At 28.5% G+C, this 125,397-nt stretch overlaps 10 protein-coding genes across 11 annotated transcripts; 4 read left to right on the top strand and 6 right to left on the bottom strand.

Moving 5' to 3' along the window:
* Nucleotides 1–630: 630 nt before the first annotated feature.
* Nucleotides 631–2,775, bottom strand: LOC113377247 (NADH dehydrogenase [ubiquinone] iron-sulfur protein 8, mitochondrial). The gene is made up of 4 exons (XM_026617497.1): nucleotides 2,701–2,775; nucleotides 2,442–2,609; nucleotides 1,169–1,440; nucleotides 631–815 (listed from the first exon to the last, which is right to left on the bottom strand). Exons 1-4 carry the CDS (start codon nucleotides 2,735–2,737, stop codon nucleotides 654–656), a joined length of 639 nt encoding a protein of 212 aa, XP_026473282.1. The 5' UTR covers nucleotides 2,738–2,775; the 3' UTR covers nucleotides 631–653.
* Nucleotides 2,776–3,407: 632 nt separating this feature from the next.
* Nucleotides 3,408–5,249, top strand: LOC113378665 (diphosphomevalonate decarboxylase). Its single transcript, XM_026619221.1, has 8 exons — nucleotides 3,408–3,556; nucleotides 3,623–3,693; nucleotides 3,765–3,879; nucleotides 3,953–4,081; nucleotides 4,152–4,303; nucleotides 4,376–4,546; nucleotides 4,604–4,933; nucleotides 4,999–5,249. Exons 1-8 carry the CDS (start codon nucleotides 3,499–3,501, stop codon nucleotides 5,140–5,142), a joined length of 1,170 nt encoding a protein of 389 aa, XP_026475006.1. The 5' UTR covers nucleotides 3,408–3,498; the 3' UTR covers nucleotides 5,143–5,249.
* Nucleotides 5,201–6,313, bottom strand: LOC113378666 (protein stunted-like). Of its 2 annotated transcripts, XM_026619223.1 has the most exons (4): nucleotides 6,153–6,313; nucleotides 5,868–5,998; nucleotides 5,740–5,775; nucleotides 5,223–5,325 (listed from the first exon to the last, which is right to left on the bottom strand). In XM_026619223.1, exons 1-3 carry the CDS (start codon nucleotides 6,179–6,181, stop codon nucleotides 5,759–5,761), a joined length of 177 nt encoding a protein of 58 aa, XP_026475008.1. In that variant the 5' UTR covers nucleotides 6,182–6,313; the 3' UTR covers nucleotides 5,223–5,325; nucleotides 5,740–5,758. The 2 variants fall into 2 exon arrangements, with proteins under 2 accessions (XP_026475007.1, XP_026475008.1); XM_026619222.1 differs by lacking the exon at nucleotides 5,740–5,775 and having other exon boundaries at nucleotides 5,201–5,325.
* Nucleotides 6,314–40,467: 34,154 nt separating this feature from the next.
* Nucleotides 40,468–99,420, top strand: LOC113378664 (UNC93-like protein). Its single transcript, XM_026619220.1, has 9 exons — nucleotides 40,468–40,685; nucleotides 88,874–89,485; nucleotides 89,556–89,764; nucleotides 90,034–90,256; nucleotides 90,489–90,654; nucleotides 90,979–91,246; nucleotides 95,574–95,770; nucleotides 97,697–97,879; nucleotides 99,338–99,420. The coding sequence occupies exons 2-8, from the start codon at nucleotides 88,995–88,997 to the stop codon at nucleotides 97,829–97,831; spliced, it is 1,689 nt and encodes a 562-aa protein (XP_026475005.1). The 5' UTR covers nucleotides 40,468–40,685; nucleotides 88,874–88,994; the 3' UTR covers nucleotides 97,832–97,879; nucleotides 99,338–99,420.
* On the bottom strand, nucleotides 97,706–113,941 carry LOC113378663 (centromere protein J). Its single transcript, XM_026619219.1, has 5 exons — nucleotides 113,818–113,941; nucleotides 111,057–113,661; nucleotides 109,283–109,487; nucleotides 108,998–109,135; nucleotides 97,706–97,825 (listed from the first exon to the last, which is right to left on the bottom strand). The coding sequence occupies exons 2-4, from the start codon at nucleotides 113,537–113,539 to the stop codon at nucleotides 109,004–109,006; spliced, it is 2,820 nt and encodes a 939-aa protein (XP_026475004.1). The 5' UTR covers nucleotides 113,540–113,661; nucleotides 113,818–113,941; the 3' UTR covers nucleotides 97,706–97,825; nucleotides 108,998–109,003.
* Nucleotides 103,291–106,188, top strand: LOC113374690 (peptidoglycan recognition protein-like). The gene is made up of 5 exons (XM_026614665.1): nucleotides 103,291–103,429; nucleotides 103,486–103,626; nucleotides 104,660–104,761; nucleotides 104,919–105,135; nucleotides 105,996–106,188. The coding sequence occupies exons 1-5, from the start codon at nucleotides 103,291–103,293 to the stop codon at nucleotides 106,186–106,188; spliced, it is 792 nt and encodes a 263-aa protein (XP_026470450.1).
* On the top strand, nucleotides 107,170–108,855 carry LOC113374689 (39S ribosomal protein L44, mitochondrial). Its single transcript, XM_026614664.1, has 5 exons — nucleotides 107,170–107,295; nucleotides 107,469–107,664; nucleotides 107,729–107,984; nucleotides 108,243–108,540; nucleotides 108,704–108,855. The coding sequence occupies exons 1-5, from the start codon at nucleotides 107,229–107,231 to the stop codon at nucleotides 108,853–108,855; spliced, it is 969 nt and encodes a 322-aa protein (XP_026470449.1). The 5' UTR covers nucleotides 107,170–107,228.
* Nucleotides 113,942–115,046: 1,105 nt separating the features above from the next.
* On the bottom strand, nucleotides 115,047–116,538 carry LOC113377219 (U3 small nucleolar RNA-interacting protein 2). Its single transcript, XM_026617454.1, has one exon. It carries the CDS (start codon nucleotides 116,427–116,429, stop codon nucleotides 115,074–115,076), a length of 1,356 nt encoding a protein of 451 aa, XP_026473239.1. The 5' UTR covers nucleotides 116,430–116,538; the 3' UTR covers nucleotides 115,047–115,073.
* Nucleotides 116,539–117,226: 688 nt separating this feature from the next.
* Nucleotides 117,227–120,438, bottom strand: LOC113377319 (cell cycle control protein 50A). The gene is made up of 11 exons (XM_026617592.1): nucleotides 120,261–120,438; nucleotides 119,296–119,429; nucleotides 119,090–119,227; nucleotides 118,922–118,989; nucleotides 118,572–118,693; nucleotides 118,382–118,504; nucleotides 118,135–118,220; nucleotides 117,911–118,046; nucleotides 117,703–117,786; nucleotides 117,560–117,641; nucleotides 117,227–117,454 (listed from the first exon to the last, which is right to left on the bottom strand). Exons 1-11 carry the CDS (start codon nucleotides 120,310–120,312, stop codon nucleotides 117,409–117,411), a joined length of 1,071 nt encoding a protein of 356 aa, XP_026473377.1. The 5' UTR covers nucleotides 120,313–120,438; the 3' UTR covers nucleotides 117,227–117,408.
* Nucleotides 120,439–121,752: 1,314 nt separating this feature from the next.
* On the bottom strand, nucleotides 121,753–122,614 carry LOC113378138 (mitochondrial import inner membrane translocase subunit Tim22). Its single transcript, XM_026618661.1, has 4 exons — nucleotides 122,385–122,614; nucleotides 122,119–122,315; nucleotides 121,974–122,046; nucleotides 121,753–121,865 (listed from the first exon to the last, which is right to left on the bottom strand). Exons 1-4 carry the CDS (start codon nucleotides 122,611–122,613, stop codon nucleotides 121,783–121,785), a joined length of 582 nt encoding a protein of 193 aa, XP_026474446.1. The 5' UTR covers nucleotide 122,614; the 3' UTR covers nucleotides 121,753–121,782.
* Between the last annotated feature and the right edge of the window lie 2,783 nt (nucleotides 122,615–125,397).

Below are 125,397 nucleotides of genomic sequence, written 5' to 3'. Positions count from 1 at the left end.
AATTAATCTGGTTTTGAAATTTGAAATTTATTCATCCTTTAAGAACACATTATTTTACATCATTTGATTTCCAGTCGAATTGTTTTTAATAACCGGCCGGATAATTTAATACTTAAATTTCCCTCAGTGGTGTCTGTTGATGACAAAATTCATAGACTAAATATTTTTTAGTTTTATTTTGAATGAACAGGTTGTAAAAACTGATTGAACTTTCAAAAACAGATTGTAAAAATTGAATCTATGTTTATTACATTTTTTTTATATATTTCATCCTGAAAAAAAAAAAACCATAATCAATGAAGTGCACTTTGCATAATCATTGAAGCTTGAAAATGGAACTAAAACATTAAACTATAACAAATATTGAAAATGCCAACTAATCAATACTGAAACATATAAAGCATTAATATGAATATATTAATGAATAAAATATGGTTGCAGCACAAATAAAAATTTGTTCCTATATGAAAGTTATATCAAAATATTAATTCTCACTTCAAATTCTAAATGTAATAAAAAAAAGTTATGTTATAATATTTTATTTATTATTTACATGATTTTCAGAACTATATTTGAACTAATATAATCATTAGCTTTTATATCAGATTGTTCTTAATTTTTTAATGTGGAACTATCTTATCTGATACTAAACTTTAACGATACAAATGATCAGCTTGTATATTTGCTGCTATTTCTGATTCCCATTTATCACCATTGTTCAAAAGTTTTTCCTTATTGTATAACAATTCTTCGTGTGTTTCAGTTGAAAATTCAAAATTCGGTCCTTCAACAATAGCATCAACTGGACAGGCTTCCTGAAAATACAAAACATATATGATGTAATATAACATAATGCTTAAATAAAACTCAGAGTTTGATTTGCTTAACACAATGAGATAATTAAAAAAACAAAATTAAATCACTTTTAAGAAAATAATTAAAGTATGAAATCTATTATATTAAATTACATATTTGAATTCAACTGCTACCTATTATGTTACTGTTAAACAATCATTTTGAACCATATGAGACACAGCATGCTAAATAGTACATAAATATTATTTACAAAATAAATAATAAAGAAAACTATTAGAAATAAACTCTTCTCAGCTATTTTAAACTTTACAATAAATTTATCTCACAATTAGTAAATTGATAACTAGATCACCTGACAGAATCCACAGTAAATGCATTTTGTCATATCTATATCATATCGAGTAGTTCGTCTTGAGCCATCATAGCGTCTTTCAGCCTCAATAGTAATTGCTTGAGCTGGGCAAATAGCTTCACATAATTTGCAAGCAATGCATCTTTCTTCACCATTGGGATAACGTCTCAAAGCATGTTCTCCGCGAAAACGTGGACTTAAAGGTCCTTTTTCAAAAGGATAGTTTATAGTTGCTGGCTCTTTGAAGATGTGACCGAGAGTGACAGCAAATCCTTTATGAATAAATGAGAAAATTTATTATAATAATTATAAAGTATAAATTAATAGAATAGAAAATAGATCTAAAACATCTATTAATTAAATGATGATTAATACTTCCAATGCCAAGTGAAATATGCAAATTAACATGTGGAGTACCACAAGGATCAGTCCTGGGGCCCTTGTTAACAAAATACATATATTTTAAACCAAATAGAAGTAAAGAAAAAAATAAATTAAAGCTTAAAGTTCAAACTGCAATTGAAGAGGTAGACAATATAAAATATCTATAACTCATAATTATTCAAAAATTAACTTTGACAGACCACATAAAAAGAATGAAAAAAAAAAGATAGTCGCACATCGAGAATACACTACTTTGAAACAAAACACCAATTTTAATACTGAAAGCGCACATAATGCCTATAATCATGTATGGAATAGCAATATGAAACCAAACCACAAAAAAAATATATATATAAAAAATATATCTCCCCTACTTCACACCTACTAAAGAAGTTCAATATGTAACAGATAACATATTAAATAAAATTATAAAAATAAATTAAACATAACAAAATCAAAACATGCACATCGACAACTATAAATAAGGAAATATACAAGCACAATACTAGACAACAGGAAAATTATCATCTAAAACAAATAAAACCAGACGGAACACTATATGGAGTGCTATAAAATTATTCAATGGGCTTCCGAAAGAGATAAAGATGACCAAAGAAGAGAATTAATTTAAAATTAAGTTAACAGAATATTATAAAAAAATTAGATAAATATATTAGACCAAAGCATGAATCAAAAATGAACATACATATGATTGAATTATAGAATAAAAGATATATTATAAAATATTGTAATAACCATACATATACTTTGTATAGATATTTTGTACTATCTCTCATATCAAGCACTTCTGCCTGTCTGAGATGTATAAAATTCGTATTAAAATTCAAATAAATAATAATGAAAAATAATAATTGAATAGCAATAAAACCTCTGAAAAGTTCAGTCCAAAAAATGGTCTGAGCAGCTCTATCGGTAACAGACTTAAAATCATCCTTTTCTTCCTGAGCATTTACATAAATATAAGTGCCACCAGCACCTCCAGAACTTTCAAATCGGGTCTCTATTAGGCATGGAATAGATGCTCTCAAAGGTTGACCTGAAAAATTTTGTATATTCAAAATGTTATAAGAGACTACTGCACATAACCAACAAAATATTGCATAATCAAAGTAAGAAAAATTTAATACCATAACGAGTCAATGAAAATAATTTTGTCAGCGACATTGTAAATTATTTTTTATATTATAATTAATTGGTTAGATCGAAATTAATAGTATTTTAATTTAACATTTCAAAACACGGCTATGACAGCAAGATAATAGAGTAACAGATGACAGATAGAAAGCAGAGTGACCACTACAGGAATTGGCGGGGTTTTCAAATCAATTTCAATTAGAAATTGATTTAAAACAGCTGTTATTTTATCTATGGGCTCTGGTGTAGTAATATTATAATTATAATAACAGTATTTATTATGAAGTGTCTAGTAAAAGTACTTAAGGACATTTATAAATCAAAATTATTTGAAAATATTAGGTTATTTTAATAATTTTTGCACACGCTGCGTCAACCTGTAAGCACTAAAATCCTCTGCTCGTAAATATTCTGATGTATGAAAAAACATGAAAGACGACTTGTTTAGGTTAAATTTTATATTTTTGTATTTTTTTATGAGCTAGACAAAATATGCCAGAAAATATTAAATGAAAATTCAATATATTATACAAAATAAAAACTTATTACTTATAAAACTTACGAACACTTATTTAAAAGTTCACTGTTTTTAAGTGCTTGTAAAATATTCATGTACAGTTATTTATATTCAGTACATTCTTAAGCTGTTATTTGTTGTGATAATGATGTAGAATTTACATATTGCCACGTCTATTTATAATTATACTTATTTATATGTAGCTCTGTGTGAAAATAAAAGCATTTTCCAGAAAAGTTGATTTTTAATTGGTATAAGTTTATAATTTTGCACAATGAGTACCAAAATAGTGACCTGCATTGCTCCAGTTAACATAGCTGTTATAAAATACTGTAAGAAGACACATTTTATATCAAGATTTTAAATACAGGAGCAGAAATAATTTTTTACATTTACAGGGGGAAAAAGAGATGAGGATTTAATTCTTCCACTAAATGATTCTTTAAGTTTAACGTTATCTATAGAACATGTAATTTTGAAGTTTGTCTTATCCCGGTTATTTTTATTTTTTATAACTGATTTAATATATCTTGTTTCAAGATGTGCAGTACAACTACGATAATGGCTAGTCCAAATTTTAAAGAGAATAAGTTATGGTTGAATGGTAAAGAAGAATCAACGGGAAATAAGAGATTTCAAAAATGTTTAGAAGCTAGTAAGTTTACCTAAATTGCTCCTATAGTGCTTGCAATGCATCCAGATGTACTAATAATCCGGATTAATTTTAGTTCGTAAAGAAGCTGTAAAAAGTATAGGTAAACAAGAATTTCTCACATATAATATCCATGTTTGTTCAGAAAATAATTTTCCAACTGCTGCTGGTCTTGCATCCTCAGCAGCAGGTTATGCTTGTTTAGGTAATATGATTCGTATTTGGTATTTCCTAGTATTTAGTGTTATATATGTACTAATGTTTCATGTATTTAGTTTATACCCTTGCAAAATTATATGGCGTCACTGGCAATATATCTAAAATAGCTCGCCTTGGTAGTGGGAGTGCTTGCAGAAGCATTTTTGGAGGTTTTGTTCAGTGGTGTGCTGGTTCAAATCCTTCAGGTGAAGATTCTTTAGCTGTACAGGTAACCATTTACAAAATGGATATGAACACTTTCATATAAGCCTGATATATACAGTTGTTATGAATATGTTAGATAGAACCAGAAACATATTGGCCAGAAATGAAAGTTTTGATTCTTGTTGTGAACGATAGCAAGAAGAAAGTCAGTTCTACTAGCGGAATGTCTACCAGTGTTCTAACTTCTGAGCTATTGAAGTATAGAGTGGCTGAATGTGTGCCAAAAAGAATTGACGAAATAAAAGAGGTGCAGAATTTGATAATGTTGCATACAATTTTATACTTACATTATCTTTTTTCCTAGGCTATAAGAAATAAAGACTTCGAGCAGTTTGCTGAAATAACAATGAAAGACAGTAACCAATTTCATGCAGTTTGTTTGGATACTTATCCTCCTTGTGTCTATATGAATGATATATCTCACTCTGTTGTTGAATTTGTCCATAAGTATAATATTATGTGTGGGCAAACGAAAGTAGCATATACTTTTGATGCTGGTCCTAATGCATGTTTGTACTTATTAGAAGATGAAGTACCAGATGTGATATCTTTAATAAATGTAATTTTTCCAACAAGTTACACAAATGAAGAATATTTAAAAGGAATTCCTTTAACTCCAAAACCTGCATCCAGGGTAAGTGACTTCAAAATGTTGTATTAAATAAGTTTAATGCACACTTAATGTACTTTTAATTTCAGGAATTGGTAGATGAACTGAATATGAATCCATTACTAGAGAATGATGCATTGAAATACATAATTTATACTGAAGGAGGGCCTGGTCCTTGTCAAATCGAAAAACATCTTTTGGATAATGATGGTATACCTAGAAGGCTAGTTTAAAATAATGTTGATCAAGTTAATTTTATACATAAGTTATTTGTGGGAAAGGTTCTATTATTCAAAATAAAGTATTTAATATTGGTTTTATCTAACTAACATTTATTCTTGTTATCGGTTACGTACACATTATTAATTTGAGTGAATTGTCTATTATTCCATCTTGTGATTACTTGGTTTCACTTTCTGAAAAAGAAAAAAAAAATCATTAGTTTTGAGACCACTGTGATGCGACTACGTGCATAAGCACAACACAAGCAAATTAGTAAATTTAAATAAAATATAAAAACAAGAACGTGTTATGCTTTATATATGGTTAAATAAATGTTTAAAAAATAAATATATTTTAAACAGCACAAAAACTTATCATTCACTCTCGTCTACTAGCAATTGAGCATTGAAAAACAAAGGAATCGTAGGCTATTTATCAATTCTGCTAAGAGAAATATATGCAAATGATAAATATATTTCAGTTCAGCGCAATGATTAAAAATAAATAAATACATATATGTTAAATAATTAAAATTTTCTGCTTAGCATAGCATTATAAAAATAGAAAATGCAAAATTATCAATCACAAAACCACACCAAATTACTCACTATAGATGAGTATTTGATTTTATTCCGGTTTTCCAGCTGTAAATATAATTAAGTCATTGTAATGATTTTACTTCAATTCTTTCAAATTAACAATAAAGGAAGAAAATAGATATAAAACGTGTACTTACTGATCGCTTTTCCGTCCTTCCAGGGTGTGAATTTAATGCTAGATACGTCCCGTTTCAAAGCCTCATTTTTTAGATCAGATTTCAAAGCTTGGCGGACCATTCGGGCAGCAATTGTTGAAAAGTTAATGTAGCTATAAAGTTTCATTCATATTAGCAAATTTGCATAATGCTTTCATTAATTATATCAGAAAAGTTTTCTTTGAAGTTATGTAATAATATTTTAAGGTTAATATTCAATATATAAAAAAAACTATATATATTCTGTGAATCATTAATAACTCTTACTTTAAACCAGCTTGTCTCCAGGCAGTCATTTTAATTTAATTTTATTTTGCACCTCTAACAAACAAGTTTAATTAATTATTGCATGAGACGAAACGTCAACTGGAAGCGATTTTGGGAGATAGCGATACAGGAGCGCCATCAGTGGCAAAAGAGACAGATGAGTGCCATCTATAATGAAATAGAAACAATATAAATTTGAATCAGGCGCGAATTTTAAAACGTCGAAGTAATATATTAGACTTTTTAAAATTTCATTTATTGAAATATATGTTGATAAATAATGCATTTAAGTCAGACTAACTGGCTGGTGGAAGAGTTTTCACAAACTAGTTCACATATGGTTACTATATATAAACACACACAAACAAACACAAATATGCAGACATAAAAAATTACTAGTGGTGTATGACATCGTGCCTTAAGGCAAATTGCTAGAATTTCCCATACCGTAACAAAATGTTCGAGGAATATTAAATGTTTTCAAATGGATTATTATAAATTTTGTAACATTGTCTACTATTTATAAGAATTATATAAACTGAATTACAAAGTTGAATTTATTACTTTTAAGTATATTAGAACTTTAGTCAGAATTAAAATTATAATCTGAATTATTTTCGATATATACAAAAATAAAAATCATGAAAAAAATTGTTTTTCTGAAAAAAGCCATTATTTTGTTAAAACAAGCAGAAAGTTCTTTGAATCATTTAAATCTGACACTTAGTTCTCTCAAAAACTGCTATTTTTGTACATTTAGCCCTGTATTTTCGAAATGGCTACACCTGCCTTTGCCAAAAACTAATCACCACTTCTCCCAATCATTACTAATTGAATGTTTTTTTAGATCATTCAAATCGGATGCTCCATTTTCTCAAAATCTCGACTTTTATTTTCTGCACTCTTTGCTCTGTATCTCCATAACGACCGGACCTGCCTTTGCTAAAAACTAATCAGCACATCTCCCTATCATTAGGAATCGAATGTTTTTTGAACCATTCAAATCGATTGAACCGTGCGCCCGAAAACGTTGACGAAAAATTCAGTTGAAATTGAATTCAAAATTGGAAATAGAATAAGAAAAATAAGACTAGAATTAATCCTTTCCACTCTTTAATGCTGAGATTTATATGAGTTTTCCCGCCGGAGCGGCGGCATCCGAGTGGAAAAGGTAGTGTGTTATTCGTTAACACACTATCCATTTGTGATTTTTTCAAATCAGTATTTTGTGAAAATATTGTGTGATTTCAAGTTAATGTTTATAATACATAGTGTAGTGCATTACCATATCCTAATACCATGGATTATTAAAATTTTCCAATTTAATACTAAGATCAACTAATTGTAAGTACTATTTACTATTTTATTTTTTCTTTTCACTCCAATTGTTTTAGTTTAATTTTATTTTTAGTTTCCACTGAATGAAGGCTAGGATTATAGCCGAAACGTATGGTTTTAAAATAAATTTTTGAAAGAAATTCATGTTTTTTATTGATGTTTATATTGATTATTAGACTTTGTTAATACATATGTCAACATCAAATTCAGAATCATACAATATATATATATATATATATATATATATATATATACATACATTTTTTATACTTTCTTAGTATCTCGTTTAATAAATTCTTAATGGAATAGATTTGTTTGAATTTTACTATTGAACTTCCTTATTCTAATAAGAATTACTACTTTCGTGATTTCTAATAAAATTGTTTTATAATAAAAATATATGAAATTATTATTATAGAATTAATTTATTAATTTTTTTGTGATCTATTTTGTGTGTGATATATGGGACTAAAACTTATAAATAAGATCGACTTCAGCTGGACAAATATTGTTCAGTGTAATGCAACAACTACTGCGTTCGTGCAAATATCGTTATATTTGCAAATCTATCAGGTGTTTTGTTTAGCAAAAATAACTGTCTAATTAAATTAATTACATACCTTGACTATTTCTTGAACAACCATGACATCGCAAAAGCATTATGTGTTTCCGAATTATAATTTTGAAAATTATTAGATTATTGCTAATTTGCTATATAACATTTGTATATCACAAAAGCAATTAAAAATATGTCATAAAAAACGAAAAAATATAATATAGAACTGTATAGTAAATATAGAATCATATTTATAATCACAAACGTCACTATTCACTTTTATAAAACAAAAAAAAGATGTACGCGGCGTCTCCACCGTAGAAATTTTGAATTAAGAAAAATAATTAGAAGCAATTATGATATATTGATGAATTATTTGAAATATGAAATATATAAAAATAATCATGATGCAGTAAAATATTATAATAAAATTATAGTTATACAAAAAATAAAAAAAACATAATATAATCAAAAGAATACATACTCTTTACAAAATTATCATTTTTAATCATCTTCTTTCACATATTTCTATAAATTCTCAGAAATTGACTCATATACCATAAATAAGACAAAACAATTACCAAGTTCAGAAATAAACATTATGAATTTTTGGCCAAATGCAGTCAGAAATTGACTTATTTTTAGAACTGCATATACGTAATTACTCCGGCAATAAGAATTTGTTTTCTCTAATTCTATTAAAAATATTCAACACAATTACTGAAACAATAAATAAAATAAGAGACAAGAGCAATTTCAAGTTCATTGTTGTTTTAATTATTGAGTGCCAAAACTTGGTTTCTTAGAATTTATTTTCCACGGGACGAAAAAAATTATCAGAGATATTTAAATATATATTTGTAATAAAGTATTCTGACCGTCTTCGCTAATTTTAATCGTCTTTAGTTTATATTATTTATTTCATTTTTTTTCCATAACTTAATTGATATTATGATAATGACCTTCCACAGTGATATTTATGCTTATACTTAAAATTTACATCACTGAAATGATTGAAATGTATGATATCAAATTTCCACTCGAGATTATAGATCTCAAATAATCTCAAGTTAAAATCGCTTTTCGTGGGCATTGCTGCAACACATACACGCCACATATTAGTTACTACACTATTGGATATACATATCTGTTATATATAACGACTACAAATCTACATAATATATATCTCAAGATATATACAATGCTAAGATGTACGAAAAAATTTTCTATTTCAATTTTTCCGTCACATATTTTATATCACAAAGAAGTATATTTAGTTTGTATAAAAGTGTCATTGCTATATCATTACACATCTCTCATTTTATCAGATAAACACTACTTTATTTTACTAGAAAATAAGTATTCATCTAGAACGTAAATTACAAGATTGTGTCATTTGTATAATTTACAATTAATTTGTTTAAACGAAATTTTCAGTAGCTAAGTAATATGACATCATTTCACATTGCATAAATTCATCAAAACGTTTGGTTTTTGTAGCATTTCTCTACACTATGTTTGTGAAAGAGTTGATACACATATACTAATATGATATTAATTAATTATAAAAAATAATTTCCAAGACCTTTTATTTTGTGTTTTGTGTTGAAATAGAGTTTTGGCTAAAAATAATAGTAATAATAATAATAATAAAGGTGAAGTAAGTGTAAAGAAAATATATCATAGTTTCAAATAGAAAACGCTGATTATGAGAAAATTAAGCAATTAGTATTAACTTTTCATTATTTTTGATATTTGGTGACTGAGGGGTTTTAATAGGCAAGATTCTTAGTTAAAATAGTTGAAAACCAAATTTCAAAGCGAAAGTGAATTCTTACATTTTTTCAATCTTTATGATATAATTTTTAAATTATTTTTTTTATATTTTTATAACAATAACTTCGCATAGGGTAAGTTATAGTAATCGCAAAAAAATGGTAAATTAAAATTTGTATATATATTATTAATTTGTATTTTATAATTTTTATATATCAAAGCCTTCTGAACATTTCGGCATACCCTAGAAAAATTGGATCTATGTGTGTATGTTTGAATACACTTTCACGTCCACGATTTCCAACCATTCTGAATGATATAAAAAATATTCGATTGCTATGAATAATAATTCACTGAATAAAAAGTGCCAAAAAGGACAATTTTTAGAGAACGGAGCGTCCGATTTGAATGATTCGATGAATATATCACTTGTATTGGCATAGTGAAGATTAAATTTTGTTTATATTTCTATGGGTTCCGTGCCAATGTTCATCCGTTAGACTGCAATGCGACGCTTACGCGCTTCGATATTTCTTCTCTAAAATTGCCACGCAGCGCGATTGGATTGAAAAAAAGTTCAAAAAAATCAAAATATAAAATAAATCATATTAACATAAAGTAATTGTTTTCAGAAATTTCAAAATTCTCAAAAATAACAAATTTTTAATTTTTCAAACATAATTTTTTAAACTTTTTTTAACTTCCCGTAGGGCAAGTTATAGTAATCGCAAAAAAATCGAAAATGAAAATTTTTGCATTTCTCGACGTTTCAAAGGTTTCTGAATATTTTGGCATACCTTAGAAAAAATGGATGTATGTGTGTGTGTGTGTGTGTGTGTGTGTGCGTGTGTGTATGTATGTGCGGATACAAATTTTCGTCGACGATTTCGGGAACACCGATCAACCGATTTGAATAATTCAAAAAACATTCGATTCGTATTGATAAGGAGACGTGCTGATTAGTTTTTGGCAAAGTCAGGTCTAGCCGTTCCGAAGATACGGGGCAAAAAGTGCCGAAAACGGTAATTCAGTTTTTAAGAGAACGGAGCGTCCGATTTTAATAATTCAAAAAACATTTTACTTGTATTGACAAGGTGAAGAACGGATCAAATTTTCATAAAGGCAAGTCTAACGGTTTCGGAGATTTAATAAAAAAAGTAAAAAAATGCCATTTGGCGGTCAAAAATGATCATTAGACATATGCACATCAAATTATCAGATATTTTATAGAGATTTTAACAATAAGTATGATTTTGGTTTACATTCCTATAGGTTCCGTACCAATGTTTACGCGTTAGACGTCGACGCGGCGCTATGCAGTTAAAGCAGTACGATTGCTTTGAAAAAAAGTTTAGGTCTTTCACAATATGTGAAAATAAAGAAAACATTTTTTTTCAAAAAAAAAAAAAATTAAAAAAAAAAATTAAAAAAAAATTTTTTTTTAAAAAAGTAATTTTTTGTCTAATTGTTTGTCAAAAATCTTATCTTTTCAAAATTTTTTTCAAAAATGTTAATCGTTTTTAAAATAATAATAATTTTTGGTACGGAAAGTTCCAGCAATTTGCCTTAAGGCACGATGCCTTAATTGCCTTAAGACAGAATTCCACTTACAGCTAGTTAAAAATTTGATTATTTTGTACGGGATGTTCCAGCAATTTGCCTTAAGACACAATGCGATGCACCACTTGATATTACTACTAATCAGAAATGTCCATCGGCGCCCCGTCCAACAATTTGAACTTGACGATAAACAATACAATTTCAATTTCAAATAAATTCGCTCCAGATTCGAGTTTTAATAAACTGTTTGCTCTCGGCTTACCGTACTGTGACACTTCAATGGAGACTCCGTCACCCTATGTTGACGAACTGTTGACGGTTGACGGTTGACGGTTGACGGCTTGTGTTTTATGTTAACAAATATGTACGGTCGGTTAATACGTCACCAGCCGCGGAGACGACAATATTTTGTTTGATTTCACATTATTTACATCACATCGGTACAAAAACGTTACAAAATTTGTCACTCGATTTAAAGACGAACTATCAATATATACAATTGCGCCTCAGGGTAAGTTGCTAGGACTCCTAACATGCACATATTAGATGAATAAGAAATAAGTTATATTTTGTAAAGAACATGGTACGAAATTTTAAATGTTAGAGAGCAAACGAAATTTAAAAAAAATCGAATATATTTAATTTCCCGTGAGATAAGCATAGTTAGTAAATCGAAAAAAAAATCGAAAATGATTATTTTTCAAGCATTTCTTTATGCCTCAATAACTCCTGAACATTTTAGCATACTTTAGAAAAAATGAATATATGTGTATGTGTGTGTTTTGTGAGGATACAATTTTTCGTCTACGATTCCGAAAGTATGGACGAACCGATTTGAATGATTCAAATGACATTCAGTTCCTATACATGGGGAGACTTGCTAATTAGTTTTTGGCAAAGACAAGTCTAGCCATTTCGGGGAGACAAACTATATAGTCTTCTTGAGACACCAACTTCAAGAAGACTGAAGAAGAAGCTGCCTAAAGATAATATGGAGGACCCTTATATTAGAAGTATCGCAACTTTATGACTTTATATGAACAGAATAGTAGAATCACTTATTGGAGTGATTCTCTAACTATCAATATTATATTTATCAGATTAATTTATATGTGTGTTTGAAAGTGTGTGTGTATGTGTGCGAGTGAATGACATAAGCCAAATAGCTCATAGAATTGTCATGTATTCTGATTGCTATTGAAAATAAAATTGCAAAAAAAAATCGGGGAAACTAGACAAAAAGTGAAAAAAATGGCATTTAAATTTTTGCTAGAAGGGATAATCCGATTAGATTGATTCAAACGTCATTTTACTTGTGTGAGAAAGCGGTTTTCAAGTTGCAAAGAAAAAAATAAAAAAATGACATTTGGTGATCTAAAATGATGATTACAAATCAATATTATTATATACATGTAGAACTATTGATACACAGATGATAGGTAGGCAGGTGGACAGGAAATCAAGTAGAAAGGTAGATAAGCAGACAAGTAGGCAGGTCGACTGGTAGGTAGTTCGATTGGTAGACAGGTCGACAGGTAGGCAGGTAGATAAGTAGACAGGTAAACGAGCGGACAGACAGACAGGTACAAAACTTGACAAGTTGATTAGATTAGACAGAAAGACATTTGAAAGAGGTAAACTCTTAGACAGGTAAACAAGTAAACTATTAGACAACAAATTAGGTAGATCAAATATTTATTGATTAAATCGATTATTTGCACGTATCAGGAAGTTTATACAACTTGCCTTAAGGGAAAATGCCATTTACACAAAGTTCGAATTGATTAAAATTAGTACATTATAGATTAGCTAAATAATTCAAATTTCAATGTCAATTCCTTTGTCGTTTTTTTTATAATTAAGAACACCAGATTGAAATATAATAGTCCTTTTAAACATGATATTAAATAGCATATATTCTTGAAGAGATGAAAAAGTGGCATCTATAGATTTATTTTAAATTACTTAAACATTAGTTAGAATACAAGTAATTGCAATCTTTATAATCATTTTATGCCATCTGTTTATTGGTATAATTTTTTTTTTCATATTTTAATTTAATTAGTTTTTATACTAAAACATATTAATTTATATAATACGAATATAGAGTTTCAAAATCTCCTAACATTTAGTATAATTTATGCGTTTTTTGCGTACATAACATCTTTACTATCTCATTGTTTATCTTGCTCGCGTTTTCTGATACGATAATTTGTTGTTTTAGGTTAATTAATCTGAACTGTTACATGGCTAAAGAAAAAAATATACAACGTCATTATTTCAGTATTGTATTTATAATGCCATAATAAATTTCTACGTGATAGGTTCTGAAATGTTTTCGACTCGAATTGTTTGAACAACAGTTCAAACGCACGATTCGAACGCGTGAAAAAATAAAATCGTATGATTTTCAGTTAAAATTTTAAAATAACTAATAACCGATATCAGTTAACAAAAATACATTAGAACAAGATAAGGTAATACCATGAGAGCATAGACATTACACTACCTGGACTGCTAGTCCTCATATGGTTTTCGTATATAGTGCTCAAACATAGAAGGGACTGTGATGTCACATGTCTGAGCGAACATTGCAGACGACAATCGCGGACTCTCCCGATTGATTAAATGTCATATGTCATATGTTATGTGCCTAACAAAGACCTTATAATATATAAACCGATTTTAACAGGTAGATTCAATTTTATGTACATTTATTTCACAGAGGAAATATTATTAATATATTTCCTTTCAAAATTATCAGCCATCACAATTGCCATTATACTATTAAAATAAAACATATGACATGACATTTAATCCATCGGAAGACTTCGCGATTGTCGTCGGCAATGTTCACTCAGACATGTGATGTCACATACCCTTCTATGTTTGAGCACTTATTTTGAGCTCGACTAGTAATCCATGTAATATAAGGTCTATACTCGTTTATCTATGGGTAATACAAATAGTAATAAATTCAATTTTTTTCTAATTTTTCATTATGCTATAATATTTCATGCCAGATCTGATTATTTAAATTCTTTAACTAATCATCCATCAACTTAACCACAGGTTCCTAAACATTAATGTGGGGTCTTTGGGCTTTGCCATGAACTTATTTTTCATTTCTTAAACACCGCATTTTTCTATGGCTTGGATCCCTGTGGGATCTATATAGACCACTTTGGATATCACTGTATTTAGATTATAAATCTATGGTTTAAATTTTAAATTTTAAAAGCCATTGAAGTATTCATAAACAGAATGCATGTAATTTTGTAAACATGAGTTAATAAATTTATGTTTTGAATTATGATTTATTATTTATTATTATTTCTTACCACTTCCTCATTGCAAACCTATATTTTTCCACGCTTAAGATAGTAAATACTCATATGTTTTTTTTATTATGTTTTATATTGATAAACAATTCAGCCAGAATTATTAGTATAATTAATTAATCGAGTGATCCCCACCAAATCCAAAATACAGATTTATTGAAGATACACTTTGTATGCAGTAATAAAAACGAAAAACTTTCCACTTCTCTGCTATTTACAAAGAAATGCCTCAGCCGATCGTTGCACAAAACTGAGAAAAGATAATTCACATTAAAATACATCGATTGGCTTTTAAATTTTTTAAATCGGTTCAGGCGTTTTTGAGGAAACGTCGATGAAAGTTCTAATTTTGACAAATGCCAATAAAAACGATACTAAATTTTGCAAACTTTGGTGAATTTTTAAAGTTAAACGCGTTGTCGTAAGACCGTTTAGACTATGGTATCTACCGTCAAAAAAAATCATAAAAATCGTCGAAATTTTTTTTTAACACTTTATTACAAGAAAACGACTCGGCCGATCTTTATCAAAAGCTTATCAGAACAATTCCGAACCAATATCTTTCGAACGGTTTTTAAATTTTCCAAATTGATTCAGAATTGCGGGCTAAAATGTGGACGAAAAGTTTAACACTTTTTCCGAATTACAAAGATACGGCTTGGCTGATCGTCGCGCAAAATTGATAAATGCTAGTCCTCATCGAGATACATCGAATGGCTTTTAATTTTTTTAAATCGGTCCAGCCGATTTTGAGAAAACGTCGATTTACGGCAAAAAAGCTATTCATACACACACATACTTTTTCCAAATTTGGTCTCATTCGATTCAGAATGGCTTGAAACATCGAGAAAACGAGAGAATCGGATATTTTGATGAAAACATGAATATCTCCTTCGGGAATTTAATAAAGTTTAAATATCTGTTTTTAATTTTTTATCCAAAATTGTATTGGACCTTGAATTTAGTCGACTTTTAATCCAAAATCCTTCATCAAATTTCAAACTTAATCAAATAAATATTTGATCACATGTTACATGTATGTATATTTGCTATTTAATTTTTTTTCTGCCTATTGGCTTTACGCGAATTAAAGTTGATAATAAAAAGCAAATTTGATCGCTCTAAATTTAGAACGAATTCAAATAAAATAAATAATATATATGTCATTGTACCTTCGAGTAGTCATTAAAAGGCCTTTTATTTATTCTCGGCATTACGCATTAGATTACAAATTCACTATGCGTTGTAGGTTATTCGATAATAATAAGAACTAGATATATCCAGTAACGGAATGAATTATGATGTAATTTTAAACTTTTGGTAAATTTCTAATACGGGATTTATAAAATCCCGCGATGAAAATAATGAGCCAAAATTGATTCACCAATCAGCTTGTGGTAAAAGAATTTTCTGCATTGTGTTACAAAAAATCGAAAATATTATTTTATTTTGTTGGAATGCACAATTTTCTGTGATGAGCATACATTTTGCAAAGATTACACTGCATATAACCTTGATCTGGTAATTCGTCAGAAATATCATCACCAGACTTAGAATAATATTAATTAATAAGACTTTATTTATATTATTAATAATATTAATTCAATTTATCTCTTGTAAAATTGACATTTTTAACTTTCCGTAGGGTAAGTTATAGCAATGGGCCAGAAATCAAAAATAAAAGTTTTTCATTATCTTCACGTTTGAAAGATTTCTGAACATTTTGGCATACCTCAGAAAAAATTGATCTATGTATGTGTATTTTGTGTGTCTGCAATTTTTCGAGCGCACGGATCAACCGATTTGAATAATTCAAAAAACATTCGATTCCTATTGATAGGAAGATTCTAAGGCAGGTCCAACCATTTCAAAGATATTGAGCTAAATGTGCAAAAAATGGCAGATTTTGAGAGAACTAAGCATCCAATTTGAATGATTCAAAAAACTTACTACTCTAAAAATTAAAAAAAAAAATAAAAAAAAAATTTTTTTTGTATATCGAAAATAATTCAGATTTTAATTTTAATTGTGGCTAAAGTTCTGAAGCTCACTTATATACTTTAAATAAATAATTTTAACTTTGCAATTCAGTTTATATAATTCTTATAAATATTATTATAATATTTATAATAATCTATTTGAAATGATATAATATTCCTCGAATATTTCGTTACGGTATGGAATGTTCCAGCAATTTGTCTTAAGGCACGATGCCATACACCACTACTTATCCCTTTTATTAACTAATTTCTCATTGTTTACACCTTTGCCAAAGCAAAATTTGAGTTGGTCCTTTTTACCCTACACATGTTAAGTTTTAATGAGATTATATAAAAAACTGTTGAATCTAATTTAAAAATAACAATACAAATTATAAAACAATTAAATATCGTATACTTAAAAGTTATATTAAGGTCTTGTAAACTTAACAACAGTGCTCACAACCAAAAAAACTACCAACGAAAGAAAATCTTTTGTTATGGATTTGCTAACATTGTTGTTTATCGCATGATAGCAACGTCGTAAAAATCAAGGTGATGGCTGGTTATCTTTTGCCCTCTACTTTCAAATATTGTTGTTAAAAGATTCAGAACTTTACTTGCTTTTGAGATATTGGCCTATATCTTTTACGCTACTCTATTTTAATTAATATTTTTTTCCAGAATTATGACTCTGAATTTAGAATTTCAAAAATTGATTGATTTTGAAAAACCCTTCTTTAAAAAATGTACTAATTTGTGTACTAATTGTAATTATACTAATTAAATGTTAATTAAATTAAAAAATGTACTAATTTGTGTACTAATTGTAATTGCGTACTGTATTTTATCAAGATTGTAAAATGGTAAAATACTTGATAGTTTAAAATAAAAAAAACTCGATTAAGAAAAATGAAACCTAATAATGGTCACCCCATTTTGGCTTGACGTTGAGTTCTGGGACAAGTTGTCCAATGGAAAAAATGAAAAAAATTAATATTCCCAGAAAGAAGTATATATATATATATATACCAGATAACCCGACAGATGTTTTCCTGTACCCACGTCTACAATTTAAGATCCAAATATTTTAATATCCTATCCTATACTTTTTAATATTCCATGTAATGTCCTTCCATTTATGGTCTTAGCATAAGCTATATACGTATTGGAAACTGCAGTCTTATCAGTATAAGAAATTCAGAAAGAATAAATATAGTATATACAGTAAAAGAATAATATCACCTTTGTTATTTCCAACCAATATAATTGCTTCAATAATTTTATATAATTTATAATCGTCTATAATTTTTATAATCCCGTACCCTATATTAGTTGCTTTTTGGCAATTTTGAATTTAAAAATTCTAAATCATTTTTTCAATAAGTAGAAATATTCTTTTGTATTTAAATAATTTAGTAAAGTAAAGCAAAATACAACATGCATAAGTTTAAAAAAATAATGTATATGCAATTTTGGACGTATTGTGTTATTTATTAAACTAAATTATATAATTTCATCTGCCAAACTTTTATGTGCCAGAAGTACATCTCAGCTGGTTTTCGGCAATAATATTGTAGATATTACATTTTTCTTATTCATAATCATGGATATGGCTATTATATACTGATATTGTCTAGGCCCGCTTAAACTAAATTCAAATTTCAAGTGAATCGACATTTTTAGCAGATGACAGTTCTCATGTATCAAAATGTTTTCAATGTCAAACAATAATATGTTGTTTTTTGCAATGTTTTCCATTTTTTTCCACAAAATCACTTATTATAATAATATTTTTATAATCACATACATCCTGAAAAATTCCCTTAACAAATTTCAGAAAGATTTATCAAAATCCGAATAATCGTTTAGGAGAAGTATATTTACATTCATCATTACAGAATAATTCTTATATATGATATTATATATATTACGATCTTGCAATTTAAATGCGTTATTTCGTTACATATTTACTATACTACTACTCTGAACCATTAATTACTTTGTGAATAATTGGCAAAGTAACTTAAGATTTAAATTAGCAAAACAATTAACGGCGAAACAACCACATAGACAATTCGAAGTTCGTTTGTTTGATCATCTCTTAGAACCGCTTCGTCTTAATTAGAGCAAGTCACAATATATAATATACACATAAAACTAAAACTAAAACCACATTTTGAATAAACATATCAATTATATTAAATATATTCGTACATAAAACGTGATCTAAGAAAACAAATAAAACAGGGTTGGAAATGGTATACAACCCTATAGTTGCGCTTAAGAAAATATTTGTTTCGTGACAGATTATTTAATTTAAACTCATTTTCACTTTTGAACCATTTTAGGGGGCGTCCATTAATCACGTGATCGATTTTTTAAAAATTTTTGGACCCCCCCTCCCCCTTGGTGATACTTGGTAATATTCAAAATTGGTCCCCCCTGTAAATTGTATTTTTTTTTTGAAAATGTTTAAATTTAAAAAAAAAATCAGATAAAAAATAAATACACGTGATATCTTACTATACCCATCCCTCCCCCACGTGATATTTCGTGATTTTTTGTCAAACCCCCCCTCCCCCTAAAAATCTCACGTGATTAATAGACGCCCCCTTAACAGATACCTACTGTAAATCAGATATAATGATAATTGGTTATGAAAAAGTTCAATAAATTGAGCATTTTACGAATATGATAGTCCGCGAGTATAAAAGTCCACCACCACCATTAAACAAGCAAAGTATGACATTTTTCAACTATTTTATTTTAAAGTAGAGGGCAAAAGATGTGTAACCAGCCATCGCCTTAAATCGGGCGACATCGATATCTAGATATAAACGGCTTCATTGACAATTTTTCAATGATTTTTTTTCATTTTAAGCACTATTTTTCAGTTTACAATACCTGAATATAATTTTTAAGTCTACGTTATTTCCGTAGGGTAAGTTATAGTAATGGGCCAAAAATCGAAAATGAAAATGTTTGTACATCTTCACGTTTCTGAACAGTTTGGCATACCTCAGAAAAAATGTGTGTTCAAAAAATGGATGTTGAATGGTTAAAAAAACATTCGATTCCTATTGATAAGCAGATGTGCTGATTAGTTTTGGGCAAAAGCAGGCCCAGCCATTTCGGAGATACGGAGCAAAGAGTGCAGAAAATAGAAATCGAGTTTTTGAAAGAACGGAGTATCCAATTTGAATGATCCAAAAAACATTCAATTTGTAATGATTGGGAAAAGTGGCAAGTTTTTGGCAAAGGCAGGTCCAACCATTTCGAAGATACAGTGCTAAATATACAAAAAATAGCAGTTTTTAAGAGAATTGGAATGATTCAAAAACCTTTCTCCTTGTGTTAACAAAGCAGTTGCTTTTTGAGAAAAAAAAAATTTCAATTTTTTTTTTCAAAAAAAAAATTTTCTGTATGTCGAAAATAATTCAGAGTTTAATTTTAATTTTGGCTAAAGCTTTGAAGCTCATATATATATATTTTAAATACATAATTTAAACTTTGTAATTCAGTTTATGTAATTCTTAGAAATATTAGACAATATTACAGTATTTATAATAATCTAATTGAAAACATTTAATATTCCTCGAACATTTCGTTCCAGCAATTTTCCTTACACACCCAATTGCCCTAACATTTCGTACATTAGATATTATTTTTTTTGTAAATTTTTCTTCGAAATAACACGGTTTTTACCACAGTTTTTCATGCAATATTAACTTTATAATCGCCGTGATATCAGATGAATTTTCATGTAGTCTTAGTAGTAACTTAGTAGTAACGTAGGGCAAGTTATAGTAATATCAAAAAAATCGAAAATGAAAATTTTTATATATCTTTACGTTTCAAAACCTTCTGAACATTTTGGCATACCATAGAAAAAATGGATGTATGTGTGTGTGTGTGCGTGTATGTGTGTGTGTGCGAATACAAATTTTCGTCGACGATTTCGAAAACACGGATGAAGCGATTTGAATAATTCAAAAAACATTCGATTCGTATTGATAAGGAGACGTGCTGATTAGTTTTTCCGTTCCGAAGATACGGGGCAAAAAGTGCCAAAAACGGTAACTCAGTTTTTAAGAGAACGAAGCGTCCGATTTGAATAATTCAAAAAAATTTTCAAAATCTTTTTTTTATAAAAAAGTAAATTTTTGTCAAAAATGTATAGTTTCTTAAAAATTTTTTCAAAGTATTTTTTTTTTTCAAAAATGTTAATCTATTTAAAAAAATAATTTTTAGTACGGGAAGTTCCAGCAATTTGCCTTAAGGCACGATGCCATGCACCCCACTAGTTCAGTTAAAAATGTGCCAAGGATACTTAATATATTGAAGAATTTTTTTGACAAAATTTCTGAATAAACACTTTTTATGCCAAACATATATGACTGGCATCGTCTTATATTAAAACTTTTTCGATGTAAAACGTGACCTTCTACCAAATGGGGTGCCTCAGACATATAAGTCTGACATGGCTCATGTAGAAATTATTGGCGTTAAACACATATGACTGGCATGACGATTAACGTCATAAAATACAAATAGAAGATTGTTTGTAATAGAATATTACTTAATTTTTTTTTTATTTCAGAATTATTGTGATACCAAGCGGTTTTGTGAAATTGCATAATGGGCAAAAATCTATCTGGACTAAACCTGGAATTTCTGAAATATGTAAGTGCTTAGATGATATTATTATTATAACTATCTGATTCCAATTGATAAAATTCTAATAAACATTATAAATCGTATTAGCATAGATTTATCAGATTTTTAGTAATAATTTTGTACAAATGTCTGAAAAAAATTAACGGTAACTAAGTTTTTAGGTCATCGCATACAACTTAATAACTTATTATCTAATCTATACTAAAATGAATGAAAAAAATAATAATGTATTTTTCTTTATTGGGATGGGCTGCGTAATAGCATGCATGAAGGTATTCATATTCGATTTAATGTTTTGAACATAACTTCCAGAAGTTATACCAAAAAGATCAGACATGGTTGATAGAAAAATTAAAAAAGTTGGTGGTCTTGTTCCATTTCATTATAGTACTATGACAGCTCTAATTAGAGAAATATCTTCGCGTCAGGATGTTCTAAAGCTTTTTCTAAAGAATTATTAGTGACCCTATCAGGAAGTCTCCACCAGTACTGATAAACAACTTTCTCAGCTTTAACCTTGAATAAGTTGCCTTCTACTTCGATGGTCACTGAGCCACTTTCTAATTCCCTTAAAACTTCAATCCTGGTCGTCCAAATATGTCGTCTCATTACCCCGCCATCCACTTTGAAGTACTTGATTAGCAAAAATCTGCCTTGACACACCGCGGTTGCTCCGACTTCGATGTCAAGTTCATGAAGAACCCAATGCTCTAGAGTTATCGTTCCCAAAGTCTCGTGGAAGATTTTCGCCCTAACTATAAACTTCTTGCGGGTTTCTGTCATGGTTGTATTTAATCGTTGAAGTATTTAAACTTTAGTTCAGTTTATTATATATTTTAGAAAATTATTTTTGGTGAAACTTTGAGTTTGTATCTTTTGTTTATTTGATTATTATACTCAATGCTAGTTTGACTTAATCCATAGAAACAAATTATGATTGATTTCATAGATGAGTTGATTCATATTGAATTGAAGTCATTTTCTATATGTAAAAAATGTTGATAAATATTTGATCGATTGGAAATCGAGTCTGTTTAAGTGATTTAGCAAAAATCAGTAGTAAAATATATAACTAAGAATAAATTTAATTATTCAAAATACAAGTGCACTAAATCTTAATTGAAGGTTATGTTATTCTAAACGTCAAATTGGATTGAACCATTTCGCTACGGCGGCATTTTTCCCTGGAGTGCCAAATTATATAAAGAACCAGTTATATACAAAATATTTTAGGATTTTCCATTCATTATTAATAGAAATGTATGAATTTATTGTCAAAAAAAATCTCAAAGATTATAAAATGCATCGAATTTCTGTATCCTATATAATTTACAATATTTCCACCTTTCAAAAATAAATTTTCTTAACTATTTAACATTCTCAGATATTTCTAATAATTTTTTATATATTTATTTTTATAACTTATTATTATAGATAATACCATTATAATAAGGCACATGCTAAATACATGTCATTATGTTACTTTTTTAATTTCCCGTAGGGTCAGTTATAGTCATCGCAAAAAATCGAAAATGAAAATTTTTGCATATCTTTACGTTTCAAAGGTTTTTAAACATTTTGGCATACCTCACAAAAAACGGATTTATGTATGCGCGTGTGTGTGTAGTATGTATGTATGTTTGGATACAATTTTTCGTCCACGATTTAGCGCCGCACAAATCAACCGATTTGAATGGTTCAAAAAACATTGGATTTCTATTGATATGAAGACTTGCTGATTAGTTTTTGGTGAAGACAGGTTTAGCCGTTTCGGAGGTATGGGGCAAAAATGCCAAAAACGGTAATTCAGTTTTTGAGAGAACGGAGTACTCGATTTGAATGACTTGTAATGTCGAAATGTATAAATTATGAAATTTTTGGTAAGACTGGTCTAGCGGTTCGGAGATACAAAGAAATAAGTAAAAAATATTATTTGGTGGTCAAAAATAAACATTAGTCGTATGCGCATCAAATTATCAGATATTTTGATGAAATTTTTACAAATGAGTACTAATTTTTTGTTACAATTTTGTTGGGTTCCGTACCAAGATTTTTAAGTTTTAAAGTTTACTTAGACGGTTCAAGCAAATTTCGAAATTTTCCGAAAAAAAATTCAAAATTTTTAAAAATATACAAAGTTTTCATACTTCAGATATGAATTTTAAATTTACAATTCAGTTTCAAAATGTAAATATTTCAAATGCGTTATTCTGATCGTAAGAAATATATTCTCAGATGGATTCATTCATGCACCTCCTGCTAATGTAAACTTTCTCAAGTGCTTTGAGCGATAAGATCCTCACTGTATATTTTATGAACGATAAAATATATAGTGATTATAATTATCTATTTGAAAATGTATGTTGTAAATATTTGAACAATTTTTATTGATTACTGATTTTTTCCCTCGAATATATAATTCTGGCACGGGAAGTTCCAGTTGCCTTAAGGGAGTATTCTAGTGTAGAAATTCAAAAAAATCATTTTTTTTATTTCATATTTTCAAAGTTTAACTATCTAAGAATATGGGTACGAGAAGGTTTTTGAAAATTGGAATTATTTTCGGAGATATAGGCATTTTACTGATTCGGTCTCCATGCTGGTTTGGCTTCGCGCAAAACTTTAAATGTGTTTTTCTCAGAACAGACTTTTTCAGTACTGTTGACACGATTTCTCAAGTTTTAATCGACCGATTCACTTGAAAGTCTTGTTTATAGACCTATCTATAGCCCGAACTAGGATTATCCACAAATTCCAATTTTTACTATTTTTAAAAAAATCGAGAAACTCAAAAAACAGTAAAAAAAAACACTTTTTTTTTCAAACAGTCGCCAATTTGTAAAAAAAAATTTTTTTACTCATCGCTAGTTCGGGCGATTGCGACATCATTGTATATTAATAATCTTGTTATTTTTTGCATTTCCGATGGCTAGTAGGGCTGAAATCATGTCAAGACTGAGGTGCCAATTTTTTGAGACCACCCACTTCATTAGCTGCCAGTTTTCCAATTTTCAACTTTTTTATTTTTTAATTTTTGTTTTGTATTTTAATAATATTAATAAACAAGTGATAAAAAGTGGATAGTAAAACATTCATAGCTTTCTTTTACGACACTTTAAAAATGACCTAAAATTCATTGCTCTACACAAGAATACCCCTTAAGGCACGATGACATACACCACTAGTTTATCGAAAAATTGCCCCTAAGTCGTTCGTAGCTGATTTTTACAATGCTCAACCCTCGTCTAAGAACGTGAACATTTTGTATACATACATATCTGTCTGATACAATACGATTTGAATTGAATTGAAAAAGATTATTTCTCCAGATTAATCTATTTTTAATTTGAACAGGAAAATAAATTCAACTTTGACGTACCCGACAGCGTCATTACGACGACTTTCCAATAATAATAGCACGGCATTTACCTATATACATTTATTAAAATGACAGTTTTCACGTTTAAACAGCTTGTTAGGAATTGATCAGGTGCATCGGCAGCACAATGCCGCTTCGTTTGGGAGATTATTTGCTAAAATAGATTTATATTGTAATGTAAGCAAAAGCAACGGAATATTTCCGAACAATTTCTTCTGTTAGCAAAACGTGCCCAGTGGAAAATTTTCACGTGCAGGTAATTCGATGATGATGGATGAATTGGGAATTAGGAATTTTGGTTTTTGCGGAAAAATAATAAAATTAATCATATCTAGAATGCACGTACTGTATAAAAGTGAAAGGACACATTTAATATGGAAGACTTAGGAATGTTTTCGAAATGAGCACTCTGTTCAATGGAAACTGAGAAGAAAATAATACCATTCATTACGGAGTGAAATAGAAGCAAAGTGTTTGTAAGGGGGTGTTCATTAATCACGTGATCGATTTTTTAAGGGTTTTCGCCCCCCCCCCTACCACTTTGTGATAAGTAGTGATATTCAAAATTACCCCGTCCCTACTAAACATCATGTATATTTTTTATTACGAGAGAAAATTGTAATTTTTTTTTTGAAAATGCTTGGATTTTTTAAAAAATTTAGGTAAAAAATAAAGCTGCTGATATTTAGCAACTTTCAAATTTGTAACGATAGGAATTTGAAACATTGTCCTGGGCCAATACCATACTTTGATAAAGTTAAACCACTTTTCGTAGGTTCATGATATTTTAGATTGTCTGCAAGAACACGAATTCCATGATCAAGCCAAGTTTCATCAAAACTGCCAAAAAATATTTCATTCAATGATTAATTACAAAACATGCGAGCTGATCTTTACCAAAAACTAATCGGCACGAACTGACATATTTTGAACAGGTCTTGAAATTTTTAAAATAGGTTCAGTATTTTTAACCAAGTCGTGAAAAAAAATTTCAAACTCATTTATCAATAAAGAAATAATTAAGATATAAAAATATATATCTATAAAGAAATAGCTTGACCAAAGGTCTCGCAAAACTAAGAACGAATCCTCATTGAGTTTCATCAAATGGCTTGTAACTTTTTAGAATTGGTTCAGCCGTTTTTGACAAAAAGTAGATTAAAGGTTAAATATTTGGTCACAAAAACATACAAACACACATTTAATATAAATTAATTCAGAATGACTTGAAACGTCCATAAAACAAAATTGGGTAATCGTTAGGTTCAAATAGGAAAAACACATCATCAGAAAATTCAGGCAAAACAATAAGACAATCTAGGAAAAACAATACATTTTAGCTATAAGCAGTCATAAAATTATATTCAACAATAAGAATAAACATTGAACAAATTTTCACCGGTATTTTAATATTGCGATATTACACAATATTTTCTTTTGCAAATAGTGCATCAATTTCTTTTCTTATACAAATTGAATTGCAAAAGTTAATTATTTAAAGTATATAAGTGATGTTTAGAACTTTATCTAGAATTACAATTAAAATCTGAATTATTTTTCAATACTAAAAAAATTTAAAAAAAATTCTTTCCTCAAAAGCAATTGTTTCGTCAACCGTCTCAAAAACTCAAAACAAAATCATTTTTTGCACATTTAGCTCTATATCTCCGAAACGGGCAAACCTGCATTTGCCAAAATTTAATCACCAGTTCTCCCCATCATTACGAATCGAATGTTTTTAGATCATTCAAATCGGTTGATCCATTCTCTTAAAAGCTGGCATTTTTAGCAATTTTTGCTCCATATCTCCGAAGCCGCTGGACTCCTCACAATAGGATTCGAGTGCTTTTTGATCCATTCAAATCGGATAATCCGTACGCCCTAAATCTTCGATGAAAAATTGTCTCCACACATACACACACATCCATTTTTTCTGAGATATGCCAAAATGTTCAGAAAATCTCTGAAACGTGAAGATATGCAAAAATTTTCATTTTCGATTTTTGGCCCATTACTATAACATACCCTACGGGAAGTTAAAAAAGTACTTTATATTATATATTTTATAATCTTCTGCTGAATAATTGCTGTTGATTCTATTGTAATAATCTTATTTCTGTATTAAATTTGTATCAGTCAATTTTATTTTTGTAATTTTTCCTATTTCAATTAATTGAATATTTGCTATTTCTGCAGTTAATATTTTTTCTGCAGTTATATATATATATATATATATATATATATATATATATAAATAAATGAATATAGTTATATAGATGTGTATAACTCAATCCGATATGTACACAAGTAATATGTTTTGAAACACATATCACAATCCTCTCTAATTACTCTCCGTTGCGGTTGAAAGATTTGTTTTTCTTTTTGCGAAGAAAAGCAAACAATTAACAAAATAAATAAATATTTAAAAAATTTAAATGTACAGATGTACAATTTGTTCTTAAATTTTTTCTTGATTAGAGTTTGGTCGTTTAACACAACCGTGCTAATGCCAAAAGCGGCGGCGCGCGCGAAAAATATGACGGTCCTGTGATCTCTTGTTTATAAAAATCGTTTGCCAATTTTCTTAATTCCGATAATTGAATATAGTAAACTTGGCAAAAAACTGGTAAAAAAGTACTGAATGATTTCGGTACACAACGTTAGCGCATGGTCAATAGACGAGGCGCCGAATGTAAATGAGATTGGGATTATTGAGAGATAAGCTCAATATTTTAGTATGAAGTAAAAAATATATTTTATTGAAAAAAGAAACGATAGGCTTTTATCAACTGAAACTACTTTTTTTAATACACCCAGTAAAAATAAATATTACCATAGGGTAGAGCGGAGCACGAAGGTCCAATTTGACTTTCAGTAATTAATCAGTCTAAACTAAATGAAGTATATTGAAGACAACGAATAACAAGTATCCCAGCTAATTCATCATTGTACAAATTTGTTTTTTCGCTGTTTTTCAAAAATTTGTAACCTTGTCGTTTTTCCCCATAGGCGGAGTAAATTGGAATGGCCAGGTGGCAATCAGGTTAAATGTCTTATTTCAATTTTAAAGGGATTTTACAAAATAATAGCTACATTACACAATCAATGCAAAATTTCATGAATGAATTTTTTACAGAGATAACATAGTTAATAACCTTGACCAGAAATTTCGACAGAAATATTCATCAGCAGAGCTAAAATAATTATTTATTTAATTTATAAATTTGTTTTTTTTAACTTAATTTTCTTCATTTTTATTTTCATCTTTTCTTTTCTACCTTGTTCAGTTTCAGGTCCTTTTTACCTCATCCACATGTAAGATTTCATAGAGGTTATATAAAAAACTGTTGAATCTATCTTAAAAATAACAATACATCTTATAAAATATTAAATAATATATATATTAGAGATGGGCTTATCATATCCGAAGCCGGATCGGTTAGGATTTGACCCCGCTTCAGAGAGTAGTTATATCCACTTAACAACTCCAAAACTCCGACAACTTTGAAACGTAGTACTTGACACAAATGTGTTCTCTAGTGTGTTGTTAACATATCTAAGGATTTATTAAGACTTTGGAAATAGTTTACAAATAGTTCAAACATTTTTGTTCATTTTATTATGCATTTTAATATGCATACAAATCTCAAATTGACAAAATCTTGGGAAACAAAATCTATTTTGAAATTATTTTTGAAGAGAAAACATAGAATTCTTTAAATCTGTTCATTTTTATATGAAAATAATGCAGTAAAATTTATATATGAAATAAGCACAAATCTTTGTGTATAATATTTTTCACAAAATAATAATACCTCGCATTCTTTTTTTATTTCCTTTTCGAGAATTAATTATACATCAGGTAGTTTGATTAGCATACTATTACTTTCACACAATTATAAATCATAATTGTGTAAAAGCTATAATATAATACTAAATATTTTTTAGCTGGTTGTATACTATTGAAAGAGCTCATTTACGGACAAACATTATCGTATACAATATATAGAATACAAAATAGCATTATTTTGAGACATTATAATTCCAAGTGGAAATCGTCCTTCGTGGACATAGTTGCATACAATTACATGCACATTATTAGACATAAGAGCTAATAAAACCCCCACACCATCAGACATAAGAGCGAATAAAACCCCCACACTATTAGACATAAGAGCTAATAAAACCCCCACACTATTAGACATAAGAGCTAATAAAATAAACCCCCACACATAGGAGAAAGATAACCGATGGGTTGTTTCTTATACAAATACCTTAGATCGTAAGTCATACACAAAAACAGCTTATAGAACAATAATAAAAAAGTTCTGATTGCTGTGGAAAAAAAAAACTCGCTGTGAGACGAGAAAAACACCACTTCTTTCGACCCAAATCTTTGTATTAGTAAAAAATCTCAAACAAATATCTGCACATTTTAACAGATTTAGTACCAGTTTAGGAAAGTCGGATATGACAAATCATGTGAGACAACTCCACTCGGATTCACTCCGAGGGAGGAGTTGTATCGGAGTGAGATACCCATCTCTAATACATAACAATTATATTAAGGTCTCGCAAACTAAACAACAGTTCTCACAACCAAAAAAACTAACAGACGTCGTAAGAATCAAGATGATAACTGGTTATACAACATTTTCCCTCTACTTTCAAATATTGTTGATAAAAATATCTTAATTTTAATCGTTTTCGTCATATCGGTGTGGATTTTTTTACACGCGGACCTTTAAGCCACGCTTTGCCATCTATTCTGAAATCCAAATTTTCAAATGTCGTTTTAAAGTTCTGTTCTATTTTTCAATGATCACAATATTGATCTGATATTTCTTTAAATTGCCTTAAGGGATGTCAAACAAAATTAAGAACAAAAATCTGTATTTGTCGCAGATTTTAGTTATCGGCTCCCGAATGGAAAATCTTATTTTAGTAATGATCTCTCAATGAGCGGCATACTCCATTCATGTGAGAGCATCGTGTTCATTTCTAAATTGTTGAACAATCTAATATAATATAATTACTAGACAATTGATGAATATGTGGTCCGATTTGTTGCATTATGCACTTGCTTTTAAGATCAATTAGCAAGACAATAAGATTTTTTACAATAATAAATTGACGAGAATACTGAAATTAAATTTATTAAATGAAATTTTAACAACGATTGTATCTATACGTCATTTACTCAGAAGTTGAAAATTTAATTTTTATTAGTAATTGCATTATTATATATGGAAAATAAATATCAATAAACCAATAAACTGTAATTATATGATACATTTTCAGAAAAGGTCTTTGAGTATTTCGTATACATTCTTTGCTTAAGAAAGAATTTAGTGTCTTTTCAGATTATAAACATATTGAGATCAATATCAGTCAATATAAAATTAATTAATAATGAGTCAATATAAAATTAATTAAAATACTTTCTGTATTTAAGATAACAGCGTTTAGTTTTATAGAAGGAATACTTCTATATTTCTTCTATATATAATATATTATATTTTATGGTAGGTTGCTTGTTTTTTTTAGTTTTATCCATCTATAATTTCAGTTTGGCCCAATTGTAGTTATAAACACTAAATTAATATTTCCGAATAGTATATAATATTGTTTGAAGTTAAACCTATCAAAGTTAGCATTTGAAGTAAAATTTGGTTTGAAGCTTAAAAAGCTTAATATAATAGATATTATATTAATGAAATAGTCAAATGAAATGTATATATAAAATATGAAAACTGTTTTTCATAATCTCTCATACCAGGCACCTCTGTCTGGCTGAGATATGAAAATAATGTATATATATAAATAAATGAATAAAACAAATCAAAAAAAGCTATTCTCATCCTATTTTAAGAGAAAATCCATTTTAAATTTCACATTTTATCTTTATAATAATATGATCACAGAAAAATTAATTTACTATTTTTTTTGTTTTTCGAAGTTTTAAGTCAATCTGATTCCTTTGTAAAAACTGTAATGTTTTTATGTGTGTGCATGTGAGCCAAAATTTGACCTTTCGCCGATGTTGTCTCAGAAACGGCAGTTCTACCAATTTCTATTTTTTTGTCCAATTTTTCGCTACAAATCCGGAATGAAAATTAAAAATACAGAAACATTTCAAAAGATGTTACTTGGGATTCGTGCTCTTTAGTTTTTGATAAAGAATTATGTTGTTTCGTAATTAACTGCTAATATTTTTCTGAAAAGTTTATTATATCGGATATTCCGTTCTCTCAAAAACTCGATTTCTATTTTCTGCACCTGCCTTTGCCAAAAACTAATCAGCACATCTCTCTATCAATAGGAATCGAATGTTTTTTGAACCATTCAAATCGGTTGATCCGTGCGCCCAAAAACGTGGACGATACAATGCGGACACACAAAACACACACGCGCACATATACCAACACACACATCCATATTTTCTGAGGTATGCCAAAATGTTCAGAAACCTTTAAAACGTAACGATATGCAAACATTTTCATGGCCCATTACTATAACTCACCCTATGGGAAGTTGAAAAACAAAAAAAAAAAAACACGAAAAAATTAAAAAAGATCACCATAATTCATTTTGTCCATATGCATAAAATATCTAACAAACATTTCAAAAATATTTTGTGAATCATAAGGGTTTGCAGTTCGAAAATTTCCCAGATCAAAAATCATATTGGGAAGTTCATGCAACTTGCTACACACACCCAGTTACATTTTTTGTACCACCAATATTTATACCAACTTTTTTATGATGTATTATCTTGTCTAGATAGATGATCAAACAGATAAAAAAATTATGGCAGTTATAGCAGGAGCTGAATTCTTTGCAGTAGAAATTGCATCATTGGTCCAAAGGTAATAGACCTTACTCAAAATCATATTCAGATTTACAATTCCAAGTAAAAACAGATATCAGTACTGCTTGATATCAAGTTGTACGAGAAACCTGGAATCCTGTAGTTATAAGGCCAAAGCTCTTACAACTTGAGCCATGTATATATTTTTAGCATGCATTTTATTGCAAGGTTCAAATATCCTAAAAACGATATCTTTACTTAAAGTGCAAGCACATTGGTAATAAATATTTGATTAAGTGAAAAATCTAGACTCAGACGCAGCGAACCTTGGGAAATTTTTCTAAAAAATATTTACATTTATTTTAATAAAGTCGCATAGATATGTATTAATATGTCAAGTTCTTTACACCTTGACTCATATTCCGTTTGTGATAAGAGTTTGTTTCATTGTCTCCACGATATCCATCCTTCGGATTTATTATCATTTTTTTGTTTTTCATTTGTCTTAAATGTGTACTTACATCAGCTACCGACGTGCCAAGTTCAAATATTTAAAAGTTAATCCTTACAGTAACACAAGTGATTTATTGCTTGTAAAAAACGAATGATACTAATTGCTGTAAGCAAATTTGCTTATTTAGCTAAGTTTTTATATTCAATTTGTTTTTAATAATGAACTTTTTGTGGTAGTCGGTATCTTTTTGCAAAGCTTTAAATATATAACTATTCTAACATTAAAATTTTGGTTAAACTTCAAAGTTACAAAATAAGAGTAATTTGTAAAATTGATGAAATTTACGTAGTAATTTTTAGGGGAAAAAAGATTTTGATCGATTTTAATAGATAGTTTGAAATTATTTCATTTCACTTTGAAAGTGAGATTACTAAACTAGTGTTATTTTACATTTGAATTAAAAAAAATCTCATGTAATAACATAAAATTTTGATCAAAAAGGACTATAGATGTGTATAATTTTTTTTAAAGTTTTTGTATGTTATTTCTCTACATTGTGAACTACTTATTAAATCTCCATATTGTGATTTCAAATTCTTACGCAATTTAAAATACAGGAAAAAGGTGGGAGATAAAGCTCTGCAAAAAATCTAAAGTTTGAAAATTTATACAAAATTTATGTAACAATACAAACACACCATTATTTACATACTTATGTTATTATTATAAAATATTATAAATTAGTAAAAGTGAATCAAATTATATAACTGGGTGTTAACAGAATATTACTTTAGGGACATTTACATAGACCTCCCTATATAGGGTAAAGCGAGGTCCAAAAAAAAAACAATTTCACTTTGAGTTATTTAATTGCAAAAAACAAGCCAATTATATCACAAATACCACATGTCAAACAAAAAACTATCTGACTATGTTCATTAAAAGTCTCAGATAATTCATCATTGTAGAAATGTATTTTTTGCTGCTTTAAAAAAAAACAGCAAACAGATCGAATAATTTATTTTTATTTTTAAAGAGATTTTACGAAATAATAGCTACATTATTCAACCAATGCAAAATATAAATTCCATTGGTACGGTTTTTACAGAGATAACAATGTATATAAGCCTGATCTGATAATTCGTCAGAAATATTCATCAGCAGAGTTGGAATAACTACTCATTTAATTTATCTCTTGTAAAATTGCTTCTTTTGACATAGTTTACAATTTTTATTGTGTACATCTTTGTCGGGGTAGAAATTCAGTTGGTTGTTTTTACCCCACCCACGTGTAAGCTTTTGTGGAGTAATCTACTAAAGAATAGTGCTCGAAACCAAGAAAAAAAATTTTTTGTTCTGGATTTTAACATTGGCGTTTATCTCCCAATAGCAATATCATAAAAATCAAAATGATTGCTGGTTATACATCTTTTTCCCTCTACGTTCTAATATTTTTGGTAAAAAATTATTGACTTGTTTTTGGTGGTGGGCCTTTTTACCCACTGATCTTTGAGCCCCGCTCTACTCTACAAAATAATCACACACAATATAATTGTACATACCTACTTATATTTGTTGAATTAGTATTTATTACTTACCTATACAATATATATCAATATTACAAAACTTTTCAAAAAATCATACGTTTACCTTACTCAAAACTTATTTTAGATTCAAAATTTTCAAACCGATCAAAATTAACAATATAATTGCCATCAATATTTGCCTATTTAATTAAATTAATCGAATAACAATCGATGAGACTGAATTAAATTAATTCACAATCTTTATAAAACAATACAAACATTTGCGCAAATACTGGTACATGGAGAATGTACCTATGGGCGTAATCGAACTTGAAATTGTTTGAACAGACGTTTCCGAAGTACAAAAAAATTCTTAAAACACATTATAAAAAAATATTTGTAGATTGTAATTACGCAAATATTACTTCCTCGTTTTTTATAGAAAAAAGATTGTTAAATGATATGGTTAAAATGTATAAATTCAGATTTGTAATAAATATGATCATTTTCGAATATATTTGAAAAATTCAAACCACTTTGCATAAGTAAGTATATCATTATTATAACATAACAAAAATAAAAACTGTCATAACAAAAATAAAAAATGCTATAATTGCGGACTTTTAGTAAGAATTTAATTATTCGATTATATGTAATTCTTTTTATCTATGATATAATTACCTATATATTTGTCGATTTATATGTTTTTTTCTCGATTTTGAGCCTCATATAAAATTCTATTCAATATTTTTCGTAATTAATTTTAAAACTGTTTAAAAGGCAAATTGCTGGAACTTCCCGCACCGTAATTAAAAATCTTGGTACGGAACCCAAAAAAAAATTACACAAAATGTGTACACATTATTAAAATCTCTATAAAATATAGAGATTTTAATAATGTGTTTTAATCGCCAAATAACATTTTTTAACTCATTTTTATTGCAAGTCCATAACCGCTGGACCTGCCTTCCCAAAAATTTAATCAGTTCTTCATCTTATCAATACAAGTGAAGTGTTTTTTGAATTATTAAAATCGGACGCTCCATTCTCTTAAAAACTGAGTTACCGTTTTTGGCACTTTTTGCCCCGTACCCTCGAAACGGCTAGACCTGCCTTCGCCAAAAACTAACCAGCACGTCTCCTTATTAATAAAATATAATCGTAATTAATGAAATATAATTAATATTTAATCTAATGTTTTATGAATTATTCCCGAAATCGTCGACGAAAATTTGTATCCGCACACACGCACACACATACACACTTATGGTGTTATTCCACCTCTGTTGATGAATAGTTAATTCGAAAAACCAGATCGTGGTTATATGCATAAAATCTTTGTAAAAAATATTCCCATAAAATTTTCTTTTACATTGGTTGAATATTTATTTTTACCCCTTTCTATGGAGTAAAAAGGACCAGGTGACTAGTTTTTGGAAAACAGCACATTTCTACAATGATGAATCAGAATGGAAGTTTTACTGAGCATAGTCAGATAGTTGTTTGCTTGATATGTGTTATTTGTTTCGATATAATTGGTTTGGTTTTCACAATATAATTGATCAAAGTTTAATTGGGCCTTTGTGCCTATTTACAAAATATTTTATATCGGTATCTATATTCAATACCAGGTGCTTCTGATTTGAATTCCGTTTAATAACAAATAATTAACATACTCATTGCAGTAATCTTACAAAGTCTAGATCTACTTATATACCAAAAATAATTGTATTTAAGAAATCTATTAGCATTTAATTCCTAAATTAAAAATAGTTCTAAAATTAACTTCAAAACAGTTCAATCAATTCATATTGATTGATAAACAACAATAAAGTCTTTAAATTTTCACATATCTTCCGCTATATATGGATCCGCTATAAATCCACAATGATGTTATTAATTACATGTTGTTGATTTTACTAATTTTACCATTTAAAAAAACTAATAAGGTACTCTCTAATTGCGATAATTAAGTAATAATAAACATATTTACAAAAACAAGATAATTTCAAAAAATGTTTGGTAAAAAAAAGAATCAAAATCAACATGTTTATTTTAGATTTCATGGAAAAGTTGCGTCTGCTCTAAATCGAGCAATGAAATCTGCCAGTGTAAGTATAAATGAAAAATAATAAGTTAGTTAAAAATATTCCAGTGAAATGAAGTCAATAAAATGAAAATAATATGTATGATTAATAAAAGAGAAATGCAATGTATGGATATAAAATAGAATTTGTCATATTTTATTTGTTATATATAAATAAAATATTGAAGTCGGCGTACTGATATTATTATTATAAAAATCTATGCAAATGTAAATATAATAATAATTAATGTATATAAATCTGCAAAACATTTGAGTCATAACTAAGACAAAATATTTTGTCTTTATTAAAAGACAAAGAAAACGCTATGTAATATTTAATTAAAAAAAAAACACGAAGATGACATTTTTCTCTGGAAAACTGCTAACAGTTTTTACATAGAGATCTTAAAATTTTTAATAATATTTTTTCATTAAAATTGAAAAAAAAAATGGAAATGTAAAATACCCTTAGGGTAGAAAACCATATACGTAATTATATATATATTATATAATATGAAGAAGTTTATATGAAAGGCAAAGAAAATGAAAAAAATATCATTCAACAATAATAAGATATTTAAATATTATTCTAATCATTTCTACTTGTCAATATTAATAATTTATAATATTATTATTAATAAAAATCAAAACTTGACTAGTCCTATGAACTGTTGTTGAATTTTTAAACATCGTGGCCTTGTTTGATGGCAACCCAAATGGTTGTCCTCTCTGTGATAAATTTAATATTACAATTTCTGTAATACCGATGAAACTTTATTGATGCCACAATATTACTATAGGGTAGAGAAGAGCTTAAAGGTCCACCACCAATATCTCAAAAACAAGTAACGTTAAATTTTTAACAAGAAACCATGAGAATCTAAGTTTAAAAATAAAATAATCTTGTTTAATAAAAAATTAATTTTTGGTACGGAAAGTTCCAGCAATTTGCCTTGAGGCGCAATGCCATGTACCACTAGTTAAACAATATCGCTATAGGCTAGAGAGGGGCTTAAAGGTCCGCCAACAATATCTCAAAAACAAGTAACGTTCGAAGTATTTTAAACAAGAACCTTGAAAATTTGTTGTGACCGCTGTTGTTTAGTTTACGAGACCTTTATACAACTTTTAAGTATACGTTATTTAATTGTTTTATAAGATGTATTGTTATTTTTAAGTTAGATTCTTGTAGAGATTAGATTTTTATATAACCTTTGCAAAAGCTTACATGTGGGTGGGGTAAAAAAGACCAACTGAACCTTTAACCTGGCAAGTTATCAACAAAAAAAATAGTAAATGAAAAAGTGAATTAAATTAAAGAAAGCAAATTTACAAGTGATAAATTAAATAAGTAGTTAGTCCATATCTGCTGATGAGTATTTCTGACAAAATATCACATCATAGTTTTATACAGTGTTATCTTTATAGATGTACCCATAAAATCTATACTTTGCATTGATTGAATAATGTAGCTATTTCGTAAAATCCTTTTAAATTTAAAATTAGGACATTGGATCTATTTGCCCACTGGTTGTCCCATTTTACCCCTTCTATGAGGTAAAAAGAGACATATGTATGAAAAAATCGTAAAATTTTAGATTCAGGTAATAAAAAATACATGTGATATCTAACTAGACCCCTCTCTCCCCCACGTGATTTTTCGTAATTTATTATCAACCCTCCCTCCCCCTAAAAGCCTCACGTGATAGTTCACATTTAGGAAAAATTAACGACAAAAATTCAAACAACATTTTTGGTTTATTGACTTCGTATAAAATATTCAATTTTGATCGAATCAAAAATTTTATCTTTAATCTAGAATAATTATTATTCAATCGTCATCTTCTTGCAGCCTTGAAATTGTACTTGGCAAATATTTCGTCGTGTCATGAAAAGCAAATTGTAGTGATCAGAATTTGCAAAATAAAATATATTAAAAATATTATGCAATATAATTCACCAAATTTCTGTGATATTGTTTAAAGTATATTTCTGTGATATTATCAATTAAATCGTAATTTGTTTAAGAAAATCATTGTAATTTTTATTTGAGCATTGATCAGAACTTAAGGTCTTTTTCAGAAGGCGACCCAACGGTTGTCCCATCTCTATTTCTACAATTTATTATAAAAATTTCTGTAGAATTAATTTTTTTATTAACGCAGCAATACCAAAGAATGGTAGTTTCACTTGGGAACGATTTAAAAATATTTTCTTATAAAAACATAAATAATCTGTAGAACATGAATTGAAAATACTAACAACGTATTAGTAATTTGTAGTTGCTTTATTATCATGGATTTGAATTCTACATTAAATATCAACATTAAAATTAAATATTAGTGTTTATTATTGTTATAAGAGCCTATAGAGTCGAACAGGAATGTTCAGGGTTTTCCAATCGGAGAATCCATACTAATATTTGAAACTAAAAGATTCAATCTAAAATTAGTGATATAATAATTTGCGATTAAAATCCCCACCCATTTTTTTAAAAATAAAATAGGGAAATTTTCAGATGCAAATAGTTGTACAGGTCGCTAAATTAAACTTCTTTTTTTAAAAAAACTAACCTAACAAGTGGTGTACGGCATCGTGCCTTAAGGCAAATTGCTGGAACTTCCCGATAACAAAATGTTCGAGGAATATTAAATGTAACGAATAGATTATTATAACTACTGTAACATTATCTAATATTTATAAGAATGATATAAACTATAATCACACACACACATCCAATTTTTCTGAGGTGTACCAAAATGTTCAGAAACCTCTGAAACGTGAAGATATGCAAAAAATTTTATTTTCTATATTTTCGGCTCATTACTATACTACTGCGGGAAGTTAAAAATATTAAAGAAAGAGGCTTACTTTATTGAAAAAAAAACTCTAATTAAATAATTACATCAGGTTAAAAGGAATCTTGATAAGTTTCTCTTACATTCACGAGGTTGAGATATATTTCAAAATAAAAATTATAGTCAAAGAGAGATATGAATGACCGAAATGAATTATTTTTTTTAAGATATTTGAATGTTTTATACAATAAAAGTATAGAAGGAAAGTAATTTCAATAATAATAAAAATTATGCTGGTTCGAAATATTCATCACTTTTTTGCAACAATTATTAAAATTAATAAAAAATTGATATTTGGTTAGGAAAACATGCAAAAGAAATTTCTAACACCTAACCTTTGTAATAAAAAAAGCAAAAGATTGAAAAAATGAATATCTACTGCTCGAAACCATTCGCAATTTAAATTCTATCATATAATCTATTTTTTAATATTGAATTTAAGTGAAAATATTTCCTGGAATAATTTAGAAAACTGTTTTTCTCACCTTCAGTGAAGGATTCCTCTATCAATTTTTTCTAATTATTAACTTCCCGTAGGGTAAGTTATTGTAATCGTCCAAAAATCTAAATTGAAAATCTTTATATTTCTTCACGTTTTGAAGGTTTCTGAACATTTTGGCATACCTCAGAAAAAATGGATGCGTGTGTGTGTATGTATGTATAGATACAAATTTTCGTCCACGTTTTCGGGCGCACGGATCAACCGATTTGAATGATATAATGGAGAAAAGACTTTTTAAAATATCTTTACCAAGATTCTTTATGCGAGACCTTTTTATGTAGCGAGAATATTTTATGTAGTGTGGTGATTGCTTTGTTATTGTAGTTATAATATTACTTATGTATTTCGAGAGTTTATATAGAGGGGTATTAATGTCTGAAACAATTTAATAGTTAAAAGTTAATTTGTAGATTTGGGGAAGGGTCAGAAGCTGTCTCTTTACTTAGTTGTTTGTCAAAAAACATTCGATTCCTATTGATAGGGAGATGTGCTGATTAGTTTTTAGCAAAGGCAGATCCAGCCGTTACGGAGATACAGAGCACAGAGTGCAGAAAATATAAATCCAGATTTTGAGAAAACGGAGCATCCGATTTGAATTATTCAAAAAAAATCAAGTTGTAATGATTGAGAGAAGAGGTGATTAGTTTTTGGCAAAGGCAGGTCCAGCCATTTCGAAGAAACAAAGTTAAATGTGCAAACAATGGCAGTTTTTGAGAGAACTAAGCGTCCGATTTGAATGATTCTTTCTTTTTTTCAATTTTTTTTTGTATATCGAAAATAGTTCAGATTTTATTTTTAATTCTGACTAAAGTTCTAATATACTTTGAACAAATAATTTCAACTTTGCAATTCAGTTTATATACTTGTTACAATATTTATAATAATCTATTTGAAAACATTTAATATTTCTCGAACATTTCGTTATGGTACGGGAAGTTCCAACAATTTGCCTTAAGGCACGATGCCATTCACCACTAGTTTTAAAGGTAAATTGAATACAGTTTAGAGATGAATTTTCCGTCAGAGCAAATCAACACTAAGTTATGACGACCAGTACAAAGTATCGATTTCACAAAAAAAACGAAAAATAAATTACGACTTTATTTTTGATCTTCTCTAATTTTCGCCTAATCTAATTTATTCCTAATTAACATATTTTTAAAAAGCTTTTCACGTTTAATTACGAAAATTTCCTTCAGGATCAGGCAAAGCATCCCACAATGCCGTTTTCCTATTGGCCGAGCTTAATCAGTTGTGCCAACAGCGAGAATGTCTCCCTTCTTTTTTGCGCGCGCGCTTTGAAATCACAAGAAGCACGTGCTTCCTCTCACCGGCAACAAAACCGTTGGTGTCGGACAACTGTTGCTCAGTTTGCGTTCGAATTTCGTCCGAGAAAGGACAAAATAATAAAAAGATAATAATAGATAAATTTATTTCATCGATTATTATCCCAAAAGAAGATATATTCTGATTCATTTTGATTTGATTTTTTAATAAATCTTTCAAACTGTGTGATACGAGTGATTTATTATTTTATAAAACGATTGATTTTTTTAGGACTCAGTGCGGGTTGTTTTATGTAATGTAGTTTAATCGTTTAATTTTATAGTTTGGTATTGTTTTTTTTTCGAATTTGTCGAAAAAAATTAAATTAAAGTGATTGCTGAGCTGTGATCTTTGCGAAACGGTAAGTTTGATTAATTCAAATCCTTAATCATAAAATTAGAGATATCGAACGAAATCTATTAAAATTAAATATTTTATAAAAAAGAGTGCTAAAAAATTATTTAACAATGAACGAACTTCTTTTCAAACGTAGCAACGTTTTCAAAGAGCTACGTTGAATACTTTGGATTTTTGACGTATGATAAACCTTTTTTGTCCACATTTTATAATTTATATATAATAATGATCTTAATATCGCGTAAAATTGGAATATAAATCATAAATCCCAAAATGCATTTTAGTAATAATTAAATAAATTTATATTATAACATTATTTCGAACAAGCAGGCATAAAAAAAATTTTGTTGAAAACTTTAAATTTTTGGAGTTGATTGACCTTTATTTATCTAAATTTTATAATTTATATATAATGATCTTAACATTTGGTAATATTGGAATATAAACCATAAATCCCAAAATGCAATTTACTAATGTTCGAATCAATTTATAATATAAAACTATTTCAAATAGGCAGACATAAAAAGTTTTGTTGGAAACTTTAAATTTTTGGCGTAGATAGATCTTTTTTATCCAAATTATTTTAATATTTAGTCATATTATAACACAAACCATAAATGAATAAATAAACCATAAATCCCAAAATGCAATTTAGTAATAATTAAATGAATTTATAATATAAAATTATTTCAAATAAGCAGGCATAAAAAGTTTCGTTGAAACGCTTAGATTTTTCGCGTTCATATACCTTTTTATCCAAATTTTATGATTTACATATGAAGATTTTGATATTGAGTAATATTTGAATATAAATAATAAATTTAAAAATGTTTATATATTTTAGTAATAATTAAATTAATTTTTAATATAAAATTGTGACAAATAAGCAGACCTAAAAGGTTACGTTAAAAAAATTGATTTTTGGCGTTGATAAACCTTTTTTTTATACAAATTTCATGAATTATATAAAATAATCTTGTTATTTAATGATATTGAAATCGTAAATCCTAAAATACATTTTAGTAATAATTAGATCAATTTATAATTTTAATACCATCGATTTATAAACATAAATTCTGCAAATATGCAGACTAAATTAAAAAATAGATTTTTGTCATTGATTTCTAGCCAAATATTTTAATTTTTATATGACAATCCTAATTTTTAGAAAAATTAGAATAAACTATGATATACAAAGAGCATTTTAGTGATAATTAAATCGATTTATGATATAAAATTATTACAAATAAGCAGATATAAAAAGCTACGTTAAAAAATTGATTTCTCACGTTGATGAATAATTTATAAAAACTTTATGAATTATAATACTATATTATATTTAAATCTAAATCTAAATAAATTTAAATAAAATATAACCCATCATATACAATATAATTTCTGTTTTAAATTTTTATTTAAAAAAAATTCTACTAAATGTAAAAAAATATAAAATGAAAAGTTTTTTTTAATAAAAATGTATAAAGCTGCTTTTATTATTTCACTTTCAATATTTCTGCAGAAGTAATTTCGATTGAAACAATTCAAGAAAATTACAAGAAATTAAATAAATAGCAATGAGACTTTCATTCGCATTAAATCAGAGAAAAATGTTGATATATACGTCGAAGCTATTATTACAGTAAATCAAAACATTATATAAATTATTATATACTTAATATAAATGCCGACTAAAATAAAAACATGTACTTCATAAACATTGGTTTATAAATATTTAAACGTATTGATACTTATTGAAATGAATGCGTTTGATATGAATGATTTGAAAATAGATTTAATGTTTTTAAAATATTATGATATTTGTTGATTAATATGCAAACATGGTTAATAATCAATGTTATTATTATTAAAAATTTAATCAGGTAATACAAAAAATATAAGCGACTATAAGAAAACATACTTTGTTGTGCATTGTTTAACATAGAATGCAATAATATAAAATATATTAGTCATTTTATTATGCAAAAGCAATCTGCACTACAATAAATTCAACCCAAGTTCTAAGATTCAAAACGCGCGCCAAAATTTATAAAAATCGCGCGCGTTGTTCAACTATGTAATTAAAATATAACTTAGGGTAAATTATAGTAATCGCAAAAAAATCGGAAATGAAAATTTTTATACATCTTTACGTTTCAAAGGTTTTTGAACATTTTGGCATACCTTAGAAAAAATGGGTGTATGTGTGTGTTTGTATGTGTGTGTGTGTGCGGATACAAATTGTCGTCGTCGATTTCGGGAACACCCGGGATTTGAATAATTCAAGAAACATTTGATTCGTATTGATAAGGAGACGTGCTGATTAGTTTTTGGCGAAGGCAGGTCTAGCCGTTCCGAAGATACGGGGCAAAATGTGCCAAAAACGGTAACCCAGTTAGTTTTTAAGAGAACGGAGCGTCCGATTTTAATAATTCAAAAAACATTTTACTTGTATTGACAAGATGAAGAACTGATTGAATTTTTGGGAGGCAGGTCCAGCGGTTATAAACTCTCAATAAAAATAAGTTATAAAAATGTCATTTACCGGTCAAAAATGTTTATTGGGCATATGTACATGAAATTATCAGATACTTTATAGAGATTTTAATAATGTGGACACATTTTGTGTAATTTTTTTTGGGTTCTGTACCTAGATTTTTAATTACGGTGCGGGAAGTTCCAGCAATTTGCCCTAGGGCACGATGCCATGCACCCCACTAGTTCATTTATTATTTTCAATAAAATTCAAATTATTTCTTCTAAATTTTAGTTCAATTTAGTAATTATCATAGCATAGTTCTCTGCACCACACATAACAGTGAGAACAATGGAAAAGTGCCTTATTAAAATATAATGGTAGTAACCAGAACAAAATTCTACTTTCTAGACTGCAGACACAGAATTATGCAATCTTATAGGAAAATTCTGATATTGCGCAAATTGCAAACGCACGCATTCGTACTTAATTTAAATGTTTTCTCTTAATTGAATTCCATTTGTCTTCAACAGATGTAAAACTACTCAGATAAAAAAACATTTGGATTCCAAAATTGACATTATAGAGATAGTTAGAACACATTCACTCTTAATTTCAATATATCTCTGAATAAAATTTAATTTGCTTGTTTTTTTTTAATGTATTCATAATTAGAGTAGAGCAAGTCTCCAAGGTCTGCGGGTAAAAAGATCTACCACCGATATCTCAGAAACAAGAAACGTTAGGAATTTTTTAACAACAATATTTGAAAGTAGAGGGCAAAACAAACTTAACCTTGATTCTTAAGACTTCCCTTCAAAAGTAAATGACAATGTTTGAAAATCTTTGAAAAATTAATAAACATGTTTAATAAATTATAATTATTCCAAGAAAATTTTGTAGTAATAATTTCAAAATCATTTTTTAATTTTCAAAAAATAAGTATAATCATACTAAGAGTGCTAAGAGTGAAATTATAATTTATAATTTATATTGTAGGAAATTAATAAATATCTTTAATAAATTATAATTATTCCAAGAAATATTTTCATAACGTATGATTTTCGAATTATTTAATCTCGCGTAAGAGAAATGACTCAACATAATAAAATTGATCCCAATACAAATATTTGGTGCATTCCAAAGAAATATTCTCAAAACATGATATTATTTAAATTTTCAAAATTATAATAATGACTATTCATTTTTTTGAATTAATAATCTTCTTTATCTCAAATTATTGTGTACTTGAAATTTAAATATTTATTAAAGCTTAATTATTATTGGTTTTAAGGTTTTTATATTTAGGCAGAATTATGAGAATCAAATTGTTAGAATGATTTATTAGAGTGCTGCAATAGTAAAAATAAATGATAAATAAATACATGTAAAAATGTTTATATGTCTTATTATTTACCAAAGCAAATAATTTTAGAAATAATTAAGACATAATAATATGTTCATAATATGAATTCATTTTAGTTAGTTTTTGTTTCATCTAAATTAGTTTTTGTAAAATATTTTTTGTGGGTCAAAACAAAAAATTAAACACGATTTATTGATTCGTCAAATCGATAGCAAATAATTATTGTTAGGAGTTTTAAAAAATTTCTGAATGGTAACTATTCTAAAAATTCAAATATATATATAATAAATGATATATTTCTATATAAATTTGAAGCCAGTTTAGGCAACAAGAATTATGCATTATTTGGGCAACATGTCTCTTCCATCATACTGCCCAAAAATGTAATACATAAAGATTTTTTTTTGAAGAACAAGACAAACTAAAATTTAAACCAAAATTTATACAAATGAGTTCAAATCAAACTAAAATCCACATTTTTAAATTCTTATATCAGAAGTAACAAGTTTAAATGTAATTGCAGAAAATTAAGAACTAAAAAAATAGATCAGTCTTGATAAAATCCAGTAAATTTTTAGAACTATCATCAGAAAGTAATTTTGTTTGCACTGGTAGAATGTAAAGAGATGAAAACAGATTCTGCAAATCTTCTTCTCATTTTTTTTTCCTTATAAAAAATGTCAGACGATTTGAATTGAAAGTGTGCTTGAAAAAATTTATTATTTAAACAAATAAAATTTAGTAGTAATATAAAATTACTATCACACCTTGCCTTACCAAAAAAATCCAATAATTCCAAAAACCAAATAAAAATATTTGTTTTACTCTAATGGTATAAATTGAGCTTTTCTATTAACGTACCTATTTTGCATAATTGATAAAGATGTTTTGAAATTCAAATTAAATTTGAACCGCTATTTTCTGGTATCTGGAATAATATAATTCTTTGCTGACAAATGATATAAATATTGACTGTATGAAACATCCAAACAGGTGTTTTTCTTTAAAAAAAATAATAAGAAGCAAATGTTTGCGAATCCTTGTGCGACACAATTGTTAAACTAGTACACGAAAACAATGATATAAATTATATGAGGTAAAATAAATATGAAAGTAGGTATTCAGATAAAATGCTAATGTTTTAGAAAGAGTATTATAATAAAATAACATACCCAAAGTACAGCATCCTAATTTGATTCATATTTTCCATCAGCTCTGAGTCCAATCATGTATAATTCTGTAATACAAAAATCAAACTTTAGATTTATAATGTGCTAATATTTAAAAAATATTTATAATTAAAGAAAAATAATAATAAATTAACATACCCAAAAAGAGTATAAGTAGCATATTAACATGATTTATATTTTGCATGAGGTGTAAGTTCAACCAAGTAAAATTCTATAATATTTTTTTTTTATTTACAACTTATTATGTTACATATGTAGATAATATGCTAATATTTGAAAAAAAATATAATAATCCCCCCATGAACTTGAGGGTAAGATGAACCTAATTCTAAAATTTCATGCAAATCGGAGCACAGTAAAAAAAATCAGAGGTTATACTCTTTTTTCTTCTCGAATTACTGCACTACAGCTCTGAGTTCAATAATGTATGATTCTGTAATAAGAAAAACAAAATTTTTGTATTACATTTTTTATGGTATCTAGATAATAGATTATGTTATCTAGTAAATCTAGATAATATGCTAATATTTTAGAAAAAATATAATAATAAAATAACATACCTAAAAGGAGTAGAAGTAGCATCCTAACATGATTTATATTTTGCGTCAGCTCTGAGTTCAATAATAATTCTGTAATAGAAAAAAAATTAGATTTAGAATTTTTTATGTTATGTGCATATTTAAAAACAATGTTGTTGAATATTAAATTTTATGCGTGGGCAATTCAAAAAACATTAGTAGAAAAAATTCGAGAGAATATATTTTCTTTGTTCGGTAATGATTCAACTTTTATATCCGCATTATTGACTATATTTATTTATTCAAACGCCAATCAGAAAAACTCTATAATTTTACCAAAATTAATATATAGGATTTAATAATAAGAACTACTTGGTCTATAAGTCGTGCATCGCAGCATAGTAGTTTTCTTGAGATGGCAACCCAGCGGTCGACCATTCTTCTATTATAGTGTAGGCATATGTAGGCTGCAGCAATGCCCACGAAAAGCGATTTTCACAGATTATTTTTGAGATCTATAACTTCAATGAAATTTGATACCATACTGCCTGATATCTACCGAGGTTGGGATCGAACCTGAGAGTAGTTTGTAATATCTCACGTTCTTAATCATTATATTATAATATTATATTTATTACATATATCTGTGCAAATTATACATAGTACATTTATTCTTATAGAACTAAGCAATTAAATGATATAACAATTGAATGCTTTCTCTTCCATTCGCATGTTTGGTTTCCATGCAAATCTCAACAAAGTTTCCTTGTAATACATCTCTAATAAACATTATACAATAAACTCATAAATTTATCTTGATAAATAAATGTTTTTTTAGGATAAGGACACACGCGCGAATTTCATGGACAAAAATACCATATTAATAGCTTCGGCAAACAACAGTTGCAAATTTATTTATTCATAGCTTTCTAGAAAAAAAAAGTACAAAAACGGGTTCTAGGAAAAAATCATCGGTTTGCTAATGAAATTAACAAAAATATCGTAAATGTATAAAGAATATCAGTTTCGTTCTATATGTACCATAATAATACTATTTTTATACAAATTTTCATGATAATAGTCAGATTCAAACACAAATATAATGGACATAGCTTGAATTTCATTTTTTGTTGCTTTTTTGCTTCAGATATTAAAAATTATGATTTAAACTATGTATTTATTTTACTCAAAATCATTAATATTTATATTATAATAATATAAATAATTTTCAGGTTAAAAAAACTGATATGAAATACTTCTTGATAAATAATCTGTTATGAACACTTCTTGAAACGATTTTTTCACTTTTTTGCTTCAAATTTTGAACATTTTAAGTTATAATTTTTGTTTTACCATGATCTGCAGTAAATATAGTTTTTCGTGCTCAAAATAAGATTGAACAGTAATATAATTAAATTTTCCATACAAAGTATAACATTTATTTGTTCCCGAAAATATGCTGGAAATATAATCTGGTCCAAACAAATGAACACTGCATGAATTTTATTTTCACTTCTTTGCTTCAGATTTTGAAAATTATATTTTATAGGTACTTATTGTTTTATCATGATATTGTATGAACATATTATTTCATGACCAAAGTATCATAAAACGTTTTTTTTCATTTGTTACTAATATACATTTTATTGTCATGACTGCAAAATTAAATTCTTTCTTAACCAATTTTATATCACCATGAAATTGCATCCAATTGTACTTTTTTCAACGACCATTTTCAATAACTTTTCCATCATGAGGTCATCGTGGTGTTAAAATTTAAGAATATTAACTAGCGCACATTGGTCGCAACCTCAACCAGCTCGATATCAAGCAGTATATCAAATTTCCACTTGTGGTCATAGATCTCAAATATAATCTTAAGTGAAAATGGCTTTTCGTGGGTATTGTTGCTACATATATGTCCTAATAATTAGATATACATATCTAGAATATATAGTATACTCATGAAAAGGAAGGTTGACCACTGGGTTGCCCTCGACGACAGCAAACACAGCTCATAAAAAATGGTCTTTATAGCTCTATTATTATATGCTGCAACTACTTTTCATGATATTTATTTCCTCTGTTGTCCTTCATAAAATTACAGTAGAACATTCCTAAAATAAGAATACTACTTAGTCGTTTGTACTTGTTTACAATATATAATTATCTTTCATAATTTCTTTACTATTAATGTTAAAATATCGATTTGTTCCATTCCTTTCGACCTCGAATGCAGCAGACACCAAATTGAAATCGAAATATATAATTCATGATTTTCCCACGACTCAATATTGACGATTAAAAATACTATGCTATGCTTGCAATTAGACAAATTATATTTAATTGCAAGACTAAAATTGTTTTATTTACAAATATTGGACCGAATTACGAAACGAAATAGTAATTATAAAAAACTTATAAAATTCAAAGTAATTCACCATACTTTTGAAATATAGATTCAAAAACTATTTTTTTAATTTGGGAGTGAAAGTAGTTGATTAAATGTGAGATTGTACTGATCAATAAAGAGTAATATGAATAATAATTAGGCAGTAGCAATAATATTGATAATAATAATAATCACAATAAGAAGTATTATTATAGATGCTGCCCTTAGTTTAATTTTACACTTATTCTTATTTTTGAAGTTAGCATCAGAATTACTTTAATCTTCTATTTCTTCGTTGCTTCATTTCAAAACATAAGCTATCCATATTCTTTTTTATTATATTTTTTTATACTTCATTACCAAACTATTTATCCTCCATCAACCATCAAAATTTAGTTTACCTTTTATCTAAGATAGTTCTATTACTCAACTTTCAGGTTATAACTTAATCGTAGAAGATTTGCTTCCAACATTTTAGCTCCACCAAGCATCCAAATTTAGTTTTCCTTCAATTTAAGTATTGCATCCAAAATTATTCCTCAAAATTCCAGTTATAACTTTATTGTAAAAGTTTTGCTTCAAAAATTTTCAATCACCAAATTTAGTTTTCGTTCAGTTTCAGAATTACATCCAAGAAGGTTCTATTCCTCCAAATTATATTTGCAGAAGTGTTTCTTCCAAAATTTTGCCCACTATCAACCATTCAAATTTTGTTGTCCTTCTTCTAGTTATAACTTAATTGTAAAAGTTTTGCCTCCAAAATTTTGTCCACTATCAATCATCCAAATTTAGTTTGCCATCAGTTTAGGAATTACTTCCAATGAGATTATATTCCTCAAAATTCTAATTATACCTTATTTGTAAAAGTTTTGCCTTCAAAATATTGTCAACTATCAACCATCCAAATTTAATTTTCCTCCAGTTTAAGAAAATCATCCAAGAAGGTTGTTTTCCTCAATACTTATTTGTAAAAGTTTTGCTACCAAAATTTTGTCCAGTATCAACCATCCAAATTTAGTTTCTCTTCAGTTTAAGAATTATATCCAAGAAGGTTTCTTTCCTCAATGCTTATTTGTAAAAGTTTTGCTAACAAAATTTTGTCAACTATCAACAATCCAAATTTAGTATTCCTGCAGTTTAAGAATGACGTCCAAAGCGGTTCTTTTCCTCAAAATTCTAGTTAGAACTTATTTGTACAAGTTTTGCATCCACAATTTTGTCCACTTTCAACGATCCAAATTTAGTTTTCCTTCATTTTAAAAATTACACTCAAGGAGATTTTATTCCTCAAAACTCTACTTATAACTTATTTGTAAAAGGTTTGCTTCCAAAATTTTGTCCACTTTCAACCATCCAAAGTTTGTTTTCCCTCAGTTTAAGAATAACATGCAAGGAGGTTCTTTTCCTCAATACTTATTTGTAAAAGTTTGCTACCGAAATTTTGTCCACTATCCACCAGTTTTAGAATGACGTCCAAGGCGATTCTATTCCTCAAATGTTTAGTTAGAACTTATTAGTAAAAGTTTTGCTTTCAAAATTCTTGATTAACAAAAGTGTTTACTTACTATGATTTTCATAGAATACAATCCCTATTTTTCAAAACTAATTTGTCTTCTAAATATTGTCACTTACGTCAATCTCAGAGAGCGATGAATAATTAATTCTCAGTACGCAACTGCATTTCAACAACGGTTTATATTTATCAAATAGTTCCTCAAATTTTAAACAAAAACAAATCCGATAAATAGATCGCTGATTCTCAAAGCGAAATCTGCAAAACAATCGCGATATGTTTTAAATTTTAGAAATAATTAATAATAACGATTGCTATTTTATTTGATCGTGAGTAAATTAAATTGGTCTTATTTTCTCATGCCCAGACTTTGTTTACTCGTTAGTAGAATGCTCTCTTTCTTGATCTGGTTTCTTGCCATGATGAATTCTATTCGAAAATTTACAATTTTACCAATATCCTGGAAACAATCACATTATCAGAAAAATCTTTGCTTTTTTTCTCCAATCCAGAAAAATAATTTCCACAATCCACTGCCTGGTTGTCCAGTCACTTTTTCTCATATCTTGAACAGCATCAGTAAGAAGCAGCATCCTTGTCCTATTATAAATTTTGTACTATCAAACCTTTATCTTGTCAAAATTACTTTGAAATTCCCCATTTACCAATTACCAATATATTTGATCAAGGGTCAACCACATCTTCATAGAGATAGAACAGAGTAAGTGGTTTTCAGCATTCTAAAATTCCATCACCCAATTCTATCATACAGGTACAGGTTAAAAAAGTTATATTGAATTCACATCCAGAATGCACTTATTATTCAAAATCCACAGACTAAAATGCACTTTATGATGTGCAATGTTGTCCATTTTTTATACAACCTGAATCTATGGTAATTTGTAGCAAATCCGTAAAAATGGTCGTATTTTAGATGCAAGTGTACATAATGTAAAAATGAGATGAGAGAAGGATGTTTCTTAAAATTTTAGTACTTTTTATCCTGGACCAACTTTTTTTTGTGTTATTCAGAACTGCTGCCAACAATCATACTAATCCTGCTGTAGTTTCCTAATCTTTAATATAAACGCATTTTAATAAATGATAAAAAAAGACACAAAAAAGTTTTCAAAGGTTGTTATAGACATCATTCTCAGTCAGATTTATTCAAATTTTCAATGAACTATCATGTCCAAAAGCAATTATTTATACTTGCACCATTTAGTAGTTATTAATAGAATGAAGCTTCTTTCTAATTTGCTTCCATGGTAGCTAAAGAAGTTTCGCTTCAAAAATATTTCATGCACCAAACCAATTTCATCAGACTCACTTCTTCCTTTAAAGTCTGCACTTCATTACTAATGCAACTTCTTTCTACCACTTAGTGCCAGTGGCCTCTAAAGATGTTTCAAGTGACTTGTTAACGATGTTTCAAGTGAGTTATTAAAGATTGAGAATCTCGGATATGTTCTCCTCATTAGAATTCTCAGCTTTTGCGAAAAATATCTCACAGAGGCGATTAGCACGCTCCATATATTGTTGATACTATCACTTTGTCTTAACGACGTGTTAAAATGTCTATTCGACGGTCGAACGATGATTATTCATTCTAATGTTTAATTTGTAGCCGAAGGCTAATTTAGTAATTTAGTAATTTCATTTAGCAGATCTAATTATGCAAAGTAGATTCAGAATAAGGAATTGAGTTTCACAGCAAATTTTTTTGATTGAGTAAATATTTTTAAGTTTATGTGTACATTTAATATAATACGCCGCTGTCTAGGAATATTGTTTACGATCGTAATTATAACGGAAAAATTTAGATGGTTGGCCTTTGACCTCATATTTCAAAATATTTGCTAAATATTAATAATAGAAATAAAGACTGGCTATAGATTGATTTTCTGGTATAGTATTAGTCTGTCCATGTCTTAAGCTCATGGCTAATGATACTGAACGGTACGCATTGTTTTTTCTCAATTTCAATAAAGTTTGCCTAATTAGTCATCACTTTATGATTAGTTGCTATAATAATTTTAGTAATTTAAAAATGATGTTTTTTAAATTCCTATTTAAAGCTTTTTCTTTATATCCTTGCATTCTACCTAACTATGAAGCCTTTACTTCTCAAACTCATCGTTCTAATAAAATAATTGATCGAATTTCACATCCTTATAACACTTTTAATATCATTCAAGACCAAATATTGATGCCAAGTATATCCAAGTATAATCCTTAATAGCATTCACGACCAAATATTGATTCTAAGTATATCCAAGTATAAACCAATATTTCCAAATTCCCAACAAAGACAATTAAGTTGATCCCAATAACTAGCTACAGGACAATAATTTCTGGTGATTTCCATAAGGATTTGGTAGTTTTGCAATGTGAGATGTACTTCTTCTGCAAATTATGCCTCAAACGGTTCCAACTTTTGGATCGGAACAAGGATTTGGAAGTTTTGCAAAGTGAGATGTACTTCTTCTGCTAATTATTCCTCAAACTGTTTCAACTTTTAGATCATTGCCCTGGATTTGATTTTACACCAATGATAAGTCTTAAAATTTTAGTCTGATTTGTTGGACCTCCATAAGCACCGATACTTCATTGGTTAGTTTAAAAATCTATTGGTTGCCTTTTTGAATCTTCAAATTTTGGACGGTTTCCTTTGGATGGACTTTATCCGTTTTGTTTCAGATTTACAATCGCAACTTTTCCCAACAATCAGAACAGGTTGTTCTATAAGCTGTTTCAAATAGAGCCTAATTCAATTATATGGGCACAAAGTAAACATGGTAGGAACGCTCCAATGAGGGCCATTACTGTATTGAAGAAAATTTATTGGTTGTTTCACTTTGAGTATTCTGTGTAGTCTAAGAATAATTAAGTAGTAAAAGTAGTATATTCATGTTTTCATAAGTTTAAAGTGAGAAGTACCTACCTACTTCTTCTGCCAATTCCTTCTTGAACTATTTCAACTTTTAAATCGTTGTCCAGAACTTGATTATACACCAAAAAGCGTTAGTGATAAGTCTCAAAATTTTGGACTCCAATGAGCATCGCCAGTTCATTAAAGGAGACCCATAGATTTTTTCTGTTTGAGTCTTCTGTCATAAGAATTAGACAGCAATGATAAGTACATTTATACTTTCATTATAAAAATATTTATGGAGTTAAGCAAAGCCAGGAATACTTCTTCCGCCAACGTCTTAAACTGTTCCGTAAGTTTTGACTCATTCTGCAGAAATGGATTTGCCATCAAGTTGCGTTAGTGATAATAAGCCTTAAAATTTTTGACAGTTTTCTTTGAATGGTTATCGCTTTTAGAATCATATATTTACCCATTAGACGTCTCAATAAACTTGTATATATCCAACAACACAATTGTATAATTGTTTATATTACTACATCCAATGCCTTGATCACCATACGGGATCAGCGTCACGTATCTGCGCGCACAAAATAAGGAAAATAACACATAATATAATGATAAATAATTTTTCCTCGGAACATAAAAATCGCATGTTATGTGCAAAATGTGTTTTATAACACAATACACTAAACCAAGTGCAACAGTAGTGTACAAAGCACATGATACGCTGTTTTGCTGTTTTGCAATTGACCACCTGTGCCACGATTGACTACTTCATTTGATAATTGACGCAGCGGCAAGATCGCATTATTGGCGGAGGAAATAATAATAATAATTAATTGTTAAAAATATATTTTGTTGATAGTGCTGAGTTGTATATCTGAATTTAAGTTTTGTTCATAAATTATACAAGATGGATACTAGTGACAGAATTATGATGGATAAATTTGCGATACACTTTCCGTAAGTGCAACAGATTTTTTAAAATTAATTTTTACTCACATATATTTCATAAGCTTTCGTGGAGTGCTAACAACTTAAATTCTTTAGTGTTAAATTTTATATTTTTGCAATATACTATTCAATGAATAAATTATATTTTTTAGATTCTAAGGTATGTTTGTTTTGATAATGAATTTTCCAGTAACTCTTCTTTGTATAATGAATACTCCCCACATTTCATTAAAGAAATAATTAATTCCACTCCATTCCAATTCATATATTATTTTTATCAAATTCTATCTAACTTTGTAACTTATTATAAAAATTAGCCCTATTAAATTGATATTCCTGCTTTATATGGTGATATTGGTGACCTTATAAAGCAATAGAGAAATTTAATAAAAATGAGAAAAATATATACAAAAGCATAACAGTTACTAAAATCAACATAAAACAATATAATTTACAAATACAGACGTAATCGGAATAAACAAAAATCTATGAAAGATAAACTGTTACTAAATTCATCATCTAATCACGTTTTTGAGTTGATATAATTTCACAATAACCTTATGTAAATATTTAACTCTCAAATTAGAAATTTTGTAATTTAAACCATTTTATAAATATACTCAAATAACACTTTTTCTATTTGTTTTTTTATTTTCAATAAATTTCTGATCTAATCCAGTATGGGGTCAACTATGGTTACCTATGTAAACTAGAATTACCAAAATTCAGCCAAATTAATTTTCTTTCAATTAAACTAAATCTTAAATCTAATTTAGTGTGGGGTCAATTTACCAATAATTTGAGTAAAATTTTCAAAATTTAATCAAATTAGAATTCTTGTAAAAAAATTGAGCTAAAGTAAGGTCAACAGATAAATATACCAAACGAACAACAAATTTTCAAATAGGGATTACTCTCAAATTTAAAATAAATTTCTAATGGAATTCGATGTAAGATCCATTTACTACCTATGTGAATTCAAACTACCAAAATCTAACAAAATTAGATTAACTCAATTTTATTAATAATTATAGTTAACTCAATTTTTCAAATAAGTGTGAAATCAATTGACCACATATATGAATTAAAATGATCAATATCTAACGAAATTTAAAATTTTATATTAAAAATTAATAGATGAGTACGTTAGATTGACATACTTACTTATAAATTTTTAATACAAAATTTCAAAGTTCGTTAGATCTTGATCATTTTAACTCAAACATGTAAAATTCATACTCACAGTTGTAATTAAAACTATAATTTAAACCCCGTGTGGGGTCAATTGACCACCTATGTGCTATATGAATAAACATTATATATAAATTTAATGCATTTTATGCGAATCAAATAGTAATAACTAAAAAATATATACCTACATAATCGTTATTAAATTAACAATGATGGCGTAATCACCGGAAAACTAAATGAAATACCGACGTGCGCAAAATTATACTATTTCATTAGTTGTTACGACTGAATATATATATATATATATATATATATATACAATATAACGCATATATATGCTTATGACAATACAAATATTTTCTCAAAAAAAAAATTCGTATCATATAGCCAAAAAAATTAGTTTTTCCAATCCTGGTATCTGATACATACATATAAGTGGCATATATGTATGTATCAGATGAACTTAAAAATATTGTTATACCATATTTGAGTTCTTTTGTGATTTTTTAGAATTAGAAAACATTGAAGACAATTTATATGTATTCGTTCTATACGAACATTCAATCAATCAATTTTCAAACTTTTAAACTCATAGTTTAACAATAATTCTTAATTTTTTAAACCTTAAAAGGCAAATGTGTCATTATTTTTGACAGTGGTCCTATAAATGTTACTCACGGTTACAGTTTCAAAGTTTAATTAATCAAAAATAATAAAGAATAACCAAATAATAAAAAAAAATTAGAACAAAATAATAAAAGGCCGAAAAATGCTCACAGTTTAGTTAAAGCTCTAGGTTGGACTTAAAAGCTCACGTCTTCAAACTTTCCAGGCGGTTGTTACAATTAATAATGTTATCACCCTGTTTTGGCTTGACGTTGAATTCTGAGACACCCAGTAGATATATATATATATATATATATATATATATATATATATTCAAAAGACAAAAGAGTGTACGCATTGTTTACTATTTCCACAATATTAGCATTATTATTGTAAACTGGGATAATAAATCATTCTTTTGTATTAACTACAATGCCTCGAACATCAATAATAGTTACGATGCTTCAAAATTTTATGTCAAATAGACCTATTATGGTCTTGAACTATACAAATCTTAATAATATAAAAAATATAATAATATAGGGTAGAGTTAAAGGTCCACAAGTAAAAAGTTCGCCGCCGATATATCACAATAAAGTTAAAAAATTTTTGGCAACAATATTTGAATTCAAATTATTTTAGTAAACAGCATAATATAAAATAATTTTATTAGAATTTAATTACCAAAATTGAGATCTTCGTTTGACAAAATTTTGGCAATGAGGTCTCGGAACTATAGGGGTCAAGTAGCTATAAATCATCACATAACCAACCTTCGATATATATTTATTCGATTTGCGAAAAAATATCCGAATTCCGGAACGTTTTGCGAATTACTAAACAAAAATTCAAGAACGTGGCGGCCGCGAAAGTTTTAAGATTACTTAAAGAATATTAATTTGGTTCGATGAATCAGTATTGAAATAATATATTGCTTTTTCTTATTTGATTACATGATGTTAATTAGATTAAAAAAAAATTATGTGATATAAAAATTGGCAATAAAGTAATAGTAACATAATTTTAGAGGAAATAAATAAATACAATTTAGTAATCGATATTTTAGATATTAAAATGTAAAACTATAAAATAATGAGTAGTTCTGCCCTAGAACAGGTCCGTGAGCTGAGTTAAATTCCAACTCGATTCAGGATAGAATTGGGTGAAACAATTCCTATTGCCATTTCACACCGCAGTGCCAGAAATGGGCTATTTTTAATTGGAAACATATTTTTGATCTATATTTTGAAAATTGATATCAGTACTGCATGATACCAGATCATCCAAAGTGAGGGACCGAACTCACGACTCTGTGAACAAGGCAATGCTCTTAATCGTTACGCCATAGAACACCATATTGAAATATATTCAAATTTAATTCAATTTAAATTAGTAATAGTTTTCTGGTATTTTTAATTTGTGGTTCTATCTATTTTATATTTTTAATATCACATAGAGATTAAGCTAACTTTTTCCACGCCGACTTAATTCACATCATTTACTTTTCTATTAAAATTATTCTCAAATATATTTAAATTTTTTTTTTTACATATGTTATTGTATCAATTTCATATATTGCTGTCTTTAATAAAATAAATAAAGTAAAAATCAAAATACGTGAAATCAGAATATGTACAAATTCTAATAAAGCTCATGGGAAGCGTTTGAGTATAAATTTTGCTAAAATTTACATAAATTTTAAGGATGATAGATAAGTGATTAAATGAGACAATTAAATAAAAAAACAACCTATAATGTTAATATAATTCTTAGTTTAAAAAAAAACATGACAGAAAAATAATTTTCTAATGAATTAAAATATACCGAACACCTGTATTTTATAATTTATATATTCAAATAATGATGTGATGATCATATGTTTTGTTTTTGAAAAAATCTACCAAAATCAGTGGCAAGTAATAACAAAGACGATGATCACCAATAAATATATTTAACACTCCAACCGATGACTAATAGAATATTTACGCTTTCGAAATGTAAACATTTACAAAGAAAGAAAATAAATTGTTAAATAAAAGCAAACTCTAACTCGATAAATAATATAATAGAACAAGACATACACTAATGTAGAATGTCAATAAGACATTTAGAGCGTATTAACGGATTGGGCAAAAAATTACTCCATAGAATATAGCAAAAAATATGTTTGTATTATTTGTCATTCATTAACGGTCTGCAGATACAAACTCGATAAATTAAATTGATAATTATATATAAACAGTATTATATACAGAGTATCTCAGACTTAACTGTCTTGAAAAAAATTAGAAAAAAAATATCTCACGTTGTTGGGCGTTGTTTAGCTTTTAAGTGCAACCTAGAGCTTTGGTGGAATTATGATTATTTTTTGGTTATAGTAAATATATAGTATGTTTGTATGTGAGACGATTTTTGACATACTAAACCGATCTCAAAGATATGGAAGCCAACTCGATTTTGTAAATTTACTTGGCAAAATGCAACTTTCACCTAGTTTTGACTTGCTTCAACCACTTTAAAAATCAACATTATTTTTAAAAGAATCCTTATATCTATTATTTATTTTTTCGGCATTCACAAAAAGATTTCGTTATGAATTAACTAATATATTAAACTTGAACGAAAAATATAGATAAAAATTACACAACATATTTAAACCAAAATAGTCTATTAAAGTTGCTTGTCATTGATGCATAATTATTTTTTTTACTTCAAACAGATGATTCTGCCCTGTCTAAAATATATGACAAATCGCTTTTTCTTCATTATTTGTATATATTTATAGATTTCGCTAAAACTCAATTTATTCTTCATATTGTCATGCAAATTTTATGCAAAACTGTTCTGTTATCATCTCTTTATGTCGTAGATATATCATCGCTAATGACTATGAGAAAAACTATTTATGCATAAATTTCAATATTTGATTAAGATTTTTGTAAATATCTGATTTTGATTTTACGATAAATGGAGACTGCTAAATGATTTAATTATTAGAATCAATTTGAAATCAATTGCATAATTATGCCATTTATTTTTTGTAAAAAATTGTATAGGAGGTATCTCATTGGAGATAATAAACTCTTTAACGGCTAAAGACCAGCACATTGTCTTAAAAATAATGTATATTTTAATACTAAAAAAATTGTATATTATGCAAGCAGTTTTGTATATTATGTATTTTAACATTCTATATTGAAAATCTTAATTTCCATTATATAAATATCGAGAAAAGTGCAAAAAAAAAACGCAGAAAAAATTTTCAAACCACTTTTTTTTATGCAACCTTCATACAATACATGAACCCTAAATTTTCACCATCCTACCATCCCTATTTTAGTAATCCAATCATTCTTCATCTTGTTCGATAATTGATCAAATATCATCTTTTTCCTAATTAGTCATTGCAAGTAATTCGAATAAAAAGTTAATTCCTCTAACTCATTTTGGCCGAAATTTGGCTTTTGACCACCTACTCACTGGGATGACAAATATGTATGTTTGAAGAGTTAACTTCAAGTTCTCAAAAATAATATGAGACCAAATCCAATCACACAATCTAGAACATTCGTAATATTTCTTCCGATGTTAACAAAAAACTTTAAAAACAATTTCGACACAATAATTTTTTTGCGTTCAAGATGCAAATGTCAGTCATATTTTCCATATGTAAACACGAAGTCAATTCAAGCAAAAAATTTCGTGCCATTTTGCAAAATGCAGGAATGTTTAAATCTTTAAAAGCGTAGTAGTAAAAAATTGATTAACAAGTTCAAAAACGACTTGGATAACGGCTTGTATTAACGAATATGCGCATAAATTAGTCTAAATTGAATTACAAACACGAGAGTTAATTAGTGAGAGAGTTGGTAAAAGATTTTTAGTTTCAAACTTTTTTTATATGAGCTGATAAATAATTTCTATATCGAGATAAATGAGACTACAGTGGTACCCTATAGTCTGCATAGTTCCTTTTTGCATAATGAATTTTTCTTAAATATTCGTCGATCAAAATTCAGAGACGATATATTCAGAATTGAGAATATTTTTCAACATATAGGTGTCCTAAGTTATTATAAATATGCATTTCACCTTTGCCCTTCTTTTTGTTTTAAGCAAACATTTTGCAGAAAAACTCCCAAAAACGCATAGCATCATATATTTTATAATTTTTCATGTCTAATTAATTTTTGCTAGAATAATTTAATACAGCAACTCCGAGAAAGGTTGAGAAACATATCTTTATCTATATTTTTAGGAGTAAAAATGGATATCGCTACAGCATAATATAAATTCTATAACTTTGCTCCTGGTCCTCATAAAAAGCAACGCTGTCTAATACCGCCATATACTATACATACATACACATACGTATATACATATTATTAAAACGAATTTATGTTTATTTTTTATGCAATGATAAATTATATTGCATCATTCGTCCAATACTTTCCTTTAACAAAATTCTTATACCTAGCCCTCACACTATTTTTTTATTGGCTTAGATCTTTCGCTAAAAATCTCTAAGTCATAACATAATAGCGTGACTGGCAGGAATTTATTGTCAAAATCACCAGAAGTCAAATAAACACTTATATTAATAGACAATTGGGAAAACATATTATTAGCATAATGAGATTGTCAAAAAATGCATGCATATTTAATACTTGTGCTGATGTCATCGGACAGATATCAAGATTTATCTAGAAAAAACTGTATGAGGCATAGCTCATGTAATGATTTTTACTATGCGGGCATAAAAGCGATAGTGACCTATAATAATACTAGTAAAAAATATATATTTATATTCATTGGAACATTGTTACGTTGGAACACTTTAATTTTTGGTCGTGGATTATAAATTCTAACGCTACTGATGTGAAAGAGGTGCTAAAATCGAATCCTCTGGTTGCAAGGCCATAGACTTTACCGATGTGCCACGTGCATTCAAATGAAATAAAAGATAATAAATAAAATTATTATCGTCATCATCGTTTTCACATCTTTAGATAACGAAAAAAACCCAATAACCAATAAATATTTATCACTTTCATTCACTATTAGTAGTTATTAGACATTAGAGCAAATGATTGTCAGTAGTGGTACAATTTTATTCCATAGCTTTCACTGAATTTGTAGAGAACTGAGAAGAATATGTCATTGCCCAGTCCAAACCAAGCCTTGACAAATTTTTGCTATTCAATCTAAATCTAAATTTGTGATTACTCCAAGTTAATTTTAATTTTCAATGTAAAAAAATTCATATTAATTAATTTAATATTCTAGACTTGAAATGATACATCAAGAACTTGATAGTTCATGCTTTACTGTTTTTATGCCAAGATATTAAATTTGCAAATAAGTTTATAAATAAATAAAATCGTAATAACAGAATATCAACTGAATCAAATTGAAGAACTTAGCTTCCAGATAATTTATTACACAAGCCAAATTATCATTATTAAATGATATAATTTTAAACTAGTGGTGCTTGGCATAGTGCCTTAAGGCTAGTTGCTGGAACTTCCCGTACCAAAAAATATTTAAAAAAAAAAAACTATAACTTAGAGTCGACCTGTCAAAGCGCGTAAGCGCCTCGTAGTCGTCTAACGTGTAAACATTGGTACGGAACCCATATAAATGTACACAAAATTAGTGCTTATTGTTATAATCTTTATAAAATATCTGATAGTACGATGTACATATGTCTAACAAACTTTTTTAATCGCCATAAATTCGCCAAAATACGCCAAAAATTCCACTAGTTCATTTCGTCAATACAAGTAAACTGTTATACCATTTTTGGCACTTTTTGCCTCGTATCTTTGAATCGTCTGGACCTGCCTTTGCCAAAAACTAATCAGCACGTCTCCTTATTAACAGAAATCAAATGTTTTTTGAATCATTCAAAATTCATCTGTGTTCTCGAAATCGTCGACAAAATATTACATACATACACGCATACATACATACACTCGTACATACGAACACACAACACACATATTGATCCATTTTTTCTAGTGAATGCAAAAATATTCAGAAGGTTTTGAAATGTAAAGATATATAAAAATTTTCATTTTCGATTCTTTTGCGATCACTAAAACTTACCCTGCGGAAAGTTATTTTTAGAAAACTTATCAAAATTGAATAAACTATAATAGTTTTTTACATTCTAATGCTACAGCAACTCGGTATACTTATAAAGCACTCATAAATTAACATATTGATTTCTTGTTAATTAAGTCGATCATTTTTGATCGACACATTTTTGATATCTTGACAGCTCTACAAGCTTAAGAAATTAACAGCTCTGCAATTCGTTGTTTTAACTCGCGTTTTAAAGTACTGCGCGGACCTAATATAATTCTCTATATTCAAATTTACAGTAGGACAAATCGGATGGACTGACCACACGGATCAAGAGTTAGCAACTCAATTTTTGGAGGGCCTCTCGTGCTTGACACAAGGCCCCAATAATATTTATTAAATACTATATAAGATATCCTTATTAACTTCCCGTAGGGTAGTTTTAGTAATGGAAAATCGAAAATTAAAACTTTTGCATTTCTCGACGTTTTGAAGGTTTCTGAATATTTTGGCATGCCTCAGAAAAAATGAATGTGTGTATGTGTGTGTGTGTGTGTTTTATGTCCGCAATTTTTCGTCCACGTTTTCGGGCGCACGGATTAACCGATTTGAATGGTTCAAAAAACATTTGATTCCAATTGATAGAGGATGTGCTGATTAGCTTTTGGCAAAGGCAGGTCCAGCCGTTACGGAGATACGGAGCAAAGAGTGCAGAAAATACAAATCGAGTTTTTGAAAGAACGGAGTATCCGATTAGAATGATCTAAAAAACATTCAATTTGTAATGATTGGGAGAAGAGGTGATTGGTTATTGGCAAAGGCAAGTCCAACCGTTTTGGAGATACCGAGCTAATTGTACAAAAAAGGCAGTTTTTGAGAGAACGAAGCGTTCGATTTGAATGATTCAAAAAACTTTCTGCTTGTTTTAACAAAATAATTGCTTTTGGAAAAAAAATTGATGAAATTTTTATTTTTCAAACAATTTATTTTTGTATATCGAAAATTGTTCAGATTTAATTTTTAATTCTGACTAAAGTTTTAATATACTTTAAACAAATAATTTCAACTTTGCATTTCAGTTTATATAATTCTTATAAATATTAGACCATGTTAGAGTATTTATAAAAATCTATTTGAAGACATTTAATATTCCTCGAACATTTCATTACGGTACGAGAAGTTCCAGAAAATTGCCTTAAGGCACGATGCCATACACCACTAGTTCTATTATATGCTATATTAAGTCTTTTTTTTTCATAATTAACTTTAGTAAAAATGAGCACTTGTGCAAGGCGTTCAAAAAGTTCGTTTTCATCATTTTTGGTAATTTTTGTGTAATCGAAAATAAAAGTCCCAAATTATTAATGTGAGGGGCTATTTTAATCACCTGTTGGAATTTTGCATTCGGCAATTTTCTCATTCATAACGTTCACATAAGCATACTCGATGTATATAATCATTATCTTATTTTTGATGAATTGTTGTAATTTTGTTATCAAGTAATTCGAAATATTCATTTAATAACTATAGTTTTTAGAAACCCGTGACAATCCGGGACAGAACATCTAAATCCGGGACAAATTTTGCTTTCAGAAAAACCCAGGACACCATATGGTCACTTTACTTATGTATCTAGTTTTAAGTCCTATTATGTCAACTTATTATCTAATATCTGGTAGTCTTTAGGCTCTGGCTTTTCCTATCTCTAATACACCCTTTTCCGGCTGTAGTATCAAATCAAAAACATATTAGTACTGCAAAAAATTCTATTAGGTTGTCACATAGTTAAGAAGTATCACCACAACCGCTCATAGAACATTTAAGTCCTGATTGCTGTACAAAAACAAAAATACGTAGCAATTTTATGAATGCCAAAACAGTAACATTAAACTTATTAAATACCTCTTTATATCACAGCGCTTAGACCAAAACAACCAAGCACAAAATGTACTAAGAATGTCTTCTGAATTAAAAACAAGGCAGATGTTCCCGTCTTAAAAACGCGGTCTACTGACCTCATATTATTTTTCTCGTATATTACGATATTTAGATTTGTTTGTTTACATTTCAATACATAATCGATCGTTCGGAATCATTGGCCGGCCTCCGCGAATTCGATCGCCTTGTGAGCGAAAACATTCGCGATGAATCAAAATTCAAATGACGGCGCCAAACGTGCCAAAATGTGTGTAATAGTATCAAGGACGGCGAAATGCACAACATACGGTGGAGTTGAAATTATGTAAAAAACCATATCATTAAAATTGTTGTTAATTATTTTGGTTAGTGTAATAAATGTTTAACCGCATGTTGTGGGAACAAATAGTATGTTATGGGAACAAATGGTTAGCTTTCTAAATATTAATGTTTTTAATTGAAATAATTAAAAGTTGTTTTCCGAATGACACAAATGTGGATAATATTTGGAATTATTACGTTATAATAATAAAAGTAGAAATGAGGCAAATATTTATTAAGTTTTGATACCTAGCAGAAAGTAAACTATTGGCGCATGGCATAAAGTAAAGTAAAATTTTACAAGAAAGTCAAAATTATCAAATATATAAAATTTAGAAATCTTCAAAAAAGCGATTTTTTTCTAATACGGTACGAGAAGTGGAACTAGAACTTCTCGCACCGCAATTAATTTTTTTTGTTGTAAATTTTGAGTATTAGAAAAAAATCGGTTTTTTGAAGATTTCTAAATTTTAGATATTTAAGATTTTGACTTTCTTGAAAAATTTTGAATTTTTACGAAAATGCTGATTTTTCTTTTAAAAAATCTGGAAAATTTGGGCAATTGAGAGAAAAATAGAAAATATGATTTTTTTGGAAATTTTTAAAAAATTTCTAAATTTCTGGGCCTGCCTTGTTCGAAAACTAATCATGCCTACAAAGCGTCAACACAAGCAAATTTAATTGGTATCATATCTATAAGTGAACTATATAAGTGAACCTAAAAAATAAAAAATCTTGGTACGGAACCCAATAAAAATTGACACATAAATTGTATTCATTATTGAAATCTCTATAAAATATCTGATAATTGGAATGATTAGTTTTGACCATCGATTGGCTCTTTTTTATTTTTTCTAAGGTATGCCAACATATTTAGGAGGTCTTGAAACGTAAAGATAAACAAAAATTTTCATTTTCTACGAAAAGGTAATATTATAGATTGTCATTACAATTATTTGCACAAAAGCTGTTAATGTTATTTCGTATATAACTTTGGGCAAAAAGTTTACTCTTAAGCTAGTTAAAAACATTTAAATTTAAATCAATGAATTCAGATTAATAAGTAAAGTAAATATGCAAGAAATTGCTTTCAATAATCTTCATGTCCTTACATTTTAATTCTTATTATTTGTCCCTCTTTGATTTATGTGTCGTAAGAATTTTATTGATAGAATTGCGGTAAGTAAATAATTCGAAAAACGATTTAGTAAACGCATTTTGCAAACATCAATGTGCCAATTACTATTAGAAAATAAAACTATTGCCTCAGAAGTAGGAACAATTTGTTTATTGCTATCGATCCACTTATATGTAATAATAAAGTATTGAGTCAGATCAATTGGAAATAAAACTTTTTGAAATTTCATTACTGATAATCGCAGAAGAGAAACTAAACAGATATTAAACTATATCTTTCAATTTGACGGTTTTATTATTATATTTTGTAATATGAATAACAAATCTATTACTGCACTAGAAACTCAATTACTAGTCACATAAAAAGCAAAAAATAATCGTGTTAAAATTATAAACAAAACTTAAAGATTATCTATTTTTGCGTGCAAATATTTGTTAATACTATTTTTTCACTTAGCACAATTGTTTATACGTTCGTTGAAATATGTGTATCTCTAACAATGTAAAACAAGAAGCACTTTAGAGTAAAAATAACAGAATACGACAGATTTCAGAATCGTTGCTCTAAATCAGTAGTTTCCAATTTAGGGGTCCCACAGGGGTCCATAACAACTTTCAGGGGGTCAGAAAAAAATTTGACTGGCGATTTGATTTAAATGGTGTATTGATTAACAGGTTGTTAGGTAAATTGGTAGACAGGTAAATTGTTGCAAAGCTGGTGATCAGGTAAATTGGAAAATATGTAAAATAGTAGACAAGATAACTGGTAGATAGACAACTAACAAGACAGATAAACAGGTTGACATGTAAATTGGTAGGCATGTGAAACGGGTTGATAGTTAAATTGGTGAGCCGGTAAAATGGTAGATTGATAAACGATAAATTGAATTGAATTGAACAAGTAAATGGTAAACTGGTACACAGGTAAATTGGAAAACTGGTGAATTGGTTGAATGACAAACAAGTTGACAAGTAAACTGGTAGACAGGTAGAGAGGAAGACAGATAGTAATCTAGACCTGTAAATTGAAATACAAGAAAACCTGTAGACTAAATGTAACAAATATACATTTTTGTTCAACTTTGTGATTTAAACTAACACACGGCAAAGCGTAAGTGGTAGAATAATTAGGCATTCGATTTGTAGTCGCGATTTGGTTGAGCTTGTAAAGACCCAATTTGCAGTATTTCTGGATACTTAAGATGAAATATAATTTAATAGTTGTAAAATAAAGTTGAACGAGATAGTTTAGCGTTATTACTGATATTCTAACAAAAAAAGATGTAGACTTGATATCATCATCCGGGAGATGGAAGATTAAACCTTACAAAATTGTTGTCAAACGCTGATAACTGAATGCTCTATATTGACAGAGAATGAATTTACAGCCTAAAACATTGTTCTGTATCTTTGAAGTAATATTTTTGTATTTTCTGGAAAATATACAATAGCATTATTTTGACTCGTATATCTGAAAGGTCCCAAAGCAAAAACGTTCCCTAAATGTCTGCTCGAGTTAACAGGTTTAATACCAGTTTACGAAAGTCGAATATCACAAAACCTCCGACACAACTCCGCTCGGATTCACTCCGAGGGCGGAGTTGTACCGGAGTGATAACTCCGGAGTGAGTTACCCATCTCTAATTGACAGTATTAACCATAAATGTTTTAAAAATGACATGCAATTAATTCCTAAAAAAAGTTCAATTACTTATTACCCACACAATTGTGTTTTGTTTAAACAATTGTTATTTAATCAAATGAGACGCGCATTACGATATGTTTAGATTGAAATTGAGTGAAAAATGACGACGACACCTGGTCCCGTTGTTTATCGCATTCATTTCGCTTACGCGTGAATAGCCTGTCACTGTTATATTTGTTCAAATTGTAAATTTGTTGAGAAAATGTTTAATTTTGCGAAAACGACGTAATTCGGAATTTAATTAATTAATACAATAGCTAAATATGGACCGTTTGATTAATTATACATGATACGGTGGAGCGTGTGCTCAAATTTATGTGCGCAGTTCAAAAAGTTATCGAAGTTTGTTGATTTGATAACATGGAACTGTTGTAGGTAAATAAAATACCTACTTTTGTGTTTCAAGATTCGACAAAAAAATATGATAATAGACTTAATAAATGACTTCATAAATTGAAAAATATGGGTATTTTTGTCTGATATTCCGAATCTTCTTAGTAACACTCTAAAATTATCCGAAAAAGAATCTGTTTAAGAAAATTAGTCATCTGTAAGAAATTAATGCTTTCACATTTGAATAAAAAAGTACCCACATTATTAAATATATAAAAACATCGTAAATTTCATTATCGTTCTATTTAATTTGCTCGTATAAATATAACCTTGGCTTACTTACTTACTCTTTAAACGATTTGTAAACAACGTTCGCGATTTCTTAAGAAAATGGTAATGCAAGAGTCATCTTCCTTCATAGAAAGTCTTTTTTTATACTTTACGCACGATTGGATCCTATCAATGGCCCGAAACCACAGATTTCATTATCAAATGATTGCTCTTTGTTTTGGAAACAGTAGAAAAAATTAGAGAAAACACGTCGTTTGCAAAAACATTATGTCTTGATGAAATGCAATTATTTTTATACAGGGAATACGATTGCGAGCGAAGAAATGATAAAATATTATTCTTGTTTTTCAATTTCTATTTATGAATGATATGTTTGTTTTGTGTTTGATAAAAAATGTAAATTTCAAAATGCTACCCAACAGAGAATAACCAAAAAGACAATTTCGGTAAAAAAAATTTACACAAATTTAAGTTTCATCATGTTTCATTGGTTTAATTAATTAACCATGCAAAATAAATATTTGTATATAATATAAATATAATAGAATCATTTTTTTTAAAAACATCAATTATTTCATATAGATTTTAATAACGAGTACAAATTTTTTGGGTTCCATACCAAAATTTTAAATTTAAAAAAATCGTTCATATGGTTACCATATTTATACATGGTTCAAACACATGTCCTCTACATAGATCAAACGACATCGATGACTCAAAAAACATTTGTGCAAAAAGTTTAAATTGATTTTTGCTAAAAGCAGGTCTAGCCGTTTTGGAGGTACTGAGCTCAAAATTATCATGCAGTTTTTGAGAGAACTGTTCATCGGATCAGAATTATTCAAAAACCATTTTGCTTGTGTTGCAATGATTTGCTTTTGAAGAAGGCTATTATTAAAAGGCAGATTATTAAAAAAGTCAATAATTCCAAAAAAACAAAAAAATTTAAAGTTCTGAAAAATTTTAAGTTACGATATGGAAAGTTCCAATTTTGCCTTAAGGCACGATGCCATGCACAACTAGTTTTTTTTATAAATTGAAGAACACAATATGACTAGTTGCATAAAATAAATACTTTAAAGCAAGGTGTAAAAATACATTTAAAAAAATATACCTTAACATTCACAAATGTCTTGAATTATGAATTTATCATAAAATTTGTGGTTTTTTATAACTTTTCCGTAGCTAGATTCTGTAGATTGAATCTTTCACATTTTTTCAATGACACTTAATAAATAAGTCAAGTAAAAGTCATAAATGAGTCAATAATTAAGTCATAAATGAGTCAATAATTAAGTCAAAGATAAAATTGTAAAATCAATAAACAGGTAGTTGAGCTAAAAAGCAATTATGGAGAATCATCTGATTTCAGATTAGCATATGTCAATAACATGTTTGATTATAATCATATATTGTGATAGGAATTACACATATATAAATATTATCATGATTCAACTCATTATATTTTTATTCTTTTGGAATGCAATTTGGTTCTCAAAAAATAAGTCTTCAATTTTGCTAAAGTTTCTTTCATAAATATATTATAGAATAGATTATATTATATTCCTTAAACCGTGAAACCATTTATAATATCAATTATGTTATTTTGAATCATATTTGCAAAAAAGTTAACAGTGAGTAAAAAAGTCTTCAGATCAATTTAATCCAATTTCTTCAGTCAATTCATTAATATTATTATTCATTGCAATTATTTCATTTTACTCTTCAATTAATTTAAAAAAAAAAAAACTTTTCGGATATTACATAAATTCATTGACATCAATAGACTAAATATCTTCATAATTTCCTCCTCTATTACACAATAAATATTCTGTTAATACTCTATATATGTAATACATTAACATATGTAAGAGTTTAATTGACATTAATCTAGAAATAGTTCTAATACATAATTATATTTTAGATGCCACGATATTCGTTAATTTTCGTGTCGATAGAATATAAATAATTACATATATTGACCTCAATGATCAATGAGATAAAACGAACAATTATATTAATTGATGTATTAATAATATTATTATGTAATCGATGAACTACTGCAGATTACATAGGAATTGGAAAAATAATTGGTTGGAAATTAATATAGTAAATATTTTTGAAACTAACTAAAGAAAGTCATTGATGAAAAATGCTTAGTATCAAAATTGATCGTTAAGGAATATAATGTTTACTGTAATATTTTAGAGACAAATTTCCATAAAGCTAAAAAGCTTCTAATACTGAAGAAACTACAGATGATAAAATACAGTCAAGCCAAATTTTTCATCAATATAAATCATACTCTATTAATGATCATGTCATCATCAGTACGATCTTATATTTTTTTCTTCTATAAGATACGATCCAAAGATGTTTCATTCATCTAAAAATTTTAGCTAAATATTTGATATTTTTTATTATGACATTAGTAAATGTGTCTTATTTTAGAAATATAATTCTGAATAGAGCAAGAAAGCTTATAATTCCGAAGAAACTTTAAATGAATGAAATGCAATGAAATACAAAACCTAATTTTTTTATCCACAAAAATCATGATCTATTAATAACAAAGTCATCACCAGTTACAAACCCAAATCAGAATTTTTTGTTCATCCAAAAAGTTCAGCTAAATAAAGATAATCAAAATCTTTAGCCCACCAGTAAATGTTTTAGAATTTTTATTGAAGTAAAAAATTCCTAGAAAACCCAAAAAAATGAAATGCGTTTAAGAACAAAACTTAAACAAAAAAAAATCTATTAATAACACAGGTCCACAAAATAAAAAGTTGTCATTTGAGGTAGAAAGGATCAGAAAATGACAAAAATTATAAGATTTTTAGTATTATGCAGAAGAATTTCTACATCGGAGATTTAGTCGTTTTTTTATTTTTTTCAATTTTTTGCCATTTGGCCCCTAATTTTGACTTTAGATTCGTGCCTATAATGCCCAATACAGACAACTTTTTTTGGAACCGTATAATCTACAGTTGCAAACCCAAAATTTTTTAGTTCATCCAAAAAATTCAGCTAAATATTTGATAATATTTATTATGACATCAGTAAATGTTCTTATTTTAGAAATATAGTTCTTAATGAAGCAAAAGACTTATAATTCCAAAGATACTTCAAATGATGAATTGCAATTAGATACAAAACCTAAAAATTATTTTTTATCAACATAAATCATGATCTATTAATAATTATGTCATCATCAGTTATAAGCCTAATTTTTTTTTCTTCGTCGAAAAATACCAAAAAATTTGATATTCTTCATCATGAGCTAAATATTTGATTATCAGCAGAATATTTAATCATCTTTATTATGACATCAGTAAATGTGCCTTATTTTAGAAATAAACTTTTTAATGAAGCAAAGAAGCCTATAATGCCAAAGAAACTTTAAATGATGAAATACATTCAGAAGCAAAACCAAAATATTTGTTTATCAACATAAATCATAATCTATTAATAACAACGTTCATCATCAGTTAAGAGCCCAGAATTTTTTCAGTAATTGTTTCTTATTTTAGAAACAAAATTAGTGAGGAATCTCCTACTCGAATATTGAAAAAAAATAGCCATTCGATTTTAAATGAAATAGGAGATAATCTCTTTAAATGCATTTATACCCAGCATATTGTCTTAGAAAATTATATTATATAAAGAAAACAAAATTTTTAATGAAGCAAGAAAGCTTATAATTCCGCAAAACTTCAAATGATGAGATCCTTTAAAAAACAAAAACCTGAAAATTAATTTTTTATCAATAAAAATCATAATCTATTATTAACAATGTCATCATCAGTACGGAATCCAAAAAAATGTTTTACCAGTCTAAAAATTTCAGCTATCTCCAACAAAACAACAAACATTCATCGATGTTTCGAAGGTAATTCGGTTCACCTGATCTTTTCTCGTTGCGATAGTTATAGAATAATAAAATATAACCCGTTCTTCGTTCGAATCTCGGGGCCGAATAAGAGATCCGTCCCGTAGATCAGTCTACCTTGAACCGCCTTGAACCGCATCGAATCAGATCGAACCGGCTGCAACCGACCCGTGCCGGTTCACCAGGCCTTTCCTTCTTCTGGCTACAAAGAGGCCAAACGGATTTCTCGATAATGTTTGTACGATCGGTTTTGCCGTTGATGTAACTGGTCGGAGAGAAACTGTTTTGGTACGATTTGTATTTGACAAATATATATAATATGGCCGGGAACAGATAGAAGACGTTACATCAATATATATAAAAATCATAACATTGCAGAGGAAGCACTCTCATAATCTTCAACTATTTGATATGTTTGAATTTAATTTCGATTGATACTCCAGTCATTATAGTAAGTTCACCTCGGAATTCGAAATACCCAGCTGTGAATCTATAAATATTTGTATATTGACACCCTAAAGTTGTCTCAAAACCTACATATGGTAGGGTGTACGCAACATATGTAGGTTTTGAGACAACTTTTAGATGTCAATATACAAGTATTTACAGACTTACAGCTGGGTATCTCATATTCCGAAATTCTTAGCAAATTTAAGCTTAAATGTCTGGACTATGATGATAATATCAAAATAATGTTAGTAAGTTGTAATCACCGGTGTTTCAAAGAACCAACATTTTAGCTTACAACTTCTTTAACCCTTTCGGGACGGTATTTAAAAGATCGGCTTGTGTAATATTTTGAATATGCGACAAAAAACGAAATGCAGTTTTATGTTTTATATCACAGCTAAACATTTACATTACATCGTTACATAAATTGCATTGCTTTCATACATAAATTCAACTGTCTAGAAATTTTCAAATTTGGTGGTACATGTGTATTCAATTTGTGATGGACTTGGCACTCAGCTTTTTAATTTAGTACCCATTCAAATACGTCATCTAACCATAAGTGATCCTAAATTCCACACTGCCATCATTAAATTACTAAAAATCAATGCTTTTGTGATATTTCTGAATATATGAATTTTGACTTCAAGAAGTACTTTGATACTATCCAATAGGGCATCTACGAGCTTGTTGTAGCAGTATTTTTTAATTAATATCTCAAGATCAAATGATTATATTTTTACAAAATTAAGATGGATAGTTGCTGTAACTATTTCTCTACCGAACCAAGTAAAAACAATTCCACAACTATAGTTCATTATTTCATAATTAATCATTTTCTAGAACAAGTGTGGAGTTAAACAACTTACCCTTTTTTGGGGCTAGGTGTTCACAGGCATATTGTAACTGCTACAACTAACCCCAAAGATTTGTTTCAATTAACCACAGGTGCAAATTTTTCTACAATAATTGAGATAACTATATAAATAATTTAGCAAGCACAAAAATTGTTATACATCATCAAAGATTGATACATTCGAATAAAACAAGATGTATAAAATTCAAAATCAGTCGTTAGTAATACCGCAAACCGAAATTCCATGATACATAGTATACAATTTTATATTACATGTCAAAAATGACGGACTTGCACAGTTCTGTTTACTGCGTCGGACAGTAGCTATAACAATATTATACAAAACGGTTTACGTATGCAATCAAGACAAAAAAATCAAGATTCTATTGAAAAACACCTGTTTCTACTTACCCCTCTTACAATAAACTCCAAGTTTTATCTGGAAACATTTTGTGTAACAAATATTTGGGTCCTTATATTGGCTTGTACAGCAGTGTCACTCCTGGGGAAAGCACTCTCGCAGCAAAATGGTTAATATTGTAAAATCCTATATCCATAAATGAATAAAAAAAATTAAAATACAATACAATAAATAAAATGAATTTGTTCAAATACAAAGCTACCAAAACATTTGGAAATGCAGAAATATTGATACCCAGATGGCATGCAGACAAGCAGACAGATGAACAGGTAGACAAGTAGACAATTATGAAGATGGACAGATGGGCAGATAGAAAGGTAGAAAAGTAGACAAGTAGAAAAGCCAACTGGTAGGCAAATATACAGGCAAATAGGTATACAAGTAGACAGACAGGCAGCTACAAATAGTAGACAAGTTGACACTTACTTGTTGAACAGGTCAAATTGTAAAGATTCCTCAATTATACAAATATGAATGAAAACATCGAATGCATAATATTAAGTGAGAAAAAAAAGATTTTAAAGTATATTTACTTTTCCATACGTTTCGACATATAATTTTATATCATTTTCACTAACCCCTACCTTGGTTATAATAAGACCCAAACCAGTGGCGTATGGAATCATGGCTGGTACTTTCCGTACCAGAATTAATTATTCGAGGAAAAAAATCATTTATCATTAAATATTGATCAATGATTAATAACAATTGTTTTAAACATTTTCAAATAGATAATTATAATCACAATATGTTCTATCGTTCATAAAATATACAGTGACGATCTTATCGCTCAAAACACTTGAGAAAGTTTACATTATCAAGAGATGCCGAATGAATCCATCTGAGGATATATTTCTTACGATTAGAATAACGCATTTGAAATATATACACTTTCAAACTAAATTGTAAGTTTAAAATTCATATTTGAAGTATAAAACGTTGTACATTTTTGAAAGTTTTGAAAAAAAAAATTCTGAAAATTTTGAAATTTGCTTGAACCGTATAAGTAAACTTTAGAAATTAACAATCTTGGCACGGAACCCAACAAAATTGTAACAAAATTAGTACTCATTTTTAAAAATTTAGTCAAATATATGATAATTTGATGAACATGTGTGTAATAATCATTTTTGACCGCCAAATGTCTTTTTTTTTACTTTTTCCTTTGTATCTCCGAAACCACTAGATTTGCCTACCCTATCTAATCTAATCAATTCTTCATTTCGTCAATACCAATATAATGTTCAAAAACTGAATTACCATTTGGCAAGTTGGCATTTTTTGCCCCGTATCTCCGAACTGGCTGGACCTGTCTTCACCGAAAACTAATCAAGTCTCCCCACCAGTAGGAATCGCATGTTTTTTGAATCATTCAAACCGGTTGATCCATGCGCCCGAAATCGTGGACGAGAAATTGTATCCAAACATACACACATACATACATCCATTTTTTTCTAAGGTATGCCAAAATGTTCAGAAACTTTAAAACGTAAAGATATGCAAAAATTTTCATTTTCGATTTTTTGCAATTACTATAACTTACCCTACGGGAAGTTAATAACGTTGTGCTCATTTTAAAAATTGGTGCTCATTTTTTTACAATTTATATAAAATGCGTTAAATTTAAAAAAAACTGGCATAACAACGTGATTAACTTTACTAAATATGGTACATTGCGTCTATTTTAATAAAAACTAAAAATGCATTATAAAAATAGACATCATTTTCTATTATCACGTTTTATCGGATATTACAAGATGAGCCTTACAAAGTATGTTTTCAAAACAAAGAAAACGCAGAAAACTCAAGATATAAATATATCTAGAAAAATAATAAGCAACAAAAATATTATTATTAATATAAAAGCAGTAGAGCGTTGGCGGTTCGGACTATCATTTCTCATTTTTATACGGCGCGTGTTCTTTAACAACTTAATTAAAACTGATTTAATTGGCGAGCTTCGGATGGAACTGCTATCATCTATATTTAGTTGGATATTTTTATCCTCTCTCAGTGGGTGGATTTATTTTAAAATCGTAAAAACTCGAATAATAAATTAGATTTGTACCTTTAAGAGGAAAATAGGGTAATGAGATATGACGCTTTGGAATAATTTCAGGAATTATGTTCATTTAATTTCTTTTCAAGTGTATCTTGATATGAAATATATTTAAGACAATAAAGGGAACAAAAATAGGTGTTTTCTGTATAATCATAGAATATCGGACATTTTTCTTACAATTGACTGGCTGGTAATGTCTTATAATATAAGTAGAGCGGGGCTTAAAAATTCACCACCGATATCTCAAAAGCAAGTAAAGTTAGAAATTTTTAACTACAATATTTGAAAGTAGAGGGCAAAATATGCACAACCAGCCATTAACTTGATTCTTACGACGTCGCTATTAGGAGATAAACGGCAATGTTTTAAAATCCATAACAAAAGTATTTTCTTTCGTTGTTAGTTTTTGTGGTTGTGAGCACTGTTGTTTAGTTTACAAGACCATAATTATTTATAAGTATACGTTATTTAATTGTTTTGTAAGATGTATTGTTATTTTTAAGTTAGATTCAACAGATTTTTTAAAAACCATACTAGTGGGTGGAGTAAAAAGAACCAACTAAACCTGGTAAAAGTATAAACAATAAAAAAATATTAAATAAAAAAGTAAATTAAGTTTATAAAAGCAGTTTTACAAAAGATAACTTGAATAAATTGTAATTCCAACCCTGCTGATGAATATTTCTGATAAAATACCAGATCAAGGTTATACACAGTGTTATCTCTATAAAAATGTACCCATAAAATTTATATGTTACATGATTGAATAATGTAGCTATTATTTCGAAAATCCCTTTAAAATTAAAAAAGAATTAGGCCTGTCATCGCCATTTGAAAGCCAATTGATGTATCTCGATGAAGACCATGGTTTCTCAGTTTTGTGCGATGATCTGCCGAGCCATTTCTTTGTAATTTAGAAAAAAGTGTTTAACTTTTCGTCCACATTTAAGCTCATACTACCGAATCGATTTTAAAAAATCAAAAACTGTTCGAATGATATTAGTTGGGAATGATACTGATTAGTTTTAGGTGAAAGTCTACCGAGCCGTTTTCTTGTAATTAACAGTTAAAAAAAATTTAAGCCGATTTTGATGGAACATTTTTTGGCGATATATATCATGGTCTTATAGAACTTACTAAAATATTACGGCCGTACGACAAGTAGTTTAATTTTAAAAATTCAAAGTTTGAAAAACGAGTAGTTTTTTTTTTTTTGACTTTTAAATTAAAATTAGACGATTTACTTGGTATAACGATAGAGTACTTGGTCTCAATGAACATACTAAATCTTTAAAATGCTACGGAAACTGGTTCAATTATAAAAATTGTTGATTTGTGAAAATTTGCTTTTAGAAAATACTCAGAGTTAACGTGTTCGTTTGTTTTCAATTATGTGTAATAAATGCACTCGGAATACTTTTAATAACTCATAAATGAATTTATTTTTTATTGATTAAGTCGATTATTTACACATAGCGGGAAGTTCATGTAACTTGCCTTAAGGTAAAATATTGGTATTACCTACTAGTTATTATTATATTTTTATTCGATCTAAAGCTGTCCAATACAATAATTTTCCACGACGCATCCAAGATGCGTTACTTCTACTTTTATCCATATTTATTCTCGCAAAACATGGAAAATCAGACACAATTGACAATTTTCATGATGTCAAGAAAAATGCAATGATGACAAAGCGCGTTTGCTAAATTATTTATTATATAACATAACGAACGATCATAATAAACGCGACACGAAAATGCAATACTTGATTATCAGACACAAGGTCTTCTATAAGTATTGTAATGAACTCAGAAATAATATTATATACTCCAAAAATGGATGCGCAATAAAAATATAAATACTGCAATTAATACTTTGGGAGGTCAATAATTTAATTATTGTTTATGGAAAAAGATCGATTTAAAATTATATTTATATCGCACACGTTGGCAGACACAGATCATTTGTTGATACTGACTTACATTTAATCTCTATATCAAAAATTACCACTGATCTAGTTAATTGCAGATTTGAGTTAAAATGATTTGTGCAAAGGTTCACATAAGTTTGACTAGGGCAGGCGGCGAGTATGCTACTTTGCATATTTGTGAAGAGTTTATAGAACAATTATTAATTGTTTATAAATAGTTCATAACAATACAAATCATTGCACAGTCGTATAAATTGTCAAACATGTTGCAATACTATATACATACAAATATGTATATATAATATTAATCAGACACTGTGCATATCAGCACGATAAAGTTAAAAAACTAGTGGTGTATGAAATCGTGCCACAAGGCAAATTGCTCGAACTTTCCGTACCGTAACGAAATGTTCGAGGAATACTAAATGTTTTTAAATAGATTATTATAAGTACTGTAACATTGTCTAATATTTATAAGAATTATATAATCTGAATTGCAAAGTTGAAATTATTCATTTAAAGTATATAAGTGAGCTTTAGAACTTTAGCCAGTATTAAAATTAAAAGCTGAATTATTTTCGATATGCAAAAAAAAATTCTAAAAAAAATTTTTTTTCCCAAACGCAATCGTTTTGTCAACACAAGCAGAAAGTTTTTTGAATCATTCAAATCGGATGCTTAGTTCTCTTTAAAACTGCAATTTTTTGTACAATTATCTGTATCTCCGAAATGGCTGGCCGTGCCTTTGCCAAAAACTATTCACCACATCTCCCTATCAATAGGAATCGAATGTTTTTTGAACTATTCTAATCGGTTGATCCATGCGCCCGAAAAAGTGGACGAAAAGTGCGGACACAGAAGACACACACACATCAATTTTTTCTAAGGTATTCCAAAATGTTCAGAAACCTCTAAAACGTAAAAATATGCAAAAATGTTCATTTTCAATTTTCGACCCATTACTATAACTTACTTTACGAGACTAGGTGTAAGTAGCATTTCGCCTAAGGCTAGTTGCATGAACATCCCGTGCAAATAATCTATAGAATCAATTAAAATTCAGATTTTGCTTTTTATATTGCAAACTATACGAAAATGACATACAAAAGCAGTTAGTATCAAATTTACTCTCTACCTAAATTTATTTTCGATGAGAAGATACGCATTTAATTCGACATGCCTAAAATCAATTCATCTTTTACCAACCTGTAATTAATCAATATCTCTATATTTTCACTAAAGTCCACGTGGATTTGGAAAACTATTAATAAACATTCGAGGTGTTTGTACTATTTCCTATAAAAGCTGTTAGGAAAGAATTTGTGGACATGTCACAATTTATTAAACTTGACGAATTAATGAGAACGCTAATATGATGAACGATTCATAATTGATGAGTTGGCCGTTCACATAAGTTGTATTCTCACAAAATGTAAGCAATTCGAATTTATTCGATATTAAAAGATCTAGATTAGATGTGTTTACTATGGTAATAAATTTATTTATTTAATCATGAACTGCTGTCGTAGAAATATATTACAAAATTCAGTAAAACATAAAACAAAAATTATAAATTAACTCAATGAATAATAATCGAAAATTATTTTTTTTGCATATCTTTAAGTTTCAGGGGTTTTTGGACATTTTGGCATACCTTAGAAAAAATTGATGTATTTATGTATATGCGTATGTTTGTATACAATTTTTCGTCCGCGATATCAGGAGCACGGATCAACCAATTTATTTGACATGATTCAAAAAAAACATTTGATTCGTACTGACGAGGAGACGTGATGATTAGTTTTTGGTAAAGACAGATCCAGACGTTTCGGAAATACAAAGCAGAAATGGCAAAAAAAACCAGTACTTGAGAAAACAGCATATCAGCACAACTCAATCTTATATTTGGGCGCGACCGATTAGAGTGATTCGACAAAGCATATTGCTTGTGTCGACGGTGTAAAGAAATGATGAGTTTCTGTTTGGTATGTTTTCGTTCTTGTAGATAAATATACGTAAAGATCGTCGCCCAAATATAAGCAATTATATTAATGGACCGATTCTGCCGCATAACAGACAAATGGTATGGCAAGGCTATGTTATGAAGAACTTTCCATACAATTTTTTTCTAAATATTGACAAAAGCCATGTGGATGCTATACAGTCAGGAGTCAAAATTTTAGAGCAAATGGCCAAAAATTGAAAAAATTAAAAAAAAACGACAAAATTTTCGATCTAGCAATTCTTTTGCATGATAATTAAAATCTGTTAATAAAACCTAATAAATTGAACGTAAATAAAAACTAGCGCAAGTCAATTCTAAACGAGAACCAATTCAAAAATAAACTCAAATATAATTTGCATTTGTAGAGTAATAAAACTAATGAATAAATCAACATAAAGCATAATTTAGATATAAATAAAATAATTAGCGATTTATAAATAGATACAAATATCAACTATAAACTACTAATTGTTAAGCAAAGACAATACATAAATAAATAAATAAATAAAAATGAATCATATATTGACTGTAAATAAAATTACAACCAAGCTTACACCAAACTTTCAAAATTCCACTATCCAAATGACTAATTTATTCTCTTCCTGTTCCTGATTCATATTTTGACAAGTAATATGCGCAATCGTATCAGAATTTGGATATGAAATGATATGACGTACTAAATTTGAAACAAAACAATTCGTTCGATATAACTATACAATCGGATCGATGCTTTAATTAAATATTAAAAACATCAAGGCCGAATTTCCAGAACTGACCAGACGATATTTGAAAAAATATTATTATTCATTATTGGAAAAAATTACACCGAAACAATAATAACATAGGTGGAATGGTTAGAGCAGGTGTAGTCGACGGAACTGGATTCAGAAAAATTCCATCATATGATTAATCGTGATTTTAATTTAAACTGTTATGTAAGCATTAACTAAGTCATTACACCTCGGATTAATAGATTATTAATGTGCTCTTTGTATTATTTTTTATAAACGCTATTAGAATAGATTATGGGTTACATGGGTTACTGCATGTTGTTTTCACTTCGATCCAAATTTTCAAGTAATCACTTCTACTTGATATCAGGTTGCATGTAACGCAGGATTTGAACTCAGAACCTTGTGTTTATAAAACCGAGGCTCTTACCACTTCTTGTATAATGATCAATTTAAGGTCTCGTAAACTAAACAACAGTACTCACAACCAAAAAAATAACAACAAAAAATACTTTTGTTATGGAATTTCAAACATTGCCTTTTTTTCTCCTGATAGCAACGTCGTAAGAATCAAGGTAATGGCTGCTTATACATTTCTTTCCTCTACTATCAAATATTGTTAAAAATCCATAACTTCACTTGTTTTTGAGATATCGGTGGAGAGCCTTTTTACCCGCGGACCTTTAAGACTTGCTCTACCCTTTGTTATACAGATTATTATAGAAAATATAGATTATTTTAAAGTAACTTTTATAGGTTTCTTATTAAAATCGATTATAAAAAAATTGACTAAAATAATTACCAGATTGACTTTTCCTTTTCGCTCATTCAAGGAGCAAAAGCTATTTGATGTTCAATATTTACCATTTTTCGGTATATAAATATGACTATATTGATCCATTATTTTTCGATTTGGCCACCTCTGCTCGTAATGTTATTAAAAATGATTTGGCGTTTATTTTGAGAACTGCAGATGGATGGAATACTTAAACACGCACACAATTAGATGATTGGCATAATGACAGTTATCATTTTATTGCAAATTTACATGACCGGCTATCTGAATGAAAGACATTTCAAATTTAACAGAACTGTACTTTGCTATTAGTTTTATTTCTTTTATTAGCAGAATCATAAAATAATTTTATGCATCTCTTGTAACAGATAAGATCTATATACATGATTAATTAACATACTTAGTTTAATCTGAATTAGATCAATTGAACGCTGTTTTGCTAAATGATTCTTGATTATTTCTATGGCTTTATCAATAGCATTTTAAGTAATGGGATTATGAATTAGAAAGTGCTTCAATCGTGAGACTCCATTAATATCATTTGAAATTTGAAAAAATATGACCATTTTTGGCTTCTTATATGACTTTAATATTATAAAAGGTCCGTTTTGACTATCAACTCTGTTATAAAACAAAATCCCAGACGATTCAACCTGAGATTGTAAGATTGAAAAGAGTTAAACCCAAGTAAAAACTCGCTTTTCTCTCTAACATTATTTTTTTCGTAACATACATTTACACTCAAAATACCTAGAAAAATAAGCCAAAATTATCAATTCCCAGCTAGACAATTCATCTTCAAAATATTTAAAATATTGTCTATTATTTCTTAAAATATTGTCATTTTTAAAATATTGTCTGTCTGTCAGTCCATTAATCACTTGAGGTTTTTAGGGGGAGGAGGGTTTGACAAAAAATCACAAACTATTATGTGGGGGAGGGAGGGGTGTAGTAAGATATCACTCGCATTTATTTTTTACCTGATTTTTTTTTAAATCCAAATATTTTCAAAAAAATCAAATATTTACAATTTTTCTCGTAACTAAAAATACAAGTAATGTTTGGTAGGGCAGGGGAATAATTTTGAATATCACCGCAAATCACCAAAAAGAGGGGGTCCAAAAATCCTTAAAAAATCGATCACGTGATTAATGGACGCCTCCAAATAGGTTCCTTTTAAGAGCTCACAAAATAAAAATGTTTGGAAATTGTTAAAACCAGTTTATGTTTTTATAATACATAAAAGTTTACGTATTTATAATACATGTATTTATATAACTTTTCGATTCGATTACTAAAATAACTATTACAAAATAGAGATTTGCAGTAAGACAGTGAAAATTCAGGGTTTTATATTTTTTTATCTACGGATTATAAAAAAATCAATTGAAACAAATTGGTCCAAAACAAACCAAAAATCTTAGGGATGACCAACCCTTAGCATCAGTATAATCAAAAAATAATTTTATTATCCCGAATTCGAGACTGTGTCTATTCATATTTTCATAGACGGAAGTAATTTGAATTAATAACAATATTCAACGAACATGAGATTTAAGTCATAAACCACGTTGTACTGTATATTTGTGATTCCACAAAAAGTGCCTCAAGACAATTAAATTAATGAAATAATGTTATAATTGATGGGACTATTCCAACATAGTATGAAAGACTTGTCATTAAACAGTCTACAAAAAATTGGATCTCATTTTATAGATGACAATTTAAAGAATAACATTTGTTTTTTAGCAAAAAACTTGTGTTGCTCTATACAATGACAAACTTGACGAAAATCATTTGTCACATTGAATCTTTGTAAGTTCATTTTTCATTAGGGAAGACTGGGTACGGTAGTGCCAACTGTTTTTTGGATCAGCAATAATTTTGGTATTTATCAGTTAGCTGGGAGAAAAGTAAAATAAATAGTTATTTAGACATTTGTCTACGTAAAAATACTGAAATACTGTCATTAAATACGATGGATTCGTCATAAAATCAAATCATACAGGAAAATAGCGAATAAACACCAGAATGGTCTATAACGAATTTTATTGTCATTCTAGGCACCATAAATATTTGGGCAAAGCTTACGAATAAATATAACAATATTTTTAAACAAAGTTAACAAGAGTTCTTTGAGAAATTTTTTATTGTTCTTGTATTGAATTTTTTTTCCTTTGTCTTTCGTAACTTGCCTTAGTTAAGTTAGATTTTTATTTATCTTCACCCAAAAAGGGCAACAAATACATGTCACAACCGTACCCTTAAAAAATTGTCACAACCGTACCCAACGCACACTTATGAAAACAATTCATCATTATGACTGAGCTAAATTATTTAAGGAAAAACTAATTGCAGGCAAATAACTGCAAATGTTCAACTTACAGCCAAATAACAAACAAAGTATTATAATATTTTATATTTGACTTCGTATGTCGTAGCACTGTGCTACGACCGTAGCGTCAACTACATGAAAATAAAAATTTACCTAACATTATAAATATAAACTAATATGTAACTATCAAATAAATTTCATACATAACTATCAGTTGTTTATGCATGTGCATACAACATATCATTTTCGTACTTATTGGGGAAATGTTCATCGTTCGAAACAACAGAATTAAAAGCTGTATAATAACACAGTTTACAATCCTTGTCCTTGGTTAAACTTTATGGTATTTTGAACACGTCTCCAATTGCTCGAATATTCTGACAATATTATTAAAAACGTGTCTAATCAATATATTTGTTGCAAAAGACGGAAATCGTCTACAGTATATCATTATTAACCATTACGTTTTATAGAACACGCGAATGCTGGAACACAATATCAAAGTTCAACGTCTGTTTATTATTGTTATAGAATTTTATATAAAAAAAATATTGTACGGTTAAGTCAAAGTCGGTATTGTACACTGAAGGTGTTCGGTTCTCTATTAAAAAATATTTGGATTAAATAATAATTGATTTAATATTTTAATCATTAACCAATCGATATACGTGTGATTTACTGTGAAAGTTCTATTAAGAGAAGACTTCTGTTCACAGTTATGGATTGAGATTTTAATAATATCAATTTTTAATTACCACGAGTAATTTAAATATTGCCTGCGTTATTAAATTATTTGCTTGAAAATTAGGTAAAACCAGATAATCAAAAATGCTATCTTTTAAAATAAAATTCATAGTTTACTATGATGATAGTTTATGAACGCTTTCTGATAACAAAAATTATAAATTATTTATAACATTCCAAACAACTCTCTATCAATAAACATTTAAGTTACACAACCAAAAATAAATAAAAGGATATAATTTCTACAAATAGAAAAAATATTAACGTAACACAGTATAACTGATCATTTTTTAACTAATGTAGAGGAAAGTAGAGATTGTGAACAAGGAACTATTCCTCAATATAAAGTGCATAATAAATTAAATATGCTTATCTAATTTATTCTTAAAAATGATAAGAAGGTAGGTCCTAATCACTAATTGTCTTAATCACAAATATTAGGTCTGTCTCTTTGTATCTTTTCGCACAAATCTCAAACATGATATACTCAGTTTTCTCTACTAGTCTATACAAATACTCTTTCGTGGATTTTTGGTTTTATATTAATAATACAGTTTTTTCTCTATTTTTAAACTTTTCGTAAATTTTATCTCTATAACCACATTTTGAAAAATAAAACATTTATAAATTTCTAAGAGCTATATTAATAATAAATATAACTCTGTAGTTTAAAATTTTATTCTACAAGAAATCAAAATAGAAAAGATCTGATTTTAATTTTTTATAAATGAGATATAATGATATATATATATATATATATATATATATATATATATATATATATATATATATAGTTACATTACTACATAATCATTTGCAAACAATCTATACATTGAAGTATCTTAATTAAAACAACAACAAGACAATATAACTAAAAATTTAATTTTAAAATACACCATGACCAATTGACCAATTGACCATTTGATCACATGGTCTATAAAAGTAAGATAATCTAGGTGTAAGTGAGATTTTGCCTTAAGACAAGTTGCAGAAACCTTTCGATATCACTAAATAATCGACTTAATAAGATTTGAGAAACAACCAATTTCAAAATTGTGGCTTATATATATTGTGATCTAAATTTTGATGATTTTTTATAATTAAACTACTTTTCGTAGACTTATGACAATAGTACATAGTACATTTGTTAGAACCATATACCCGATCTTCATGCAAAGTTTTCTCAAAATCATGAACGAAGAATTTAATAATTTATCACTAACCAGTCAGATTTCGAAGTTTTAGTTTTTTTGGCTTTACAAATCGGTTCAAGACTGTTTCAGGATAATTTTGCACTTCTCTACTAATTATACAGAAACTGCTTGGCCGATCGTCTCACAAAACTAACCAACGGGAGTCCTTATTGTGTTTCATCAAATGGGTTTGACACTTTTGAAATCGGAGCATCCGTTTTTGAGAAAACGTGTTCGACAAATCAAACTTTAGCTTTTTGACTCGAAATGTCGAGGTGTTTCTGGTGCAAACATAAACTTCTCCTTCGGGAATAAAACACAACATACACTCACACATATTATTTTTCTAACTTTGGTCTCAAACGATTCAGAATGACTCAAAATGTGTAGGTGTTTCTGGCAAAAACGTAAACTTCTCCTTCGGGAATCAAATACAATTTAGTCATCACCAAGAAGTTATTCGAAATTATTTTCTACCAAAACTATCCCTTATTACCCGGCTGTCCCCTGCCCAGAACTAGCGCCGAGCTGTTCTTGTAGCTATCAATCATTAATAAGTGACATCCGTTCGCCATTTTACCTTTATATTAGAATTAGATAGATCTCGTGAATCGTGAATCGGACACGAAATGACTCGTGACTGAAAATCATATACACGACTCGAGCAGGAAGCGGACATACGACAAAATAACGCATTAATGGGAAATATCAGGAGGAAAACGTGTTTAACATTTTATAATTAGTAAAGTTTATTATTTCTGAGCACTATATACAATTCGAAAAATATCTTTGTATAGAATATTTCCGCAGATTGCAAAATACTGATTTCCCTCAGATTAAATGTTGCACCTATGAAGATATGGAACACTATATACGTACGCATTCGCCCGGCCAATTTTTCAAAACTATAATTAATTTTTATAATTGAACCACTTTCCATAGGCCTATAATATTTTCAGGTGTTCACTTTTATAATCAACTATATGACCATGCAAAGTTTCATCAAAATCCCAGAAGAGTAAACCTGAAGTACTCATTGTTAAAACCGACGAGATGCTCAATGCTCTGAAGCTTATAGATTTTTTTTTATCAATTTTTAATCTAAATTTTATTTGTAATCAAAAACACACACACCTTTCAATGTATTTTTGCAATATACATCAATCATTATTACAAGTATCTAATAATTGTTTTCCGAAGAGAAAGAACAACTGTTGAGATACCTTCTAATAAATCTAGATAGTAGAAAATACATCAAATGTACAGAACTCATATAATGTATAGAGCTGACAATATTTCTGATTGCAGTTCAAGTAAATAATAAAAATATCAATAATAATCCAAATAAATTATGAATAATAATCAAAAATTATAAACCAATATATACAATCCAGGAAAATCCGTTAAGCACATCATCTTGGCTAGAATTTCATGTAATTGCCAATTGTCTATGTACTAGTTGCTATAAATATTAGTAGAAGATGATAATTCAAAATAAATACTATGACGTTATTCCATAAAAATAATTATAATTATTTGACACTCCATCGATAAATTACAGCAATGCAACAAAAAATAAGATATATAATCTCGACATATAAAAGTATGTCAAAACTATTAAAATCTGATTTTTATTCAAAATTATTATTCAATCAATTTAAAGATAGATATTTCCAATGATTAATATAGTTGGTACAATAATATTTTAGGGTCCTAACCTAAATGACGTTATCCTAAACAACTAATCTCCATTGGAATTTTAAAATAGTGGAATTTTTAAGGTCATTCTATTGTCTTATAACGCTCTAATATTAGATTACCCATATTTTTTTTTATAAATCACTATCTCATATATAATGTTTTATTCAATTGAAAAATATTATCCATCTAATTAATCTTATATCTATCTAATGCATCCAATACATTTCAGTGCAAAAAAATTAGTAAAACAATTATTCGAATATCTGCCCCAAAATTCATTAAATATTTAGTCATCTAAGCAAACCACGCCACCCCCAAAAAATTGCTTTTGCAAGATGATAAATTGTTTAAATATTAAGGATTCATAAATAATGCAGAATACTGCTTTCATCATTTTGAATTTATCAACAAAACAGTTTATATCGTAAATTATACAGAAATTCTAGACACCCCTTTAAAATCGGTGTTCCATGGCGTACCGTTTAAGCGCAGTGCCTTGTGTGAACAAGGTCATGAGCTAGAACCCCTGCTCCAGATAACCTGATATCATGCAGCAGTAATATCAATTTTCACTTTAACATACATATCAAAAATATATTTCCAATTGAAAATAGCTAATTTCGGGCACTGCGGTGTGAAATGGCAATGGAATCGAGTTGGAGTTTAAATTAACTCACAAACCTGCCCTAATGCAATTACCCATTATTTTATTACAGTTATAATTGATTTTTGTAAACTACTTGCTCATATATGTAAATTTGAAATATTAAATAGAAACAAACATATTAAGATCAAATTTGTATTCTATAAAAGTTAAGCACTAAAAACTCTCATAATTTTTTAAAAGAAAATTTCATAACATCTCTGCTACCACTGACGACTAGTTCCCTTACCTCATGTTGACTTCATAGGAGTATCTAGATGTTCTGTAATTTACATTATAAACTATTCCGTCCATAAATTGAAAATTAATAAGCAGTATTCTGCATAAATAGCAAATCAATAACATCAAATAATTAATCATATTGCAAAATAAATACTTCGTACCAAGACGAAAAGTTTCAGTCTTCATAACCAATTCTTCAACTTTGAAATTATCGATCTTGAGCCTTCGTCGCGTCGCCCGACATAGACCTTGATGCAATAATTGTTCATAAATTTTCATCAATAATTAACTGTGAGTAATGTCGTTACGAATTAAATTTTCATAGTGTACGTTTAGCTCTACGATGTTATATTGATACTAATAATAACTTTTTTTATTAACTATTCACCCTCCGATATGAATAAACCTATAATAGGTATCACCTAGGGATTAGTTCCGAATTGACACTTGAGATAGAAGGAATGGATATAGAAAATGAATATGAAAATGTTAAGAATATATTTTTGATTAACAAGTGAAGAAGTGAATGTTTACAGTTATAATAAAATAATTACAATTGTAATTAATAATATATTTAGTTAACTCAAAAATCAGTTTAAGAAGTGTATATGTCTGATTTCATGGTATGTAAATTTATGCCTTATAAAAATGAAGTGCTAACAAAAAACTTTTAATCCAAATCAAAATTTAATTTTAGAATTTTCATTACGACCAGAAACCTCTAACGTTATACCAAGTTTTATTGAAACCCCAAAAATTAACAATCAATAATAAATATATGGCCAGAACAATCTCTGCCAAAAACAAATCAGCACGATTGCCAAATAATATCTTACGAATAGTTTTTGAATTTTTAATATCAGTGGACAAACAATTTTGCACTTTTCTACAAATTCTAAGGAAATGATTGTCTAGAAAAAATTTCGAGTGCTGATCAAATTACATCTGATTTTTGAAATCGGTGCAGTCGTTTTTGAGAAAACGTCGATCATAAAAAGAGGCTGTTATAAACATACATATACTTCCTCCAATTTTTGTGTCAAACGATTCAGAATGACTCTTGGCGTTACTCCAGGAAAGCACAAAATTAGCAATAAACTTCTAAACATCTTCTCCTTCAGAAAATTAATAAATATAATTAAATTAATTAAAAGCAATGTTGATGATGTAGAAACATCTGAAAGCATACTAATAGTTTGAACAGTAATAAATAAAATAATGTGTTTATTTAAATGAGGATCATTAGAATTTAGTTTTTAATACAATTCTGCTTTCATTGTTTTTTTCCTAATAATAATTATCATTTATATTTTTCCAGTTCTATTCAATTCGAGCGCGCACCCCAACGCCGTCGTTTCTTCAGCGACTTCGGTCTTCCTACAGCCAACGGTTGGCACACAAACAGTCAAAAAAACTTTCAGCAAAACCGACGCAGAACCATGACTGCATCTTCCCCTTCGAGTGGTGACCACCGGTCCAACTCTTTGGACGCAAATAACAAAGAAACAGTTTACACAGTAAACGTTTCCAGTGGATACAATAATGATGCCTTCAACGCTGATGGTGATGATCCAATCGCCAAAGAGAAGAAACAACATCATCCCAAAGAAATCTCTGATGAGGAAGCAATTGCAACTGGTAAAGTCAAATTGTCGAGGAACGAAAAGTGGAGAATTTTGAAGAATGTTTCAGCAGTATCTTGTGCCTTCATGGTGCAATTCACAGCCTTCCAAGGAACAGCTAATTTGCAGAGTTCCATTAATGCCAAAGATGGTTTGGGGACGGTCTCATTGAGTGCTATCTATGCTGCACTTGTTTTGAGTTGCATGTTCTTGCCGACGCTGATTATTAAAAGACTTACTGTTAAATGGACGCTTTGTTTGTCTATGTTATGCTATGCACCTTACATTGCTTCACAGTTTTATCCCAGGTAAAGATAACTATATATTTTTGTAACTATTATGTTATAAGAATGTCTCTCATTTAACTTCTTTTTATAGATTTTACACCTTGGTCCCTGCCGGTATCCTTCTTGGTTTAGGAGCTGCACCTATGTGGGCGTCAAAAGCTACGTATTTAACAACCGTAGGAGGTGTATATGCAAAATTGACTGATCAACCTGTTGATGCTATTGTCGTACGATTCTTTGGATTCTTCTTCCTTGCCTGGCAAACAGCTGAATTATGGGGAAATCTCATCTCCAGTTTGGGTAAAAAAAAATGAAATAAAAATTCAAACAAAATATAGCAAAAATGTAAACGCGGAAACCATTAATGCCTTCGTTGAGAAGAATATGAGTTTTATACAATTTAGTGACATGTTGTTCGTAAATTTTATTTCAGCTGAATAGGTTATTATCATTCAAAGATTAGGCCTACACAGCTGTTACTGAGCATGAACACCACGTCCGCTTTACTATAAAAATATACAATTTTTATTAACTCATTACAAAAAATAACGATATAATTCATCTTTCAGTATTATCTTCTGGGCCCCATGGATCTGGAAGCTCAGACAACGAGACTGTTGTATCTGAGGAACATCTTATGCATTGTGGAGCACATTTCTGCATGTCTGGTGGCGGTGGTGAAAACATGGAAAGACCTCCAGACAGTGAAATTTTCGAAATCAGTGCAATCTATTTATCATGTATCGTTGCTGCAGTCATCATGATCGCCACATGCGTAGATTCATTGAAAAGGTAAGATCGAAATTGAAATCATTGTAAACTTGATAGTTGGAAATATAATTTCAATAAACAAAAAATAAATATGTCGTTAATGCAATAAAAAAAAAACTAAATTAGAATTGATGCAAACTTTCACTGTTCGATGCCAGTAACAAAAAGTAATGGAATATTTTCTTATTTATGAATTTTTACTTCAGTGCAACTTACTGAAATCTTTTAATATATATTTTTTATTTTTCAATAGATACGGTGAAAATCGTCGTGGTCACGAATCTGAAAATGAGTTGACACCAATTCAGCTGATCTCTGCCACAGCTTACCAGCTTAAAAAACCCAATCAACAAATGTTGATTCCAATAACTGTTTGGATTGGTATGGAGCAGGCTTTCATTGGTGCTGATTTCACCCAGGTCAGTTAAAATATCATAAATATCCATGATTAATCATAATTCATGATAAATGATCAATGCAAACAACCTAGAATTTTATCCATTTTAAGATTTTTTCGAGAATCTATGATTTCCACTGGGAGTATTTGAATTATATGCTCAGTGTAATTACCAGTTTAAGATGTTCTTAAGACATTACATCATATTCGATATTAAATACTTCCAATTTTCATAAGTTTTGATACAAAACCTATCCTTGCCAAACAAGATTTTAGAAACTTTGTAAAAATTTCATTATATACCATGATACTCAATTATATATTTCAAATATAATTTATCTTACAGGCCTATGTTTCCTGTGCTTTGGGTATCAGTCAAATTGGATACGTCATGATTTGCTTTGGAGTAGTCAACGCAATTTGTTCAGTCGTTTTTGGCTCTATCATGAAGTTCATCGGTCGCCAAATTATCATCACTTTCGGATTCTTCCTGCACATGGGCCTGATGATCGGATTGTTATTCTGGAGACCAAGCCCTGATGATAAAATGATGTTCTTTGTCATGGCTGGACTTTGGGGAGTTGGCGATGCAGTTTGGCAGACACAAATCAATGGTAAGAGATGAATATAAATTTATAAATAATATATTTAATCAATCAGAATTCAGATTTGGTTTCTTATATAATTGTGACGATATAATTTCAAAATTTTTACACGATTCATTACTCCAAACTTCAACGATTTTTTTTAAATTAAACTACTTTTCGTTGTCCTATATTTAAGGATGTTTGTTAAGTTCATGACTTCACCTTTACCAAAAGTAAGTCAGCATGATTCTCAACTAATGTCATTCAAATAGTTTTTAAATTCGTGAAATCGGTTAAATTGTGGATAAATCATTTTGCAAATATTTCTACTAAAGAAACTGCTAGACTGATCGTTGCAAAAAACTAATCAACTAATCAATTTTCGAGTTTGTAAACTTTTGAGATCAAAGCAGCAGTTTTTAAGAAATTTTCGACAAAATGACAGTATTTGGTCTGATTTTTTACATACACACAAGCATACTTCTTCCAAGTTCGGTCAGGAAGAATTCAGAATTACTTAAAAAGTGGAAGAAACATGAAATTAGCAAATCGGATTTTTGGACGAAAACATAAACTTCTATTTTTTTAAATGCCCTGGGCTAATTGTAAAAATGTAAATGTATAGATAATTCATAGGATCCAGCACGTGCTTTTATAATATCCCATATTACATAACCCAACGGGATAAAAATGACTTACAATATGACTTGGCACAGATATATTTAAAATGCAATTAGTGACAAATTACAATAATCTGTGACGGTTATCTTCACTGTTTACGTGATTGAGCTATTATTCGGTACACACAAATGAATCTTCAATTAAATTATTGTTCAGGGAATAGAATTACATAAAAAAATATGGCGTGCATACAAATTATTCAGCAATTTAGATTTAAATTAATTACATTTGAAAATAGGAGAGTTAATGAATTGAAAATTGACAGAAAATATGCATGTCGGGATATATGCCTAGCATGCAAGAAAATTTATAGTTCGATTGGATAATTGGCAATAATGCACTATTTTGTAAATTGCAATTGATAAGTATTGCTTTTTATAATTTTATTTCTATATTAAATTTTTTTCCGACCTCTCAACAAACAAAATTCATGTAATATGGTATGGTATGAAATTCGTATCTTAATGATATTCAATGATTTCAAAGAATTTTGAAATACAAAATTAAATCTTAAAAAACATAATTTTAACAACGAAGTGCCTTTGCATCTAAAAAAGAATCGGAAACTAGCATTTGTGATGGATTTGTCACAAAATTGATGACAAGTTAACAAGTAAACATTTACCGAACCTATTGCAAAATTGATGGGCCAAAATTCATCAAAAGTTAATTAATTCAAGCTGAAAAAAATATAATCGAATGAGTCATAACTCATTAGGTCGATCGAAGATTGGGTCAAATTTTGAAAAATCTTTTTTTGGCTCATTTAGAGCGCCCCAATGGTGTCCAAATGTATGGCCGAAAATATAACATTACACAATTAATTATATAAATATACAAATGAATATTTGTTTTGTTATTATTATATTCATATAATACTAATACATACATATAATACATACACATTTGCATACGTTTCGTAAGTTGAGGCTGAAAAAAATTGAATATACAAATTAAATCTTTTTATTTGAAATTATTGAATCCAATCTCCAACAAATCTTTAATCAAATCTCTTTTGTTCTTTTCTTAATATGTGGCGCAAGTGGTAACACTTTTATCTTGCAAGGTTCCTAGTTGAAATCTCACTTTGCATAAAATGTGATACCAAGTAGCAGTAATAACCATGTTTACTTTCAAATAATGATCAAAAATATGTTCACAAATAAAATAACCCTTCCGTAAAATTTTAGTCCCAACTCACCATAAAATGTTAAAATATTATCGCAACCAGATATGGCCAACCATTGGATTTACTTTTATTAAAAAAATAATAATAATACAATATAACAACAATTAAGTTATCCAATTACCAACAACCATTAGTACTCCAACACCCATTAGTAAAAATAATCATCATAAAACAACCACCAAAACAGCCTAAAGCATACAATTCCCGGTTCCACGTCGATCTCAAACACGGTCTGCTTGATATCAAGCAGAATGATATCAAGTTTGAACTTGAAGTTATAGATCACAAATAAAACCGCCTTTCGGAGGTACTGTTGCATAAAATAATATACCACGACTAGAATTGGACAACTATTGCCGTTGCCTTCCAAATTAGCCATACATCAGGATATCAAATCAATTACTTAATATCCTCATAATATAGGCAGATCGTAATAAAAAAAACCCTGGATCAAAAACATATTCTAATAATTGATAATTAAATAGATTTACATAATATAAATCTACGTCAAGTTATTCATTACAGACACAGCGTCAAAGTGACTCTTTCCAATATCAATTTATAATTTTCGTAATTTTCGTGATATCGTTTTCCTATCCAATATTTTAATATCGTATGCGGTGATAGATCGCGTTGTAGCGTAAATGATTATTTTGTCGCATCAAATTGCTTCCACTTATCGTGATGTCCGGTCGTCACGCGAATATCATATTGTCATCAAGGACATAACTAATGAGGCTAATTAATTTGCGAAAAATAAAAAATGCACAGAAAAATATTAATTAGACGCAAAAATAATTAATTAATCATATTACCGCTTTTAGACGTAAAAAACGGATCTTGAAAAGCTATGGAAATGTTTTGGATTGGATTTTGTTAGGATCAGCACTTTACTTTTTGTTGCGATCAGTTGCTTTAAGTTCAGAGCTTAATTTATCATAAACTTTTATTCGTTTTTCTTATACTAATATTTGTTCTATTACTGATTTTATAAAACAGCAATGTATATACTTTCTTTTATTTCAATATTTATTTGAAACCGCTATTGATTGATGTGGATAAGCTAGTTGTAACGAAAAAAAATTGGATAAAATAAAAATAATTAAGTATAATATTAATAATGATATATATACTAGCTGACCCGGTAAACGTTATTCAGCCATAAAAAAATCTATCTTTTTTTATTTTTAAAAACAGATTTTCAACATGCTTCCACAATCGAAAGAAAACAATTTTATGTTTCTAGAAAAATTAAATACTACCATATATTTCGAGTCACAGTGTGATCGAAAGTCTTCAATGGGGGTTCAGGGGTTTTATCCACATAAATTATTTAAAAAATTAGAAGAAAAAGCATAAAAATAATATTCAGTGAGTATATAAGACTTGGTTAATGATTACATTCGTGAAACAATATAAAGATATTAATTTGAAAAATTGAAATGATTTACTTTAATTCTGGTGGAAATGGCGCTCATTAAACCATATGATTTAAAAGAAAAAAACTTCGTATATGCTTCTTATTTGTATAATAGCTCACTCATTTTACACGCAAAAAACTTGTAACAGCACTCATTTTAAAGCTTATGTTGAGCACTATAAAACCCGTTTTCCCCGAAATGCATAAAATGTAAAACCTCGACACTAGATGGCTTTTAATACAACAATTAAATCTTGAACAAAATAAAAAACGACTTTGCTCTTTCAAATCTTGCTTAATCTTATTCCTAGAACACTTTATAAAACACCGATTTATTAAGATTTTCATTGACATTATTTTGTTCATTACATGATTTTCGTTAAAATGTATATTTTAGGAGATATTTGCAAAAAAACGAAGAAAAACGCCAAAAATATATGAATCTTCAGTGGCCAGTAACTTGAAAAGTATTAGTTTTTTTGAAAAACTATAAAAGACAATTAGTTCTTCTATCGATTTCCGACGTTATTTTGAAAAAATGTAATTACACAATTGAGAAGGGGTATCATCCCCCCGAAGGGTGATGGCGCAACCCGAATGGTTTTCACTTTTGAACTTGAGGATAAGATAAACCTAATTCCAAAATTTTATTCAATTTGGAGCACAGTAAAAAAATTCAGACCTAAAACGCTCCGTTTACTGCACTACTTTTCAAAGTATCTATAAAACGGTGGCTCTGAGCAAAAAAAGTATTTATGCATTTTTGGTAGATAGTTTTATGCCATACAATATTGTCTCACGTAATTTTGCGATAAAACTGACCATTTAGCTAAAAACTGCAAAAGGATAATTTTTTTTAACATTGACCTTGTGCCATTATTTTAGCTCGCATCGGATCGATGAGGACTTTTGAGATTTTTTTTATAATTGTATTTTAAACCATTTTGCCGAGTTACAACCCATTATGAATTATAGTAACCTTGAATGCGTGAATTGACCGGGCTATTAGAGGTATATAACTATCAATTGCCAACAATTGTAATCAATTATTATTTTTCTTCCAGGTCTATACGGAACTCTGTTCAGGCGGACGAAAGAGGCAGCTTTCTCCAACTACCGTCTGTGGGAAAGCTCAGGGTTTGTCATCGCTTACGCTTACAGCACACACTTGTGCGCGGCCATGAAGCTTTACGTCCAATTGACGGTCTTGGGTCTAGGATTCATTGGCTATTTGAGCGTGGAATATGTTCACAGGCGCAAGGTATGGGAAAATTAATGATTTATGAAAAATTCATAACTATTAAGATTTATATTTTCAAATGAATGTTTCTTTATTTAAAAAAATACGCTTTCGGATAAAAATTGAAATATCAGAAGCGACGTTGTGGAACCGGTAAGATGAATCGTTAGATGAAAAGCACTGGAGTTGCACTTTTGATGTTTTTTATGTGAAAACCACAAATATTGAAAAAATATATTAACACATTTCACTTTCCTATTTTCAACACGAGCACCATAAATCCACAAGTATATGTACCACAAAGTACATATATAGCACCACAAAATAAATGATTTACCCTCCCTTGTTTATTATTTCCATTACCGTTTTATTACCATTAATCACTTTCTATTCATTTTATTATGAAATGTCCTTTTGAAACCACTATATCCATGCTTCCTGAGTCCTATGCTTCGGCTTTTAGTTCCCTGTAATTCCTTTTCTCGCGTAAGCCATCAACCATCTGCATTCTTCTTCTCCCTATTCCTTTCAGTCCTTCTATTTTACCTTCGACTGCGTCGTGTAGGAGACATTCTTTTTTCTATCCAGTTTTCTCTGCTTTTCAGGATCGTGCTCAGTAGAGTCATTTCTTTGCCCACTCTTCATTTGTTATCTTGTCTGTTCACTTTACCTTCTCCAGTACCACATTTCACAACCTTCCAGATAGGTTTTGTCGGCCTTTCTTATAGTCCATGTCTCTGATCCATACAGAGCTATGCTCCAAACTCTCTCAATTTCTCTCTCGTGCAGCATCCGTCTTTGATTCAGGATGCAAGTGAAGTCTTCTAATTTTCCATTTATTAATTTTTTGTCAGTAAAAAGTTTTTTTATATGATGAAAGACATTACGGAAATCTGGTATGTCCATTATCTGCAGTCTTGATATGTAGCAAAATTAAATTGTTGTAATATTCATTTTGTATATTTTGTAAAAAAAATTATTTCGTTAATTTTTTTTTCCTCCTATACAAACGTGATCAAAAATTAAACATTAAACAATTAAACATCACACATTTCCAAAACTTCTTTTAATTTATAAGCAAAATGAAACAAACGAATATTCTTATGAGTTTTCGTATTATTCAACAATTCATAAAGTATTTCAATATAATTAATATAAAATTTCATTATATAGAACAAATAATCACAACAAAAACTCATTGCAAAATTTTAAAACAAAGTATTTAGATTAATATAGAGGAATTATGTAGCACCTGCGCTACTAAATGATTATATACTAAAGTATTTTAATATAATTCATATAAAATTTCATTACATAAGACAAACAATCACATAAAAAATTCATTGCAACATTTTAAAACAAAATATTTAGTTTATTATAATTAAATTATGTAGCACTTCTGCTACTAAATGATTAGAAGAAACAACGCACCTGCAATATTTAATTGAAAGTTAAGATACAAAATATATTTCTATAAAATATATGCAATTTGAATTTTAGATATATTCTGATAACGAGTAAGATAATATTGAAAATGTAATCTTAGCTGACAACGTATGTCTTTCATACGATTTTTCAAACGAGTCTCGCAGTTCATTTGCTTAGATCTTTGTTTTTAAATTTTAAATAACAATATCACAATCAAAAATAAGTATTTGAAACACTGCACATAATATTTGTAAAAAAGCACTTTCACAAATCCACAAAAAACGCGTCTTTTACGCAAACACGTATCTTAAAAGTGAACCAAAATTTGAGTCGGTAAAATTGTTAGTAAGCACACTAGTTAGTAAATGTAAAATGCAAATGAAAATTCAAGAAAACACCATGAACATGCATTAATTAGTAAGTTAATCAATTTTCAATGTTTTCAGCAAAATTGTTAGTAAATGTTAATTTAGAAAAACCCTTAACAGTAAATTAAATGAATTTTTTAAAAAAATTTAGGCTCACCGTCTGAGGAAGATGCGCGAGGACCCGAAAGCAGCCGCCATTGAAGCAGCTGCCCATCCTGAAGTCGTCGAAGAGGTCGATGATGAAAAGGACGACTTGGATGATGATATTATCATCACCCACCTGTAATCATCGAAAAAGACACTCGGTTAACCACTGAAATACTTCCAGAAAAAGGTAAATAAAAATTAATTAATTAATTACTTTATAAAAACATTTCGAATTTTTAACTTCCCGTAGGATAAGAAGTAATCGCAAACAAATCGAAAATGAAAATTCTTGCATATCTTCACGTTTTGAAGGTTTCTGAACATTTGGCAAACTTTAGAAAAAATTGATGCATGTATGTGTGTGTGTATGTATGTATGTTTGGATACAATTTTTCGTCCACGATTTCGGGCGCACGAATCAACCGATTTGAATGATTGTGAAAAACGGTAATTCAGTTTTTAAGAGAACGGAGTACCCGATTTGAATGATTCAAAAAACATTTTAATTGTATCGACGAAATGAAGAATTGACGAAATTGTTGGTAAGGCACGTCAAGCGGTTTCGGAGATACAAAGGAAAAAGTAAAAAAAAATATTTACAATTTTTAATAATGAGTGCTAATTTTGTTGTGTTCCGTACCAAGATTGTTAATTTTTAAAGTTTACTTATACAGTTCAAGGTAATTTCAAAACTTTATAAAAAAAAAATCCAAATTTTCAAAATTTGCAAAAATATACAAAGTTTTATACTTCAAATATTAATTTTAAATTTACAATTCAGTTTGAAAATGTATATATTTCAAAAGCGTTATTATAATCATAAGAAATATATCCTCAGATGAATTTATTCGGCACCTCTTGCTAATGTAAACTTTCTCAGGTGCTTTGAGCGATAAGATCGTCATTGTATATTTTATGAACGATAAAATACATAGTTGTAAATAATTGTTGTAAATCATTGATAATTTTTTATTGATTACTGATTTTTTTCCCTCGAATATTTAATTCTGGTACGGAAAGTTCCAGCAATTTGCCGTACGTTTTAGTCATTTTGTAGACGTACATTCAAACACTGCCATTGCATTTAATTTCTTAAATAAATCATCAATCTGATTGATGATTCTGAATCTTCATCAATCAGAATCAGATTATGAATCTGGCAATAATTTGCTCCTGACGCATTATTCTTTCAACTCAAATGTTAGAATGTTGTCTTCACCAATAAAGAAAATAATGATTTCAATAATATAAATATAAATTAGTAGTAGATATAATATGTATATGTATGAATATAAAAATTAAATTAAAAAAAAATAGGCGACCAATGTTACTATGCAGGCTTTTTGCTATTGCATAAGCAATAATGAACTCTTCAATTGCAAAATGTTTTAAAAAATTCTAGCTATATAAAATAATGTGCAAATGCATGGAAATATGATAGCAGATTACTCTAGAGCATGATAAACATTATTTAAATATTATCATCATTATTCTTAGACCTATAATAATTTTTGAAAATCTTTTTGACTATAAACACTTGAAATTTTATTATCCTGAGATTCATACTCTATCATCAGAATCTTATATCTGAGACTATTATTAAACAAATTTAAATTGTAATAACTTACAGAAATTTTTTTTTCAGATATGTGCAAGAAAAGATTTGACAAGAAAACTTATCGTCTTCATTCATTAGCAACAAAATTAACGAAGTATTGACTATGAGTAAGTTATAATAAAATATGGAAATATTATTTAGCGACTTAAATATGCGAAAAATTCGCATATTTTGTAAATATAGTTAAACATATCGTTAGGTGAATCATTCAATGAATATAAAAAATCATTATGTAATGTAAAATATTAACAAACACTCAAAAGGCAAAAAAAACTAAATTTTATTATAATTTAATAATCAGTTTAAAATCTATCAGAGTATTGATGTATATTATTTGTTAAAAAGTAAGGTTTTTCAACTGATTATCGAATCATAATAAAATCAATAAGTGTCTATAAAAGTCGTTCAAAAACATCGTGCTTTCATAAAATATTGACCTTGTATTAAGACTGTAAAAACATATGTGTTATAAAAATATGTACTTAATTATCAATATTATTTATATCGCTTTTAATAAATTTTTGCTAAATATAAACCAAAGTGGTTAAGGTCAAATTAAACACTATTTTTAGTGCTTGAACAAAAATATGTTAAGCACCAGATGTTTTACTTTTGTAGCACAATTTTTGGCGCACGTGAGAAAATTTTGGCTTTTTATAAAAAAAAAATTATAAAGTTAATATCATTTGTACTTTTACTTATATTAAAAGCTATGAAAAGTTCAGAATATTGTTACGTGTATTGCCAAAGACCAAATCTCAATTCTCAAGAACGAGAGTAAAATAATCTTTTTATTATTAATTGTGCACTTTTAAAATATAAGTATAGATGAAATTGTATATCATTTCTTCATATTTTAGATCTCATTTTGAGGTAAATTATTGAAACACGATTTATAAAAAAGGGATAGGGATGGAAATAGAATATGAATTCGACAATATTAATTAGTAGAAGTAAATAATTATTTATATACTACTAATACCATATAGTTTGATTTTGAATGTATACTTGTTGTGGGCATTTCAATAATAAAAAACGATAAAAAATGAAATAATTATACAGTATTTATGAATGAGCTTAAAAAAATTGCTATTAACGATCCATAATTTTTGCTTCAAATGAGCCCACAAATAAAGCAAATGGACATTAGCAAATATATCTCAAAAAGTACTTTAAACCGAACAAAACAGTGCCGAAATTCAAAAAGACTTTACATATTTTGATATTATATCTATGTACATATTTTTCAAGAATATATAATATTTTCTAAAAATATTTTGATTAACAAAAAGTGCCTTACATAACATTATGATTGTTTTAGTGACTGATTGCTCAAATTAATTTTTATAAACAGATTTATTTTCTGTTTATTTATCAAAATAAAAAATATTTGAGCAATGGTTAGAATAAGCTGTAGATATCATTAAAAGTGTGTTACTAGTTTAAGATGATTCATGATAATACATTTATATATATATATATATATATATATATATATATAAATCATCTTTAGTTTGTTGAACATATCATATAATTCCCTTTTAGCCTTTTAAGATTCATTAGTTATACAAAAATTATTTATATTATTCCATCATAAACATATACCTCATCAGTAGTATTATTACATTAATAATAGGCTTGCATAGGAATTTATACGAAAGAAGATATTTTCCACATTATTTAAAACATTCATAAAAAATACGAAAATTCTTTCCATGTGAACCAAGCCTACTTGAGCCAAGTGCAATTTTCATGGCATAGTTTTAGAAGAAAATGATAATAAATTATTAAAGACATAAAAAAAATTAAATAAATATTTATATTTGAAATGTAAAATATACAAAAAAAAATAGTACGATATTGAACGCATGCACTACTTTTTATTATATTTTTATGTGGTTTCTATACCCCCAAAATGATCAAGTAAACAATTCTATTATTTCATTAGAATAACTATTTTTTAAATTTCATATATAGTAACAAAAGTTTATTTTGCATTTTAAGAAAAAAACATTACCAACTTTTAACTCAAGCCAAAAACTTTTTTTTACAATAATTAAATAGCAATCAGAAAAAAAAATTCTATAAGCTATTGTGTTGATTATTAAGCCGAAAACTTAGATAAAAATCTGATGATCTGATGCAAATAGTGTTAGCGATAAATGCCCGCTGCAAACTGTGAAAGATTGAGAAGCTCTGAGCTATCCCAAAATTCAAATATGCGCAATTACCTAAAAAACAATTCATTTTATCAATTTATTTATTTTTTTTCTAATATTTTAATTTCAAAACTGTGCTGTGTAAATCTGCACAAGACTCGAACGCCTATTTTATCGTTTTATGTGATTTAGTTATCATTTTAGGAATCTAAATAGCATCATCTAAATATAAATGATCGTAATTATATTAATTATTATTGCTATTATTGGATATGTATTATTGTAGATTCCTGTTATTGTTGTTTATTTCACTTTATCGAACAATTATGTATAGATATTAAAATATATTATTATTATAAATAAATATTTTATGATTATGTACAAATGTGTTTTAATTGTAGTAATAGACTTATAATTTATATATTGATTTTAAAATTTAAATACTGCCAATATTTTCATTTATTTGTATACTTTTTCTATTTTAATAAAAAGATATTGACTTCCAATTGATTATATCATTCAATATTTATTGAAATGAAACTTTTTATATATTTTTACGTTTCAAAGGTTTCTGAATATTTTGGCATACCATAGAAAAAATGGATGTGTGTGTGTATGTGTGTGTGTGCGTGCGGATACAAATTTTCGTCGACAATTTCGAGAACACCGATGAAATTCGATTCGTATTGATAAGGAAACGTGCTGATTAGTTTTTGGCATAGGCAGGTCTAGCCGTTCCGATGATACGGGGCAAAAACTGCCAAAAATGGTAACTCAGTTTTTAAGAGAACGGAGCGTCCGATTTTAATAATTCAAAACATTTTACTTCTATTGACAAAGTGAACAACTGGTAAAATTTTTGGGAAGGTCCAACGGTTAAGGACTCTCAATAAAAATAAGTTAAAAAAATGTCATTTGGCGGGCAAAAATGATCATTAGACATCAAATTACCATATATTTTACAGATATTTTAATAATAAGAATAATTTTTGTTTACATTTCTATGAGTTCCGTTTCAATGTTTAGACGTTATACTGCGATGCGGCGCCCACGCGCTTCGATATTTCGTTTCTACGCAGCTAACGTATCGCGATTGCTTCCAAAGTTCCAAATTTCAAAACTATTTTAAAGTATTAAAAAAACAATTTCTTTTTAAATGTAAATTTTTTTCAAAAATCTCAAAAATCGATTTTTTTCAGAGTTCTAAAAAAATTGTATCTTTTTTAAAAATATTAATTTTTGGTACGAGAAGTTCCAGCAATTTGCCTTAAGGCACGATGCCATGCACCATGATTTATCAATATGTTAAAATTTAAATTTCATAAATAATTTGTGATAAAGGATAAAAATTCGGTACTGTAATTATTAAGTCATATTTTATGGTTTTTCCGTGGATCTGTAAAGTACGATAAAACCGCATTACAAATATTTATCTCTAGTGAGAAATAATATTGTATAAGCAAATCATTTGAATAATATATATATATATATATATATATATATATATATATATATATATAATCAGAAAAATGTATGACACTACAGCAATGCATCATTTCTTTATTGAAAATAGTGTCAAAAAGTATGAAAAGATCTGAATATAGAAAATATAATATGTTGAGAAAGAAATCAAATAGCATTTATATTATAAATTAATATATAATATAAAATTTTTAATGAATATCTGGTAAAGTGTTTTAGCAGTTTAGCAAACTGATGTGCTACTAGTTTTGAAAAAGCTCTAAAAATAAATGAAGTAAATGAAATATAGAATGTACCTGTAAAATAATCTACTATATGTTAGTTATGACTTAAGTCTAAATGGATCCAAATCAAGACAATATAATTACTGAAAGTGCAGATGAAAATTTCCCTCAAACATCAATTTCTACTACAGTATCATCATACGATGGATCGGATGATGAAACATCAGAAAATTTAAATAATCTTGCTAAATTATGTTTAGAAGATTCAGTTGTTAATGAAAAAAGACAATAAATATAACCAAATCCAAAGATACAGTCATTGGTAACATCACAAACTTTAATGGACCCGTCCAGATTATGGTGAATCAAAAATTTCAAGATGATATTGTAAACAATATTACTGAAACTAAGAATAAATCAGAAGATAATAGTCAAGATTTTCATAGACATGGTGAGGTTAAATCAGTAATCAATAGAATTGCAATTTTATTTGGAAAGATTATAGCATGAAGTCAACTGACAAAAATTTCGGTTGTTGTATTTTTTTCAATTTAATGCAGTTTGGCAAAAACATTATTAAATATCATCAATTACTTGCATCTTAGTAAATCGTATTTTATCATTGACTTAATTGCATTTTTTTATTTGAGATAGAAGTGGTATTGGCAACTTCTATTTATTGCCATTGATTTATTATTTTATTTCCTTCCTGACGATATAACTCCAGAACGCAAGAACCGATTTCGACGATTTTGCATTCGTTGGAAAGGACTCGGACTTCGTGAGGTTTATAGTAAAGAAAATTGAAGAAAGATTTCAACAGAAAAGCGAGAAACACCTTTTCTTTTTTCACATACAGCGTCATCTCTGATACTTAGCATGTACTACAAACTAATATTTTTTGTTTCACTGCCACTCATTTGTTTGACAGCTACTCATTGTTCTATGCTCAATTAATTTCATGTGACAAACCGGCATTGTGTTCACTGTGAAATCGTGCAAAAAAAGTAAAAAAAATAAGTTTCCTTTTCCTAATATTCCAATTGGAAACCACCAAATCAATCACGTTTATTGTGCAAATTTTTATTCAATTTCAACAGTAGGCAATTTTTTTCTTCATCTTTTAATTACCAAACGAAATGTTACATAAAATGAAACCATCTAGTGGTGAAACGAAGTTCGCCCGGTTTGCTAGTATTTTCTGAATATTTCTCTATTATATATAATTTGAATTTCAAAATTTTAAATTTAATGTTGTAGAAGAGAGCAGAAAATAATAAACTCATAAACGTACATAATTTAATAAAATAATAAAAAAATTAAAAATTATAAATAAATGTGAAATTATATCAACTGCATCAACATTTTTCATACCACATAAAAGCAAAAAGCTATATAAATTTTCATTGTTAAATAAAAATTACTAACAAGGTTCGTAAGTGCAACCTAAAGTGCTAATGTTTGCTACATTTTCGTATTTTCAGCGCTTATTAAAGGATTAAGACTTTTAGAACGAAGATACTGGTTAGCTCAACCACCTTTGGCAACAGAAGTTTTAGAAAATCCAGTTGAATATGCCATAATATGTATGTTGATAAAATTCAATTTCAAACTGATCAATTTGATTGGTTATATATTGGTTATATATAATAATAACTCTTTCTTGCCAGCTTTTAATCAACAAAATTCAGTTTACCACGTAAAAAAATTTGATTCACTAAAACCATCAATAAATAATTTTAGGTCACACTGCCACGGAAAGTAGCAGAAATAGAGCAGGAAATATTTTTCATGTTAGACATATTCAATTATATCATATCGAGTCGAATGGTTGGAACGATATTGGATATAATTTTCTAATTGGAGATGATGGCATTGTGTATGAAGGCAGAGGATGGAAATGTAAAGGTTCTCATACATTTGGCTACAACTGTAAAAGTTTAGGCATAGCCTTTATAGGGTACGTGAAGAAAAACTTTATTATTTTCAAAAAACTAAGTGTAAAAACAATTTTGCCTGATACGTACAAATAATCAACAGAAATTCAGGTTTGCAATTATATTAAGTGGCACACTTAGTGTGACAACCTAGAAAATGATCAAAAAAAAACTAGTGAATCAATCGATTAAAAATTTTGAGGGTAAATTTATACATGTTTTTTTGAATTTTTGAAATAAAATATCAAATATTTTTGAAATGACACGCAATCTCCGGCGGCACCAAAAAAAAGGTCCTCCACTGCTAGAGTGATTGCAGCCTTCTCCGTTGATAAAACATAAAAAAATCTCGTTAAACATATTGTCTGTACGATGACCCTCGGGCGAACAAGTAAATAAAAAATTGACAAAATGGTGGCATGTTAAGAAAAAAAGTTAAATTTTTCTCAACATTTTGGTCGTTTTTGGCCTGCTAAAATTCGATTTTTGATCAGATCAAAAAACTGAAGGGTCATCGTATGGAGAACTATACAGAGGAGATGTAAAAGAAATTCGATAGCGATTTTGAGAAATCCTTGCCAAAAGGCCGAATTTTAGACCTCATGCAAATACACATACACAAACATACTTTTTCCAATTTTCAGAATCAGAATGTGTGGTCAAAAGTCGAAAAAGCATAAAATTAGCCAATCGGATTTCCTGGCAAAAAGCAAATCGAGAAAATAATGTAGATTACGATTTCCTATAATAATTAATTTTAACTTATAATTATATTAGATCATACTTAGCAAGCTTTACAAATACTAATCGTTGTTTTCTAAGTAAATAAGGTCTATTAACATACCATTTGAGTTCATAATTGATATTCTTTCCATATTTTTAGAACATTCAACTCAGTTCTGCCGTCTGAGCAAAGTTTGAAGGCCTGCCGTCTTCTATTAAATTACGCATCACAATCAGGATACTTACAAGAAAATTACAAATTAGTTGGCCATTGCCAAATTATTGGAAGACTAAGTCCTGGAAGTGCACTTTATTCTGAAATTCAGAAGTGGCCGAATTGGTCTATAGATTAAAACAATGATAGAATAAAGTGAAGCAAGAGAATTTGAGTTTTAGTAATTGTACTGTGTAAACCAAATAACCTATATCACAAAACAGAATATGTATCAAATAATCATGTACTGAACTATGTTCAATAAAATTATCAATTAATTCCTATTTATGAAAATATTATTTACTATTTTTCTTGTCTTATTATCCTTTTTACCACATAGCCGGGTTAAAAAGGGACAGCCAGTGGCGAACAGTTTTATTATATTATTATTGATTTAAAAAAAAATAATGCTACATTTTTTACAAAGATCACTTGTTGTTTTCTTTGTCAGAAATATTTATTCATCAGCAGATTTGGATTAACTATTAATTTCATTTATTTCTTGTAAAATAGCCTTTTTTAAGTTAATTTACTATTTTCTTATTGTTAACACCTTTGGAAGTGTAAAGGTTGGTTCTTTTTACCCCCTCCCCATGTAAGGCTTTATAGAGGTACGAAAAAACTGTTGAACTTCACTTAAAAATCACAATACATCTTATCAAACAATTAAGTAACTTCAAAAAATGGTATTTAGATATTATAAAAATAAAAGAGTTGAAAACCAAAAAAAAAACTACCAACAAAAAAAATGCTTTTCTTGCCTCATTCGGCATGTTAATGTAAACATTTTCAAGTGTTTTATGTGATAAGATCGTCGCTTTATAATATGAGCAATAAAATATATAGTATTTATAATTATCTCTTTGAAAATGTTTAAAACAATTGTTTTTAATCGTTAATAATTATTTATTGATTACTGCTTTTTGTCCTCGAACATTTAAACTGGTACTAGAAGTTCCAGCAATTTGCCTCAATGATGCCATGCACCTCACTAGTTGAAATTATATTTTAAATTTAACGTTCATCCCGCCACGATTTCAACTGCCGAATACCAACACAAATGTGGCAACACTAAATTATTCAATTTGTCAGCAAAGTTAGGTTATGAAAATCTCAAACTCAAACCTAATTAATATATGAAACAACTATTTTGTTAAATTTTCCATCGAGAAATACATAATGTTTATGCGCGAATGTTGTAAGGTTTTAAATATTTCAAATAAACAAATATTCAACTCAATTCAAGGTATTTGCAAGTATTGAAATTGGTTAATTTTATCACAAAATCTGCATCAATGTTCAGAAACAAATAATTTTTTGTAATGTTGTTGATTTTAATAACATGGTTAAACGTTATCATATTGTAATTGCTTAATATGTTTATTACAATCATAATGCTTATGAACAAAATCTATTTAGCTACAAGGTCCATAAAACGATGGGTGTCCCCTACTTTAAGAGAGTTGAAAAGAAGAAAAGACAAAATGGGACCTGAGCCTGTTGCAAGACGGTCATCTTTTATTGACTGGAATTTCAATGCGGAATTATATGCATTCAGCAAGCGCCTGAATGAAAATTTCAATCTAACATTACTTCAACAAGCGTTTACTCAGAGGTATAGTTACCTTACGAAAGATTATTGATCTAAGCCAATGTTTTAAACAACTAAAATATTTCAGGTCATATGTAATTCAAGAAGAAATGAAACAAATAGAAGTTGGAATAGAGAAACCAGTTCTTGAAGTGAAGGATAATCGTTTGTTAATTATATCTGGAGAAGAACTTATTTCTGAATATGTAGAAAAATTTTTACTACAATCATTACCCAAATTGCCCAAAGATGGAATAAATGCAATCAAATCATATTTAACCTCTGAAGAAGTATTAGCAAACGTCTCATCACATTTAGGAACCAAAGAAATTATATTGTCAGCGGTAATTATGAAAGCCAAATGTTTTACCACAAATATAATTTTATCATTTGTTGATTATATTAAAGGTTTCGAATGTGTCATGAATAAGATATGATGATGCAGATAAGCATAAAATTTATCATAGATAAAGATTGATTTTTTTTTTTTAAATCAATTGCCAGTAACAGTAAAGATTCAACTTTAAATATAGAAAAAACAACCAACAATATAATCTAACAAAGGTGGTATAACCAATCTTAAATATTTTATTCCATTTCAGGAATATCCTGCAGAAAATAAATCTTTAAGTGACACCTTAAAAGCAATAGTTGGAGCCCTGAACGAATCATCAGGAACTTTTAGGGCTTATGAGTTCATTAGAGATTTCATTTGTACACAGTTAAATGGAATTGATGTTAACGAATTATGGGAAATAGATGACCCAATGAAAATGCTAAGTGAACTGTGCAAAGATCAAGGTGAAATTGAACCACGTTTAATCGGTGAAAGTGCACCACATACTATACTAGCTACATTTCATGTAGGAATTTACTTAAACAAGAAGTTGATAGGAACAGGTAAATGAAAAAATATTATAGGCTGACATTTATTCTTCTTCATCAAAAAGAAGTGCTTTTGATTAAAATAATTATGAAAATTAAGAGGCAATAATTCAAAAGTCTTCAAAAACATGCTATTTTTTCGAGCAGATTTGATTTTATTCCTTCATAAACATTTCAGGATTTGGGGAGTCTATATTTATTGCTAAGCATCAAGCTGCCATGGATGCTTTAAGACAAATATTTGGAACTACCGAACACATGAAGCCTTTTAACTTCTCTTTACCTGTACATGATCAACTTGATGATAAAATGGAAAGAAAAAATATGTAGTTTAAAATAATATCTTCATAAGAATTGTTATTAATTGCATATGTACAAATAATAAATATCCTTATAAATTTACAAATTTAAATTTTTGTTATCAATTTCTTTTTACATATATTTTTTTACATAAGTCTGATGTTGTACTCACCTTATATCATGTGGTATAAGTATCGCTTATCAAATTTCCATCAAAATCTTTAATTCTTACTCTGCCGTCGGGATATCGCGTTTCTCGGGTCCCGTCAGGATAAACAATCTTCACAGTTCCATCAGGAAACTCCCTCCTCTGTAATAAATAAATATTATATTTCAGAATAGTTATGCTGTGTGTTCTTATGCTACTTTAAAGTATTAAATTCATTTAAGACCAGATTTTAATATTTAAAAATTAAGTTTAAATTTTCTTAATAAATTATTTTTCTATAACAGTTACCCGATGGCCCATGGTATGAAATTCCCGCTGTCCATTAGCCAAGTACATCTCCTTGTCACCGTTTTTCTTCTTGATCACTAAATTGCCATCAGGATATTTCCATTTTTCTTCGTAACTATCATCTGATGGTTTTGTATATAAAATAATCCCATTCGGAAAATGAATTTCGACGGAACCGTCAATACGTCGTCTTTCGGTTCTCCCACTGTAAAAAAGACATTATTTTATGAATGTATTGAACTTTATGAGATGGTAGATGATGAAGGTAAAATGTAAACATTAAATTTCATTCTTTCATCATCAATTTCAATTTAACTATCACCATTTAAGGGGGTTGTTCTTTTTTTATTTATTTTTTTTCGACTTTGAGATTATTTGATATTATGAAAGCTAAAAACCTTAAAATTATTTTAAAAAAAAAATCATCTCAATATCTATTTTTTTGACGAAGTTATATATATATATCTCTATATGTATGATCCTCTGAAACCGTTTTTTTCATCGCTCCGGAGCTATTGTATGCCAGCTGCTCTCTTTTTCATTATAACTCCTCATGCACATGACCTTTTTAATGTGTCAGCATCTTTGAACACCATGGTGTATTTAGTACATTAAATTAAATGGTGTATTTAGTACATTATATTAAAAACTTTAAATACGTTTTTCTCAAATTGACTTTTTTCAATGCGGTGCCACAAATTAAAAAAGAACTACAAGTCGGATCGACTTGCATTTTTTTTCAATTTGTTCACCACTGCAATACCTAGTCCCCCTACCTCAAACAACTTGATAACATTACGCAAAAAAAAATTGCGAAGCTTCTCGTCCCAAAAAAGGGCTCTTTTTAACACTTTTTTTTAAATAGCTGCCATTTTTTTCCTTCTAGCTTTTTTTCTTTTATTTTGGTAGGGGGACTGGATTCCAACTTCTTCTTCAACGTAGTTTCGTTTTTTTTTTGTTTCAGGTGATGCGCAACGGATTTATCTGTGGCACTGCAAAAGAGATCGATTTTGCAATGCCCACTTTGGCGCCCCCTGGTTAACAAATGACGGCGACAAAAAAAAATTATAAAATTTCATAATATTCTATGATTTTGCAATTTTTCTTTAAAATAAACCGCATGTATTTATGATCAATACATTTCGAGAAAAACAAAAACAAATACCTCGCATTTTTTTAACAAAAAAAAGAACAACCCCCTTAAATAAGATAAAGTACAGTGGTACTCTGACGTTAAGCTCCTATATCATCTCCATCCTCACATTTTTCAATTATTTCACATTTAATTCAAGAGGGACACGACCCTTCTCTTTGGACTCATGGTTATAAAATGATGAATCATATTTTACAAAAATTACTATTAATGTATAGTTAAAATTTTAAACATTAAAATAATACTCGATATTCGTCTGGGTAAATTGTTACTACACAATTTTTTTTCTAAATTGGAAAAAACAGTAAAATTTTGTTTGTACATGTCTCAGTAAAATTATAAAATAAAAGTAAAAGAATACCCCCTTAATATATAATTGACTAACTATAAAATACTTTATTATCATAAAACAGCCAGAATAATTCTAGGGTAGGAAAATCATTTTTACACTGATAAAAATTTTCATATTTTCATTTTGCCATCAACATTTTTCTAGAAAACTAGATGGCTCCAGCAACAAATCGCTCGTTTGGCGGCTTGCATCTCGAAACATTCGTATGTCGGATCACTCGTAAGTCGGGGTACCACTGTATCTCAAATATATTTCAGTTGATTACTTACCTGGGTTCTTCTAAAAGTTCACTGCCATCAGCAAAGGTAGTATGCTTAACCTGAGTGCTTGCATAAAAATATATTACAGTTCCCGTGGGTAAAATATCCTTACGATCTCCATTAAAAAATATTATTTTAGTGAACCCATCTGCTGAAGTCTTTTTCACAGTCCCGTTAGCAAACCATACTTCTGTACTGCCATCAGGAAGCCTAATTTCTTGGCACTCTGTTTCAGGGTGTATAGTAATGTTTGGAATTTGTCGCTCAATCCTTTCCATCAACTCAAGATCTGACTTATAACAATAATCGAGCTTGGGTGGTACATTAGAAATGCTTAGTGGATTTCGTGTATCTGTAGAAGATGGGCCTGCTCTCATAAACTCACTGGGATATTTACAAGAGTCTTCTACCAATCTAGGTTTGGGATGACTTGTGCTCGCTATTTCTTGTTCTAAGGCTTTAACTCTACTGGCTTGCATTTTCTTGAATGCTGCATAGTCAAAGTAATCAGTCTCTATAGATTTATGTACCTTTCGTGCAACAAAGTCATCAGTCCCTTCTGATTTACTTGCCGCCTGTACATCAAAGGTATCGGTTTCCTGAGATTTAGTTGCTATATATTCGAAATCAGTCATTGTTTCTTGATCAATCATTACAACTTCCTTTTTCAAAATATCAGTTGCTTCATCATCAGAACTGCTTTCTGTAAAATATCCTTTTTTTATAGATTTACTAGTTCCTATTCCTTGTTCAGGGCTATCCTTTTCATCTGAAGCAGTACTTGCCAAATTCTCTTCTAGGAGTTGGGGGAGATTTGACTGAATCTCTTGCAGCATCTTCTTATTGGCTGATTTCCTGTACTTATTGTTAGCTAGTAACAATTTTTTATTTTTTTCCTTCAATTCTTCAATACTTTTCATGTGCTTGTCATTCTCAGCCTCAAGTTTTTTCACATGTGTCCGCAACCGTGCTGTCGAAGCTCCAGATTTGGCATCTTTTGAACGTATTTCCGTTTGTAAATCCATGATTTTTTCTTTAAGTGCAGCAATTTCTTCTCGTTCTTTACGATTTGGATTCCTTTTAAAATCGTAAGTCATTTTATCAAACAGTTTTTTTTCTTCTAGCAGTTTGTATCTTTCGTCGGTTATATAATTATCATATTCTAGTTTATCTAACTTTAGATTTTGTTCTACTTGGCTTTTATACATTTCAAAAGATTCCTTTTGTAGCTCAAATTCTTCCCTGCTACGTGTTAATTCAACATTTCGTTTCCGAAACAGGGCAATTTCATTCTCAAGTTCTTGAAGTCTCTCTTTCAACATTTTATTTTGTTGCAATATCATCATTCCAGGATTGTGTGTTTCAGGATTTTGGATTACATCAATGTTGATTTCACTTGTGGTTGTACTCCTTTTATTATAATCATCTTCACTTTGTAAGGTGGTATCTTCTGACATATCACCGCACGATTCTGGATAGCTTGTATGTTTTGTGTTTGGTGTGGAAGTACAGCTGGATGTAATGCTACTCAAATCACCATAAGAATGTAATTCTGTTTCCGTGGTGGATGTTTCATCTTGAACCTGGACTTTGTCATCAAATCTAACACGCGGTTTTTGAACATAAGGATTACTATCAGGAGCACTAGAACTGTCCTTTTTTTCATAAATGTTGAGTGGTTTATTACTCAAAAATTTTGTTACAAGGCTGCTTGTAGAACAAAAACTGGAATTGTTAGCATTTTGTTCTAACAATTCAAACATCTGTAGATCCATTGTATCTTGCTTTTCTTCCGGATTTAGTAAACTGTCATTAAGTTTTTCTTGGACAGGTTCTTTATTAAGAACATTTGCCCAACACTGTTCAGGAATTTGTTTATCAGTTAAAGACGGCATATCAGTGTGACATTTGGTTTCAGAAACTTGCTGAACATCAGGATTAGGTCTTAGCTGATCTTTGTTCTGGCTGGGTTGGGCTGGAGTTCTGAATAAAGATTTTCTTGCTGACTTTGGTTGAATTGGCTTTGCAAATTTATATTTTGGTAAATTGCTTAATTTGCAATCAGACAAATTCATGTTATACTTTATTAGTCCAGCTCCCCTTCTCAAAAATGGACGTTTTGGTTTAGGATCTGCATTTGACTTGGTTGAATCTTTTTCCTTCTTGTCATCATCTGTTTTTTTAAGAGGCTCCGGTAGAACTTCAACCTCGGACATTGAAGAGTCATCATCAACATCTATTTCACTGATTGACGAAACTCCTTCCATTGGAAAATCTAAAGAAGCTCTACGACTGGGACCTTCTGAGTTCTCTGGCTCAATTTGTAAATTGTCCGAGCTGAAAGAAAGACCCAAAGCTTCGTAGTCTCGTCGTTGTTGTGATAACAATCGCTCTCTTTGAGCTTCTTGCTCTTGCAAAAGCTTCTGTTGTTGGGCTTCTTGCCATAATTTTAGTTCTTCGAGCTGATCAATTATTGATTTTGGGTCTGACATGATGACGAAATTTATTTAGTTCTTTTAGCGAAAATAATTACTTACAAAAATAAATTTAATATTTTTCAATCCTTTACTTTGATAAATCTGTTGACGAGCCGTTAACTGTCACTTGTTTCAAACTGTGGACGTAAGTAAGTAATTTCATGCAATTAGTAAGAATTTCCAGTAGAATATAATTGATTTTACATAAACTTATTTATTGTTCATTTCAATATCAATTACAAAAGACTATAATTATAATAACACAAATAAATTAAACAAGAATATCTACTTACATAACCTAAAGATCCCACACAATATAATACTTGTAACTTGTAAGACTAAAGATTAACGTTGTTCAAACTTCATCAAAATGATGAAGTGATGTAGTTCCAAGATGGTTATTGGCGCTATTTTCAGATGTTCGCTAAAGAAAATAGATCACTTAATAATAATAAGACTTTAAACAAAATGATAAATTGCTGGAACTTCCAACAATTGTTTTTTTTATTCAATCTATTTTTAAAAAAAATAATTTTACTTTATGTTTCGATTATTTTTGAACTCTTTTCAATCAAGCAATCGCGCCTTTTTTGAGAGAAAATTTCGAAGCGCGTAATCGCCGCCTTGCACTCTATCAGATTAATATTGGTACGGAACCCGTAGAAACATAAACAAAATTTTTACTTATTATTAAAATCTCTATAAAATATCTGATAACAATTAATTTAAAAATTTGTTGTGCATATGTCGATTGGTCATTTTTTACCGCCAAATTGCATTTGATTTTAACTTTTTTATTGGATCTCCGAAACCGCGGGACCCGCCTTTTCAAAAACTTTCTCAGTTATTCGTTTTGTCAATACAAAAAAAAATGTTATTAAATCATTCAAATCGGACGAAATCCTCTCAAAAACTAAATTGCTACTTTTGGCACTTGAAAATATAGATCAAAAGTATTTTTCCCATTTTAAAATAGCATTTTGAAAATAGCTCCGAATCTTCAAAACAACTGGATATGTATTAGCCAAAAGCTAATCAGCCCCCCACTAATACGAATCGAACGTTTTTTGAATTATTCAAATCAGTTGATCCGTGTTTTCTAAATCTTTGACGAAAATTTGTATCCGCACACACACATATACATAACTTTTTTCTAAAGAATTCCAAATTGTTCAGAAACGTTTAAAATGTAAGGATATATAAAAAAGTCATTTTCGATATTGTTCTGCGGTTACTATAACTCATCCTACGGGAAGTTAAAAATTGCCATGCATGTTATTAAAACCTTGGTTAATGCTGTATGCATAACTTAAAAGCATTGAAAAGAAAAAAATATATATTTATATAGTCATAAATCAGTCTGCTAAATCAATTAAATTGTGAACTAACGATAAGTAATATGAACACATTAATAAAAATGAAATAAAAAATTTGACTTAACTAGAAATAAAATATATTCAAACATTACATTATTAAATGTACAACTTAAATTAGATATTACAAAATAAAAACATGGTTTCTGTTTATTTATCTAAAGTCCAAGTATAAATTAAGTTTTCAACATTAAAGGTATGATTAATATTAAATTCTTGGCATTTTTATTCGTCCACCAACGACCTAACTTGTGCTCTCTTCCTATTCCTGCTATAATATGTTTGCCATCATTAGTAAATGCTAAAGCATTTACAAAGCCTTCGACTGGTATTTCTAATACTTGAGTCATACTTCTAAAATTATCGGCTAACTTCCAAAGCCTTATGAAGCCATCACAAGACCCACTTGCAACCAAATCTGTGTTAACTAAGGCAGCTACGCTTGTAATCCAATTAGACTCACTATCTGACACACCATGGGCATTTGGAATATTAAATAATGGTTTCTTTTTCATAGCTCCCCAAAGTGATAATTGTCCATCCTGACCACCAGAGACAAAATATTCTTCATTCACCAATTTCACACAATCTATACTGCTACTGTGCCCATTAAAGATTAATTGGGATTCTTCTACAATCTTCCATATCCTAATTGTATTATCTTGTCCACCAGATGTAATTGCTCTTTCTCTGGATAAAGCATCAATAGAAGTAATGGAAGCTTGATGACCAAACATACTTTCCACATAAGACATTTCATCTAAAGACCACACTTTCATTGACCTATCTTCACTTGCTGAGTACAATTGATGTGTATCTTTCCTAAAAACTAGACCTGTAATTATCCCTCTGTGGCCTCTAAAAGTATGTAAATGTTTCAGATTTTCTGGGTCCCAAATCTGTATATCTTTTGTACGATCTGCAGATGCCAGAAATTTTGAGTCTTGCGTTATAGCTACAGCCATGATAATGGTTTTATGGCGAAACTCTGAAGAGTCACTTTTTGGTTTATAAGTTAGGGCTAATAGTTTTTTACCTGTTTCAACACACCATTTTACTAAACAGCTATCTTTGCCTCCGGAAAAAATATATTTATTATCACTAGATAAGCATAAACAGGTAACAGGCAATTTATGGACATTTTTTAAGTACTTTATAGAGTCAGTTTCAAAACCTACAAAGGAATCAGCAACAGTCCGCCTTAATCTCCCAGATTGTTCTAAATAATCATCTTTTAATCTTTGAGTAACATTGTCATCTACTTCTTTATCTTCGGCACGTAACTTCTCTTCACGTTCGATTTCTTCTAAATACTTTTTAGCTAAACGTAACCTTTTCTCCTGTGGAGTCTCGATTTCATCCTCAGATTCTTTATCTGGAACGTCACTATATTCTATGTCACTGTCTATTTCTGAGTCTGACTTTTGCTTGGACTCAAACTTTTCAATTTTTGCCTTTTTATCTCCTTTTTTATTTTTATCGAATTTTCGGTTTACATTATTTCGAGGTTTGCCTTTTATAAAGAACGACATTTTTTTGTATATAAACTTATATATAAATTTAAAGTATAATCAAAACCATTTAAATAGTCAGAGTATAAAACACATTTCGAAACATATCTAGTACTTCTAACCTGTAAATTTGACGCACGTGTTTTGAATGGTTCACACACAAACGTGAACAGGCACAAATTTCAATTCAGCGCGAGATTTAAATTATGATTTCAATTCATGCATAATAGAAAATGCCATACTTCAAAAATATCAAAGTTAATAATCAGAAATGAAGAATATATAAAAAAATATGCTTAAAAATTGCTAATTTGTTACACCAGTAGTGTTTATAGTTTAGATAGTTGTATCTTTTTTACATTTTTTTTAAATCATTATCTTTGTAAAAATCATTAGTTACTAATCTATTTTAGTACCTAGCTAGCACAAATTGCTTCAAAAATAATTATGATACTTGATTGCTCTAGAACAAATGTAATAATTATTAACTTTGTTTTTATTGCCTATAAATAAATGGCTTTATAAGTGTATAAGAAATATTACCATGTGCCATAATATGATAAATAAATAAATTGCATTATTAGTTTATTAGAACATATATAAGAAACAGTACCATGTATGAATTTCTTAGAATACAATTCTTGAAAATATCTAGCAAAAAAATGAAACAGCAAATTTCACTATTATATTATATTTTGATTTAAATACAAAATACAATGTAATTTCAAGTTTTAAATTTTTATTTTCCACAATTGAACGATATGTAATAAATATTTAAAAGTAATAACATGTATCTCAAACATAGACTATATATTATTATATAATAAGAGCACTTTCTTCTAACATTAATTACATTTACAGAAAGATAGCTAATTTTCTTCAATAACCTGACTTGTCTCGACGTCACAGTTTAATTAAACTATTTAAGCACATTAACATTAAGCATTAACTAAACATATATTAATACTTGGTTCTAATATTTTCAGCAAACTTAACTGTTTTACGTATAAGGAGTTCTGGGATTCACATTTATCATTTCGGAGGCACTGTAAATAAAAACATTTTCTTAATGTAAAACATATCTAAGAAAATCAATATATAAAATAAAATTAATATAGAAAATTAATTCTGTAAATTATGAGTAAATATACCTGCGACTACATTTAATGTGGATAATAAAGAGAGCGATGCCTAGAACCAAACAAACACACCCAACTACAATATAAGCTATACCTGTAAAAAATATATTTAATAAAATTAAAATGCTTCTTGTATATATGTTATTTTAAATTACCTAAGAATGGATTTTTTCCTCCTAATATGGAAGTTGTAGACAGAATCATTTTCTTAGAACCATCAAATTCAGTTACTGAATAAGCTAAAAGAAATTATATTTAATTATTATTTGAATATAATTATAGAATTTGTTTGAAATTTAATCATATGTACAAAGTAGTGGAATGTATTTATTCATTAATACTGATTCTAGCAATGATACTAACAGTAATCAATTTTTAATGTATAGTTTCCTTTAGGTAATCCTTCTGCAAAATCTTTTTTGGAATGATCAACTCTTCTGTACAATTTTCTAAAATTTGGCAAAGCTGCTGTACGCATCCACACAATTAAATCTTCATTCTAAATGGCAAAATTACAATTATGGATTTTAGTTTATTACATTTATATTCAAAATTTTATGTTTTCTACTCAATTACTTAATACTGACCTGAAATCCGTTATTACTTGGATCTTCTAAATCTAATTCCCAGATATTATTTTTCCACGCCTTTGGTTTAGCATATCCTTCAAAAGCTATTTAAAATAAATTATATAAACTTTTGCTCAAGTGTTGAATATCATTTATATCATCATATATGATAAAAAAGATAAAAATATTTCCAGGAACTTTCAATTGATACATGTGATTGTTTAAACAAATAATATTTCAAAATAATCCTTCAGATTAATTTTACCTTTTTTCAGGTCGTCTCCAGGTGGATTTTTGAATTTAATTTCTTTATCAGTAGGCCATGCAATGCCTGTTCTGATTAAAGGTACATCATCACCAAGCTCCATAGAATAAATTGTCAGTTTGTCTAAAACATCATGTAATTTATACAATAATGCATTGAGATTTCTTTAACAATTTTATTCAATATTTACCACTAAATAGTGAATTAGCAATTGCTCCACAAGGCGCAATTGGTATTTTATCTGGTGTTTTATCAAACGGAGCACAATCTGTGGAAGGTTCTCCTAATCGGCCCAATAACTGATTGTCATCTCTAATAATAAAAGTATTGGTATTATAGTATACAAAGTATTAAAAATTATTCAAAATATCCTACATCACTGTCCATAATGCATTATTCAGAAAGCTTAAAACAAATGTAAACCAAAATTTGTTCAAGCATTACCAGATAAAATTTTCTTGTTACGAAACATTATTTAATTTTTTTAGATATGCATGGGACCTGCATGTAGTAAAATAAATATAAACGTGAGATACAAACCTAGATTTAACATAACGTCTATGATTTTGATAGAAATTGCTCAATCCATAAAACATATAAACTTTACCCTAAAAATATCAAAATCAATATATTAAGTATATATATATATATATATATATATATATATATATTAAAATATTTGAATATTTTTAACCAAATTCAACAAACCTCAAATGTCATTGGTAATTCAAAATTGATTTCACATTTACAAGTCATATTGGGTTTCTTTATAACTTCTGCACATGTTACATTTTCACTCGAATCTACAGATACACAATGTGTATAGTCAATTGATTTTTCCATTACCTGCCACAATTTGAAAAAATATAATATTAAAGTCAGTAATACTTATGTATAATCATATTAATTCAGACCTCATCACTAAAGTATAATAAACCAACTCCAACAGGAATAAATGCAATTCCAATTATGAAAAATGTAGGAAGTACATTGCTGGCAGTTAACACCGGCTGCCAAGCTGGAAGGCGTTGTTGCTTGAATGCAGAATCTGGCAAAAAAAATTAAGAACATTATTTACCTTCTTTAAAAATGTTTTAGATAAAAAACTAGTTTTGTGCAAAGAATTGCACAAAATTAAACTTAAACTAAAATTTAGTAAAAACTAAATTATAATAAATAAAGTAAATATATATTATTTTACATTTCTAGTCAAAAACTTCTTTAAAAAATGATTTAACTAAAAAACTATTTTTGTGCAATTCTACTAAATAATAAATAAAATAAATATGTATTATTTTATATTTCTTGTCAAAAACTGAATATTCAAATAAAAAAAGTATGAATTTAATCAAGCAATATCTGAAATAGATAATATGTTATATTGTTAAATATGATATCTATTGTTGCTCTTCTATGTTGATAACAAATTAAAAAAAATAAGTATCACAGATAGTATTAGAATAATTTTCAAATTGTTCACAACTTAAGAGAAAATGCCCGATTCATATGAATAGGCATCCTCAAAGTTAATTTTGCTAGAAATAAAAATGAGGTCATTAAAATAATGGTAAAAGTTTCATCTAATTTGTTCAAACCACTATTTGTAAAATTTAGAAACATTAAATAAATTGAACAAATAGCATATGGAACACATAAAATATTAACTAAGGTCTGAGTATGTTTTAATAAAGTTAATATAATACATATGAAAGATCATAAAAAGAATAATAAAACACCCCAAATTTATAGCAAATGTTAATTAAAATGTGCGCTCCTATACACTTTCTCTGATTCTATATAAGATGCATATGATTTTATTATTCAAGCAAATCAATAACAAGCAATACGATGACAAATCCTAAAAAAACACCATGTATACCTGTGGGTCGTTTTGATTTAATAGTAATACCAGCATCGCTGGACGCAGACATTTTATATAATTTGAACTATTGACTTTATTTGAATTTATAATAACTGGCACAAACTTCTCAAAAGCCTCAATGCACGCTAATATCGATTAATCTACGTATTATACGGTTTTCCATGTTCTTTCAAGGGCTGTCATTATCTTTAAATGCCAAAACGCATGTGCAGTGAAGTTCTCTTCAATTGAAGACAACTTCATATTATTTTTTAATAAGAAACGGTCTGTTGTGTTCAGTAAAGTAAAATATTTTAATGTTCTAAAAACGACTTGATGTTTTTTATATTATTAAGCATCACATTTGAAATATTTTATGACGAAACTAAAATTAGTATTAGTATTAGTAATTATCAAATCTTGTTTATCTTATATTTTTAAAATATAAGTGTTTTCTCTGTCTGATTCGGTACTCTGCCTGTTTTGACAGTTTTGTTACCACCTGTCTTACACAAATGTTTTTATGTTAATTATTTTCTTGGTTACATTATTGTTTGTTTTTAAATATCTTACTCTTCATATATTTATACGTTATTTATAATATAAGTTATATCTATTTCGCATATCGAATATTGTTAATGTGAATTGGAAATATTTAAAAATTTCTAAGAATTTGTGCACAATGAGTTTCAATCAAATTACAAGTAACAGTGGGTTTTATAATTTGAGGAAAACCATTCAAAGAAAAATAAGCAAAGGCATGCAATTAGCTAGTGATAATAAAAAAATAAATGATGAAAATAATCAAGAGCCTGTAACAAATCCATATGAAGTAGTACGGGCACAGAAAAAACCAAAGCCGTCCAAACACAGACCAATTGAAAATTTTGTTTTCTCTAATCCAGCACTGGATATTCATTGTGCAAAACCAACTTTGAAGACAATAGAAGGTGATTTTGAAATAACAAGAAAGGCAGAAAAAAGTAAATCCTCTAAAGAAAAAGGCTGTTTTGAAAATCCTGCCCTAGAAATTCCGAGAACAGCAATCATATTGCCTTTTAAACCAAATGTGGGTGTGCAAATAAAATTTGACACTCCAGTTAAGACTCCTGCATTAGGTAAATCAAAAACTACATGCAAGGGAGATCTGCAATCGTCACCACCGTGCATTGATAAGGAACTGGAATATTATGAAAATCAATGGGAAAATTCTATCAATGAAACTAAAAATGCTAGGTCTATTAAAGACTTAGAGAGCAATACACCAAATCGGCTACGAAAAGTGAAATCAGGCAAAATAACGCCGCTGAAACAAACAGTGAAAAAATTAAATTTAAAATCTGCATCTAAAGTATTGACTTATAGTAAAGAAACTGCTGTTTGATAATGATTACTTATTATTTATATACTATTTAATTTTAACACTATTTATTTTATTATTATACAACTATGTACAATATTATGATGATGTTACTACATGTTTATAGATCCTAATTAGATAATAAATATAGTTTTGGTACATTTCTTCAAATTTATTTTATTATCTACTGTGCATATAATAATCAATGGCAGTTGAAAATGCTGCAAAACCTGCAGCGCCTAGTATTCCAGCTTTTACACCAGCTGTAACAAAACAAAAATCTATACATTTCAGATTTATAAACACATAAGGCATGAATAGTGAAAAATACAAATTATTGTACTCTAAATTAATAATTTAAGAATTTATACCTCGGAGACCTATGATTCCTCCTGTGATACCTCCAGCATATGTGCCATTTTTCCAATCTGATTTTCCTCGTGCCTAATAGACAATGAAAAATATATTTTAATTGTAGTTATAGAAATATAAAAAGGCACTTCAATATAAACTCACTGATTCAACGGTACATTCAACAGCTGCAAAAACAGCTCCTAATATAGCAAAATTTTTTGCGTATGACAATGTGGTTCCTTTCATTTCTCTGAAGACCTCTCTGGCTGTAGGTTGTTTATCTAAATCAACTCCAGGGGCACCCATACTCGGGTTTACAGAAGATGAGAATAATCCTATAGCAGCTCCCAAACCGTAACCTCAAAACATTTATGTAAATAATAAAATTTTAAGTATTTGATTTCGGTATGTGACTTAATTTTATTTACCCATAACACAGCTCATTAATGATTTGAATGCACAGCTTTCAAAGGCAGCTTCTACCATTTTTTCTTCTTTACTTTTAATTTGTATAGGTCCTATGTTTTTGGGTATAATTATATTTTCTCTATATTTATATGTATTTCCAACCATATATTTAGCAATTTTATCCCAATCCTCATCGGAAAATATCTTTTTTCCCGTATCCATTTCTTTATTTTCATTCAAATTTGACATTTTTGATATAACCTATATTTAAAGACAGTCACGTTTTGACGTTTAAATACACGCGAAAATTTCACAATGTGACCACAATAAAAAACATCGATTTATTGCAGCCACTACAAAAATTATTTTGGCAAACTTTTCAAAATTAATAATATGAATTAAATAAATTTATATCATTCAAGTTATTGTATTTGTAAAAACATACATTTTGAAACAACTAATGCTCACAAAAGTATTGTTATATAATAAATTTAAATCACGCATAAGAAAAAATTAATATAAAACATTGATCGATATTCATTGTTTGCTATTGGTTTATACAAATAAAAAAGCTTACAGTGCAAAAAATCAAATACATTTTGAGACAAATATCAAACATAATTTTTGAGTATAGTAACGTCATATAGACATCTGTATAAAGTAATATTTTCTACAAAATAGATAAATAACATAAGCTTTTGAAGATTATTAAAAATAGCTTCTCGATATACATAAAAAGAATTGAGATTACACTAATTTTAAAATTAGCAGAATAAATCTAAATATAGGAATTTTGACGCTTCTCGCTTTTTCAAACTTAAACCGCTTTTAACTATAACAAACTTAAAGCACTTTTTATAAACCTATAATATTTTAGGAGACCACAAATTTTCAATATTCATATAATTTTTTATATACATATCATTATATCTATTTTATTCTATATTTACAAGCCTTTATATTTAATTATCTCTTCAATTTCTCTATAATATTTCTTAATTTATTTATAATATTTCTTAATTTATTTTTCTTTTAAAATTCTTGTCATCACTGATGGTCATCTTGATATCCATCCTTCCGATCATTACATGTTTTACTTTTCTTCGAAAATGTTATTGATTTTTTTTAGAATCTTTGCGAAAACATGTAAGAAAATTTGTATAATATAATTAGCAAGTCGGATTTTCTGGAATTTTTTTTTCGGTGAAGTTGAAAAAATAAAATTTACAAAAAATATATATTTAACTTTCCGTAAGTTATTGTAATCGTCCGAAAATCGCTCTTGAAAATTTTTACATTTCTTCACGTTTTGAAAGTTTCTGAACATTTTGGCATACATCAGAAAAAATTGATGTGTGTGTATGTATGTATGGATACAATTTTTCGTCCACGTTTCCGGGCTCACGGATCAACCGCTTTGAACGGTTAAAACAACATTCGATTCCTATGGATAGGGAGATGTGCTTAATAGTTTGTGGTAAAGCCAGGTCCAGCCGTTACGGAGATACGGAGCAACAAGTGCAGAAAATTGAAATCGAGTTTTTGAGAGAACGGTGCATCCGATTTGAATGATTATAAAATCATTCAATTAGTAATGATTGGGAGAAGAAGTGATTAGTTTTAGGCAAAGGCAGGTCCAGCCATTTCAAAGATACACAGCTAAATGTGCAAAAAATAGCAGTTTTCCAGAGAAATGAGCATCCAATTTGAATGATTCAAAAAAAAAAAATCTGCTTGTGTTAACGAAACGATTGCTTTTGGAGTTTTTTTCAATTTTTTTGTTGGTTTCCAAAAAATATTTTTTTGTATACCGAAAATAATTCGGATTTTAATTTTAATTTTAGCTAAAGTTCTAAATCTCACTAATATACTTCAAATGAATAATTTAAATGTTGCTATTCAGTTAAAAAAATTTTTTTTTTAATTTTCAAAAAAAAAAAAAATTTAATTATTTTAATTTTTTTTTCTAGCTAAAGTTCCAAAGCTCACTTTTATACTTGAAATAAATAACTTTGACTTTACAATTTAGTTTATATAATTCTTATAAATATTAGACAATGTCCTTCATTTTAAAATCAATTGATTAAGTTTTGTTTATTTTTTTCTGTAAACATATAAGTTATACAGTATTCGAAAAAATAATCTATTTGAAAACATTTAACATTCCTCGAATATTTCATTACGGTACGGGAAGTTCCAGCTATTTGCCTTAAGGCACGATGCCATTAAACACTAGTTATTAACTTCCCGTAGGGCAAGTTATAGTAATCGCAAAAAAATCGAAAATGAAATTTTTTATATATTTTACCTTAGATAAAATGGATGTATGTGTGTGTGTGCGAATACAAATTTTCGTCGACGATTTCGGGAACACGGATAAAGCGATTTGAATAATTCAAAAAACATTTGATTCGTATAGATAAGGAGACGTGCTGATTAGTTTTTGGCGAAGGCAGGTCTTGCCGTTCCGAAGATGTGGGGCAAAAAGTGCCAAAAACGGTAACTCAGTTTTTAAGAGTCCGATTTGAGTAAATCAAAAAACATTTTACTTGTATTAACAAGATGACGGACTGATCAAATTTACATGAAGGCAGGTCTAGCGGTTTCGGAGATCTAGTAAAAAAAGTAAAAAAAAATGCCATTTGGCGGTCAAAAATGATCATTAGACATATGCACATCAAATTATCAGATATTTTATAGATATTTTAACAATAAGTATAAATTTTGTTTACATTCCTATGGGTTCCGTACCAATGTTTATCCGTTAGACGGCGACGCGGCGCTTACGCGCTTCGATATTTCGTCTCTATGCAGTTAAAGCAGTACGATTGCTTTGAAAAAAAGTTCAGAATTTCCAAAATATTTCAAAACAAATTTTTCTTCAAAAAGACTTTTTTTTTTTCAAAAAAAAGTAAATTTTTGTCAAAAATTTATAGTTTCTCAAAAATCTATTTTTTTCAGAGTAAATTTTTTTCAAAAATGTTATTCTTTAAAAAAAATGGTACGGGAAGTTCTAGCAATTTGCTTTAAGGC

This window comes from Ctenocephalides felis, unplaced genomic scaffold (genome assembly GCF_003426905.1).
Source record: "Ctenocephalides felis isolate EL2017-DRISC unplaced genomic scaffold, ASM342690v1 CF-g0.4_SCAFFOLD_01886, whole genome shotgun sequence".
NCBI classification, from domain to species: Eukaryota; Metazoa; Arthropoda; class Insecta; order Siphonaptera; family Pulicidae; genus Ctenocephalides; species Ctenocephalides felis.
The sequence above is the reverse complement of the archived record's forward strand: the minus strand, read 5'-3'. Positions and strand labels throughout refer to the sequence as shown.

Bases quoted from the DNA above. Each gene is read 5' to 3' on its own strand.
- LOC113374690 (XM_026614665.1), top strand. From the start codon at position 103,291: ATGGATCCAAATCAAGACAATATAATTACTGAAAGTGCAGATGAAAAT. The intron at 103,627-104,659 runs GTGAGGTTAAAT...TCGTATTTTCAG, and splicing joins TCAAGATTTTCATAGACATG to CGCTTATTAAAGGATTAAGA. The intron at 104,762-104,918 runs GTATGTTGATAA...AAATAATTTTAG, and splicing joins AGTTGAATATGCCATAATAT to GTCACACTGCCACGGAAAGT.
- LOC113377319 (XM_026617592.1), bottom strand. From the start codon at position 120,312: ATGTCTGCGTCCAGCGATGCTGGTATTACTATTAAATCAAAACGACCC. The intron at 118,047-118,134 runs GTCAGTATTAAG...TTTGCCATTTAG, and splicing joins CAAGTAATAACGGATTTCAG to AATGAAGATTTAATTGTGTG. The intron at 117,787-117,910 runs GTTAGTATCATT...AATTTCTTTTAG, and splicing joins TACATTAAAAATTGATTACT to CTTATTCAGTAACTGAATTT.
- LOC113377219 (XM_026617454.1), bottom strand. From the start codon at position 116,429: ATGTCGTTCTTTATAAAAGGCAAACCTCGAAATAATGTAAACCGAAAA.
- LOC113378666 (XM_026619222.1), bottom strand. From the start codon at position 6,181: ATGACTGCCTGGAGACAAGCTGGTTTAAA. The intron at 5,999-6,152 runs GTAAGAGTTATT...GAAACTTTATAG, and splicing joins TGGAGACAAGCTGGTTTAAA to CTACATTAACTTTTCAACAA.
- LOC113378664 (XM_026619220.1), top strand. From the start codon at position 88,995: ATGACTGCATCTTCCCCTTCGAGTGGTGACCACCGGTCCAACTCTTTG. The intron at 90,257-90,488 runs GTAAGATCGAAA...ATTTTTCAATAG, and splicing joins TGCGTAGATTCATTGAAAAG to ATACGGTGAAAATCGTCGTG. The intron at 90,655-90,978 runs GTCAGTTAAAAT...TTTATCTTACAG, and splicing joins TTGGTGCTGATTTCACCCAG to GCCTATGTTTCCTGTGCTTT.
- LOC113378663 (XM_026619219.1), bottom strand. From the start codon at position 113,539: ATGTCAGACCCAAAATCAATAATTGATCAGCTCGAAGAACTAAAATTA. The intron at 109,488-111,056 runs GTAAGTAATCAA...TCTTTTTTACAG, and splicing joins GAACTTTTAGAAGAACCCAG to TGGGAGAACCGAAAGACGAC. The intron at 109,136-109,282 runs GTAACTGTTATA...TATTTATTACAG, and splicing joins TTCATACCATGGGCCATCGG to AGGAGGGAGTTTCCTGATGG.
- LOC113374689 (XM_026614664.1), top strand. From the start codon at position 107,229: ATGTTTATGCGCGAATGTTGTAAGGTTTTAAATATTTCAAATAAACAA. The intron at 107,296-107,468 runs GTATTTGCAAGT...AAATCTATTTAG, and splicing joins AATATTCAACTCAATTCAAG to CTACAAGGTCCATAAAACGA. The intron at 107,985-108,242 runs GTAATTATGAAA...ATTCCATTTCAG, and splicing joins AAGAAATTATATTGTCAGCG to GAATATCCTGCAGAAAATAA.
- LOC113378138 (XM_026618661.1), bottom strand. From the start codon at position 122,613: ATGTCAAATTTGAATGAAAATAAAGAAATGGATACGGGAAAAAAGATA. The intron at 122,316-122,384 runs GTAAATAAAATT...AAATGTTTTGAG, and splicing joins ATTAATGAGCTGTGTTATGG to GTTACGGTTTGGGAGCTGCT. The intron at 121,866-121,973 runs GTATAAATTCTT...GTTTTGTTACAG, and splicing joins AGGAATCATAGGTCTCCGAG to CTGGTGTAAAAGCTGGAATA.
- LOC113378665 (XM_026619221.1), top strand. From the start codon at position 3,499: ATGAGTACCAAAATAGTGACCTGCATTGCTCCAGTTAACATAGCTGTT. The intron at 3,880-3,952 runs GTAAGTTTACCT...GATTAATTTTAG, and splicing joins TCAAAAATGTTTAGAAGCTA to TTCGTAAAGAAGCTGTAAAA. The intron at 4,547-4,603 runs GTGCAGAATTTG...CTTTTTTCCTAG, and splicing joins GAATTGACGAAATAAAAGAG to GCTATAAGAAATAAAGACTT.
- LOC113377247 (XM_026617497.1), bottom strand. From the start codon at position 2,737: ATGTCGCTGACAAAATTATTTTCATTGACTCGTTATG. The intron at 2,610-2,700 runs GTATTAAATTTT...AAAATTTTTCAG, and splicing joins ATTTTCATTGACTCGTTATG to GTCAACCTTTGAGAGCATCT. The intron at 1,441-2,441 runs GTTTTATTGCTA...TTATTCATAAAG, and splicing joins TTGGACTGAACTTTTCAGAG to GATTTGCTGTCACTCTCGGT.